This window comes from Pseudorca crassidens, chromosome 2 (genome assembly GCF_039906515.1).
Source record: "Pseudorca crassidens isolate mPseCra1 chromosome 2, mPseCra1.hap1, whole genome shotgun sequence".
Classification (NCBI taxonomy): Eukaryota; Metazoa; Chordata; class Mammalia; order Artiodactyla; family Delphinidae; genus Pseudorca; species Pseudorca crassidens.
In genome coordinates this window covers 91380898-91525076 of record NC_090297.1, presented here as the reverse complement: position 1 = coordinate 91525076, position 144179 = coordinate 91380898, and the positions used below count along the sequence as shown (strand labels likewise).

General features: G+C 34.0%; 1 pseudogene; it reads right to left on the bottom strand.

Moving 5' to 3' along the window:
* Positions 1 to 110675: 110675 nt before the first annotated feature.
* On the bottom strand, positions 110676 to 111439 carry LOC137211065 (mitochondrial fission factor pseudogene; annotated as a pseudogene).
* Between the last annotated feature and the right edge of the window lie 32740 nt (positions 111440 to 144179).

Genomic DNA, 144179 nt, shown 5'->3' with positions numbered 1-144179 from the left:
AAATACAGTGGGGAAGTAAAAGTTGTAGAATGTGTTATTTTGGCCCTCATTACTTTTTTATTCCAGAAAGTGAAATAATAAATAAATAGATAAATATTCACATGCATAATTAGAGGTGTTGGTAGTAGTGGTGAATACTAAGCATATTAATTTGGGGCGGGAGTTAATTTGTGAAAAGAAAATTCTTTAAGAATGAGAGAATTCAAGGATGAGTTAGCTGCGAGAAGGGGTCAGAAATTATAGCATATGATTATAAATCTCATTATAAAGCAGTCAGCTGAATATGAGACAATTCATCCTTAACATATTCCTATATCCAACATACTCTTTAAGCTAAACTGTTAGGAAGAAAGATTTCCTTGGGGCTGCCAGCATAAATTAGACTTTAAGATAAAGTAGACAAATAAATGTTTCCTTATTTCTCATCAGCTGAATATTGGAATTCCTCCACTTATTAGGGTCACCAAACAGATCTAAAAAGGAAAAAATAATTAAATAAAATTATGGCTCAGTGGAAGAGAGGATTAGTACACTGGTTTTTAGTCAGATTAAAATGTCTACAATTAATCATGGAAAATCCTCCTCCAACTCCTTTATTGGGTGACTTAGAAGGCTGCAAGATTGAGGGGTCCCAGAATAAAATAGTTTTACAGCTGTTCTAGACTGTGATGTAAGCTTCCCTGCTGCTTCTGCTCAGGTTATATGACTTAGAAGATCCAATGTTACTGGAGGAATCCATAAAACTAGAAGTTTTTGTAAAGTCCTCAGCAAGCCTTGATAGAAGTCACAAATCTGACTCCCAGAGTTTTGGAAACAGAACACATCTCCTGATCCAAAGCAATACTATTTAAATAGCAGTTCCTGGTATGCTTCTGGGACCCATTAAAAACTAAGCATCTGGCTAGAAGACACTGACTATGAAGTTAATTGTCTTTCTTAAGTTGGATATTTGCAGGATCAATATATCATGTTATAATGGATACAAAAATATCACTCTACAATGGTAAGAATATATTTGACATTTGTTCCAATCAATTCCAAATAGCACAAGTAAACTACACAAAGAGGTGGACCCAGACACCCATTTTACTTACCTCGGTTGTGCCAATGCCTGTCCTTCAACTCAATGCTTTTTGCTTGGTGGAAGTTTTCATGTGACCAGTAGGCAGGAAGGGAAAAACAAACAAACAAACAAAAAACAGTCCTGGTTTAGTGATATATGTTTGCTTGAAATGTAGGTATTTGCTAAAAATGAAATATCGTCACACTAGAGCCTCACTCAGTGGTGTTCCTAATGGACAGTGAGGAGTGGAAATCATTCAAATGAACAGAGATACATACAAGCAGTGTATGTGGTGCTTCCACTTTGTATGGAGGAGGAACTAGCCTGAGATAAGAAAATAGACAAATTCAAGGGCAATAATAAATGGTTTGGCTGATGGGTCAGGCATCTAACTAGCAGATAATACACAAAGAGTTCTGGACAAAAAACAAGTGAATTGACCTGTAGAAGTGAGTAAAAATTCTGTGGATCTTTTTGTCTCACTATCAAATCCCACCAGAGAGCATCCACTGGAGAAGAAGCACTCAACAACCAGGTAGATGAGATTTATTTCTCAGTGACCTTCAGTTAACTCTATTCTTAGATATGCTGATGTTTTGCAAGGGGCTGCAAATGGAGTAGCATGGTAACAAGGATAGAGGCCACGTAAGTGTTCAACAGAATGGCTTCTCTGACACCAAGACTGATTTAACTACTGCTGCTGTTGAGTGTTCATCTGGCCAGTAGCAATGAATGATGCCAATTCTTTCATATGATAACATCTTGTCAAAAAAACAGCCTGTGATTTAGAGGAAAGTTAATTACATCTGTCTCCTTCAATCCTGGATGATTCAGTGATTCATCTTTATTGGAAATGACACTTGCTCTAGATATAGTTCTCTGCCTATAATTTCTCTGCAAATTATAAATTCACTGGCTTAGAGAATTCCTGACTTACATTCATGGGATACCATATGATAAAATCACCAACCAAGGGAGACATCTCATGATGAAGGAGATGCAAAACTGTGCATGACCACAGGATCCAATTATTTTGTACATCCTCATTCAGAAGCACTCATTCTAATAAAATAGTGAAATAGCCTATTAAAGACCCAAGTAAAGCTCCAGTTTACGTATGACACACTCTGTGAGATTGGACTGCAGTCCTCATAATGCAGTTTATACATGAATAAACAACAAATATATGATGTGTTTCTAATAATATAATACACAGGTTTGGGGGAAATGGGCTGAAACGGGATTATTTCCTTGCATCATCACTCTCTCTCAGTGAACAAACTTATTATTTGTGCTTCTCATTTGCAAAATCATGGGTCTCATTGGATTAAAGATCCTGAGAGAGACTGTATTTTTCAGGGGAGCCTGTAAGGACACAGGAAGTTTCAGTGAACCTAAAGTTATTACCTAACTGATTAACTACTACCTGACACTTACGGACCAGCAGACCAAGAAAAGAATTACTCTGCTGAAAGAGTTAATTGAATGTGTGGAGCTAGTGTTGCCACAACACAATGGGGACCAGGATGAGTAGGTTAAAAATTCAGTGAATTCATCAAGATTTCTCTGTTAGTCTTTGCCTGATGATAACAATGAGCTGGCATGGACAAGGTAACTAAGAGCTTGGACTGTACAGCTTAGTGCAGTTGAGGTACTGAAAAAATTACACAAAATCCAAGAAAGGGATGATAAGTATCAATTAGGGCTCTGAGACAAATTGCAATAATAAGGATTGTAGTTTGCTCCAATAACCACAATAGTTAAGTTTGTCTTTGAGAGATTCCTGCAATTTAAAGCCCATATGGCAGAGATTTATTGATGGAAGCATAGATTGTGGCAGGCATTTTTGCTGTACCTATCACAACCTTTCAGCTTACCATGATTTTAGCTGTAATTGCAGGCTGGTCCTGTAATGTCAGTTTCTTCCAAACTAAAATGAATACTGTGGACTTTTCCAATTTTTTCCTCAGCACCTTCTCCAAAACCACAGGATACAAGCTCACCCAAGAAAAGCCCAAAATTGATGAGGGAAAATAACAGTGTTGTAGTTAACCCTCAATTAATGGGCAAAAGGAGCTGGTGGATGAATGTCCCAGCCTTCTGTCTTTTGGAAAGACAGTGTGGAAATGATTCTATATATTTAAGATCCTCAAAAAATTTAGCCCCAACTATTTAAAGCAATATTTCAATAATGTATCATTATTTTTTCTTTTCTTTATTAGCTGTGTCACTCTGCCTACTTCCTGCTCTATCTTTGAAATCATCGTGCAAATAAACTACCTACATTCCAGTCACTGTGTTAGGCACTACTATCAGGGGACTCCAGACTGAGAAAGGCAGAGGATGTCTTATTTGCCATTGTATTTCCAGTTTTCTAAAAATCAATTCCTGGTATATAGTAGTACCCAGTGGTTATTTATTTTCAAATACTCAAGATTATTGACCATAGGGGAAACAAATATTTAAGAGACCAAATAGTCTGACTAGAGTGGAAACAATAAAAACATTGTCTATATGTGTCCCTAAATTTTTTTCTGAACAGAGCAGAAATTAGAAGGATATAAAAACTGAGATATATATAATTAGATGATAGATAAATTACTGAATAAAAGCTCCCAAAAAACAAGAGAAAAAGGAAGGGAAAGTAGTAACAGTCCTAAAGAATTGGAAAAAATAGTGATTAAAATGTTACTCTTTAATCTCTCACCTCACCACCACTCTCTAATTTCTATTTGATTCATATGCCTGTATAATTATTCTATTCCTATGCACATCACTTTGCTGTTATTGATTTTGTTTTCCCTTGCAATAGCCCAATGTGACTTTCATAGCTCTAGTTTTATATTGATATCAATTTCTAGTTCAAGTTTACAATGAGACTGTCTGAACTACAAATCTTAATTTATGAAAAAGCAAGTTTTCTTGGTGTAACTGTGGCTACAGCAGTGTGGTCCCATATCCTGCTTCCCACTCAGCAGTGTAGAACAGCAGAATTCCACAAGAACATTGGCATTTCTCTCTCTCTCTCTCAAAAAAAAATTATATATATATATATATATATGAAGAAAATGATTGCTAAAGATACTTCATAGCAAAATAATATTTTTCCATTTTAATAGTGGATCTTTATCTGTATAAGTATTAAATAATATAGAATTTCCTTTTTATAAACAAGTGATTCTTTAAAGCAATTAGTTGAGAAAATTTGAATTTCACAGTTTAAGGAAGTTTTACTTGGACTCATGAGACTGCTATATATAATTTTATTGAATCTTTGTTATATTCCATGAATATTATAACTAATATGAATGTGATGCATCATCTTTGATATGGTATTTTAAAAGAATTGCAGAAAATTTGATGTTCACGTGTGTAGTAAAGTTTAATGCTTAAGAACATATTGATAATTATATTATATATATATATATTTAATTTATATGTGCAGAAAATACCCAGCAAAAATACCAATATTATGCTAGAATTTTAACAACAACAACAAAAACCTGGTGAATTCCTTGAGCTATTCTTGACCTAAAACAGATTCTTTTTAAGCAAAATTGTATATGCTTTATGGTGGTTGGCTGGAAAATTCAAAATTTCTTTGTTGAAAAATTGGTTCATCATTGTTTCACAGCTACAAATTTTCCTGTCTATACTATTGTCAGGTCAAGAGACTTTGTATTTTATTTTTCTCTTTTTTTGCTAAGCAAGGATGACCAATTAAGGATGTTAGAAAGAAAATGTTTTCCTTCTAGAATTTAATTAGTTTGACTTTAACTCAAGAAAAGAGATTCTGCTAGCTGTCAGCTACTACTTGGATAACTAGCTAATTAAAGCTCCAAGGAAACCTATTAAAATTGTTCAAAAGTCAAGTCCCCTTTAAAAAATCTCTAACTTTGCCATACGAGTGATGGTGATATTATTGCTCACATATCTTGTTTATTGCATTTGTGAGCCAGGATATACCATCTATTTAGCTCTCCCCTTTTTTTCCTTTTTTAAAAATTCTTTGAAATACATCAACATTTGATATATAGCATTTTTATTAGGCTGAAATATATCGTGATAAAACATATGTAAGAGCAATTTAAAGTCCCTTTCTCTGGGACAATTGCCAAGGTATTCCATTTTGTGTATGTGTGCTTTCAGAACACTAGTTATTACACTAATAAAAAATCCTGTTAAAATAGAACATGGAAATTATTTACCTATTTTTCTTATTCAAGGCACGATCAATTTAATAATTTGGATCTGGTGGGCTCAGAGGAGGCAATATCTAGAGTGAGATTTTTAAGCTTGAGACTTGTTAAGGAAATAAAATGATTTGCTGTCCATGACATTTGTACATTTTAGAGTATAGAGTTTGTCCTCTAATAGAAGTCTCTGGTTTCCCCCTTGAGAAATAATGTGACAGTCTCCATAGAAAAATAAAAACATAGCTCTAGGTAAATTCACATACACACGTATGTATCCTTTCCATTTTTTTCCTATTTCTACTAGTTCTGCTCTATGTTGTGGTATCTGCTTTCTACCTGGGGACATTGATTATGAGTCTTAGTCTTTGTACATGCATGTGCTCAAAGATTAATTTTTTTTTTTACAGTTTTAACTTCACTGCTTTAATACCATGAAATACTACAAAACATTGTACAAGTATACTCTTTACTACATGGAGATGGAATAATACATTTGTGTTTTTACCAGAATCTGTATCACCCAGTACTAGCCACTGTACCAATGGCTTTCCATAGTGATCTTCTACTACTCTTACAAAGTTTTATCATGAATAAAAGCTATAAATTGATTTCTATGAGAAGCTTTCCTTTCTCCAATATTTTCTGCAGGGTGATAGCTATGACTTTGAGATATTGCAGCTCTCTTTCCCTCTGAACTTACCACATGGGTTGCATTGTCTCTGGAATGCAAGTCAGCTCAAAATTCATAAACTAACACACTGAATAAGGAGGCTGTAAAACCCTTTCTGTCAGGAGGAATTCATTTCTATTTAGAATGACACCTGGAAACCAGTGCTTAGTGTTTTAGCAATAGAAATGCCAATATAATTTCTGGAAAAGACAATCAAACTGTCCCTAGGAATGCTGGCCAAAATTTTACTTGTTTATACCTCCATGTAAATCAATGCTTTATTCTTAGTATAGTAACAAGTACCAAGTACCAACTTCATAAACATTGGTTAATAAAGTGGTCTAGCCTCTATGGCATCGCCAAATGAATGCTTCATATTTCATTTTAGAACTGGTATGAAGGATAGCATAGGCTTCTAATTTAAGAGGGCTAAATCTGGGAATCAGTTGTTACAAACTATATATTGATAACAGTATTTATATATGTAAATTTTTTGAGAAGAGAGACAATCTTCTCTAGATTCTCAATAAAAGCTTTATTATTTAGAAATTTTTATTGTTTTAGAGCATTATTTCTTTGCATTAAAAGCCCTCTTCACAGTTGCCTAATTGGAAAGAGATAATATGCATTTTATTCACCAAATCAAAAAATGGGAGAGGCCAGCTAGTGGCCATAAGGAGGACTGGAACCAGAGACTTAAACTTTATTCTCTCTCTGTCATATCACCCTAACCTTTCACTCTGTGAGTTAGCTTGTACCAGAAGCTCTGAGCTTAACTCTTTATAGACTTACATCCAATAAAAGGAAAAAAAAACCCTTTCCTTCCTATAACATTGTTTTTAATCCCAGAGAAGGTTTCTGTTAGTCCAGTCTCGATCATTTACACCATGTGCAAGAATGTCTAGGGAGTTTGATACATGAAGAAAGATACTGGTCAGGTAAAATCATAAATGTTCTAAACACAGCCCAATACATATTAACTGACTATTTGAAATGATGAATATAAGAGAAGGAATTTGCCGTATTAAAGGATTCAAATTGCTAAGTGAAGTTCAAACAGTCTGAAAGAATAAGTGTAAGACGATAGTGAAACACAAAATATAGATATCTACATACAGTTGGCAACTCAGATCTGGAAATTGGATTGTAGTCATCAGCATAAGGATCGTTTCTAGTAACATGAATAGGAGTGGCATGCAAAAAAATCCACAGGCTGATGATGGGGGAACATACAGCATAATGAGGATTAACAAAGGAAAACACATGTGGTTAAAGAAATAAGAGAATCAAGAGAGTGTACTGTCAAAAAAAGTCAAGGGTGAAGTGAGTTTCTGGAAGGCAAAATCATAAAGAGTTGCCAAATACTACTTCAAGAGCATTCTCTATACTTAAAGACTAAGCAAAGTTCATTAGATTTGTTTACTAGTGAGCTTGTAAAAAGGTTATTTTGTTAGTGAGTGTGGGGGAAAAATTGAGTGGAGTGAATGAGTACTTTTAAAAAGTAATATGTGTGTATGGTGGCGGTAAAAATAAAAACCAAAATTTTTTCCCCTGAAATTATAGAGTTATCAAGAAAAACTGGTGAAGGGGAGGAAATTTAAAAATATATTAGGGCAGAGAAATGGTAAGTAGAAGAGAGAAGATTCCAGTGAAAAGTGAAGGACTAAATATTAAAGGACGGCAAATTCTGGAAGATAAAAGAAGGAATTCAATCAAGAGGATAGATTAAAAACATTAGTATTGAAAAGCATGGCTGTTGCTTTTCCTCAAAAATTAAAAAAATGCAATATTTAAATTAATAATCATCTAAAACTGATGAAAACTATGAAACCATAGTCCGGAAAAGAAGTATCTCAAGCAGAAGGTAATAAAGAAGTCTACAAATAGCTTTATGGACATCAAAGGCAGGGAGAGAAGACAGATCACCTAGAAAAGAATCACAGGTCAGGAGACATAATCTGGGAGGGAAAAAGCAAAACAAAAACATTCAATTGGAATTGTATACTCAACATACCTAAAGTTAAGGAACCAAAGTCAAAAAAATCACAGAGTAAAACAATAACAACAAAATTAAAACTAAGGAAGAACATTAGCAGAAAATTTAAGAAATTAAACTAGAAAGAAAATAATTCTAGAAAGCCAACCTAGAATGTAAGAGAGCATGGTGAACAAACATGAAAGGTAATGATTAAAGTAAATCCAAAAATTACTGCCTGTATAAATAGTAACAAATAGAAAATAGTAGAGTATGGGGGTGTGTGTAACAAAAAGTAACAGTATTAAAATAGTTTATAGCAATGTTATTTAAATCAGGCTAAAGTTTTATAAATATTATTTTTCAGGAAGGACTGAACAAGTTATTGTTTGATTTAATGAAAACTCCTTTAGGTTAGTACACTTATAAACAGTAATTCTACTTCTAGGAATTTTTAATGATAATTAAGTGGAACTATGAAATGCTAAAAAAAGAAAGAAAGAAAGAAGCCTGCATGTTAGTTTAATTAGACAAATATCAAAACTATACAACCCAACATAGAAAATGGTAATTGATGTTCTTATAAAACACAATATTATCAACTATTTTAAATTATTGTAACTCAAATAATAAAAAGGGAACAAAAGTTTATATGTATACATTCATTATAACTATTATAAAATACAACAATAATAAAACTGGTTTTCACTAAAGATAAAGACTAAGAAAATATATCACTAAGTGTACTGTACTTATCTTCATTAGTAAGACTAAGCATTATAGGTTAATTTTGTGTATGTATCTAATTTTCTCTTTAGTTCTATTAACTTTTATTTCCTGAATTTTGAAGTTTTTAAATTAAATTTGTGTACAGTTAGAATATTTTAGTTTACTTAATGAATGGACATACTTTTCATTATTAATTGTCTTTATCTTTGGGTATTCTTCCTCTTGAAGTTTCCTTTTTTTGAAATTCAGAGAGTAATATTAGTTTTTTTCATGCATAGTATCTGCATGTTATATTGTTTTTCATCATTTAACTTTCAACCTTTCAGTGTCTTCATACTTAAAGCAATTTATTTAGTCAGCATATTATAAGGTTATGCATTATTATGGAGCCTGACAATCTGTCTTTTAACTGGAGTACTTAATACAATTACACTTAATGTGAGTATTGAGATTGCTGGTTGTAGATTATTATTTTACCCTTTGCTTTCTCTTTTGCCTGTTTTTTTGTTTCCTTTTCCCTGTCTTAAATTGGGTTAATCAAGCATTTTTTAATATTCCATTTAATCTTATGTTTTAATCTTTTTAGCTATACCTCATTGTGTTAGTTTCCAGTAGTTATGTGAGATTTAAATGTGCTTTAAATATGCATCATTAACTTATAATAATCTACCTTAAAATCTATTATACTACTCTACAAAAATTCTAATGTCTTTATCAGAGTCTGTTTCCTATATCCTCCCATTTTGTGCTCCTATCCTCATGTATTTTACATCTCCATAATTTACAAATGATACAATATATTGGTGTTTTTCCTTAACCAGTCAATAAGCTTTTTACTATTTTACAATATAAAAATTAAAGATGTATTAATTTGGGTACATATATACATTTCTATAATTATACATGGCCTTCTGGATATTTGGGCTTTTTCTTCAAACTTAAGAACTTCCTTTAGCATCTCCTATAGTAAATACTCACAGAGATAAATTTCCTCAGCTTTTTATTATCTGAAAATATGTTTATTTTATTTCCTTTTTTTTGTGGTTCTCCTAAATATACCCTATTACAATATAATTTATATACTTTTCTGAAAGTTTTGACAAATATATACAGTTGTATAACAATGACCATAATGAAAATGTAGAATGGTTCTATCACTCCTCACATTTTCCTATTGCCCATTTATAGTCAAACCTTCCCTCAATCCCAGCCCCGGGCAATTCATGGATCTGTTCTTTCTCCGTATAGTTTTGCCTTTTCCAAAATTCATATAAATCGAATCATGCAGTATGTGAACTTTTCAGTCTGCCTTCTTTCCATTAATAGTATATTATTTGTTATTCAGCCAAGTTGTTGCTTGTCTCAAGAGTTTGTATTTTATTTTATTGGTGAGTAGTATTCCATTTTATGGATGACAGACAATTTGTTTATCAATCCATCAGAGAGCAATTATGAATAATATGCTATAAATGTTATCATACAGGTCCTGTGTGAATATAATTTTTCATTTCACTTAGAGAAGTGAATAGGATTGCTCAGTCATGATAAATATGTTTTACTATATGAGGCACTATCAAAGGATTTCCAAATTGGATGAAGTATTTCACATTCCCACCAATACCGTATCAGAGTTGCAATACTGTTCTACACACTTCCAGCATTCTCATCAACAGTTGGTATTGTCAGATTTTTTAAAATTTGATTTTAATTATTCTAATTGGTATGTAGTAATATTTCATTGTGGTTTTATTTTAAATTTTTCTGAAAATCAATAATATTGAGAATTTCTTCATGTGATTATTTGCTATCTGTATATCTTCTTTGTTGATTTATCTATCCAAATATTTTGTCCACTTTTTAACTGGGATGTCTATATTCCAGTTATTGAGTTAGAGAGTTATTTTTATATCCTAGATATAATCACTTAGCAGATACTTCATTTCTAAGTATTCTCTCCAAATATGAGGCTTGTAGTTTCATTCCCTGAAGAGTGTCTTTTAAATAGCAAATGCTTTTATATTAGGAGTCTAATTTATCTTTTTCTTGTTTTCCTTCTGTGGATTATATTTTTGAAGTTGTATCTGTAGAATCCTTGCCTAATCTAAAATCACAATAGTTTTTACTTCCAGGATTTATATAGACTCAAGTTTTATTTCTAGATCTAGAATCAATTTATAGTTTAATTTTTCTACCAAATGAATTGGTAAAAATTATTTATATATTGCACAAGATGTATACCTAAGAATTTGTAGCAGTGTTTTTGTAATCTCAAAATTTATGAAGCAATTAAAATAATCTAGACTTTAAGTAACAAGGTTGAATTGCACAAGCATATTTTGGAAAAAATCTGACAGGAAACACATACAATATATCACCAATTGTTATAAAGAATTAAAATATACCAAAGATCTCTATATATCAGTAAAAGTACTGATAAGTGAATCTGGACTATAAACCACTAATTAAAGGATACTATTTCATTCTGAAGATGAGAGAGGAGAATAAAATTGGGAATGTGTACAAAAAGACAAACTATATTTGAAATGTTTGTTGCTTAAGCTGTTTTATGGTTATGTGGAGATTCATTATACTGCTTTTAAAAATTTTAAGTGATATAAGTTTGTAAAATTCCAAGGCATTAAAAAAGAAACCAATCATATATATATATAAATTTTAAATGTATACATATAATATTTAATATATATTACATAATACTGAATATATAATATAATATATTAGCTATTATAAATTTGCTAATTTTAGCAATTATAGTTATCTTTCATTAGTTTTTCAAGTTTTTTGTATTTTATCCAAGTATAATATTCTAGAAACAAGTTTATAAGATAAAGCAAAAATAAACTTTCAAAAAAGGTTGCTAATAATTTCTAATGTTATGTCATCCAATGAATCTAAACCCAAATATCTATAAAACAGATGGAACTTAATTTGGATTCATGAAACATATGTTTCTGTTAATTGGTCTATTTTATCTATTATTAGTATTTCTAAATATCTTCAATAATGAAAGGAAATATATATTGCCTTAAATTCCCTTGATATTGTTCAATACTGTTTCATGTCAGGTATAAAATTAAATTTAAAATTATAAGCATGCATTATTATGAGAAAGAATGGCATTAATTAGAAATAAAACTATGTTCTAAATTATATTTTCAGTGAAACATAAATGACTTGGGACAGTAATTTGATAATAGCATCCTAAATGTACTTGAGTTACTGAAGATGCTTAGTTAATCCTACAAGTGCTTGTAAAAAATTAATTAACAGAAATTTCAATTTCCCAGCAAGAGTTAGCCAATGAGAGACTGTCACAACCCAGTGAAAAGCCATGGACTCTTTGTTTACTATAGCCCTCTCAAATTCCCTCTCCGCTCTGTAAGAGTTCTGTAAGAACTCTGTAAGAGTTCTCTTTACTTCTGCTGGACACTTGCCACCATGGTTAATGACCCCCCCAATGTTGCAATTCTTTTCTGATTCTGAGTAAACACATTTTTTGGCTGAATAAATAATTGCCAGTCTATTTGTTTTAGATAAACATGCTCAAACATTTAAATTATCAACAAAAGTCATATTTTTGGATGGCCGAACAAGAGATATAACTTCATACAAACTTAATATTGCTTCAACTAGATCTCCCAAGTTGAGATCAAGCTGGCCAGAGGGAGTTAAAAATAAGTAAGCTAATAGCAGCTCTACCTTGATTACATTGACTTTGTTTTATTGATTGATGATAGCAACTAGGATTTTTGAATTGTCACAGATTAATTATCATCTGAGTCTATCATTGTTGTAGTTTCTTGGAATTGTGAAGTTTTCCTACAGGTATGATTGAATACTTTTATGTGTAGCAATAAACATAAGTTTCAAAATAATGAAGTATCAAATTGAGAGTAATTTAAAATAATTTTTAGACGATATTTGAGATGTATACATGCATCTTTTTTATTTTTTTGACATACATCTTTTTGAACCATTTTTTAAATTGAAGTATAGTTAATTTATAATGTTGTGTTAGCTTCAGGTGTACAGCATAGTGATTCAGATTGTTTTCCATTGTAGGTTGTTACAAGATATTGAATATAGGTTCCTATGCTATTCAGTAGGTCCTTGTTGTTTATTTTATATATAGTAGTGTTTATATGTTAATCCCCAATCCTAATTTATCTCTCCCCCCACCCTACTGTCCCTTTTGGTAACCATAAGTTTGTTTTATATGTCTGTGAGTCTAGTTCTGTTTTATAAATAAGTTCATTTGTATCATTTTTTTCTTAGATTCCACCTATAAGTGATATCATATGATATTTTTCTTTCTCTGACTTACTTGACTTAATATGATATCTTTAGGTCTATCCATGTTGCCACAAATGGCATTATTTCATTCTTTTTTATGGCTGAGTAATATTCCATTATATATATATATATATATCATATCTTCTTTATCCATTCACCTGGACATTTAGGTTGCTTCTGTATCTTGGCTATTGTAAATAGAGCTGCAATGAACATTGTGGTGAAAGTATCTTTCTGAATTATGGTTTTCTTTGAATGTATGCCCAGGAATGGGATTGCAGGATCATATGGTAATTCTATTTTTAGTTCTTAAGGAACCTCCATACCATTTTCCAGAGTAGCTTCACCAATTTACATTCCCACCAACAGTGTACAAGGGTTCCTTTTTCTCCACACTGTCTCCAGTATTTATTATTTGTAGACTTTTTTTTTTTTGCAGTACATGGGTCCCTCACTGTTGTGGCCTCTCCTGTTGCGGAGCACAGGCTCCGGATGCGCAGGCTCAGTGGCCATGGCTCATGGGCCTAGCCGCTCTGCGGCATGTGAGATCTTCCCAGACTGGGGCTCTCAACCACTGCGCCACCAGGGAAGCCCCTATTTGTAGACTTTTTATGATGGCCATTCTAACTGGTGTGAGGTGATACCTCATTGTACTTTTGATTTGCATTTCTCTAACAATTAGTGATGTTGAGCATCTTTTCATGTACCTGTTGGCCATGCGTGTATCTTCTTTGGAGAAATGTCTATTTAGGTCTTCTGCCCATTTTTTATTAGGTTGTTTGTTTGTTTGTTTTGATATTAAGCTGTATGAGCTGTTTGTATATTTTGGAAATTAATCCCTTGACAGTTTCATTTGCAAATATTTTCTCCTTTTCCTTAGGCTGTCATTTTGGTTTTTTATTGTTTCCTTTGCTGTGCAAATGCTTTTAAGTTTAATTAGGTTCCATTTGTTTATTTTTATTTCCATTACTTTAGTAGATTGATCCAAAAAAATATTGCTGTGATTTATGTCAAAGACTGTTCTGCCTGTGTTTTCCTCTAGGAGTTTTATAATATCTGGTCAGTCTTATATTTAGGTCTTTAATCCATTTTGAATTTATTTTTGTGTCTTGTGTTAAAGAATGTCCTAATTTCATTCTTCTACATGCAGTTGTCCAGTTTTCACTTAATGAAGAGACTGTCTTTTCTCCATTCATATTATGGACTCCTTTGTTGTAGACTAATTGATCATACATGTGTGGGTTTATTTCTAGGCTTTCTATCCTGTTCCATTGACCCATATGTCTATCTTTGTGCCAGTGCCATACTGTTTTGATTACTGTAGCTTTGTAGTATAGTCTAAAGTCAGAGAGCCTGATTCCTCCAGCTCTGTTCTTCTTTCTCAAAATTGTTCTTGCTTTTAGGAGTCTTTTGTGTTTCCATACAAATTTTTAATTCAAGTTCTCTGAAAAATTCCATTGGTAATTTGACAGGGATTGCACTGAATCTGTAATGCCTTGGATACTGTGGTCATTTTGACAATATTAATTTTTCCAGTCCAAGAATGCAGTATATATCTCTATCTGTTTGTGTCATCTTCGATTTCTTTCATCAGTGTCATAATTTTCAGAGTGCAGGTCTTTTGCCTCCTTAGGTAGGTTTATTCCTAGGTATTTTATCCTTTCTGATGCAGTGGTAAATAGGATTGTTTCCTTAATATCTCTTTCTGGTATTTCATTATTAGCATATAGAAATGCAACAGATTTCTGTATATTAATTTTGTATCTAGAAATTTTACTAAAATCATTGATGTACTCTAGTAATTTTCTGGTAGCATCTTTAGGATTTCCTATGTATAGAATCATGTCATCTGTGAACAGTGACAGTTTTAATTCTTCCTTTCCAATTTGGATTCCTTTTATTTGTTTTTCTTCAATGATTGCTGTGGCTAGGAATTCCAAAACTATGTTGAATAAAAATGGTGAGAGTGGGCACACTTGTCTTTATCCTTATCTTAGAGGAAATGCTTTCAGCTTTCCACCATTAAGTATGATGTTAGTTGTGTGCTTGTCATATGTGACCTTTATCATGTTGAGGTATGTTCCCTCAATGACCACTTTCTGGAGAGTTTTTATCATAATTGGATGTTGAATTTCATCAAAAGCTTTTTCTACATCTATTGAGATGATCATATGGTTTTTGTTCTTCAATTTGTTAATGTTGTGTATCACATTGATTGATTTGTTGATATTGAAAAATCCTTGCATACCTGGAATAAATCCCACTTGATCATGGTGTATGACCCTCTTAATGTATTGGTGGATTTGGTTTGCTAGTATTTTGTTGAGGAGTTTTGTGTCTATGTTCATCAGTGATCTTGGTCTATAATTTTCTTTTTTTTGTGGTGTCTTTGGCCTTGGCCTCAGATCAATGATGGCCTCATAGAATGAGTTCAGAAATGTTCCTTCCTCTGCAATTTTTTGAAATAGTTTTAGAAGGTTATGTGCTAACTCTTCTCTAAATGTTTGATAGAATTCATCTCTGATGCTTTCTGGTACTGGACTTTTGTTTGTTGGAAATTTTTTAATTACTATTTCAATTAGAGTACTGGTAATATGTTCATATTTTCTATTTCTTGCTGGTTCAGTCTTGGGAGATTGTATTTTTCTAAGAATATGTCCATTTCTTTTACGTTGTCTATTTTATTGGCATATAGTTGTTTGTAGTAGTTTCTTACGATCTACCGTATTTCTGTGGTGTTGGTTCTAACTCCTCCTTTTTCATTTCTTTTTTTAAAAATTTATTTATGTTAGTTATTTTTTTTTTTGGCTGCATTGAGTCTTTGTTGCTGTGTGTGGGCTTTCTCTAGTGCGGCAAGCAGGGGCTATTCTTCATTGTGGTACGCAGGCTTCTCATTGCAGTGGCTTCTTTTGTTGTGGAGCATGGGCTATAGGTGCATGGGCTTCAGTAGTTGTGGTGTGTAGGCTCAGTAGTTGTGGCTCATAGGCTCTAGAGTGAAGGCTCAGTAGTTGTGGTGCACGGACTTAGTTGCTCCGCAGCACGTGGGATATTCCCGGACCAGGGATCCAACACGTGCCCCTGCATTGGCAGGTGGATTCTTAACCACTGCACCACCAAGGAATCCCTCATTTCTGATTTTATTGATTTGGGCCTTCTCCCTTTTTTTCTTGATGAGTCTGGCTAAAGGTTTATTAATTTTTTTTTTTATCTTTTCAAAGAACCAGATTATAGTTTCACTGATTTTTTTTGTTGTCTCTATTTCATTTATTTCTGCTCTGATCTTTAGATTTCATTCCTTCTACTAACTTTGGGTTTTGTTTGTTCTCTTTTCTCTAGTTGCTTTGGACATAAGGTGGTTTATTTGAGATTTTTTTTGTTTCCTGAGGTAAGCTTGTATCACAATAAACTTTCCTCTTAGAACTGCTTTTGCAGCAACCCATTGGTTTTAGGTCATCGTATTTTCATTCTTATTTGTCTCTAGGTATTTTTTGATTTCCTCTTTGATTTATTCAGTGATCCATTGGTTGTTTAGTAGCATATTGTTTAGCTACATGTTTGTGATTTTTTGCAGTTTTTTTCTTGTAGTTGACTTCTAGCCTCATAGCGTTGTCATCAGAAAAGATGCTTGATGTGATTTCAGTTTTGTTAAATTTTCCGAGGCTTGCTTTGTGGCTTAGCCTGTGATCTATCCTGGAGAATGTTGCAGGTGCAGTTGAAAAGTATGTATATTCTGCTGCTTTCAGATGGAATGCTCTGTAAATACCAATTAAGTCCATCTGGTCTAATGTCTAATGTGTCATTTAAGGTCTATGTTTCTTCATTGATTTTCTGTGTGGATGATCTATCTGACGTGATTTTTTTTTTTTTGGTACGCAGGCCTCTAACTGTTGTGGCCTCTCCCATTGTGGAGCAGAGGTTCTGGACGCGCAGGCTCAGTGGCCATGACTCACGGGCCCAGCCGCTCTGCGGCATATGGGATCTTCCCAGACTGGGGCATGAACCCGTGTCCCCTGCATTGGCAGGCAAACTGTCAACCACTGCACCACCAGGGAAGTCCTGACATACATTTTTAATAAGAGCTAGTTGGAAACTGAAAAAGAGCATTGGGTGTTTTTTTCTTCTTAAAATGTCAACTTGTCAAATTAAAAGATAATTCATATAGAAAAAACTTATTTTGAAAACTATGAATGTATAGATTGAAATGTTAATTCCTAGTGTGGTGATATGATTTTCATCAGAAAAAACTACATGAAATGGAATAATGAGGATAGATATTAATTATGAGCAAATTTAAAATTAGTCACAATTTTCTTCCTTAAGTCTCCCTCTCAATTTACTTATGACTCAGTTAATATGTCATATAAGGCCATCAACAGAAAAAAAATGTTATTAAGAAAAAGTCCCATTTTATGATCATTTTAAGGTATATCCACTTATTTCTACTTTGTAGTTTTTTTGCTTATTTTTTATTATGTTTTATTTTATAAAACAAAAGATATATAAATCTAAGAAATCAGTTTTAACTATTTCATGTATTTCACAATATTATGACCACTTACAGGAACATGGAAGTGAGAAAAATCTTAAGTTTTGAACAATACTATTGTAGCAAATTCAATTTTCTGTGAACAAGTGGCAGGATTGATAGAAAGTCGAGTGTTTGGGTCTTAATGTATCAAGGACAATAGGAAAGTTAAGTGGAGATGGCTATGTCTGCACTTATAAGTGTTTACATTGTATTATTCACAATACACATGCATTTAAAATACAATTAAGTATGCACAGAAATTCAAGGGAAAATTATGTATGGACTATACAGAAGTCATTAAAGGTGGTTGTTATATACAACAAATAACAGTTATTTACTATATACTTCGATATTTTGACATACTTGTACACCTGTGAGGTCATCACCAAAAACAAGATTATGAACATAGCCATTATCCCCAAAACTTTTTTTGCATACCTTTGTAATTACCCTCTCAAGCCTCTCCTATTCCCATGACTGATCTGCTTTCTGTGTTTTCTAGAATTTTACAAGAATATAATCCTACAACTTTGGAGATTTTAAGACTAGCCTCAAATATGCCAATTTGTATCAGGAAGTACACATCTCAATAGTTGACTAAACTCAGAGTTAAAATTTACATAGCAAAAGGACACAAAGCCAGAGCCACAGGAAAAATGAATGAATTAGGTGATGACCAAGGAAGCCATACACAGGTTTCCACATTCTTTTCCCTCTGGGATCTCAAAGGGTGTGCTTTTCTCTTTGGCTATGAATTAAAGGGATATGTGTGCAGTATCCTTCCCCAGAGAAGTGCACCTGAGAGTCAGGGTCCAAGGTTTTTATAAAACTGAAGCTCAGAACCACAACAATGAAACCAATTAAATATCAAAAATGTAGACAGTCCTGACAAGCTGGTACAGCATGCTCCTTTGCTCCATATGTGCACAACAAACTCATCAATCATTAACATAAAAGACTTGCTGAGGTCTAGATTCCCTGAGGTTCACCAAAGTCAATCTTGGGTCCAGGTTCTCTTGGAGACATGAAGGGTTAAGCAACAAGACCTGCTGTGTTAATCCTTTTCTCACAAATACATACTCTTTTTTGTTTGGCTTCTTTCCCTAAGCATATTTCATTCATCCATATTATTGTGTTTATCCACTGTTCTTTCCATTTTATTACTATAAAACATTCTATCATATAAATATACAAAAATGCATTCAGTTGTTGATGCACATTTGGATAGTTCCATGTTTTTTCTCTTAAAAATAATGCTCCTATGAATATTTGTGTACAAACTTTATCATTTATATATGCTTTAACTTTATTGAATAAATACATAAAAGTAAAATAGATAAGTCATATAATAGGTGAATCCTTAACTATATAAACAATTCCAAAACATTTTTTTCAAAGTAGTTATCCCATTTTGTATTTCCACTAACAGTAAATGAGATTTACAGTTGCTTCACATTCTTACCAATACTTGGTATGGTCAGACTCTTTAATTATAGTCATTCAAATAAATATTTCATTTTTAACTTGCATTTTTATATTAAAGAATAATGTTGGTTATAGTTTCATGTGCTTATTTGTCATCAACATTGTTAACTTCTTTGGTGAAGTAACTGTTTAAACTATTTGCTTATTTTTTATTGAGTTGCTTGTATATTTATTATTTAATTTTTTAAAGAAGAAAACTAAACATAGTTACAGTTTATTAAGCACTTTCTGTTAACCAAGTACTAGAACAGATATTTTACATTTGTTTGTTAATTTTCTGCCCATTACAACCCAGGAGGGCTGATATATATACATATACATGTATATGTATCAATAAATATTAATTTATATACATTTAGTTGAGATATAATTCAAATCTCATACAATTCAAATAACATACAATTTACCCATTTAAAGGGCATAATTCAGTAATTTTTATATTAATAGAAATGAGTAATAATCACCACTATCTAATTTCAAGATATTTTATTAACCAAAAAGAACCCCCATAACTATTAGTAATCAGTCTCTCTTCTCCTCTTACCCCAGCCACTGGTAACAACTAACCTACTTAATGTCTTAATGAATTTGCCTTTTCTGGAGATATCATTATAAATACAATCATACATAAATACAATATAAATACAATCATATGGTCCATTATATCTGGCTTCATTCATTTAATTTTTTCAATATCTACCCATGTTGTAGCATGTAAAAGTACTTTATTCATTTTATAACTGAATAATATTTTATTGTTTGGATATAACATATTTTTGCTTATCCATTCACTGAATGATAGACATTTGGATTGTTTCCAGTCTTTAGCTATTGTGAATAATGTTCTATGGTCATTTGTGTATAAATTATTCAAGGACACATGCTTTCATTTCTTATCAGTATACACCTAGAAGTGGATGTGCTGAACTCCGTGTCTAACTTTTAAAGTAACTGCCCAACTCTCTTTCAAATAAGCTGCCATATTATATCCCCACCATCGATGTATGAAGATTTTGGTTTTCCTCATGCTCCCCAACACTTGTTATTGTCCATCTTTGACTGTTTTAATTTTGCCTTCCCAATGGGTGTTAGTGGTAGGTATCTCATTGTGGTTTTTATTTATTTATTTAATTTATTTAATTTGTATTATTATTCTTTTAACATCATTATTGGAATATAATTGCTTTACAATGTTGAGTTAGTTTCTGCTATATAACAAAGTGAATCAGCTATACATATACATATACATATATACCCATATCTCCTCCCTCTTGAGTCTCCCTCCAACCCTCCTTATCCCACCCCTCTAGGTGGACACAAAGCATAGAGCTGATCTCCGTGTGCTATCTGGCTTCTTCCCACTAGCTATCTATTTTACATTTGGTAGTGTATATATGTCCATGCCACTCTCTCACTTCATCCCAGATTACCCCTCCCCCTCCCTGTGTCCTCAAGTCCATCTTCTACATCTGCAACTTTAATCCTGTCCTGCCCCTAAGTTCTTCAGAACAATTTTTTTTTTTTAGATTCCATATATGTGTGTTAGCATATGGTATTTGTTTTTCTCTTTCTGACTTCACTCTGTATGACAGTCTCTACATCCATCCACCTCACTACAAATAACTCCATTTCGTTTCCTTTTATGGCTAATATTCCACTGTATATATGTGACACATCTTCTTTATCCATTCCTCTGTCAATGGACATTTAGGTTGCTTCCATGTCCTGGCTATTGTAAATAGAGCTGCAATGAACATTGTGGTACATGACTCCTTTTGAATTATGTATTTTTCAGGGTATATGCCCAGTAGTGGGATTGCTGGGTCATAGGGTAGTTTTAATTTTAGTTTATTAAGGAACTTCCAAACTGTTCTCCATAGTAGCTGTATCAATTTACATTCCCAGCAAGAGTGCAAGAGGGTTCCCTTTTCTCTATGCCCTCTCCAGCATTTATTGTTTGTAGAATTTTTGATGATGGCCATTCTGACCACTGTGAGGTGATGCCTAATTGTAGTTTTCATTTGCATTTCTCTAATGTTTAGTGATATTGAGCATTCTTTCATGTGTTTGTTGGCAATCTGTATATCTTCTTTGGAGAAATGTCTACTTAGGTCTTCTGCCCATTTTTGGATTGGGTTGTTTGGTTTTTGGATATTGAGCTGTATGAGCTGCATGTATATTTAGGAGATTAATCCGTTGTCAGTTGCTTCATTTGAAAATATTTTCTCCCATTCTGAGGGTTGTCTTTTTGTCTTGTTTATGGTTTCATTTGCTGAACAAAAGCTTTTAAGTTTCATTAGGTCTCATTTGTTTATTTTTGTTTCTATTTCCATTTCTCTAGGAGGTGGGTCAAAAAAGATCTTCTTGTGATTTATGTCATGGACTGTTCTGACTATGTTTTCCTCTAAGTGTTTTATAGTGTCTGCCTTACATTTAGAGCTTTAATCCATTTTGAGTTTATTTTTGTGTATGATGTTAAGAAGTGTTCTAATTTCATTCTTTTACATGTAGCAGTCCAGGTTTTCTAGCACTATTTCTTGAAGAGGCTGTCTTTTCTCCATTATATATTCTTGCCTCCTTTATCAAAGATAAGGTGACTATATGTGCATGGGTTTACCTCTGGGCTTTCTATCCTGTTCCATTGATCTATATTTCTGCTTTGGTACCAGTATCATACTGTATTGATTACTGTAACTTTGTAGTGTAGTCTGAAGTCAGGGAGCCTGATTCCTTCAGCTCCGTTTTTTTGTTCTCAAGATTGCTTTGGCTATTTGGGGTCTTTTGTGTTTCCATACAAATTGTGAGATTTTTTGTTCTAGTTCTGTGAAAAATGCCAGTGGTAGTTTGAAAGGTATTGCATTGAATCTGTAGATTGCTTTGGGTAGTAAAGTCATTTACACTATGTTGATTCTTCCAATCTAAGAACATGGTATAACTCTCCATCTGTTTGTATCATCTTTAATTTGTTTCATCAGTGTCCTATAATTTTCTGCATATAGGTCTTTTGTCCCTTAGGTAAGTTTATTCCTAGGTGATTTATTTTTATTCTTTTCATTGCAAAGGTAAATGGAAGTGTTTCCTTAATTTCTCTTTCAGATTTTTCATCATTAGCGTATAAGAATGCAAGAGATTTCTATGCATTAATTTTGTATCCTGCTACTTTACCAAATTCATTGATTAGTTCTAGTAGTTTTCTGGTAGCATCTTTAGGATTCTCTATGTATAGTATCATGTCATCTGCAAACAGTGACAATTTTACTTCTTCTTTTCTGATTTGGGTTCCTTTTATTTCTTTTTCTTCTCTGATTGGTGTGGCTAAAACTTCCAAAACTATGTTGAATAATAGTGGTGAGAGTGGGCAACCGTGTCTTGTTACTGATCTTAGCGGAAATGATTTCAGTTTTTCATCACTGAGAATGATGTTTGCTGTGGGTTTGTCATATATGGCCTTTATTATGTTGAGGTAAGTTACCTCTATGCCTGTTTTCTGAGGGTGTTTATTATAAATGGATGTTGAATTTTGTCGAAAGGTTTTCTGCATTGATTTAAATGATCATATGGTTTTTCTCCATCAGTTTCTTAATATGGTTTAACACATTGATTTGCATATATTGAAGAATCCTTGAATTCCTGAGATTGATCAACCCCAGTTGATCATGGTGTATGATCCTTTTAATGTGCTCTTGGATTCTGTTTGCTAGTATATTGTTGAGGACTTTTGCATCTATGTTCATCTGTGATATTGGCCTGTAGTTTTCTTTTTTTTGGTGACATCTTTGTCCGGTTTTGGTATCAGGGTGATGGTGGCCTCATAGAATGAGTTTGAGACTGTTCCTCCCTCTGCTATATTTGGAAGAGTTTTAGAAGGATAGGTGATAGCTCTTCTCTAAATGTTTGATAGAATTCGCCTGTGAAGCCATCTGGTCCTGGGCTTTTGTTTGTTGGAAAATATTAGTCACAGTTTCAAGTTCAGTGCTTGTGATTGGTCTGTTTATATTTTATACTTCTTCCTGGTTCAGTCTCAGAAGATTGTGCTTTTCTAAGAATTTGTCCATTTCTTCCAGGATGTCCATTTTATTGGCATAGAGCTGCTTGTACTAGTGTCTCATGATCCTTTTTATTTCTGCAGTGTCAATTGTTACTTCTTTTTCATTTCTAATTCTATTGATTTGCGTCTTCCCCTTTTTTTTCTTGATGAGTCTGGCTAATGGTTTATCAATTTTGTTTATCTACTCAAAGAACCAGCTTTTAGTTTTGTTGATCTTTGCTATCATTTCCTTCATTTCTTTTTCATTTATTTCTGATCTGATCTTTATGATTTATTTCCTTCTGCTAACTTTGGGGATTTTTTTGTTCTTCTTTCTCTAATTGCTTTAGGTGTGATGTTAGGTTTATTCAATATGTTTCTTTTTTCTTGAGGTAGGATTGTATTGCTATAAACTTCCCTCTTAGAACTGCTTTTGCTGCATCCCATAGGTTTTGGGTCATCGTGTCTTCCTTGTCATTTTTTTCTAGGTATTCTTTGATTTCTTCAGTGATCTTTGGTTATAGCATTGTGGTCTGAAAAGATACTTGATACGATTTCAATTTTCTTTAATTTACCAAGGCTGGATTTGTGACCCAAGACATGATCTATCCTGCAGAATGTTCCATGAACACTTGAGAAGTCTATTCTGTTGCTTTTGGATGGAATGTCTTATAAATATCAATTAAGTCCAGCTTTTTAAATGTATCTTTAAAGCTAGTGTTTCCTTATTTATTTTCATTTTGGATGATCTGTCCATTGGTGAAAGTGGGGTGTTAAAGTCCCCTAGTATGATTGTGTCACTGTTGATTTCCCCTTTTATTGTTGTTAGCATTTGCCTTATGTATTGAGGTGCTCCTATGTTGGGTGCATAAACATTTACAATTGTTATATCTTCTTCTTGGATTGATCCCTTGATCATTGTGTGTTGTCCTTCTTTGTCTCTTATAATAGTCTTTATTTTCAGGTCTATTTTATCTGATATGAGATTGCTACTCCAGCTTTCCTTTGATTTCCATTTGCATGGAATATATTTTTCCATCCCCTCACTTTCAGTCTGTATGTGTCCCTAGGTCTCAAGTGGGTCTCTTATAGACAGCATATATATGGGTCTTGTTTTGTATCCATTCAGCCAGTCAAGGTCTTTTGGTTGGGGCATTTAATCCATTTACATTTAAGGTAATTATCGATATGTATGTTCCTATTACCATTTTCTTAATTGTTTTGGGTTTGTTATTGTAGGTCTTTTCCTTCCTAGGTCTGTTTCCTACCTAGAGGAGTTCCTTAACATTTATTTTAAAGCTGGTTTGGTGGTGTTGAATTCTCTTAAATTCTGCTTATCTGTAAAGGTTTTAATTTCTGCATTGAATCTGAATGAGATCCTTGCTGTGTAGAGAAATCTTGGTTTTAGGTTTTTCCCTTTCATCACTTTAAATGTGTCCTGCCATTTCCTTCTGGCTTGCAAAGTTTCTGCTGAAATTTCAGCCATTCACCTTATGGGGATTCCCTTGTATGTTATTTGTTGCTTTTCCCTTGCTGCTTTTAATATTTTTCTTTAAGTTTAATTTTTGATAGTTTGATTAATATGTGTCTTGGCGTGTTTCTCCTTGGATTTATCCTGTATGGGGCACTCTGTGCTTCCTGGACTTGATTCACTATTTCCTTTCCCATATTAGGGAAGTTTTCAACTATAATCTGTTCAAATATTTTCTTAGTCCCTTTTTCTTCTCTGTTTCTTCTAGGACCCCTATAATTCGAATGTTGGTGCATTTAATGTTGTCCCAGATGTCTTGGAGCCTGTCCTCAATTCTTTTCATTCTTTATTCTGCTCCATGGTAATTATTTCTGCTATTTTATCCTCCAGGTCACTTATCTGTTCTTCTGCCTCAGTTATTCTGCTATTGATTCCTTCTAGCGAAATTTTAATTTCATTTATTATGTTGTTCATCATTGTTTGTTTGCTTTTTAGTTCTTCTAGGTCCTTGTTAAATGTTTCTTTTATTTTCTCCCTTCTATTTCCAAGATTTTGGATGATCTTTTCTATCATACTCTGAATTCTTTTTCAGGTAGACTGCTTATTTCCTCCTCATTTTTTTGGTCTGGTGCGTTTTTACCTTGCTCCTTCATCTTCTTTGTATTTCTCTGTCTTCTCATTTACTTATCTGACTGTGTTTGGGGTCTCCTTTTTGCAGGGTGCAGTTCCATAATTCCTGCTGATTTTGGTTTCTGCCCTCAGTGGCTAAGGTTGGTTCAGTGAGTTGTTTAAGCTTCCTGGTGGTGAGGACTGGTGCCTGTGTTCTGGTGGTTGAGTTTGGATCTTGTCTTTCTGATGAGCAGGATGACATCCGGTGGTGTGTTTTGATATGTCTGTGAACTTATTATGATTTTAGCAGCCTCTGTGCTAATAGGTGTGATTGTGTTCCTGTCTTGCTAGTTGTTTGGCATAGGGTGTCTGACACTGTAGCTTGTGGTTCATTGAGTGGAGCTGAGTCTTAGCATTGAGATGGAGATCTCTGGGAGAGCTTTTGCTGTTTGATATTACATGGAGCCAGAAGGTCTCTGGTGGACCAATGTCCTGAACTTGGCTCTTCCACCTCCGAGGCTCAGGTCTGACACCCGGCCGGAGCACCAAGACCCTGTCAGCCACATGGTAGACTTAGAGGCAAACTTGTTGCAAAAAAGGTCATGTATTAATACTCTATGTATTTTCATTGTATTGCTTAAGAAATCTGAAATTTTATGAATGTCCATCAGGATTCAGTACAGGAAGTAGAAACCTCCATACTCTGGAACTCCACACTCCAGAGGCCCTCCTTTCCATGTACTGTCTCTCCCCTTCCATGCCTGTGGTTTTTACTTGAATTTTCCTTTTATTTAAATTTCACAAGCTTACTGGCCATTTGTATATTTTCTTTAGAGAAAACTCTATTCAAATAATTTGCTCATTTTGACCTCTTTTTTTTTTTTTTAATTTTTACCACATTTATTTTACATCATGATTTTTTAGTTCTTATTAAGTTGATATAATTTGGGGAAATAAATACTCCCTTCCCTTTTTTGTTGCATATGTATTTATAGGGGTAGGAAGAACAGAATATGAGAGAATAGACAAAGGATGTAGAAAGTGGAAAGATAAAGATGAAGAGAGGGATAGAGTGTTCATATGAACCCTTCTGTTAGCAATATCAACCCACAAAGTACAAACTTGTCAACATGAAGTGTTTTCTTTTCACGTGGACTTTGGAAAGAATGAATATGGGACCATATCTGACGTACATTAATTGTATAGCATCATCGTTCTTGTTTCCTATCAGACATGATATGTATATTCTTTTTTTCTCACTTTTTAAGCTCCATAGATGACATTATTCATGAAGCACTTTTAGTATATTATTCAGCAAATACTAATTTGATCATATCAAACCAATCTTGGTTAGTGGAAAGCACTGTCAGATGCCATATAAAGGTCCTCCTTTCAAGTAACACTTTGTTCTACACTTGGAGCTTCCTATCAGAGGAAGGTCTTGAAGGGCATTCTTCTTTTAGTTGGGTTTACAACTCATCTATATTTCTTTATATATTCTGCATACTACTTCCTTAACAGTATTTGATTTGTATTTCTCCCAGGATGTGGCTTCTCCCACCACTTTCTTAGTAGTGTCATATTTAGCAAAACAATTTTAATTTTGATAAGTTCCAACTATTTACTGTTCTCTTCTTGCTTGTGTGTTGTCGTCATATCTGAGAATTAGTGCTTAACCCAGATTGGGAAGATTTATATATGTGTCTTCTTTTAATATGTCTATAGTTTTAGTTGTTAAATTTATCTATAAATTGTTTTTGTATTTAGAGTAAGGTGAGAATTAAACTTTCATTCTTTTTTGCATCCAGATGTCCCAGCACAATTTGTTAAAAAGACTATCCTTTTCCTCATTCAATTTTCTTGGCACCTATGTCAATTTTTAAAATTTTTACCATAAACATAAGAGTTTATTTCTGGACTTTAACTTTTATTCCATGGATTTATATGTCAATACTTATCCAGTGCCACACTGTTAATGTAGCTTTGTAGTACAGTTTGAAATTGAGATGTGGATCATGTATTATTTGATATTTCTCAAGATTATTTTGGCTGTAATAGGTCACTTGACTTCTCATATGAATTTTAGGGTCTGCAAAAGTCAGATGGACTTTTATATGGATTGTGTGGAATCCATATATACAATTGGGTGGCAATGATATCTTAACAATATTAAATCTTCCAATCCATAACCATGGGATATCTTTTCATTTACATAAATTTTCTTTAATTTCTTTCAGTGATGTGTTGTAGGTTTCAGTGCACTTGTTTTGATAAATGTAAATCTTGCACTTGCTTTGTTAAATTTATCTTTTATCCTTTTTGATTGCTAGTGTTTTTTGAAACATTTTCAGATTGTTCATTATTAATGTACAAAAATAAAATTGACTTTTATGTAGTGATCTCGTGTTCTACAACCTAGCTGAACTACTCTATGAAATCTAATTCTCTGTGTGTATGTGTGTGTGCATGTGTGTATCTTTAGGATGTACTAAATAAAATATTATGTCATCTTCAAATCAAGACAGTTTTACTTCTTCCTTTTTAATTTGGATGTCTTTATTTCTTTTCCTTGCCTATTTGCCCTGGCTAAAACTTTCACTTCAGTTTTGAATAGAGTGCTGAGAGTGGACCTTCTTATCTTGTTCCTGATTTGCGGGAAAGTTTAATCTTTCATCATTAAGCATGATGTTAGTGGTAGGATTTTCATAGATGCCCTTTATCAGGTTGAGGAAGTTATTTCTATTTCTAATATTTTTCAGTGCTTTAATCATAAAAGTGTGTAGGATTTTTTTTTAAAGTCACCATTTATTGTGAAGATCATTTCGGTTTTGTACTTTATTCTATTAAGATAATATGTTACATTGATTCATTTTCATTATGTTGAACAAAACTTGATAATATTCTGAATTCAGTTTGCTAATATTTTGTTGTGATTTTGCTTGTATATTTATAAAGTGTATTGGTCAGTAGTTTGTTTTCTTCTGATAGCATTGTCTGGTTTTGGTGTCAGGAAATATTGGCCTCATAGAATGGATTGGAATGAGTTCCTTCCTCTTCTATAATTTAGGATTATTTTGTTAAGTTTTATTTTTAATTCTTTTTCAAATGTTTGGTAAAATTCTCCTATGAAGCTATTTTGGTATGGGCTTTTACTTCTGAGAAGGTTTTTTTTAATCACTAATGCAATCTAAATTCCTTGGATAGATCTATTTAGATTTTCTGTCTTTTCTTAAGCCACTTTCATTACTTTATTTCTAGAAAGTTATTTCATCTAGATTATCTAATTTGTTGGTGTACAATTGTTTATAGTGTTCCTTTTTAATCTTTATTATTTCTACATGTTTCGTAGTGATGTTTCCTCCTTCATTCCTCAATTTAATAACAGATATTTAAAACAAATGTTTAAAATAATAACTATTGGTTTCAAATTTTCACTTGAGGTTATGAAGAGCTGGAAAGAGTACTACTTCAATTATTTCAAGAGAAAAAGATGCAAATGTATGAGTTTCCTTGATCTCTTTGGAGAGCTGAGCTAGTATTGGAAAAGTTTTTCAATTCAAATGTTTCCTTTGCTCATTTACCTTTCTGGGTTCCACATTTTCCTTCAGTTTTCATCCAGTAATTCCTTACTCACTGACAGTTCTTCATTACATTTAAATTTTGAAATTTTATTCTGAATTTTATATGCTATCAGCAGAAACAGATCCAAATAACATAACACATCACAATCAAAATCAGAACTTCATACTGAAACTAGGATACCAGCCTCAATCAGTTTTGCTAACTGACTCTATTTGTCATATGGAGATTAAGTTTAACTCTAAAAACCCAAAGCACATACAGTAATATTAAGTTTAGAATGTTTGAGAATCTTAGGTGTTTAACTGGTAAATTCATGCATGTTCTTAATTCTCTCTTTCCCTTTATAGGTATGAACAATAAAAAATGATTCTTATACTTTGAACATTCATCAGTAATAACTGAGGGCCAAAATTGTTTTTATCTAAAGATACAAAAAGTAGAAATAACTTTTAAAAAGAAAGTAAATGGTAATTCAGTTAATAAAATAAATACAACCATTAATAGAATGAATGGCTAAATAAATAAATTTTAAAGGTGAAAACATCACCAAAAGATCTTCGATTCAGCATTTCTTTAACTTATTGTGATATATTTTTACAAGTTGGCAAACACTGGCAAAAATTTCTTTCTCACATCTAAAAACAATGTTTAGAAGTATAAATATATACGTGAAATACACTACTATTCGTGAATATTTTCTCAATTACACAATGAAATATTACGAAGGATCTAATATTATTTTCAAATACTCAAAAGCCAGAGAAAATAGTGGATGCTGATAGTCCCCTGCCTATATTCCCTTAAGCCAGCCTTTGCACTCAAGCTCAGCTTTTATTTGTGTTGGTCTATAATAGTCCATAGCTGTTCCTTTTTCTGAAGGATTACCATTAGCTAAATGGTAGCTTCCTTACCCAGGAGGTAAAATACACCACTTTTTCCAAGTGTACAATTTTTCCTCCAGATTTCACCATGGAATTCTGATGAGGAATTCTCACTCCAACTGAATGTGCACTTGAATCCCTGTCTCAGACCCTGACCTAAGATAATAACTCAACCTCATTCATTTCCAAGTATCTAGGAAATAAAAGCTATTTAATCAACTTTGAACAATCATCCTACTTGTTCCAAAGAGCCTTGGCCAGAGATATTAATGGTAGTATAATAATATAAGGCTAGAAGCAAAGAAGGGCAGAGGTATTCTCAAATTCTCCAGAACAAATTATAACACTCTTTCCTGTTAGAGAAATAAGTAAACTTGATTCAAGAACAAATTATGCTTTCTCTTCATTGATCAATTATTAATTTTATTGCTAACCCACTTCATTGTTATGACTCTGTGCCTCTGATAAAATACAAGTTTCTGAATATAGAATCTCAATTTTGAACACTTTTTGAAAGAAAGTATTTCTTATATTAAATTTTATTTTCAAACACAGGGTGCACATAACAAAGCAAACATATTTCTCTTCTTCAGTGTAACAAAAAATAATAAGTACCAGGCTAATGCCCTAAGTACTATTTCCATTCCTAGTTAAGCCACAAATCAATTTCATGCCTTTGGAATTTTTTTATCTGTAAAATAAGAGAAGGGTATTGGTTTGACTTAATTCCAACAAATATTTATTCAGTGTCTATTGTATGTTGTTGTGGTCTTTTGACTTCAAGATTAACTACAGTAAGGAAAATGGGCTACTGAATCAAGATCAATATAAATTCTGTAATAGAGATATTTTTTAAAATTCAAGAGGAATTGAATCAAATGGAAAAATTAACATTGATTGAAGGTCAATGGAAACTTCAGATGGAGCTGATATCTGAGGTGAATGTTGATGAATGTGTTGAATCTCAATGGAAAGAGGAAGGAAAATTAATACAAGATTAAATAACAGTGAAGTAAATGCATGCAGACACAAAGGATATGGGATATTCAGGTACATTTTCAAAAGGTAAATATAATAAAAATAAATATGAATTTGTGTGTATCATTACTTGTACATGTCAAATTATATGAAACATTATATTTTTGTTACATTTTAATAATTTATTCAAACTCAAATAAATAGCATGATTCCCACTGTCATTAAAAAATAATATAAATTACAAAATGGAGCATCATCTGTTTCTCATGTTCATGTCATTACTATTTCAAACACTTTATGGGCCGGTCTATTTCTAGAAAAAGTGACCTTAAAATTTGTTCTGAAAGAGATAACAAAATGAATAAACAATGAATCCGTTATTTCAAAGCTTCCTAGATTATTCTTGATTTCAGGTATGGGCAAGGAGTACAGAAGCTTTTTCAGAAATAGTACACTAGCCATGCAAATTAAAATGCATATTATATGATTGTATGTAATTGAAAATGACAATGATATACTTGAAACATATCTTTACATGAAAAGAAGAAAGCATCTTTATAAACATTCCATTATAAAAGCAAGCCTATAATCAAAATCATTTTGTTGGACTGCTCTGTAAATTTCTAATGCTTTTTAGTAAAGGCTTTATTTAGTTTAACAGAATGTTCCATCTTTCAACAAAATGTTTTTGAAAAAGTTTAAGCTAATAATAAGTCAAACATTATAATATAATATGGTTAATGAAAATGCCCCAAGCCAAAGAACAGTAAAAGAGAGATTTATCCAATACATTTAAAAGGTAATACAAAGAAAGATGCTATCTTATTAATTCAGAATTTGCTGCAATATATTATGAGCTCAAGTGTTAACCACTTTGGCCAGAATTATACATTTTGACAATGAGGACAAAATCATATCATTAATATGACTGTGACAAAATTTGGATTAGAAAAACAAAGATCCAGGATATTGCCTTAGTTTGCTTTGTAAAAATGTGACCCTACTCAGTTTGCATTTTCCTAAATGATCTAACCTAGTTTCACTGTAGTAATATTCATGTTTGGTTTTCCACTTATATGTTTTGTTTAAAAATTTTAATATATATTAACTTTAATTGTATTATGTATTGATATATGTTATATTAAAGTGATATATCATATTAATGTATGCATTAATATATAATATATAGCTATACTATATATAATATCTATTATATAACATTTATTACATCTATATAATTATATAAAAAGTACAACTAATGTAAACATCTTAATTACAAACAACTAGGTAAGCATAAAACTAAAATGATTGAAATCAAATATATATGAGTTTAGTAGAATAAAGAATAGTCAAATATCCACAAGCATTTTTCTTTCAATGAGTGTTGTATTTTTTAGGTGCCTTACAAAACACATATGGTCAGGAAAGATAGTTGTTATTTAAGAACACTTCTATGAAACACATATACTCATTTAAATTAAACAGATAAATCTTGGTTATACCAAGTCAATTTATCCTTGTAAATCTCTATATTATTATGTCAATAGAATGTGAAGTGAACTCTGAAATTCACCTTATTGCCACATCATGGCCAACTGTCATATACTGAACAAGGCCAAACTGAAAGAGACTATTATATAAACGATTATTTTCTGAGTTTGTGAACAGTTTAACCTCATAGACAAAAATAACTTTATTACAAGAAGACTTCATTTGGTTTTACAGAAACTACTCCTTTTACGGGTAGTACACGTCCTATGTACAAAATGCATTTATATTTAGGTATAGCAATTATTCCAGCAGAGTCAGCAGTAACTTCTGCCTATTCCATTTGCTCAAAGTGTGAATAAATAAAGCTTTCTTGTTTGTGGTCATAAATCCTTCAACTTATAGAATGTTTTTTTAATCTATTGTGAGATGTACTCTATTGAACTTGATTACAATAAAAGTGAGAATTTATAACTTCTATTGATTTTTCAAGTCATTTATATTTTAATATATTTCTTATCATGAATAAGTAAACATTCTAACCTTCTAACATAGTAAATTAATTTTAACAAGTTTAATAATGTCAGTCACCCCAGTGTTTATCAATATCCCTTTGAGTTAAAAATAATTAACTCAAAAATAATTTTTATATTATTATTACTTTACAATAACTGTATTTAACTTAGTAGAAATCCTGGGAGTTTCTGATTTCATGTTCTTTCACATGTATGTGAGTGGGGTCAGTCTCCAGATCAAAGCACAAGGCTATTCTCAAATGATTTTAGAAAGTTATGAAACATGAAACAACACTTTTAGGAATTAGATAATAGAAGGTATTGGTTTTTGCCTATAATAACATCTACCTACATACTACATTTGCTGCATTCTATTTTTATAAGAAATAATCTGTTATTTAAAAAGGAATATAATCATTTAAAAATGATAACCTGCTATTGCATAAGTTGATTTAAAAAGGAGTGTAATAAGAAGACATATACTGGAAGAAGGTAATTTAAGAGAGAATTCATGTTCCATGCTGTTTTCCAAGAAACCAAAGTAAACTAGAAACAGAAGGTAGAGAATACAGCAAGAAGGAGATATCTACGGGAAACAAAAGAAAAGGAAGGCTTTTAGTTGTGGAACAAAATTATAGAAAATTTAGGAAAGAAGAAAGACAATCAGTATAAACAGGAAAAGTACTGGAAAAGTTTACATGTTATTGAAAAAAGAGCAACAAAATATTAGAATAAAGAATAATTGAATTATTCAGTTGGATAATGTAAAATACAGAAAATAATTAGAAAAGTAATTTTAAAATATTGTGAATATAATAGATATAATTTTAGTTCTACATTACAGTACTATTTTGAGTAGTTTTTAAAATGTATTTTTTAGTAGTTCAATAATTAAAATAATATAACTATGTGCCATAGTATCATTTATTATGTTAGGATGTTAGTGGAATCTAGAATAGAGGATGCAATGAGAAGGAATATGTGAAAGTGTTTTAAATAAAAAGTGATATAATTGCAAGCTATAAGCAACATGACTCAACATTTATCGTATAAAAAGTTCTTTCCATGGAAATCAGTGAAATGAAAATAAGTATCTAGGAAATTATTAGAATAGATGATACTTGTTTCTTATTCCTATGACCTAATACAGTCATCCTTAGGTATCCATGAGGGATTAGTTCCCAGGACCACAACGGATACCAAAATCCGTGGATGATCAAGTCCCTTATATAAAATGGCTAGTCTAGTGGGCCCTCTGTATCTGCAGGGCCTGCATTCACAGATATGGAGCCCTCACTGTATGCTCATCAAAATGAGAAATTATTATTTCTTTGAGGCAGTCTTTTATTTCATTTTTGTTTGCTTCATTATTTCTCCATAGGACCATAATTTTTTTAATCATCTTCTAAAGACCTCTCTCTACAACAGGCAACACCCTGGTTGGTAAATCTATAAGAAATCACTAATCCTTTTAGTTATTTTTTAAAACAAGTTCCAGAGGAATTGGAAATCTATGTCAAAAGTCACGTCACATTAAATGTATTCCAATGAGTTAAAACTGCAGGGACTTATCAATTATACAATTCTTGCTGGTAAAACAGAACAGGCAGTGTTCATATAAATATCTACGAGAAAATTGTATAGGCCTCTATCTATTGACAGTATGCTTGAATGATACCAATTTCTTGTAAATTATCAACACAATAGAACAAATGAGGGTTAACAGATCTTGTTAGTATATTTATATATTTATGAATGCAAAAACATTACTATTACAATAATTGTGCCCCTACTGTCAACATCTTTTTCAGTACTGATGAATAAGAATAAGCATTATCACTGATGTAAATGATAAAGAATGTTGAAATCTGTTATCTGTAAAATGATGATTGCTTACAGTATTTTAGTTATTAAGGTGATATGAATCTTTTATTTTATTTTGAAAAGTATTAATATCTAAGGAAGAGAGTTTCCTTGCTTTTGCTTGGAATTGTGACATCCTGTACTCCTGTAGGCATAGGTAACATACAGAAAAGTTACTAAAAAGCAGCAAGGGAGAAGAGCAGAGAGTTAGAATAACATCGATTTGATTTAATGACACATACAAATAATGCATAAACAGTGAAATACTTAGTATCATATATGCATGAATAGATAAAAAAGTTAAAAACCTATCATTTATGAATTCAACATATAACTCCACAAGTTGCAATCCTGAGTTAAACATATAATACAAAAAAATCTCAAATCCTAACTGAAAGTCCTAAGTAATGAAATAAAGGCAAGTTTTTCATTGCCAGCTTATTTTTATTTTATTATTTTTTCCAGACTTTTAATTAAAATTTTTAATTAATTTTTGTTGGAGTATAGTTCATTTAAACAACCATTATCTCCTCTATTATTTATTAGTATTTTTTTAAATCATGTTGAATATAACTAAGGTAATGTAATTAGAACCATAGCATTGGCTGCATTTCTTCCTTGAAGAATTCTTCAATGGTAATGAGATAAAGTGCTCATTTTTAAGCAGTCCTCCCATTTGAGAACCATCAATTAGTGGTCTGATTGTATCAACTTGCCTTGAATTCTGAGCAAAGATTTCCATGCTTTTACTAAGTCCTAGGAGAAAACATAGAGGAAACGCACAATCCAAGTGTTTTACTATTTGAAATACAAATTTTTCAGCTCAGAGCAGGTGCTGAAAATAACACCCTGTATTATTTTCCCTTTGAAAATAACACCCAAAGATGCTTCCCCACCAGAAGCTTGAGTGTTGGCCTAAATAGCATAATCGTGATTATATTTATTAATATAGATATAATAACTTAGCTGAGATTACCTTAAAATAGAAAGAGGTTTGTTTGTTATTGATAACTGAGGGGAAAAGAGATCAAGTAAATCAGAGGAGTCTTAGGTTTCGAATTAAAAACAAATGCCAGAGGGCTTCCCTGGTGGCACAGTGGTTGAGAGTCCGCCTGCCGACGCAGGGGACACGGGTTCGTGCCACAGTCTGGGAAGATCCCACATGCCGCAGAGCGGCTGGGCCCGTGAGCCATGGCCACTGAGCCTGCGCGTACGGAGCCTGTGCTCCGCAACGGGGAGAGGCCACAACAGTGAGAGGCCTGCGTTCCGCAAAAAACAAAACAAAACAAAACAACAACAACAACAACAAAAAAAAAAACAAATGCCAGAGAAATCTATCCCCCACAACCCAGTTGCTATAATCATAGCCCTGAAGCAAGATCTAAGATTAAAAGTTTTCAAAAACTACAGGTCTCTAACCAACCCTATATAAACTTTACTTAGCTCACAAGAAACGGATACCAGCCAATAATAACAAAAAGGACCCCAAAAAGCAAAACAGAACCCCAGTAAGCCAACATCAGAGTTAGGGATGTTTTGAGTATCCTTGCTGGTACCTAATAAATGATTGCAGGTATTTGAAGCATGGACTGAAAATGTAATATCATCCCCTTAATTTGTTTCCCCACCTCAGTTTCTGACTTCAGCTTGAAAAATGCCCCTACATTCTGTCCAATTTAATTGTCTACTCTTGACCTCACCTGCGCCTTTTTGCTTGTTTGTTTGTTGCTTTTAATAAGAAGCCTCTTCTTATGCCTAATGGTAAAATTTAACCTTCCTGTGGTTACTGTATTTAGATCCCTATCCTCTTCAAGTTAACCTCAGCTTTACACTTGTAACTGAATTTGACTGTCTTTACCATCACTTGTGTACAGAGGACAGCTCCCAAATTCTACCCTTAGATTTTAGTCTTCTAAGTCATACACACAGCTCCTAAGGATAAATGGGACAGAACTTCTTGCCAGTATTTAACCAACTCCTGAATTTATAGACATTTCTCTTCTGGCTTTCCACAGCTTTTCTGCTTCTCTTTTTGTGGGTGCTAAAAGAATTTCCCCTGCCTTGTCATCCCAAATCCAAAAATCTTCTATTGAAGGAGGCAGAAGGGAAACTGCTGAAAGATTAGAACACTCCAGTCTTTCATTCAGAATTTAGAGAACTATTATTGGAAAAAATTCGGAAGTTTCCATTTCTTTTAAAATTAGCTCATGATTCTTGGTTTTCTGCTCATTTTACTTCAGGGCTAGGAACTGGTGGAAAAAATACCATAAATATTAGTGTTGTCCCATATGTCAAAAGTCAAACGGAACCCACAATGTTACAAACTAAATTAAATGCAAGATTTGGAATGTCATGACTGTAAGAATACACTCTCAGAGTAGATTTGTTAGAAAAAAATTGTTCAGGGCTTCCCTGGTAGTGCAGTGGTTTAGACTCCGCCTGCCGATGCAGGGGACACGGGTTCTTGCCCCGGTCCGGGAAGATCCCACATGCCGCGGAGCAGCTGGGCCCGTGAGCCATGGCCACTGAGCCTGTGCTCCGCAACGGGAAAGGCCACAACAGTGAGAGGCCTGCGCACCGCAAAAAAAAAAAGAAAAAAGAAAAAACTTGTTCATTCCCACATGTATCAGTGCAACTCACCTCTGTGTCGGGGTACTACCTTCTGTTAATGAAACAATAGTTTTTTCAATATTTATAAACTGATACATTTAATAATTATTTTCCTAATGTATCAATTATATATCCACCTGCATTTAAAATAACATATCTGTCTATCAGGTCTCCTTTGGCATCTCCGTTTTGAATAGCCTGTCATCATTTCCACTATCAAACTCATCAGAAATAATGTATGTCAGTATTTAGGTATGTGTTGTCATACTTCAGTATTAAATCATTACAAAACTACACTTCTGGATAGTATATATCAACTTTTAACTTCCATTAATACCCATACTACATTATGATAACATTACACAACCAACATTTATTAAAGATTTATTTAAGAAGTGTAATGTACATGCAACTTCCAAGTGTTTTTGTAAAGAGAATAACTGATATGATTCATTTTTATATACAGTTTTATTTCCAGAATACAAATGTAGATCATCACATTCCTCTCATACTACAGAACTGGAAAGAAAAACAAGGCCATGATTAAGAGGTATACTTTTTGTTAGATAATTAAAATTATATGATACATGGCATTTTTTCTCGATTGGTTTCAAAAAAAACAGAATTAAATTCTCTTACTTTTTTCTTAGCATGGATGTTCAAATAAATCTAATTTTTATTGAAGTAGAGTGATTTACAATGTTGAATATTAGTTTCTGGTGTACAGCAAAGTGATTCACAGATGTGAATATATATTTATGTATGTATATATATTTGTGAATAGATATATATATATTTTTTCAGATTCTTTTCCATTATAATTTATTACAAGATATTGAATATAGTTCCCTATGCTATGCTGTAGTAACTTGTTATTTATCTTTTTTTTTTGCGGTATGCGGGCCTCTCACTGTTGTGGCCTCTCCAGTTGCGGAGCACAGGCTCTGGACGCACAGGCTCAGCGGCCATGGCTCACGGGGCTAGCTGCTCCACGGCATGTGGGATCTTTCCAGACCGGGGCATGAACCTGTGCCCCCTGCATTGGCAGGGGGACTCTGAACCACTGCACCACTAGGGAAGCCCCTATTTATCTATTTTATATAGAATAGTGTGTATCTGCTAATCCTACACTCCTAATTTATCCCTCCTCCCCCTTCACCTTTGGTAACCATAAATTTTTCTATGTCTGTGAGTCTATTTCTGTTTTGTAAACAAATTCATTTGTATCATTTCTTTTTAGATTCCACATAAGATATATCATATAATATTCCTCTCTCTGTCTGACTTACTTGACTTAGTATGATAAACTCTAGGTCCATCCATGTTGCTGCAAATGGCATTATTTCATTTTTTTAAGACTGAGTAGTATTCCACTGTATATATGTACCACATCTTCTTTATCAATTCATCTGTCACAGACATTTAGATTGTTTCCATGTCTTCTGTATTGTGAATAGCGCTGCTATGAACACTGGAGTGTATGTATCTTTTTAGATTATAGTTTTCTCCAGACATATGCCCAGGAGTGGGATTGCTGGATCATATGACAATTTTATCTTTTAGTTTTTTAAGGAACCCCCATACTGTTTCCCATAGGGGCTTCACCAAATTATATTCCCATCAGTACTGTAGTAAGGTTCACTTTTCTCCACACCCTCTTCCACATTTGTTATTTGTAAACATTTTAATGATGGCTATTCTACTGGTGTGAGGTGATACCTCACTGTAGTTTTGCTTTGCATTTCTTTAATAATTAACAGTGTTAGCATCTTTTCATGTGCCTGTTTTCTATATGTATGTCTTCCTTGGAAAGATATCTATTTAGGTCTCTTGCCTATTTTTGATTGAGCTGTTTGGTTTCTTGATATTGAGCTGTATGAGCTATTTGTATATTTTTGAAAATGAGCCCTTGACAGTTGCACCGTTTGCAAATATTTTCTCACAGTCCGTAGGTTGTCTTTTTGTTTATGGCTTCCTTTCATGTGCAAAAGTATATAAGTGTGCTTAGGTCTTATTTTTTTATTTTTGCTTTTATGTCATTTACCTTGGGAGACTGACCTAAGAAAACATGACTATGATTTACATCACAGAATATTTTGCCTATGTTCTCTTCTAGGAGTTTTATTGTGTCATGTGATATGTAAGTCTTGAATCCATTTTGAGTTTACTTTTGTGTATGCTGTGAGGGAGTATATTAATTTACATGTGGTTGTCCAGCTTTCCCAACACCACTTGCTGAAGAGACTGTCTTTTCTCCATTGTATATTCTTACCTCCTTTGTCAAAGATTAATTGGCAGTAAGTGTGTGGGTTTATTCTGAGCTCTCTATTCTGTTCCATTGATCCATATGTCTTTTATTAGACAATACCACACCATTTTGATTACTGTAGCTTTGTAGTATTGTCAGAAGTCAGGGAGGGTTATGCCTCCAGCTTTGTTCTTTTTCCTCAGGATTGCTTTGACAATTCTGGGTCTTTTGTGGTTCTATATAAATTTTAGGATTATTTATTCTAGTACAGTGAAAAATGTCATGTGTAATTTGACAGGGATTGCATTAAATCTGTATATTGCTTTGGGTAGTATGGCATTTTAACAATATTAATTTTTCTAATCCAAGAGCATGGGCTATCTTTCCATTTCTTTGAATTATCTTCAATTTCCTTTATCAATATTTTATAGTTCTCAGCATATAAGTCTTTCACTGCCTTGGTCAGGTTTATGCTTAAGTATTTATTTTTTGAAGCAATTTTAAAAGGAATTGCTTTTTTTGTTTGTTTTTACTTTCCCTTTGATATTTCATTGTTAGTGTAAAGAAATGTAATGGATTTCTGTATATTAATCTTGTATCCTGCTACCTTGCTGAATTCATTTATCAGTTCTAGTAGCTTTTATATGGAATCTTTAGGGTTTTCTATATATAGTATCATGTCATTTGCATATAATGACAAGTTTACCTCCTTCCTTCCAATTTGGATACCTTTTATTTCTTTTTCTTGTCTGATTGTTGTGAAGAAGATTTCCAACACTATGTTGAATAGAAGTGGTGAGAGTAGGTAATTTTGATTGTTCCAGATTTTAGCAGGAAGGCTTTCAGCTTTTCACTGTTGAGTATTATGTACCCTTTGTCAGAAATAGCTTTTATTATGTGGAGCTATGTTCCCTCTGATAAGAGTTTTTATCATGAATGGATGTGGAAAAATATCAAATGTTTTCTCTGCATCTATTGAGATGATCATGTGTTTTTTGTCTTTTGTTGATGTGGTGTATCACATTGATTGATTTGCATAAGTAGACCATCTTTGTGATCCAGGGATGAATCCAACTTGATCATGGTGTATAATCTTTTATATGTGTTATTGGATTCAGTTTGCATATATTTTGTTGAGGACTTTTGTATCTCTATACATCACAGATATTGGCCTGCAATCCTTTTTTGGTAGTGTCTGTCTGGTTTTGGTTTCAGGGTGATGGTGGCTTCATAGAATGACTTTGGGAGTGTTCCGTCCTCTTCACTCTTTTGGAAGAATCTGAGAAGGATTGATATGAGTTTTCTTTGTATGGTAGGTAGAATTCCCAAGTGAAGTCATCTGGTCCTGGACTTTTGTTTGCAAGGAATATTTTAATTACAGATTTTATTTCACTACTACTTATCTGTCTGTTCAAATTAACTATTCATCCTTGATTCAGTTTTGATATGTTGTATTTTTCCAGAAACTTGTCCATTTTTTCTAGGTTGTCTGATTTATTGGCATATAATTGTTCATAGTATTCTGTTATGTTTTTTTGTATTTCTGCAGTATCAGTTTTTATTTCTCCTCTTTCATTTCTTATTTTGTTTATTTGAGTCCTCTCTTTTCTTCTTGGTGAGTCTAGCCAGAGGGTTGTCAGTTTTGTTTATTCTTTCAAAAACCAGCTCTTGATTTTATTGATTTTTCTGTTGTTTTTTTAATCTCTACTTATTTCCTCTATGATCTTTATTATTTTCTTCCTCCTGCTGAATTTAGGTTCTGTTTGTTCTTCTTTATTAGATTCTTTTAGGTGTTAGGTTATGTTGCTTATTTGAGATTTTTCTTGTTTTTTGAGGAAGGCCTGTGTCACTATGAACTTTCCTATTAGGACTGCTTTTAGTCCTAGTCTCCATGTAATCATTTTTTACTTGATTCTTTTTCTGTGGTTGATTTCTACTTTCATGCTGTTGTGGTCAGAAAAGACATTTAAAATAATTTCTATCCTCTTAAATTTTTTGAGGTTTATTTTGTGTCCTTGTGTATGGTCTATCCTAGGGAATGTTTCATGTGCACTCTGGGTTTTTTTGATGGAATATCCTGAAAGTATCAATTAAGTCTAACTGTTCTATTGTGTCATTTAGAATCTCTGTTGCCTTATTAATTTTCTGTCTTGAAGATCTGTCCATTGATGTCAGTGGAGTGTTAAAGTCTTCTACTATAATTATATTCTTGTCATTTTCTCCCTATATGTCTCTTAGTATTTTTTTTATGTATTTAGGTTTTCTGATTTTGGGTACATTTATGTTAATGAGTGTAATATCTTCTACTTGTATTGATCTTTTTATCATTATATAGTGTTCTTCTTTATCTTCCTTTAGGGACTTTCTTTTAAAGTCTATTTTGACTGATATGAGTATTGCCATCCCCACTTTCTTGTCATTTCCATTAAACATCTTTTTGCATCACCTCACTTTCGATCTGTATGTGTTTTTTACCCTAACATGGGTCTCTTTTAGGCAGCATATTGTAGGCTCTTGATTTATTATACAATCTGCCACTCTATGTCTTTTGATTAAAGCATTTAGTTTATTGACATTTAAGATAATTAATGATAGATGTATTTATTTCCATTTTAAACCTTGTTTTACAGTTGATTTTGTATTTCTTCTTTGTTCTTTTCTTTTTCCTTTTGTCGTTTCATGGTATTCTTTTGTGTTATGCTTGAGTCTCTCTTTTTTTTTTTTTTTTTTGCGGTACACGGGCCTCTCACTGTTGTGGCCTCTCCCATTGTGAAGCACAGGCTACGGACGCGCAGGCTCAGCAGCCATGGCTCACGGGCCCAGCCGCTCCGCGGCATGTGGGATCTTCCCAGACTGGGGCACAAACACGTGTCCCCTGCATCGGCAGGCGGACTCTCAATCACTGCGCCACCAGGGAAGCCCAAGTCTCTTATTTTTTGTCTTTGTGAACCTATTGTATGATTTTGATTTGTGGTACCCTGTTTTTCAAGAATGTTAAACCATTGCTATATCTACTTGTGTTAGACCAGCAGTCATATAAGCTCAAACACATTCTAAAAAAAAAAAAATTCTTCATTTTCTTACTCCTCTCCCCAACATTTTATGATTTTAATGTCCTAGTGTATCTTCATGTTTATCCTTTTGCTGATAATTTTAATTATCATTGTTTTCACAAACTTTTTTATTTTTACTTTTTAATCTGTGTACTAGCTTATTAAAGTGATTACTTTCCAATTGTTATATTCTCTTTCCTATAGGATCTAGCTTCTTTTCTATTTAGAGAAGACATTTCAATATTTCTTTTGAATAGGTTTAGTATTTCTGTATTCTTTTAGTTTTTGCTTCTCGGAGAAATTCTTTATCTCTCCTTCTATTCTATATGATAATCGTGCTTGGTAGAGTATCCTAGGTTGCAGGTTTTTCCCTTTCAAGACTTTGAATATGTCTTGCCTTTCCCTTCTGTCCTGCAACACTTTTGTAAAGAAATCAGCTGATAACCTTATGGGGAGTCTCTTGTGATTAACTCTTTGTTTTTCTCTTGCTGCCTTTAGAATCCTCTCTTTATCTTTAACTTTTGCCATTTTTATTATATGTCCTGGTGTAGGTCTATTTGGGTTCATATTGTTTGGGACCCTCTGTGCTTCCTGTTCCTGGATATCTGTTTCCTTCTTTAGGTTTGGGAAGTTTTCAGCCATAATTTCTCCAAATAAATTTTTGATCCCTTTTTCTCTTTCTTCTCCCTCTGGGTTCCATATCATGTGTAGATTGGAACACTTTATATTATCCCATAGTTCTTGTATATTGCTTTCACTTTTTCCTATTTGTCTTTTTGTCTGCTATCCTGATTGAGTGATTTCCATCATTCTATCTTCCAGATCACTTATTTGTTCTTCTGCATTATTTAGTTTCCTATTTATTGTCTTTAGCTCAGGTTGTATCTCGGCAAATAAGCTTTCTAAGGTTGATTGGCTCCTCTTTGTACTTTCTAGTTCTTTGTTACAATGATCTGCATTTCTATCAATAGCCTTCTTAATTCCTTCAGTATTTTTATTACCTTTTTTGAACTTGTGATCTAATAAACTGGAGATGTCTCTTTCATTGCTCTTTCAGGGGAATTTTCTTGGGAATTGTTCCTCTGCTTCTTCATTCTACTTACATTTCTTTGACTCTATGAATTTAGGAGAAACAGTTATCTACTTTGGTCTAGAAGGGTTGTTTTCAGGTAAGAATGTTCTTGTGTAGCCCATGTGAGTCTAATATCTTTGGTGCAAAGGCTATTTTTACTATGGATGCCTATCACATCTTTTCACAGTGTATGCTGACCATTATCCCTTTGATAGAGGATGTGATTGTTGTTGTGGTGACCAGAGTCTCCACTGGATATTGGGAGGGGGCTCCTCTTTGCTCTATGATTGTCACAGCACTGTCTGGGGCATATTCTCCTTCCCATTTTTCATTGCTGAAGCCCCCAGATCCATTTCTGAGCTGCAGTGTGATGTAGGCAGGACTGGAGCACTCCTGCTGGAAGAGGAGCCACTGAGTATTCCTCTGCAGGAGGTGTCCACTGGGAAGTGTGCTCTATTGTGTCACCTGTCACCCATTCTGTGGGCTCATGAAGAACATTGTTGGGACTGCCCTTGGCCCTACCTCAACCGTGGTAATGCAGGAAATCAGCCTGAATTTTCTTTAGGCACTGTGCTCACAAACCCACTAGCGCAGATCTGCAGAAGTTAGCCACCAGGACTGCTGTAGTTGTATACCTGGACCTGCCATGGGAGCTATGGAATCTGTCCAGACTCTAGCCCCACCTCTGTGTGCTTGAGCCCACAAAGCCCACAGCTGCTAATGCTGGAACTGCCCCAGTCATGGGAGCACCAGTAATCCACTTGGATATCCTGTAGGCATTGAACTTACAAAGCCAATTGTGGCAGTGCAAATCCTTGGAATTCACAAAGCCAGTGGGACAAGGCTCAGATTTCAGCCCCACTTTAGAAGTTGCATGGCCCCTGGAGATTAGCTAAGATTTCAGCACCATCTCTGCATGTGGGCAACCTGATGACCCTTACATGCTCCCAAATCTCATAGAGGTGGAGTTGTTGTCACTGTGAGCATACAGAAAATGAATCTGTTATGGCAGGCCCTGCCCCTCACTTCATCAGCATGTTAACAATTGGGCTTCTATGGCAGACACAAGCTCCAAACTGCATACACCCCCAGTTGTCACCTGGACCACACTGCAGCCCCCTTGGGCTGCTTCCATGTAGCCAACCTCAGTCCTACCCCAAGTCTGTCTCCTAAAGCCAAAGTTTTAGCACCTAGCACCCATTCGCAGCAGCAGATGCCTGCCTCAGGCTGAGGAGGGCAGCAAGATGTCCAGAAACTTCTGTGCTGGTCTCTCTCTCTTCTGCCTGCTGCAATACAGCTGCTGCAGTCTCCTCTATGTCTCTGAAGCTCCCTATCTGTCCTGGCTGATTTTCCAACCGATGAAGGGCATTACTAGGGTGAGGAACAATTCCTCTTTCACAGCTCCCTCCCAGGGGTGCAGATCCCATCCCAATTCCTTTTTTCTTTTTCTTTCATCCTACCCAGTTACATGGTGATCTTGTAGCTTTTGTTGTATGAGATCTTCTGCCAGTGTTCAGTAGGTATTCTGTGAGAATTGTTCCACATGTAGATCTTTTTTCTGATGTTTTTGTGGGAGGGAGGTGAGTTCCATGTCCTTCTATTCCAGTATCTTTGTCTCTCCCTCCAGAAGTTTTAAATTTTAATAATGTCCAACTTAATTTTTTTTCTCCAGCTTAATGTTTTTTTCACATATCATGTTTTCCGTGTTGATCTAAAAATTCATTGCCAAACACATAGCCACATAGACTTTCTCCTGTTTTCTTCTAGAATGTTTATAGTTTTGTAATTTACATTCAAGTCTATTACCCATTTTGAGTTAATTTTAGTGACAGTTGTAAGGCCTTATCCAGATTCATTTTATATATATAATAAATTATATGTAATTATATATAATCAATTATAGGTATGTTTTGCATATAATTCATTATATATAATTTTACATAAATTGTATATAATTATATATTTTATATAATATGAATTATATATAACAATATATATATAATGAATTATATTATATATTTTTTGACATTTAGATGTCTAATTTCCAGCACCATTTATTGAAAAGACTATCCTTTTTCCATTGAATCACTTTTGCTTTTTGGTCTTAAAAGTGGTTGATTATATATGTATGGGTCTACATTTGGGCTTTTTTCCACTGATGTATTTTTCTATTCTTGGGCCAGTACCACACTGTCTCAATTATTGTGTTTTATTTTAAGTCTTGACATCAGAGAGTACCTGTGTTCTGATTTTGTTCATCAGTACTTTGTTAGCTATTTTAGGTCATTCATCTTTCTATACAAACTTTAGAATCAGATTGTCAATATGCACAAAATAGGTTGCTGTGATTTTAAGTGGACTGTATTGATCTATAGATCAAATTGGAAAGAATTTGACATCTTAGTAATAATGAGTTTTCCATTGAATAAACAAGAAATAGCTCTTTGTTTATTAGATCTTTGATTTCTTTAATCAGTTTTATAGTTTTCTGCAGTATAGGTTTTATACATATTGTTTTAGATTTATACCTAATCATTTCCTTTTACTGGTCCTATTGGAAATGATCTTGTGTGTTTAATTTCAAATACCAAATTTTCATTGCTGATATACAGCAAAGCAATTGACTTTAAAAAAAAAAAATCTTTGCATGTTACTCCACTCTCTTTTTGCTTGCATAGTTTCTTATGAGAAATCCAATGTATTTATTATTCTCATTTCTTTATAGGTAAGATCTTTCTTTTCTTTGTCCCCTCTGTTTTCTCTTTATCTTTAGTTTCTTACAGTTTGAATGTGATATAACTAGGTTTACATTTTTTTTGTATTTATTGATATTTGCTATTTTTTCTGCTTGACATTTTCTGAGTTTCTAGGTATATAGTTTCCTGTCCTTTATTAATACTGGAAACTTCTCAGTAATTATTGGTTCAAATATTCCTTCAGCTCCATTGTTTCTTATCCTTCTGGTTTCACTTAAAAGAGTATTTCACTTTTACATTGTCCCACACTTCCTGAATATTCTGTTGTGTTCTTTTTATTCTTTTTATTCCTCTTGGCCTTTTCTGTGACTTATCTACAAGCTCATTGATTCTGATTCTATCCTCAGGTACATCTAGTCTACATATAAGTCAATCAAAGAAATTTGTCATTCATGTTACAGTTTTGTTTTTTTATGCCTCTATTTCCTCTAGATTCTTCCTTAGTTTCTGTTTCTCTGTTTACATTGCTCATTTATTTTTACATGTTATCCACATTTTCTGTTAAAACTCTTAACATATTAATCCTACAGATTTTAAATTCTCGGCCTGATAATTCAATTTGTCATGCCAGATAGTCCAGTGTCATACCTGAGTCTGTTTTTTGATGCTTGTGTTTTCTCTTCAGATTGTGTGTTTCCTTGTTTTTCAACATGGTTTGTATTTTTTTGTTGTCATTAAAAGCTGGAGATGACACATCTGGTGATAGGAACTGAGGTAAATAGGCCTTTAGTATCTAATTTAGTAGTAATTGTCTAGGAGTTGAGCTCTGTTTAATGTTTGCTATAGTTGTACGTGGCAGAGGCCTCCCCTTCCTCTAGTGTCCTTCTTTATGTGTTCCCTGTTAATTTTGGTTTTCTCTAAGAACCCTTCATAGCATCTATGTCTTGCAGCTGTAATCCACAGTTCTTATACTGGAGCCCATTTGGTGTGGTGGTACAGTGTTGGAAAAAGTAAGCATTCTATAATTTTATGATTAAACCTTAGTATTTTAGTCAGTCTCTGTACTTGAGCTGTGACCTTCACAAGCGTTTCTCAACCTTTTCCTCCCCTTAGGTGAGAAAGAAAGGCTAGGGTGTTTGGCATTGGGCAATAGTCTTTCCTCCAGGTCTGATATGTCTCCAGTAAAGTCTTTTCCTTTGGAGAGTAGGTTTTTATTACAGAGACCATCTGGGGCATATTTCAAAATGATTAAATTTCCCTCCTCTTGCCTGAAATATGAAGGTTTTTTTCTCATATCTTTTCCATGAGGACCTGTTGGGGTTCCTGGAGGTAAAACTAACAAATGTGTGGTGGCCTCAGACTGGGCCCCAGGCTATGTCATATTTGAGTCTGGTTCTGATGATTGCTTTGTTCCTTCAGTTTGAATTTTTCTCTTTTTTTTTTTTTTTTTTTTTTTTGCCTTTTAGCACATCTTGTAGCTTTTTTTTTTTTTCTTTAAGCAGAAATGTTATACTGAGTAATAGTAACTGATATGAAAATATCTTTAGTGTGAGGATTTATGTTATTCTCACTAGGAGTTGAGCTGTGTTGAAGATTTGTTGGAAGTAAAGGTAACAGGGGCTTCATTTGCCTCTACTGTCCTGGTTTTTGTCTCCTCTGTTGACTTTGTTCTTCCCAAAGTGTGACTCCTCATAGAAAGTCTGACTCTTGCATCTCTTTCAGCTGCAATCTCTTGTTATTATACTGGACCCTGTTGATGTGGTGTTAAGACATTGGCTTGGGGAAGCAGTCTATAATCTTATGATTAAATCGGTCTTTCAGTGGACCTGTGTTTCTGGGCTGTGAGTTTCACATGTGTCTCTCTAAGGCTATAGTTTCCTACCCCTCTGACCCTTAGAGAAAGGAATGCTGAAAAGGGCCAGAGAGTGAGGAAATTCCTTTCCCCAACTGGAGTAAAGCTCTGATAAAGTCTTTTCCTCTGAAGAGAGTGGCTTTTTTTTTTTTTAACTTTTCATTTTATATTGGACTATAGTTGATTTACAATGTTGTGTTTCAGGTGTACAGCAAAGTGATTCAGTTATATATTAATATATATTGTTTTTCAAATTATTTTCCCATTTAGGTTATTACAAAGTATTGAGCAGAGTTCCTCATTCTACAAAGTAGGTCCTTGTTGGTTATCTATTTTAAATATAGTAGTGTGTAGGTCAATCCCAAACTCCCAATTTATCCCTCCCCCACACCTTTCCCCTTTGGTAACCATAAGTGTGTTTTCTACATCTGTGAGTCTGTTTCTGTTTTGTAAATAAGTTCATTTGTATCATTTTTTTTAGATTCCACATATAAGAGATATCATATGATTTCTTTGTCTGACTTCACTTAGTATGATAATTTCCAGGTCCAACCATGTTGCTACAAATGGCATTATTTCATTTTTTAATGGCATTGCATATGTATACCACATCTTCTTTATCCATTCATCTCTTGATGGACATTTATGTTTTTTCCATATCTTAGCTATTGTAAATAGTGCTTCAATGAACATTGGGGTGCACATATGTTTTGAACCATGGTTTTCTCCAGATATATGCCCAGGAGTGGGATTGATAGATCATATGGTAGCTCTATTTTTAGTTTTTTAAGGAATATCAGTACTGTTCTCCATAGTGTCGGTACCAATTTACATTCCCACCAAGAGTGTAGGAGGGTTCCTTTTTCTCCACACACTCTCCAGCATTTATTGTTTGTAGACTTTTTGATGATAGCCATTCTGACTGGTGTGAAGTGATATCTCACTGTAGTTTTTTTTTTTTTTTTTTTTTTCCGATACACGGGCTTCTCACTGTTCTGGCCTCTCCTGTTGTGGAGCACAGGCTCTGGATGTACAGGCTCAGCGGCCATGGCTCACGGGCCTAGCCACTCCATGGCATGTGGGATCTTCCTGGACTGGGCCACAAACCCATGTCCCCTGCATCGGCAGGCAGTCTCTCAACCACTGCGCCACCAGGGAAGCCCTCTCACTGTAGATTTGATATGCATTTCTCTAATAATTAGTGATGTTGAGCATCTTTTCATGTGCCTGTTGGCCATCTGTATGTCTTCTTTGGAGAAATGTCTATTTAGATCTCCTACCCATTTTTTTTGATTGGGTTGTTTTTTTTTTGATATTGAGCTGCATGATCTGTATGTAAAATTTGGAGATTAATCTTTTGCCAGTCACATTGTTTGCAAATATTTTCTCCCATTCTGTGTGTTGTCTTTTCATGTTGTTTATAGTTTCCTTTGCTGTGCAAAAGCTGTTGAGTTTAATTAGGTCTCATTTGTTTATTTCTGTTTTTATTACCATTACTTTGGGAGAAAGATCAAAAAAGTTATTGCTGTAATTTATATCAAAGTATGTTCTGACTATGTTTTCCTCTAAGAGTTTTATAGTATCCAGTCTTACCTTTAGGTCTTTAATCTATTTTGAGTTTATTTTTGTGTATGGTGTTAGAGAATGTTCTAATTTCATTCTTTCACATGTAGCTGTCCAGTTTTCCCAGCACCACTTATTGAAGAAACTCTTTTCTCTATTGTATATTCTTGCTTCCTGTGTCATAGATTAAATGACCATGGTGTGTGGGTTTATTTCTGGGCTTTCTATCCTGTTCCATTGATCTATATATTCATTTTCATGCCAGTACCATACTCTTTAGCTTTGTAGTATAGTCTGAAGTCAGGAAGCCTGATTGCTTCAGCTCCGTATTTCTTTCTCAAGATTGCTTTAGCTATTCAGGGTCTTTTGTGTCTCCATAAAATTTTTAAGATTTTTTTTGTTCTAGTTCTGTGAAAAATGCCATTGCTAATTTGATAGGGATTGCAGTCAATCTGTAGATTGCCTTGGGTAGTATAGTCATTTTAATAATATTGATTCTTCCAATCCAAGAACATGGTATATCTCACCATCTGTTTGTATCATCTTCGATTTCTTTCATTGGTGTCATAGTTTTCAGAGTACAGGTCTTTTGCCTCCTTAGGTAGGTTTATCCCTAGGTATTTTATTCTTTTTGATGTGATAGTAAATGGGATTCTTTCTTGAATATCTATTTCTAATCTTTCATTTTTAGTGTATAGAAATGCAACAGATTTCTGTGTATTAATTTTATATCCTGCAACTTTACCATTCATTGATGAACTCATAATTTTCTGGTAGCATCTTTAGAATTTTCTATGTATAGTATCATGTCATCTGAAAATAGTGACAGTTTAACTTCTTCTTTTCAAATTTGGATTCCTTTTATGTCTTTTTCTTCTCTGATTGCCATGACTAGGATTTCCAAAACTATGTTTATAAAAGTGAAAAAAGTGGACATCCTTTTCTTGTTCCTGATCTTAGAGGAAATGCTTTCAGCTTTTCAATGTTGAGTAGGATGGTATCTGTAGCTTTGTCATATATGGCCTTAGTTATGTTGAGGTATGTTCCTTCTAGACCCACTTTCTGGAGAGTTTTCACCATAAATTGGTGGTGGATTTTGTCAAAATCTTTTTCTGCACCTCTTGAGATGATCATTTGATTTTTATTCCTCAATTTGTTAATGTGGTGTCTCATACTGATTGATTTGCAGATAATGAAAAATCCTTGCATTACTGGGATAAACCTCACTTGTTCATGGTGTGTGATCTTTTTAGTGTATTGTTGGATTTGGTTTGCTAGTATTTTGTTGAGGATTTTTGTTTCTATGTTCATCAGTGATACTGGCCTGTAATTTTTGTGTGTGTGATTTCTGGCTTGGGTATCAGGGTGATGGTGGCCTCATAGAATGAGTTTGGGAGTGTTTCTTTCTCTGCCATTTTTTGGAATAGTTTCAGAAGAAAAGATCTCTAAATATTTGATAAAATTCTCCTGTGAAGCCATCAGGTCCTGGACTTTTGTTTGTTGGAAGATTTTTAATTACAGTTTCATTTTCCATACTTATGATTCGTCTGTTTATATTTTCTAATTCTTCCTGGTTCAATCTTGGAAAATTGTATCTTTCACCTAAGAATTTGTCCATTTTATCTAGGTTGTCCATTTTATTGGTGTATAGTTGCTTGTAGTAGTCTCTTATGATCCTTGTATTTATGTGGTGTCTGTTGTAACTTCTCCTTTTTCAGTTCTATGTGTATTGGTTCGAACCCTCTTCCTTTTATTCTTGATGAGTCTGGCTAAAGGTTTATCAATTTTGTTTATCTTTTCAAATAACCAGATTTTAGTTTCATTGATCTTTGTTATTGTTTTCTATGTCTGTGTTTCATTTATTTCTGCTCTGATCTTTATGATTTCTTCTACTATCCTTCTACTAACTTTGGGTTTTGTTTGTTCTTCTTTCTCTAGTTGCTTTAGGTGTAAATTTAGGTTGTTTATTTGGGATTTTTCTTTCTTCCTGAGGTAAGATTCTATTGCTATAAACTTCCCTTTTAGGACTGCTTTTGCTGCATCCCATACGTTTTGGATTGTTGTGTTTTGTTTTCATTTGTTTCTAGGTATTTTTTGATATCCTCTTTGATTTCTTAAGTGATCCATTGGTTATTTAGTAACATATTGTTTAGTCTCCACGTGTTTGTGTTTTATTCAGTTTTTTTAAAATTTATTTTCCTGTAGTTGATTTCTAATCTCATAGCATTGTGGTTGGTAAAGATGCTTGATATGATTTCAATTTTCTTAAATTTACTGAGGCTCCCTTTGTGGCATAGCATGTGATCAATCCTGGAGAACGTTCCATGTGCACTTGAAAAGAAGGTGTATTTGCTACATTTGGATTGAATGCTCTATAAATATCAATTAAGTCCATCTTGTCTAATATGTCATTTAAGACCTGTATTTCCTTACTGATTTTCTATCTGGATGATCTTTCCATTGATGAAAATGGAGTATTAAGTCCACCACTATTATTGTGTTACTGTCAATTTCTCCTTTTATGGTTGTTAGCATTTGCCTTTTATATTGAGGTGCTCCTATATTAGGTACATATATTTACAATTGTTATATCTTCTTGGATTGATCACTTGATCATTAAGGTCTATTTTGTCTAATATGAATATTGCTACTCCAGCTTTCTTTTGATTTCTATTTTCATGGAATACCTTTTTCCATCTCCTCACTTACAGTCTGTATGTGTCCCTAGCTCTGAAGTGGGTCTCATGTAGACAGCATATATACGGGGTCTTGGGTCTTGTTTTTTGCATCCATTCAACCAATCTATGTCTTTTGATTGGAGCATATAATTCATTTATGTTCAAGGTAATTATCAATGTGTATGCTCTTATTGCCATTTTTTTGTTGTTTTGAATTTGTTTTTTTTAGGTCTTTTTTCTTCCCTTCCTCTTTTGTTCTCTTGTGATTTGATGGCTAACTTTGCTGTTGTGTTTGGATTCCTTATCCTTTTTGTGCTTGTATGTCTTGTAGATTTTCAGTTTGTGGTTACCATGAGGTCTTGATATAGCAGTTTATATATTAACAAGATTGTTTCAAGTTGACAGTCTTTTAATTTTAAATGCATTTCCAATATCCTGCATTTGTACTCTCTTCTTCTCACAATTCCTGGTTTAGATAACATATTTGTGTGTGGATGATTTCCTGCCTTTACTGTATGTTTGCCTTCACATTTTCCATTCATAATTTTCTTGATTCTAGATGTTTCTCAGTGTGTTCCTTCTTGGTTTTATCCTGCCTGGGACTCTCTGCACTTCCTGGACTTGGATGAATGTTTCATTTCCCATGTTAGGGAAGTTTTCAGCTATAATCTCTTCAAATATTCTCTCAGGTCCTTTCTGTTGCTCTTCTCCTGGGACCCCTATAATGCGAATGTTCATGTGTTTAATATTGTCCCAGAGGTGAGAAAGCCTTTTAATAGAGAATATTCTGGGTATATGATGTAACGTTTATTTTTATGGTTTCTTTGCCAGTGTCACAAGGTCATTCTGGATCTTTACTCTGAGAACCTGATAGGGTTCCAATGTCCAGCATTCATCAAAATGATCATGTTAGTGTTTCTACCAGTTTGTAGTTACAGTAGTTTTTGCTCTATGTAATCAAATCTTGGCTGTGACTCTCTGAATTTGCCTGTTCCTTCCAGATTTGGGGTGGCAATTTGCCTTTGCAACCTCAGTTTTTTGATGGTTTTAAAAAAAGTAATTGACTTTTTCTTTGTTCAATGCTTTAATTCTGTAAGGACAGGAGTGAGATCTTTAAAATGTCAGAGTTGAAAAAGGAAGTCTTTTTTGACACATTATTTCATTGTTTTTGTGCTCCATTCTGAATTTTGTTGACATATACTGCAATTCAAACATTCCTCTAATTTGTCTAATCTGTCATATAAATCCATCTTGTTTTGTAATGTTAGCTTTGGTTTTCCAGTTGTAATATTTACATTGATTCCTTGTTTTTATCTTTTTTTTTTCTGAAATCCTACATCTTGTCACTTAAAAACCTTAACCATATCAATCACATTTATTTGAAAGTTTATATATGACAGCTCCAATATCTGGATATCCCATCACAATATCTTTGCTCCCATCACAATCATTTGATTTTTCTATTTTTTTCTTATCAATTCTTGTTATTTTTACATATCTTTGTTAAATACCAGATATTTAGTTTTTAAACACCATGATGATTTTAGTCTCATAATTATGTTACTTTCCTTCATAAGGAGTTTACTCTTTTCACTTTTTGGAGGTAAATTAGTCACAGAAAACTAGCCACTGAGGGATTGAGAAGATTGGCAGGTTTGCTGATCACTGCATTATTGCCCGTTTTTCTTTACCACCAAGGCCTATTTCTTCCAATGCCTTAAGAGTCATCTTTGCCCTCTATATTACATATGGAACTCCAATTCTTTGGCCCAACCCATAAGACTGTAAAAAGCTCTGATAGTTTTTGCCTTTCAGCACCTATTTTAGAATTGAAACAAGTAGCTCAAGGGAAAAGGCAGAACTTGTCTAGGCTTCTATTTATTCTTCAGTCTTGGTACCTCACATCTTTGCTGTCTTCTGAGCTTCAATTAGATGATTTTGATATGTTTGTTTAAATATAGATTTTATAGTAATTTTCTCTGGGAGAGGTGTTCTCAGATAAGATATTCTTCCATTGCCAGGAGCAGAAATTGTGTAGTATTTATGCAAACTGTGTCTAACAGTTTTATTCAGTAAAATATATACATAAATAAAATAATATGAAAATGGTTCCTGTGTAAAATTATAAAATATAGTCAAAATAAGGAATTTTGAAAACAAATCTATATAATATAAATATCAATTGAGAAAAAATTTGTTTCAATTGTCATCAGGTCTTGAGGTCTACAAATGCCTAAAGTGTCAAAGTGTCTGCAAATTTCATGTACAGAACCCATGTTGTTAATGTGGAAGTTATGTAAAAACTGGGACATCACTATTTTGCAGCAGCACAAAAATATTTTTAGAGGCCTTAGATGTGACCTTTAAAATTCATCTCACTTTATTTGATACATTTCATTTTTCTAGGAATTAGCATTTGATTTTCATAACAACTATTATTCCTTCTTATAAATTTCCCTTAGAAATAATAGTTCCGGATGTTCTAGGAATATCTAACCAAAGTGTTCCACAAAATGAGAAAATTAGACTTCCTTAATGTAAATGTTTGCATGTGACATGTTTTTATATTAATGAGAACATGTAAAATTTAGCCATTAGGCTTGTGACAATATATCCTGAAGAATATGATCTCACCTTTAATTTTCAGCCAGTGTAAATGATAATAAAATAATGTGAATGATCATATAGTAATTGTCATAAAAATCAGAGTGGGCTTCTAACATCTCAGAGCTCCTTTCCCCACTGTTCTAATGGTGATGTGCATGTCTTTTTGATAACAAAGTAGATGTTTTTCTTGATTGATTCTCTAAGCATTAAATCACAAAATGAGTGTTGGTGACTTGTTAGCACTGGCATATGGAATTAAGTGTATGATTTTTATTATATATGACAAATGTCCATGGCATTGACTTCTGTCATTTCCTTCATCTTTCTTTCTCCTTTAACAATGCTGCAGCCCTTTACCTACCATTCTCAATCACAGAAATTTGCTTTTGATTCCTTAAGCAAAGATAGCATTGGTTATATTCTTTCTCTTTCACAATCCACTGACCAAAGTCTTTATCTCAGAGGACTGAAAATACAATAATATATCAATTTATTTTTATGATGCAAAAACATACTTTTTCTAATCTATAGCAATTTCCACTTATTGCAAATTACCAATTTTCCACTCATATTTATACACATAACTTCTATCCTTTCCTACTTATTTTAATTAATAGGTTAAACAAAAATTCTATTTTGTATAAAATGCAAGAAGTGTTTCCTACTCCAGTTACCATCTATCTTGCTACCCTGTTCAACACAGTTCATTGTGAAAATAGAAACATGAATCATTGTGCCACTTCAAAAAATTGTAGCCTACATAATTCTAAAAAAGAATTTTATATAATTTACAAAAAAATTTATGGATAAAACAGAACAAAAAGCCACATAGAAAATTAAAATACATGAACTAAATATCAGAATGGATATGGAGAAGAATAAAACAGTAGACTTACAGGGGTGGAGATCAAGATGGCAGAATACAAGGACATGGAGCATACCGCCTCCCACAAATACATCAAAAATAGATCTACATGTGGAACGGTTCTTACAAAATAACTACTGAAGCCTGGCAGAAGATCTCATACAACCAAAGCTGCAAGAAAGATCACCATGTAACTGAGTAGGACAAAAGACAAAAAAAGGATTCATGATGGGACCAGCACCCCTAGGAGGGAGCTGTGAAAGAGGAAAGGTTCCCTCATCCTGGGAAGCCCCTTCACCAGATGGGAGGTCAGATGTGACAGGGATCTTCAGAGGCTCAGAGAAGAGTGCAGCAACAAGCCTGCAGGCAGAACAGTGACTAACATGTATGGCCCTGGCCACCTTGCTGCACTTCCCAGCCTGAGATGTGCATCTGTGGGTGCACACAGGGACTGGGTGGTGAAACTCAGGCTTCAGTGGATAGACCCAGTGAGAGGACTGGGGTTGTCTGTGTGGAGATGGCCTGAAGGGGCTAGACTGTGGTCCTAGCCCCAACTAGTGATATGCACCTTCAGAGGTCAGATCTGCCACCAAAGCCCCATTGTTAATGCATGACAAAGCAGCCTAATTCTCAGTGTGCTCACACTGGACTTTCCCCTGCCTCTGTGAGCTCTGGGAGAGTGCAAGAGCTAGCAGGTTGCCAACACACAGATGAAGAGCTATAATCTGAGCTGACTCCCAGTGGCATTGTGACTTCAGATTTATACCATTAGAAGGTTTGTGAGCACAGCACCTGAATGAGATCCAAGCAGGTTACTGGTGTTCCTGTGGCTGCGGCGGGTACAGATTTAGCAGAGGTGGGCTTTGTGAGTGTGCACATGTGAAGGCAAGGCAGGGATCTGAGCTCATTCCCATATCTCCTACAGTGGGCCCAAGCACACAGCTAAAGCAGGTTTGGGTGCCAGACTTCAACGAATCTGCTGTGGTGGATTTCTGAGCACAGCACCTGAAGAACATCTGGTCCTATTGCCAATGTTCCCACAGCTGAGATGGGGGCTGAAGGAAGTGCCAACAATAGTGTACTTTGTGAGGATGCACAACAGGTTACAGGTGACACCACAGAGCACACTACCAGGTGGACAGCTCCTGTGGAGAAATATTCAGTGGCTCCTCTTCAAGCAGGAGTGCTCCAGTCTTGCCTACCTCAGACCTTATCTTAGAACTGGATCTGGGGCTTTCCACTCCAACAGCTAGGGAGCAGACCCTGCCCTGGCAGGGCTGTGACAACTACAGAGCAAGGAGGAGACCTCACAGTAGGTAACTGTTTCTCCTAAACTCAGAGTCATAAGTAGAATGAAGAAACAGAGGAACCACTCTCAATTAAAAGAATAAAACAGACATCTACAGTCTATCAGACCTTGAGTTTAAGATGAAGGTAATAAAAATACTGAAGGAATTAATAAAGGCTATTGATAGAAATACAGATCACTGTACCAAAGAACAGAAGCTACAAAGAGAAGCCAATCAAAATTAGAAAACTCATTTGCTGAGATACAACCTGAGCTAAAAGCGATAAATAGGAAACTAAATAATGCAGAAGAACAAGTAAGTGATCTGGAAGACAGAATAATGGAAATCACTCAATCAGGATAGCAGACAAAAAGACAAATAGGAAAAAAATGAAGGCAATATACAAGAACTATGGGATAATATAAATTATGCCAATCTATACATGATATGGAACCCAGAGGGAGAAGAAAGAGAAAAAGGGATCGAAAATGTTTTTGAAGAAATTATGGCTGAAAACTTCCCAAACCTAAAGAAGGAAACAGATATCCAGGAACAGGAAGCACAGAGGGTCCCAAACAATATGAACCCAAATAGACCTACACCAGGACATATAATAAAAATGGCAAAAGTTAAAGATAAAGAGAGGATTCTAAAGGCAGCAAGAGAAAAACAAAGAGTTAATCACAAGAGACTCCCCATAAGGCTATCAGCTGATTTATTTACAGAAATGTTGCAGGCCAGAAAGAAATGGCAAGGTATATTCAAAGTCCTGAAAGAGAAAAACCTGCAACCTAGGATACTCTACCAAGCAAGATTATCATATAGAATAGAAGAGGAGATAAAGAATTTCTCAGAGAAGTAAAAACTAATAGAATACAGCAATACTAAACCTATTCCAAAAGAAATATTGAAATGTCTTCTTTAAATAGAAAAGAAGGTAGATCCTATATGAAAGAGAATATAACAATTGGAAAGTAACCACCTTAAATAAACCAGTACACAGATTAAAAAAATATATTTTTGAAAGCAATGATAACTACAATTATCAGCAAAAGGATAAACATGAAGATGTACATTAAAATCAGGACATTGAAAATAGGACATTAAAATAGGACATTAAAATCATAAAATTTGGGGGAAAAGAGTAAGAAAAAGTAGATTTTTTTAAAGAATGTGTTTGATTTTATATGACTACCATTCTGAAGCAAGTAGATGTAGTAATTGTTTAACATACTTGAAAAACATGGTAACCACAAATCAAAAATATATAATAGATTCACAAAACCAAAAAGAAGAGAACTCAAGCATAATGCAAAAGAAAACCATCAAACCACAAAAGGAAAAGAAAAAGAAAGGAACAAAGAAGAAATAGAGATATGGGAACATATGTATATGTATAACTGATTCACTTTGTTATAAAGCAGAAACTACCACACCATTGTAAAGCAATTATACTCCAATAAAGATGTAAGAAAAAAAAATCAACTGGAAAACAAGGTTTAAAATGGCAATAAATACATGTCTATTAATAATCATCTTCAGTGTCAGTGGATCAAAAGACATAGAGTGGAAGGAGCAGCTAAGATGACAGAAAAGAAAGACCCTGAATTTACCTCCTTTCAGGAACACACAAAAATCACAAGTATCTGCATAATAACCATCAATTAAAAAGACTGGGACCTATCAGAAAATATCTTCTACAACTAAGGACGTAAAAAGGAACCACAACAAGATGGGTAGGAGGGGTGGACTCACAATATAATTAAATCCTATGTCCCCCAGGTGTGCAACCCACAAACTGGAGAATAATGATGTTGCAGAGGTTCTCCCACAACAGTGAGAGTTCTGAACCCCACGTCAGCCTCCCCAGCCCGAGGGTCTGGCACTGAGGAATGGAGCCCGCAGAGTATTTGGCTTTGAAGGCCAACAGAGTTAATTGCAGGAACCCCACAGTACTGGGGGAAATAGAGACTTCACACATAAAGGACACACAAAAAATATCAAATGCACTGGGTCCTAGGGCAAAAGCAGTAATTTGATAGTAGCCTGCGCTAGACCTACCTGTTGGTTTTTGAGAATCTCTGGGAGAGGAAGGGGGCAGCTGTGGGTCACACTGGGGATATAGATACTTATGTCAGTCATACAGGGGAACATTCAGACACATAAACAATCCTAGTAGCTGACATCTTGTATCATTAGCACCAAGACTTGGCCCCGCTAATAGCTTGTACATTCCAGTGCTGGGATGCCTCAGACCAAACTAACTGGGCAGGGACACAGTCCCACCCATGAGCAGATAGCTGCCTAAATACTAAAGAGACCAGAACCACTTCTGAACATACCCCTAGGCATAGCCCAACCAACAAAAGGGCCAAGACCCAGCTCCACCCACCCATGGACAGACACAGGCCCCTCTTGCCAGGACGCCAGCACAGGCCTCTGGACCAGGGGACATACACCAGAAGGAAAAAAACTAAGATCACACAATACAGGTCAGACCTTACCCCAGGACCAGCTGGGCCCTGACCCTGCCCACTAGCAGGCCAATGCAACCTTCTGAACACCCCAAACTCCATACACAACTGTATTAGGAACTCTCCCCACAACCAACAACCTGAAATGAGCTCTGGGATCCCTGGGCCTAGAGCCAGACTCCAGGAACCAGCTCTGCCTTCCAGTAGACCAGCACTAACCCCAGGATTTGGCTTCACCTGCCAGTGGATGGGCAACAGTCCCAGAGTCTTTGGGACCCTGACCCTGCTCACCAGTCGGCCAGCACTAGCTCCAGGGTCCCCTAGGATTCCACAATCAGCCACCTTGTGACCAGGCTGTGCTTAAGAGCAGCCAGCAGAATAAGCAGAAGACAGGGCATGGCAGTCAACCAGATTAGCAGCCAACCAAGCCTACCAGACTGCCCACATAACCCACCATAACAGAAGGACCCATGCAGCCCTCTTTAGGGGAACCCTAGAGCATATAGCTTGGGAAATGAAAGAGGAGTACACTGCTGGGATGCATAGAACACCTCTTACAGAGGGTCACTTCTCCAAGGTCGAGACATGTAGTTAACCTACCACATACATAAAAATACAAATAGCAACTTAGGCAAAATAAGACAGTAGAGAAATATGTTTCAGATTAAGGAACAAGATAAAAACTTGAAGAACTAAGATAAAAACAAGAAGAAGAACTAAGTGAAGTGGAGATAAGAAATCTACTGGAGAAAGAGTTTAGAGTAATGACGGTAAAGATGATCAAAGAACTCAGGAGGAGAATGGAGGCAAGGAGTGAGAAGTTAGAAGTTTTTAACAGAGCTAGAAAATATCAAGAACAAATAAACATAAATGAAGAATACAATATCTGAAATGAAAAATACACTAAAAAGCAATCAATAGTAGACTAAAGGATTCAGAAGAATGAATCAGTGAGCTGGAAGACAGCATATGGAAATCACTGCCACTGGACAGAAAAAAAGAGAAAAGACTGAAAAGAAGTGAGGACAGTTTAAGAGACCTCTGGGACAACATAAAGCATGTTAATATTTGCATTATAGGGTCCCAAAAGGAGAAGAGAGAGAGAAAGGGCCTGAGGAATACTTGAAGAAATAATAACTGAAAACCTCTCTAACCTGGGAAAGGAAATAATCACCCAAGTCCCTAAAGTGCAGAGTTCCATACAGGATTAACCTGAAGAGGAACACACTGAGATACATTGTAATCAAAATGACAAAAATTAAAGATAAAGAGAGAATATTAAAAGCAGCAAGGGAAAAGCAACAAAGAACATACAAGGGAATTCCGATAAGGCAATCAGCTGATTTTTCAGCAGAAACTCTGCAATGCAGAAGGGAGTGGCAAAACATATTAAAAGTGATGAAAGAGAAAGACCTACAACTAAGAATACTCTATTCAGTAAGTCTCTCATTCAGATTTGACAGAGAAATCAACAACTTTAAGACAAGCAAAAGCTGAAAGAATTCAGGACAACCTAACCACCTTTACAACAAATGGTAAAGGAATTTTTCCAGGTGAAAAAGTAAGGGCTGCACCTAGGGGGGAAAAAAAGAAACATTAAAGAACGAGAAAACTCACTGGTGAAGGAAAACATACAGTAAAGTTAGGAAATCACCCACACAAAGCTAGTAGGGAGGTTAAAAGACAAAAGTAGTAAAATCATCTGTATCCACAATAAGCAGTTAAGGGATACAAAAACAGTTAGATGTAAAATATGAGATCAAAAACAGTAAAAATGAGGGGAGGAGAGTACAAAAGCAGGGTATTTAAAATAGATTTGACCTTAAGAGACCAGGAACTTAGAACACTCATACATACATATAGACTGCGATACAAAAGCCTCCTAGTAACTGCAAACCAGAATCTATAATAGATATACACACAAAAAAGAAAAAGGGTCCAAACATAACACTAAAGATAGTCCTCAAATCACAAGAGAAGAGAAAAAAAGAAGAAAGGGAAAAAAGACCTACAGAAATAAATCCAAAATAATGAACAAAATGGCAATAAAAACATACATATTGGTAATTACCTTAAATGTAAAGGGACTAAATGCACCAACCAAAAGACACAGACTGGCTGAATAGACACAAAAATAAAACATGGATATACCTTGCCTACAAGAGATTCATTTCAGATCTAGACACACATACAGATTGAAAGTGAAAAAGATATTCCTCACAAATGCAAGTCAGTAGAAAGCCAGAGAAGCAATACTTTTATCAGGTAAAATAGACTTTAAAATAAAGACTGTTACAGGAGACAAAAAAAAGACACTACATAATGATCAAGGGATAAATCCAAGAAGAAGATGTAACAATTGTAAACATACATACACCCAACATATGATTACCTCAATATGTGAGACAAACATTAACAGACATAAAAGAAGAAACAAGTAGTAACACAATAATAGTAGGGGAATATAACACCACACTTACATCAATGGACAGGTAATTCAGACAGAAAATCAATAAGGAAATACAGCCCTTAAATAACACATTAGACCAAATGGACTTAATCAAAATATGTGGAAAATTCCATCTGAAAGCAACAGAATACACATTCTTTTCAAGTGCACATGGAACATTCTCCAGGATAGATCAAATGCTAAGCCACAAAACAAGCATTGGTATATTTAAGAAAAATGAAATCATATCATGCATCATTTCTGCCCACACTGCTATGAGGCTAGAAATTAACTAAAAAACAACAACAACAAAAACACTGCAAAAAACACAAACATGTGGAGGCTAAACAATATGCTAGTAAACAACAAAAGAATCACTGAAGAAATCAAAGAAGAAATTTAAAAAATTACTTAGAGACAAGTGAAAAGGAAAACACGATGATACAAAACATATGGGATGAAGTGAAAGCAGTTCTAAGAGGGAAGTTTATAGTGATATAAGCTTACCTCAGGAAAAAAGAAAAATCTCAAATAAACCACCTTATGCCTAAAGCAACTAGGGAAAGAAGAAAAAACAAAACCCAAAGGTAGTAGAAGGAAAGAAATCATGATTTCAGAGCATAAATAAATAAAATAGAGACTAAAAAATAAAATAGAAAGGGGCAATGAAACTAAAAGCTGATTCTTTGAAAAGCTAAATATAACTGATAAACCTTTAGCTCTACTCACCAAGAAAAATAGGGAGAGGGCCCAAATCAATAAAATCGATGTGAAAAAGGAGAAATTACAACCAACACCATAGAAATATAAAGGATCATAAAAGCCCATTATGAGAAATTATACACCAGTAAAATGGACAACCTAGAAGAAATGGAAAAATTTTTTTTAAAGGTGCAGTCTCCCAAGATTGAACCAGGAAGAACTAGGAAATATGAACAGACCCATTAGCAGTACTGAAACTCAATCAGTAATTTAAAAAATCCCCACAAACTAAAGTCCAGGACCAGATGGTTTCACTGGTGAATTCTACCAAACATTTAGAGAAGTTAACACCTATCTTTCTGAAACTATTCTAAGAAATTCCAGAGGGAGGAAAACTTCCAAACTCATTCTATGAGGTCACCATCACCCTGATACCAAAATGAGACAAAGATATCACCCCAAAAATTACAGGCCAATGTCACTGTTGAACATAGATGCAAAAATTCTCAACAAAGTACTAGCAGGCCCACTCCAACAATACATTAAAATGACCATACACCATGATCAAGTGAGATTTATCCCAGGGACACAAGGAATTTTCAGTATCCACAAATCAACGTGATACACATTAACAAATTAAAGAATAAAAATGTATGATCATCTCAATAAATGCAGAAAAAGCTTTGGTTAAAGTCAACATCCATTTATGATAAAAAAAACTCTGCAGAAAGTGTGCATAGAGGGAATACACCTCAACATAATATATTACAAACCCACAGCTAACATTATACTAAATGGTGAAAAATTGAAAGCAGTGGAAAATCAAGAACAAGACAAGGATACTCACTCTCACCATTTTTATTCAACATAGTTTTGAAGCCATAGCCAAGTAATCAGAGAAGAAAAAGAAAATAAATCCAAATTGGAAAGGAATAATTAAAACTGTCATTGTTCACAGATGACATGATGCTATAAATAGAAAATCCTAAAGACAGTAGGAAAAAAAACCACTAGAGCTCATCAATAAATTTGGTAATGTTGCTGGATACAAAATTAATATACAGAAATTTGTTGCATTTTTGTACACTAACAATGAAATATCAGAAAGAGAAATTAAGAAAACAATCTCATTTACCATTGCATCACAAAGAAAAAAATAACTAAGAATAAACCTAAGGAGGCAAAAGACCTGTACTCTGGAAACTATAAGACAATGTTGAAATAAATTGAAGATGATACAAAGAAATGAAAAGATATACTGTATTTTTGGATTGGAAGAATCAATATTGTTAAAATGACCATACTACCGAAGGCAAACTACAGATTCAGTGCAATCTCTATCAAATTACCAATGGCATTTTTCACAGAACTGGAACAAAAAAAAGTTAAAAATTTTTTGAAACACAAAAAGACCCCTAATAGCCAAAACAATCTTGAGAAAGAACGGAGCTGGAGGGATCATGCTTCCTGACTTCAGACTACACTACAAAGCTACAGTCATCAAAACAGTTTGGTATTGGCACAAAAACAGACACATAGGTTAATGGATCCAGATAGAAAGCCCAGAAATAAACTTATGTACTTATGGTCAATTAATCTATGACAAAGAAGGCAAGAATGTACAATGGAGAAAAGACAGACTCTTCAACAAGTGGTGCTGGGAAAACTGGACAGCTACATGTAAAAGAATGAAATCAGAATATTCTCTAACACCATATACAAAAATAAACTCAAAATGGTTTCAAGATCTAAGGGTAAGACTGGATACTATAAATGCCCTAGAGGAGAACATAGGCAGAACACTATTTGACATAAATCTTACCAATATTTTTTTGGATCCATCTCCTAAGATAATAGAAACAAAAGCAAAAATAAACAACTGGGATCTAAGCAAACTTATACGCTTTTGCACAGCAAAGGAAACCATAAACAAAAAGACAACCTATGGACTGGAAGAAAATATTTGCAAAGAATTCAAATGTCAAGGCCTCATTTTCCAAAATATACAAATAACTCATACATCTCAATATAAAGAAACCAAACAACTCAATCAAAAATTTGACAGAAGACCTACATAGACATTTCTCCAAGGAAGACATACAAATAAACAATAGGCACATGAAAAGATGCTCAACATCACCAATTATTAGAGAACTGCAAATCAAAACTAAAATGAGGTACCACCTCACATTTGGTCATCATCAAAATGTCTACAAATAATAAATTCTCAAGAGGGTGTGGAGAAAAGGAATCACCCCCTACACTATTTGTGGGAATGTAAATTTGTACAGCCACTTTGGATAACAGCATGGAGGTTCCTTTAAAAACTAAAAATCGAGTTACCATATGACCCATCAATCCCATTCCTGTACATATATCCAGAAAAAAAAACCTCTAGTTCACAAAGATACATGTACTCCAATGTTCATAGCAGCACTATTTACAATAGGCAAGATATGCAAGGAACCTAAGTGTCCATCAGATAAGATTTCATGCTTTGTTTTAATGACTGACTCAGTCATTAAAAGAAAGAATGAAATAATGCCATTTGCAGTGGTTAGACCTAGAGATTATCATACCAAGTGAAGTAAGTCAGACAAGGACAAATATTGTATGATATATTTTATGATATGATATATTCCACATACTTTATATGTGGAACCTAAAATAATGCTACAAACGAACTTATTTACAAAGCAGAAACAGACTCATAGACAGTAAACTAACATGATTACCAGAGGGCAAAGGCAGGGGAGGAATAAATTGGGAAATTCTGATGAACAGATATACACTACTATATATAAAATAGATAAACAACAATGACCTACTGTATAGAACAGAGAACTAATAACCTATAATGCAAAAGAATCTGAATCACTATACACCTGAATCATCGTAAATCAAAAATATTTCAATTAAAAAAGAAAATAAATAGAATAATCTTCTTAGAATCTTGAGAAAAAAACCCAAAAGATATAGAGTGGCAGATTAGATAATAAAATAAGAGCCCATAATATGCTTCTTACAAGATATTCACTTTAGGGTGAAGGACAGACATAGCTCGAAAGCAAGGTGATGAAAAATGATATTTCATGCAAATGGAAATGATGAGAAAGGGGGGTAGCAATACCCATCAGTCAAAATAGACTTTAAAACAAAAGCCCTAGGGGTTTCCCTGGTGGCGCAGTGGTTGAGAGTCCACCTGCCGATGCAGGGGACACAGGTTCGTGCCCTGGTCCGGGAGGATCCCACGTGCCGCGGAGCGGCTGGGCCTGTGAGCCATGGCCACTGGGCCTGCATGTCTGGAGCCTGTTCTCTGCAGTGGGAGGGGCCACAATGGTGAGAGGCCTGTGTACCACAAAAAAAAAAAAAAAAGAGCCCTAAAGAAAGATAAAGAAGGACACTATGTAATGATAAAAGGATCAATACAGAAAGAAGATATTAAACTCATTAACATATATGCACAGAATGTAGGAGCACCTAAATACATAAAACAAATACCAAAAAATACTTTTTTGTTTACCAAAAAAGAAAATTATAGGCCAATTTATTTGATGAATATATATGCAAAAATCCTCAATAAAATATTAGCAAATTGAATCCAACAACACATAAAAAGTATCATACACCATGATCAAGTTGGATTCATCCCAGGATCACAAGGATGGTTCAACATATGCAAATCAGTGACTATGATACACTATATTAATAAAAGAAAAGACAAAAACCATATGATCATCTCAATAGATGGAGAAAAAGGTTTTGATAAAATTCAACATCCATTCATCATAAAACGTCTTATCAAACTGGGTAGAGAGAACATATCTCAACATAATAAAAGTTATTTATGACAAACCCACAGCCAACATAATACTCAATAGTCACAAGCTGAAACCCTTCCCTCTAAAATATGGAACAAGACAAAGATGCCCATTCTCACCACGCTATTCAACATATGATTGATTCCTAGCCACAGAAATAAGACAAGAAAAATAAGTAAAAGTTATCCACATTGGAAGGAAAAAGGTAAAATGATAATTATATGCAGATGACATGATACTATATAGAGAAAACCTGAAAGACTCCACACAAAACTCCTAGAACTGATAAATAAATTCAGCAAGTTAGCAGGACACAAGATTAACATACAGAAATCCATTGCATATCTTTACACTAACAATGAAATATCAAAGGGAAAGTTTAAAAAAATCACCTTTTAAAACTGCATCAAAAAAATAAAATAGTACAGTGGAGAAAGGACAGCCTCTTCAATAAGTGGTGCTGGGAAAACTGGACAGGTACATGTAAAAGTATGAGATTAGATCACTCCCTAACACAATACACAAAAATAAGCTCAAAATGGATTAAAGACCTAAATGCAAGGCCAGAAACTATCAAACTCTTAGAGGAAAACATAGGCAGAACACTCTATGACATAAATCACAGCAAGATCCTTTTTGACCCACCTCCTAGAGAAATGGAAATAAAACCAAAAATAAACAAATGGGACCTAATGAAACTTCAAAGCTTTTGCACAGCAAAGGAAACCATAAACAAGACCAAAAGACAACTCTCAGAATGGTTGAAAATATTTGCAAATGAAGCAACTGACAAAGGATTAATTTCCAAAATTTACAAGCAGCTCATGTAGCTCAATAACAAAAAAACAAACAACCCAATCCAAAAATGGGCAGAAGACCTAAATAGACATTTCTCCAAAGAAGATATACGACTGCCAACAAACACATGAAAGAATGCTCAACATCATTAATCATTAGAGAAATGCAAATCAAAACTACAATGAGATATCATCTCACACCAGTCAGAATGGCCATCATCAAAAAATCTAGAAACAATAAATGTTGGAGAGGGTGTGGAGAAAGGGGAACACTCTTGCACTGCTGGTGGGAATGTGAATTAGTTCAGCCACTATGGAGAACAGTATGGAGGTTCCTTAAAAAACTACAAATAAAACTACCATATGACCCAGCAATCCCACTACTGGGCATATACCCTGAGAAAACCAAAATTCAAAAAGAGTCATGTACCAAAATGTTCATTGCAGCTCTATTTACAATAGCCCGGAGATGGAAACAACTTAAGTGCCCATCATTGGATGAATGGATAAAGAAGATGTGGCACATATATACAATGGAATATTACTCAGCCATAAAAAGAAACGAAATTGAGCTATTTGTAATGAGGTGGATAGACCTAGAGTCTGTCATACAGAGTGAAGTAAGTCAGAAAGAGAAAGACAAATACCGTATGCTAACTCATATATATGGAATTTAAGAAAAAAAAATGTCATGAAGAACCTAGGGGTAAGACAGGAATAAAGACACAGACCTACTAGAGAACGGACTTGAGGATATGGGGAGGGGGAAGGGTGAGCTGTGACAAAGCGAGAGAGAGGGTGAGCTGTGACAAAGCGAGAGAGAGGCATGGACATATATACACTAACAAACGTAAGGTAGATAGCTAGTGGGAAGCAGCCGCATAGCACAGGGATATCAGCTCAGTTCTTTGTGACTGCCTGGAGGGGTGGGATAGAGAGGGTGGGAGGGAGGGAGACGCAAGAAGGAAGAGATATGGGAACATATGTATATGTATAACTGATTCATTTTGTTATAAAGCAGAAACTAACACACCATTGTAAAGCAATTATACCCCAATAAAGATGTTAAAAAATAATAATAAATAAAATAAAATAATTAAGCATAAACTTGACAAGGCAGTGAAAGAATTATATGCTAAGAACTATAAAATATTGATAAAAGAAATTGAAGATGATTCAAAGAAATGGAAAGATATCCCATGCTCTTGGATTGGAAAAAATAATTTTGTTAAAATGTCATACTACCAAAAGCAATCTACAGATTTAATGAAATCCCTATCAAATTACCCATGACATTTTTCACTGAACTGCAACAAATAATCCTAAAATTTATATGGAACCACAAAAGACACAGAATTGTCAAAGCAATCCTGAGGAAAAATAACAAAGCTGGAGGCATAACCCTCCCTGACTTCAGACAATACTACAAAGCTATAGTAATCAAAATTGTGTGGTATTGGCACAAAAACAGACACAGGGATCAATGGAATAGAATAGAGAGCCCAGAAACAAACCCACACACCTATAGGCAATTAATCTTTGACAAAGGAGGTAAGAAGAATATACAATGAAGTAAATACAATCTCTTTAGCAAGTGGCCTTGGGAAAGCAGGACAGCTGCATGTAAGTTAATAAAGTTAGAACACTTCCTCACACCATATACAAAAATAAACTTAAAATAGCTTAAGGCTTAAATATAAGTCATGACACCATAAAACTCCAAGAAGCAACATAGGCAAAATATTCTCTGACATAAATCATACCAATGTTTTCTTAGATCAGTCTCCCAAGGAAAAAGAAATAAAAACAAAAGTAAACAAATGAGACCTAATCAAACTTATAAGATTTTGCACAGCAAAGGAAACCGTAAACAAAAAGGCAACCTGTGGAGTGGGAGAAAATATTTGCAAACAATATGACTACCAAGGGATCAATTTTAAAAATATGCAAATAGCCTACACAACTTAATAACAACAACAACAACAAGAAGCAAACAAACAACCCAATCAAAAAATCGGCAGAATATCTAAATAGACATTTCTCCAAAGAAGACATACAGATGGCCAACAGGCACATGAAAATATGCTAACATTGCTAATTATTAGAGAAATGCAAACCAAAACTACAATGAGTCAGAATGGCCATCATTAAAGACTACAAATAATAAATGCTAAAGAGGGTGTTGAGAAAAGGGAACACTTCTTCATTATTGGTGCAACTGTAAATTTGTACAGCCACTATGGAAAACAGCATGGAGGTTCCTTAAAAAAACTTAAAAAAGAGTTACCATATGATTCAGCCATCCCACTCTTGGGCATATATCTAGAAAAAAAGAAAACTCTAATTTGAAAAGATCCATGCACCCCAATGTTGATAACAGTGCTCTTTACAATAACCAAGACATGGAAGCAACATAAATATCCATCAGCAGATGAGTGTGTAAAGAAAATGTGATATACATATATATATATGCATACACATATATATACAAGTATATATATGTATACACACACACACACAAACACACACAACGGACTACTGCTCAGCCATGGAAAAGAATGAAATAATGCCATTTGCATGAACATGGATAGACCTAAAGATTATCATACTAAGTGAATTAAGTCCATCAGAGAAAGACAAATATCATATGATATCATTTATATGTGGAATCTAAAATTTGATACAAATGAATTTGCTTACAGAACAGAAAGAGACTTATAGACATAGAAAACAAACTTATGGTTACCAAAGGGGAAAAGGGGCAGGAGGGATAAATAAGGACTTTGGGATTAACAGATATATATATATATATATATATATATATATATATATATATATATATATATATATATAAAATAGATAAACAAGAAGGTTCTGGTGTGTAGCACAGGAACTATATTCAGTATCTTATAATAAACCATAATAGAAAAGAATATGAAAAAGAATATATATATATATATATATTTGTATAACACAATGACTTTGCTGTACACCAGAAATTAACACAACATTGTAGATCAACTATACATCAATAAAAAGAAATAAAATAGAAAAAAAAATTAAAACTTCTGCACTTTGTGAAGGACACAGTTAAAAAAATAAATAGATCAAAAAATAAATAGACAAAATAAGAGAAAATATTTATAAAAGGCATATCTGATGAAGTACTTGGATCCAAAATATACAAAGAACTTTCAAAACTCTAGAGTAAGGAAATAACATAATTTTTAAAATGGAGAAAAGTTCAGAATGGACACTCCAGCAAAGAAGACACAAAGACAGCAAATAAGCACAAGAAAAGAAGCTCAAGATCATTTGTCATTAAAGAATTGAAAATGAAAACAAGACATGGTATATACGTATTGGAATGTCTCATATACAAAATAACTGGCTATACCCAATGTCAGTGAGAATGTAGAGCTACAGGAACTTTCATTCTTTACTGGTGGGATTTCAAAATTTTACAACCACCTTGGCAAACAGTTTTACAGTTTCTTGCAAGGCAAAATGCAGTTTACCCTATGATCCAACAATTGGGTTTCTGTGTTTTCTCAACTATTTTGAAAACGTATGTCCACAGAAAAATGCAAATGTTTATTGCAGCCCCATTCACATCACTAAAATTTAGAATTAACTAAGATGTCCTTCAATAGGTGAATGGATAAAAAAAACTGTGCTACAACCATACAATGGAATGTTATTCAGCATTAAATATAATGAGATACTAAGAATGAAACAACATGAATTATGTCAAATGCATATTGCTAAGTGAAAGGAACCAGTGTGAAAAGTTATACACACTGTATGACTCCAATTTTATAAAATTCTGGAAAACAAAACCATAGGGATCATAAAAGAAAATCAGGGTTACCAAAGGTTTGGGTTGGGGAGCAGGGTTGACTACATGAAGCAAAAGGGGTTTTTTTCTTTTTTAGTAACTGTATAATACTGTTATTAGGGATATGTGACACTACACATTTGTCAAAATCTATTGAACTTTATAGCACAAAAATGAACCTTAATTAATACAAATTTTAAAAATATCATTTAGGAGATCTGATGACTCTACCATGGAATATAGAATGTGAGAAAACAATTTAACTGTACTACAAATGTAGTAGAAGTTACATTAAAGAAGAATGATGAATGAAGGAAAAGTAACTTTGGAAATGAATAGAGAGTTTGTAAGCTTAAAGGCAAAAGACACTGTACCAGAATACTATACTCTAGTTAATAAAATTGTTTATCTTGGGAGTTGGATTAAAAATTCGAATACTGCTCTATATGTATACTGGAATTGAACAACTAAGTAAATGGATGTGAGGTGGAAGAAGTCAAGTTTCTTACAGATGGAGTTGGAAATTACAAATAAGCAAATGAAAACAGGACAGAACAATCCACATAATGATTGATTAGAGTCAGAGATATCAGTATGAATTCATGTTTAGCTTAATATAAATAAATTAGTAACACACAGAAATAGTTACAGATGTGTATATATGTACAGGCTAGTACATACACACACACACGTGCACACCTGCATGTATGTTTATGTCTGTGTTAATTTGTCAGCTGAGAGGGTCTAGAAGAAATGAGGCCTCAGTAATATACCAGTACCCAAAACTTAGTTTCCAATGCCATTCTCCAATAAAAGGAATTTGAGTTCATTGGAGAAATGGCTGATTCTGGGATGAGGGCAGGACATACACAATATGAACCTGGAACATCTTTTAGTGCCAGAAAGTAAGGACAAGCTAAAAACCTGACAAAAAACAAACAAACAACAAGAAAGAAACAATGATGGAAGTATGTTAAAGGGATACAGCAGCCACTGTAAGAAATCTCAATGGCCAAAGCTGAAACAATATTTACAAGTCCATACTGATATAAATAAATACATAAGTAAATAAATAAATAGTGAGTAGAGACAAATCTCCTGTACAGAAGAATTCCATGAGGTTATAATTCCATGAGGTTATTTAATTATGTTACATTATTTTTTCCTCTTAGTTAAAAGAATACAATTTATTAAATTTGTCTTAACATTAAATGGGTTAGCACTAGTTTAAATGTGTTATAATTCTTCTAGTGAACAATAAGGTAGGAAATTCAGGCTGAAAATTTAACTTGAGCATCTTGCATATGACAAAGCCAATTGGCCTCTAGAGGTTCCCTCAGTCCAACTGATCTTCCTATATGCACTTGCAGACTTAGTTTGTGTTGTTTCTAATCACTTGGCATTTTTCATTTTAGAATAAGTAAATGAAAATTGATAATTCATTTTTAGAAGATGCAAAGTTTTTACAAAAAAAGTCTCAGAGATAGAGCAGAAAATAAAATTAAAATGATGCAATTGTATTACAAATTTTCTTTGACGATTATATTATCCATGGGACTTCATTTTCTTTCAGGAGATGATATGTGATCAAGGCAATAAATGTATTCATGTTATTTTAGGAAACTTTCCATATTCAATGGACTGTCCAGAATACAGATAACTAATACTGCTAAATTATGTGTCCAATTTACTCTATCAAATATACTGAAGATTAAATAAAATAAAATCAGGAATATCCTAATATTGACATTGTTAATTATATTAAGCATTTTCACATATGGATGCTTTATTATAACATTATTGCCAACAGCATATAATCATTGAAACCTGAAAGTAGTCCTATTTTAAGGGTGTCTATCTCATGAGTTTTACTGCATGAACCTAAAGAAATAAAACGTTCTCTGAAACTCCTTTTGTTAAACTATATACTTTCATTTATTTCTAAATATCATTTCGTATCTGCATTCATACACAGCAAAACAATCCCATGAATGTTTTGATTTTTATTCCAAACCTGCAGCTGAAGAGAATTTCTAAAAATGATACATATAAAACATTTCCTCAATTCTGACGTTAACTAAAAAGACAGTAAAAGTTGACTCTACAAATGAGGACTGGTATTGATTTTTATAAATAGAGTTCTACTGTGCTTTTCATGTGTTCAGTCATTAACCATAGTACTTAGATTATACAGCTTTTACGATTCTCCCAGCACATATAGTCTGATTTAATTTTTGCATTCTCATTGATTTCAAGGGGTGTCAGAGAGGACAGAGGGATGAACTGAGTTGACAGAGTTCAACATATGGCATCCAATTAGAGACACCAGAGAATGTCAGTACTTTATTTCTCTTATTAAAAAAAAAAAAGGAACTCTAATGCTATTTATTCTTGAGAGAAGACTACACCTAAGATTCCACTCAAACACTTTTATAGAATATCTCTTTTAGCATATTTGATCACAGTAGAATACACGAGTTTAATAAACGCTTTTTTTAAAAAAATTAAATAATAAGAAAAACAGTGGCAAGAACACTGGACTTAGCACCAGAAAATACTATTTACCATTTATATAGTAAACTTGGATAACTTCCTTAAACTTTCCACGCCCCAATTTTTCATTGGTAAAATGAAAATGACAGTCTATCTCACCAAGCTTGTATTAGTTTTCTAGGGCTGCCATAGCAAAGTACCATAAACTAGATGGCTTGAAACAACAGACATTTATTGTCTCACATTTCCGCAGGCTAGAAGTATGAAATCAAGTTGTCGTCAGTGTCATTCTTCCTCTGAAACAAGTTGGGGAGAATTCTTCCTTGCCTCTCTCCTAGTTTCTAGTGGTTTTCCAGCAATCCTTGGTGTTCCTTGGCTTGTGGCTGTGTCACTCCAATCTCTGCTTCTGCTGTGACATCCATTTCCCCTGTGTATCTCTCTCTGTGTCTCCTCTGTGTTTCCAATAAAGACACTAGTCACATTGAATTAAGGGCCCACTGTCCTACTCCAGTATGACTTCATCTTAACTAGCTATATTTGCAGCAAACTTACTTCCAAATAAGGCCACATTTTTAAGATACTGGGGCTTAGAACTTCAACATTGCCTTTGGGGGCACAATTCAAGCCATAACAGTGTTGGCAAAGACTTAAGGAAAATATGATTAAAATTTCCTTGCACAGTATCCAGTAATAATAGTTTCTCAAAAAATGTTAGAAAAAGAGTTGAGAAGAGCAAGTTTAAAACAAATAAAATTCTCTAAACCCTGGGTCAAGTAAGTGCCTAATTCGTCCCAGTAATGACAAAGTCAGATCATAGAAAATAGTTGGCCAACTAAGGGGTTAATCCCAGAGATTCAATGCTCTATTGTATAGGTAGGGAACTCCTAGGTCAGCATTTATTGAACATGCATTGGAGCAATTTGCATCTGACTCACTCTGGGAAATTTTTAAAAAATGAGATCTTAGACCTCCAGCCACTCTGGTCCGATAGATTTAGGTAAAAGAAGTATTTGAAAGAGTTAATGCTTTAAAATATTTTCATTGTTCCTGATACCCAGCTAGGTTTGAGAACAACTAAAGTAATCTGGTTGCCAAACAACCATATGTTAGTGACTCTTATGTATTTTAGGTGAAGCATTTTCAGTATTAGTTAATTTGTTACTTTAACAAATTACTTCTCCGAATTCTTCCTAGGTTTCCTGTCAAGATTTGCATACTGTTTAGCTCCTCAGATTTCATGCCTTCTTTCTATGGAAGGATATAATATCAAGCTAAAACAAGGTAGATAATTAATTTTGTAGCTAGAGTCAGGGAGAAATAGTGACAGATAACTAGACTTTAATCAGAAAAAAAATTTTTCAGAATCTGGATAAAAGAAAAATGTGAGGCAAAACTCTTTGAGAAGCACATAAATTTTCAGATTGCTTTCTTTATTCTCTGCCTATAGGAGATTGAAACTTCCCTACAGAAACCTTAATGTGGACTATTTGGAGAAGTTAAAAATGTGCATCTATGGATTAGGTGCCAGTGGGTACAGTTAAGAGCTTAAACACCTTATAGGCAGGGACAAATCAAGAACTGTGGGATCAGAAATTCATGCAATTTGAGGGGCCTTTAGAAATAATATAAAATTGTGAGTAGAAAATAGATTCAACACAATATTTTATTAGGATAAGTAAAAATCACACAACTTAAACATTCTAAAATGCTGGTAAATACTAAGGGATCACAAAATTTAGAAAATAATGTATTCATATATTGTCTGACAAACTTCTATACTTCTTCCCCTATATATTTGCATCTATAATATACAATTATAGATTTAAAAAGCATTGCCCATAATGTTATGTAAATAATCCAAAGTTTAAAGAGTTAAAAAGTGGCAGATCTTGGCTTTAAACTCAGGCAATCTTGTTCTATAATTCATGCTCTTAATTTTTATGCAATTCTACCCAAATAAGAGAAAATCTCTTCTTTATACATAGATGCTTGTGAATGCTTATAGTATTTCAGAAAGGACAGACAGAAAGTTGGAAAAGTGACCACTGGGAAAGAGAACAGAAGGGCTAAGGAAAGGGATATGAGGCAGAGTTTTCATTCTTTATACTTTATTTCCTTTTGAATTTCATGCTATGCTTAGGTTTTTATAAATCAATAAAATAGAAAAAAAAAAGGAAAAGTATATGGAAGAAAGGAAGAAACAGCAAGGAAGGAAGGAAGTAGTAGAGTCCATTTCTGTATTATGGTTAAAATGTTTTTTTCCAATCATGGCTATTATTTCACTTCTCCAGGGAGAATATTTTATGGGCTTTAAGATAGTTTAAAAGCATATTTATTGACATAGAAGAATGTACACATTCTATTGATGATTTTTTTTAAATTATAAAACTTTGTATAGTTTGATACTATTTAGAGAGAAAAATTATGTATGAGATAACATATAGAATAAATATAAAAATTTTTAAATAATAGAGACAGCTATAATTATATCTGTGATTGTATTTTTTAAGCTACTTACCTAAAATTTAAAAACATATAATATTATTATAATAATATATGTTTAAACAATAATATATTTGGTTTCAAAATATGGCAGTGAATCATAATATATTTAGGCTGTTCTTAGTGTTTACATAATTAGTTACTTTAAGAAAATAAATTACTTTTTATTCATGCTAGTAAGTGTAATGAGGTTATATTCTGAATCATGGGAAGCCAAGAAATAAGCCTTCAATCATTGAAAGTATATATATTTTTTTAATTTTGGAGAATACAGCCTTCTTGGATAATTCTTTTATATGGACACAAATCATCTCTGCAGATATATAAACAGCATTGTACATACACATGCCATACTGTTCAGTATTCCAAAATAAATAAACACCTGTTATCTGGCAGTGTATAGTGCCAAGTTATCTATAACCCTGATCATACTAGCAATGTATTTTGATTAGATTGTATTGATTTGATAACCTTTGAGAGCAAAAGTGTCAAAGAACAAAGGCAGAGGTACAATAACAATGACAAGTTTCAGCCTTTCATTGCTTTTGTAGAGTGTTCATGGAATTCTGGATAACGAAGAAAAGAGCTGCAATCTGTCAAATAAGAAAATGCCCATCAACATTCTTTGATGAAATACCAACAATGCTGCTAAACCTGATCAAGTTTCCTTCCTTCCAAGGAGGAAAATAAGACCAACAAAATAGAATAAAAGCCAGAAATCTGAAATATATGTGTATGTAAATATATACACATGTTTTATATTATATTATATGCTATTACATAAATATATACAAATATACACATAATTTGTCAGGACAAAGTCAAATCAACAAATATAAAATATTCTTGTTTAAAAATGAATCAAAAACTGAATCAAAAAATGAATCAAATAATGTGCATAAAGATAATTAAGGAAGTTTTAAATAAAATTTTGAAGGCATGTATAAACAAAAATGACTGACATTTGCTGCATGATGGCCATCTAAAGCTCTGAAAATAATTTTCAGCTACTAAGCTTGACTTTCTCTTCCACATTCAATAAGAAAGTTGTTCTCCAAAGCCTCCCTGGCATTTTACTTTTATTATGCAGTTTTATCCACAACACAATAACTGGTACTTCACTCAATTCCATAGGCTTATATATATATATATATATATATATATATATTTTGAGTTGTCTGCTCACTGTACAGTCCCATAAGAAACACCTTACTTTCATGAAAGAATCAAAGGAAGAGCTATTGGACTTGAGTATTTTTAAAAGTATTTAAATTCAGGATACAAAACAAAAAATAACAGATATTAGTAGACTATTTTACAATAAAACTTTTTGAATAAAACATACTCCCTTATTATATACAAATTTCCTTTAGAGATTTTATTTTGCTATAGGTTAAAAAAATATGAGCAAAAATCAGAAAGCAAATTATGAGGTAGGGATTTATTTTCTCCAATAATATAGTGTTTGTTCATAGCTTCCATATGAAAATTCTCTATTGTCTCATATATATATATATATATATATATATACATGTGCACACAGATATAGAAATATCTGTGTGCATATTTTAAGGCTTTAAACAATCTAGTAAATAGCAAATTAACTATTTTAGAAGGCATGATATCAGGACATGATCCAGTTCATTCAAAGCAAGAAGAAATGACATTTATTTGTAGGAGAATGTAGTTAGTAACTACTAAGTCCCTAGCATTGTTATGATACTTTAAACATGATTTCATCATGTCCCACATAATACACATCCATCTCAGCTTAATACAATAAAATGCATTGATGCTTCAGTCAGATTTTATACTAGTGGATGTATCAGTTTTGGCAGATTTACTGGCAACACACAAAACTACTGTTGTATTGTTCCTTTCTTCTATGTATTTGCTACATTCTGCTGCACCAGTGGGAGATTGAAACTGTGCCATTGTTGTTTTGTAAGTGCGGAACAAAAGCCTGATGAGGGATAGAAAAAGTGTGACTTGGTCATGATGGATTTTGAGGGGTTTTGTTGATATGTGATAAAATTGAAAAGGCTAAAATTTTTATAGGATGTAGCTTCGTTTCGTATGGATTCTCTTTATAATAATCAAATAGCTAGGTTTCTGTAACAGATTTTACATGATTTCTGGGGCCAGTAAGAGTGGAGGCATGCCAGGTTGTAGGCATTTCTATTATTGCTTTGATATAGATATATCTTGTTGTAATTATTAGTTTACATATTGCCTTCCACTGAACTGTGAACTCCAAAAGGACAGGAATCTTCCATTGACTAACATGAACATAGTCACTGACCAATAGCAAACATTCCAAAAAAAGTGAATGTTCAATTATATTCAATCAGTTACTAGTGAAAATAATAGCCTTCAAAAGATTAAGAATATTCATATGATTTTTAGAGGTAGCTCAATTTTTTAAAAAAAAGGAAAATCAACAGTGATTCTTAATGGTATATTTAGCACTTAAATAAATTCAACAAAATGAACTGCTTTTGTCTTATCAAAATTATTTTTCACAATTATCTAGGCATGAATCTGAAAAGTTAATGGATTAATTTTAGCTTTCAGAATAGACTCTTATTTCACTTCTCAGTTGTAGAGGTGGAATTCATATCCTGGTAGACCAAATTGGAAGGCCTGTTTCTCTGCAGTTGCTCAAGTGTCTTTTAGTTATATTATGACTTTAACCAATGTTATAGAACTGGAGAAAATTGTTTAAAAATATTAATCATGGGATTTTTTGTTGATGAAATTTGTGCTTATGTTTTTACTAATTGTCTTTTTTCAGTAATGCCATTTCTAATGAAATTTCTTCATGGTGATATGGAAAAAATGATTAGAATAATTTGCAATGTGCTAAATTAGATGAATAATATATCTGAAGAATAATGAATGCTTTTAAATCCATTTACCGTCCTAAGTTTTTTCTTAATATTCAGGTTTTTATGTTAAAATAATTGACTTTTTATCTCATTGTTTATAGATAGGTTGTGCAGAGTTCAGAATACAAGTTGTATTTCAGGCTCACCACTCTTTTTGCTTTAGTCCAAACTCAACCTCAATAGATTTGGGGATAGTAGATTTTTTCAGTTCCTAAAATTCAAAGTTTAAGTTAGAAAAAAACACATTTAGTGAAAATACGAATTCCTATAACCTTGAGGACTTATATAAACGACAAGTCTCCATTGCAGGCACTACCTAAGGCCTACATGATCCAGTTGGTTTTGTCAATTGCATTGTGTTGGCTCTACTGTGGCTCTCTGGCTATTGCTCCATGACTTGGGTTAAATTATTCATGGGAAGCTACATGCTAGGAATTAGGTATTGAAAGATGAGTAAAATCTAATTTTGTAGGGAAAAAGACAAGTAAATAGGTCATGATGATATGGAGTATCCTGAAGAATTTATATGCTCCCCAAATATATCATAGACCCATCAATGCTTTTCCCTGTTTACTAATACCATTATTTATCCGTGCAAACTATGAATTACCTGAAATATTAAATTGGATTTTAGCAGTTTCTCTGTCCCCATCAATTCTTTTCTGCACATTTTAGCTTGAGTTCTGTTTTAAACAGGCAAATCTGAAAATTTCATGCAACTATAAAACTCTCCAAATTGTTTCTGTTTTTGGATAAAATTCTAAATTATTTACATGTATTATAGGGTTCTATATTATTTGGCCCTGTCTGCCTCTTAACCTCATCCTCTGATGCACATGCATTTCTTTTCTGTGCCCAAGCCACTTAGGCATTTTCTATATTCCACGACTATGCAAAGTTTCTCTGCACCTCACAACCACAGCATATGCTGTTTCTCTGTCTCATAGGATGGTTGTGAGCTGCTGAAGTTTCTGTAATGTATATAAACCACCCAACATACTAAATGCCATCAGAAGATACTCATTAAATATGATTTTTGTTCTTTTCCATAATATCAGTATGGTACAGTCAAGGTTTTCTGGGTAATAATTTGGAAACTAAATCAATAATCAGCACGGGACAGGAAAATTTGATAGAAGACAGTGGTAGAAAATGAGGAACAAGGGTAAGATATCTAAATACACTTCCTCCTTTGGGAAATTTAATGTACTTTGGGTTCACTCATGTTCTGTTTTCTTTTTTTTTTTTAATCCATTATTCCTTTTAAAATTTTTAATCAACCTCATTTTTCAGAGTTCCTACTAAATTCACTAAATGCATTATTCTAAGCACACTACATGAGGACAGCAGTTTTTAATAATTATTTTTATAATTTTGAACTAAATATGTAAACATGTCTAATATATAAAAGTATCTAAAATATAAATTCTAGTCGTATTCTTTTCTTAGCATATCCTTTTAAAATGTATTTAGATATAAGAATCTTGATTTTTTTTCCTTTTTTTAGCTTACTGGTTTACTATAAATGATACAAATGAACATCCGATGAAGAGGTACATAGGGTGAGATCTGGAAGAGTGCCAACCTAGGAGCTTCTGTCCTCATAGAGTTGGGTGTGCCACCCTCCCAGAACATGGATGTGTTTGCCAATTCTGAAGTTCATCAGATCTTCCTTTTTTTTAAAAAATTTTATTTATTTTTTTAAACAGCAAGTTCTTATTAGTCATCCATTTTATACATATCAGTGTATACATGTCAATCCCAATCTCCCAATTCATCACATCACCACACCCATCCCCCACTGCTTTCCTGCCTTGGTGTCCATACATTTGTGCTCTACATCTGTGTCTGTATTTCTGCCCTGCAAACTGGTTCATCTGTACCATTTTTCTAGGTTCCACATATATGCAATCCTATACGATATTTGTTTCTCTCTTTCTGACTTACTTTACTCTGTATGACAGTCTCTAGATTCATCCACGTCTCAACAAATGACCCAATTTTGTTCCTTTTTATGGCTGAGTAATATTGCATTGTATATATGTACCAAAACTTCTTTATCCATTCGTCTGTTGATGGGCATTTAGGTTGCTTCCATGACCTGGCTATTGTAAATAGTGTTGCAATGAACATTGGGATGTATGTGTCTTTTTGAATTATGGTTTTCTCTGGGTATATGCCCAGTAGTGGGATTACTGGGTCATATGGTAATTCTGTTTTTAGTTTTCTATGGAACCTACATACTGTTTTCCATAGTGGCTGTATCAATTTACATTTCCACCAACAGTGCAAGAGGGTTCCCTTTTCTCCACACTCTCTCCAGCATTTGTTGTTTGTAGATTTTCTAATGATGTCATTCTGGTGTGAGGTGTGAGGTGATACCTCATTGTAGTTTTGATTTGCATTTCTCTAATAATTAGTGACGTTGAGCAGCTTTTCATGTACTTCTTGGCCATCTGTATGTCTTCTTTGGAGAAATGTCTATTTAGGTCTTCTGCCCATGTTTTGATTGGGTTGTTTGTTTATTTAATATTGAGCTGCATGAGCTGTTTATATATTTTGGAGATTAATCCTTTGTCCGTTGATTCATTTGCAAATATTTTTTACCATTCTGAGAGTTCTTTTTTCGTCTTGTTTGTAGTTTCCTTTGCTGTGCAAAAGCTTTGAAGTTTCATTAGGTCCCATTTGTTTATTTTTGTTTTTATTTCCATTACTATAGGAGGTGGATCAAAAAAGATCTTGCTGTGATTTATGTCAAAGAGTGTTCTTCCTATGTTTTCCTCTAAGAGTTTTAGAGTGTCTGGTTTTACATTTAGGCCTCTAAACCATTTTGAGTTTATTTTTGTGTATGGTGTTAAAGAGTGTGCTAATTTTATTCTTTTACATGTAGCTGTCCAGATTTCCCAGCACCACTTATTGAAGAGACTGTCTTTTCTCCATTGTATATCCTTGCCTCCTTTGTTATAGATTAGTTGACCATAGATGTGTGGGTTTATCTCTGGGCTTTTCTATCTTGTTCCATTGATCTATGTTTCTGTTTTTGTGCCAGTACCATATTGTCTTGATTACTGTAGCTATGTAGTATAGTCTGAAGTCAGGGAGTCTGATTCCTCCAGCTCTGTTTTTTTCCCTCAAGACTGCTTTTGTTATTTGGGGTCTTTTTTGTCTCCACACAAATTTTAAGAGTTTTTGTTCTAGTTCTGTAAAGAATGCCATTGGTAATTTAATAGGGATTGCATTGAATCTGTAGATTTCTTTGGGCAGTATAGTCATTTTCACAATATTGATTCTTCCAATCCAAGAACATAGTATATCTCTCCATCTGTTGGTATCATCTTTAATTTCTTTCAACAGTATATTATAGTTTTCTGCATACAGGACTTTTGTCTTCCTAGGTAGGTTTATTCCTAGGTATTTTATTCTTTTTGTTGCAATGGTAAATGGGAGTGTTTCCTTAATTTCTCTTTCAGATTGTTCATCATTAGTGTATAGGAATGCAGATTTCTGTGCATTAATTTTGTATCCGGCAACTTCACCAAATTCATTGATTAGTTCTAGTAGTTTTCTGGTGGCATCTTTAGGATTTTCGATGTATAGTATCATGTGATCTGCAAAAGTGACAGTTTTAATTCTTTTTATACAATTTATATTACTTTTCTTTCTTTTCCTTCTCTGATTGCTATGGCTAAAACTTCCAAAACTATGTTGAATAATAGTGGCAAGAGTGGACATCCTTGTCTTGTTCCTGATCTTAGAGAAAATGCTTTCAGTTTTTCACCATTGAGAATGATGTTTTCTGTGTGTTTGTCGTATAAGGCCTTTATTATTTTGAGGTAGGTTATGTCTATGCCCACTTTCTGGAGAGTTTTTATCATAAATTGGTGTTGAATTTTGTCAAAAGCTTTCTCTGCATCTATTGAGATGATCATATGGTTTTTCTTCTTCAATTTGTTAATATGGTGCATCACATTGATTGATTTGTGTATATTGAAGAACCCTTGCATCTCTGGAATAAACCCCACTTGATCACGGTGTATAATCCTTTTAATATGTGGTTGGATTCTGTTTGCTAGTATTTTGTTGAGGATTTTTGCGTCTCTATTTGTCAGTGATATTTGTCTGTAATTTTCTTTTTTTGTAGTATCTTTGCCTGGTTTTGGTATCAGGGTGATGGTGGCCTCATAGAATGAGTTTGAGAGTTTTCCTTCCTCTGCAATTTTTTTGAAGAGTTTGAGAAGGATGAGTGTTAGCTCTTCTCTAAATGTTTATAGAATTCACCTGTGAAGCCATCTGGTCCTGGGCTTTTGCTTGTTGGAAGATTTTTAATCACATTTTCAATTTCAGTCATTGTGATTGGCGTGTTCATATTTTCTATTTCTTCCTGGTTCAGTCTTGGAAGTTTATACCTTTCTAAGAATTTTTCCATTTCTTCCAGGTTGTCCATTTTATTGGAATATAGTTGTTTATAGTAACCTCTTATAATCCTTTGTATTTCTGCAGTGTCAGTTATGATTTCTCCTTTTTCATTTCTAATTTTATTGATTTGACTCCTCTCCCTCTTTTTCTTGATGAGTCTGGATAATAGTTTATTAATTTTGTTTATCTTCTCAAAGAACCAGATTTTAGTTTTATTAATCTTTGCTATTGTTTTCTTTGTTTCTATTTCATTTATTTCTGCTCTGATCTTTATGATTTCTTTCCTTCTGCTAACTTTGTATTTTGTTTGTTCTTCTTTCTCTAGTTCCTTTAGGTGCAATGTTAGATTGTTTATTTGAGATTTTTCTTGTTTCTTGAGGTAGGCTTGTATAGCTATAAACTTCCCTCTTAGAACTGCTTTTGCTGCATCCCATAGGTTTTGGATCATCGTGTATTCATTGTCATTTGTCTCTAGGTATTTTTTGCTTTCCTCTTTGATTTCTTTAGTGATCACTTGGTTACTTAGTAACGTATTGTTTAGCCTCCATGTGTTTGTGCTTTTTACGTTATTTTCCCTGTAATAGATTTCTAATCTCATAGTGTTGTGGTCAGAAAAGATGCTTGTTATGATTTCAATTTTCTTAAATTTACTGAGGATTGATTTGTGACCCAAGATGTGATCTCTCCTGGAGAATGTTCCGTGCACACTTGAGGAGATAGTGTAATCTGTGGTTTTTGGATGAAATGTCCTATAAATATCAATTAAATCTATCTTGTCTATTGTGTCATTTAAGGCTTGTCTTTCCTTATTAATTTCCTATTTGGATGATCTGTCCATTGGTGTAAGTGAAGTGTTAAAGTCCCTCACTATTATTATGTTACTGTTGATTTCCTCTTTTAGAGCTGTTAGCAGTTGACTTATGTATTGAGGTGCTCCTATGTTGGGTGCATACATATTTATAATTGTTATATCTTCTTCTTCGATTGATCCCTTGATCATTATGTAGTGTCCTTCCTTGTATCTTGTAATATTCTTTATTTTAAAGTCTATTTTATCTGATATGAGTATTGCTACTCCAGCTTTCTTTTGATTTCCAGTTGCATGGAATATCTTTTTCCATCTCCTCACTTTCAGTCTGAATGTGTCCCTAGGTCTAAAGTGGGTATCTTGTAGACAGCATGTATATGGGTCTTGTTTTTTTATCCATTTAGCAAGCCTGTGTCTTTTGGTTGGAGCATTTAAACCATTCACGTTTAAGGTAGTTATTGATATGTATGTTCCTACTACCATTTTCTTATTTGTTTTGGGTTTGTTTTTGTAGGTCCTTTTCTTCTCTTGTGTTTCCCACGTAGAGAAGTTCCTTTGTCATTTGTTGTAGAGCTGATTTAGTGGTGCTGAATTCTCTTAGCTTTTGCTTGTCTGTAAAAGCTTTTGATTTCTCCATTGAATCTGAACGAGATCCTTGCTGGGTAGAGTAATTTTGGTTGTAGTTTCTTCCCTTTCATCACTTTAAGTATATCACGCCACTCCCTTCTGGCTTGTAGAGTTTCTGCTGAGAAATCAGCTGTTAACCTTATGGTAGTTCCCTTGTATGTTATTTGTTATTTTTCCCTTGCTGCTTTCAAAAATTTTTGTTTGTCTTTAATTTCTGTCAATTTGATTACTATGTGTCTCGGTGTGTTTCTCCTTGGATTTATCCTGTATGTGACTCTCTGCACTTCCTGGACTTGGATGGCTATTTCCTTTCCCATGTTAGGGAAGTTTTTGACTATAATCTCTTCAAATATTTTCTCAGGTCCTTTCTCTTTCTCTTCTCCTTTTGGGACCCTTATAATGCAAATGTTGTTACGTTTTATGTTGTCCCAGAGGTCTCTTAGGCTGTCTTCACTTCTTTTCATTCTTTTTTCTTTATCTGTTCCACAGCAGCAAATTCCACCATTCTGTCTTCCAGGTCACTTATCCATTATTCTGCCGCAGTTATTCTGCTATTGATTCCTTCTAGTGTATTTTTTCATTTCAGTTATTGTGTTTTTCATCTCTGTTTGTTTATTCTTTAATTATTCTAGATCTTTGTTAAACATTTCTTGCATCTTCTCGATCTTTGCCTCCATTCTTTTTCTAAGGTCCTGGAGCATCTTCACTATCATTATTCTGAGTTCTTTTTATGGAAGGTTTCCTATCTCCACTTCATTTCATTGTTTTTCTGGGGTTTTATCTTGTTCCTTCATCTGGTACATAGCTCTCTCTGCCTTTTCATCTTCTCTAACTTTCTGTGAATGTGGTTTTTGTTCCACAGGCTGCAGGATTGTAGTTCTTTTTGTTTCTGCTCTCTGCCCTCTGGTGGATGAGGCTATCTATCTTCTTGCTTTTCAAATTTAATTTCTACTAGAAAAATGTTTTATGTTCTTGTTCACTCAGAGTATTTAGAGCCTGAAGCCATTAACACCATATCAGAGCTTCTTTCAGGTCTAACTGATGGCTAAGGGATATTTCAGATCTATCTGATGGTTAAGCGATATTACAGGGTTGTCTTGCTCTAAGGATGTAATGTACAAGACATAATCCTCTCTGAAGAGCTGCATGGTATTGGGATTCAGCTGAAATAGGAAATGATGATGCTTATTAAGCTAAGTGTTTGAATAAGAACTATGTCATGTACAGATGTTTTTTAACAAGAATCAAGTAGAAATTAAATGAAAAATGATGATGCCATAAAATAATCTGAAAAAAATCAGGCATTTGGTATAGCAGGAAAGTTTAAAAATTTTTAATATGCCCTCTAGAAAAATGATTCCTACTATCTTTCTAGCTTTAATGAAAATGCCTTGAGCAAAAGTTTAAAACCAAGAGAGGCAAAGGCAGAATCTTTTGTTTGATTTGCTCTGTGTTCCTTTCTATCTTAGGAGGATCATCTTGTTGTAATACTAATACTGAAACACTCAGGAAGCTTAAGTACAATTAACTTCTTTCCCTAAGGTTATTGGGAACTGCAACACAATGAACCAAGTATAATTCTTTATCCAAGATTCTCTCCTCAGCAGTTAGAGCTGTGCCTTTGCAGGCTCCTAGAATATCATGAAAGATGTCTGCATTTTATAGGGCACTGTAGAGAGTACATTAAAAAAACATGCTTACTTTTTTTTTTTTTTGTGGTACGCGGGCCTCTCACTGTTGTGGCCTCTCCCGTTGCAGAGCAACAGGCTCCGGATGCGCAGGCTCAGTGGCCATGGCTCACGGGCGCAGCTGCTTCGCAGCATGTGGGATCTTCCCAGACCGGGGCACAAACCCTTGTCCCCTGCATCAGCAGGCAGACTCTCAACCACTTCACCACCAGGGAAGCCCTGCTTACATTTTTATACAAAGGGATGAGAGACATTTTATGAGTGGAGAGTCACAATATGTTCCAATACCAACAAGAAAAGAAGTTGGCAGACTGGGCACTTCAACTGCAGTCAATTTTTGACAACTCCAGTATCAGAATAACTTTCATGGCTATAACACAGAAGGTAAGGCTTTGGAGCACTGCATATTCTAGCACAGCATTAAATAACAGCCTCTCAAGTATCTGACAATTTTGCATAAAATGTGTATATAAAGTGGTATTTTATCTCGTTATTGTGTTTTACTAATTTTCATGGATTTATTTATATCTCTATTGCAAAAATTTAAATATTCTTATTCATGGTTTTCTAGTCATTTTTCTTGTGTTCACTTAAAAAAAATCTTTATTGGAGTATAATTGCTTTACAATGGTGTGTTAGTTTCTGCTTTATAACAAAGTGAATCAGCTATGCATATACATATATCCCCATATCTCCTCCCTCTTGCGTCTCCCTCTCACCCTCCCTATACCACACCTCTAGGTGGATACAAAGCACCGAGCTGATCTCCCTGTGTTATGTGGCTGCTTCCCACTAGATCACTATCTTACATTTGGTAGTGTATACATGTTAATGCCACTCTCTCACTTTGTCCCAGCTTACCCTTCCCCCTCCCCGTGTCCACAAGCCCATTTTCTATGTCTGCATCTTTATTCCTGTCGTGCCCCTAGGCTCTTCAGAGCCTTTTTTTTTTTTTTGAGATTCCATATATAATGTGTTAGCATATGGTATTTGTTTTACTCTTTCTGACTTACTTCACTCTGTATGACAATCTCTATGTCCATCCACCTCACTACGAATAACTCAGTTTCATTTCTTTTTACGGCTGAGTAGTATTCCATTGTATATATGTGACACATTTTCTTTATCCATTCATCTGTGGATGGACAATTAGGTTGCTTCCATGCCCTGGCTGTTGTAAATAGGGCTGCAGTGAACATTGTGGTACATGACTCTTTTTCAATTATGGGTATATGCCCAGTAGTGGGATTGCTGGGTCATATGCTAGTTCTATTTCCAGATTTTGAGGAACCTCCATACTGTTCTCCTTAGTGGCTGTATCAATTTACATTCTCACCAACAGTGCAAGAGGGTTCCCTTCTCTCCACACAGTCTCGAGGATTTATTGTTTGTAGATTTTTTGATGATAGCCATTCTGACGGTTGTGAGGTGATAACTCATTGTAGTTTTGATTTGTATTTCTCCAATATCTAGTGATGTTGAGTATCCTTTCATGTGTTTGTTGGCAATCTGTATATCTTCTTTGGAGAGATGTCTATTTAGGTCTTCTGCCCATTTCTGGATTGGGTTGTTTGTTTTTTTCATATTGAGCTGCATGAGGTGCTTGTAGATTTTGGAGATTAATCCTTTGTCAATTGCTTTGTTTGCAAATATTTTCTCCCATTCTGAGGGTTGTGTATTCATCTCATTTATGGTTTCCTTTTTTGTACAAAAGCTTTTAAGTTTCATTAGGTCTCATTTGTTTATTTTTGTTTTTAATTTCCATTACTCTAGGAGGTGGGTCAAAAAGGATCTTGCTGTGATTTATGTCATGGAGTGTTCTGCCTATGTTTTTCTCTAAGATATTTATAGTGTCTTGCCTTACATTTAGGTCTTTAATCCATATTGAGTTTATTTTTGTGTATGGTGTTAGGGAGGGTTCTAACTTCATTCTTTTACTTGTAGCTGTCCAGGTTTCCCAGCACAACTTATTGAAGAGGTTATCTTCTCTCCATTGTATATTCTTGCCTTATATATCAAAGACAAGTTGACCATACATGTGTGGGATTACCTCTGGGCTTTCTATCCTATTCCATTGATCTATACTCCTGTTTTTGTGCCACTACCGTATTGTCTTGATTACTGTAGCTTTTTAGTATAGTCTGAAGTCAGGGAGCTTGATTCCTCTAGCTCCATTTTTCTACCTCAGGATTGTTTTGACTATTTGGGTCTTTTGTGTTTCCATACAAATTGTGAAATTTTTTGTTCTAGTTCTGTGAAAACTGCCATTGGTAGTTAGATAGGGATTGCATTGTGCCTGTACATTGCTTTGTGTAGTATAGTTATTTTCACAATGTTGATTCTTCTCATAAAATAACATGGAATATTTCTCCATCTGTTTGTATAATCTTTCATTTCTTTCATCAGTGTCTTATAGTTTTCTGCATACACGTCTTTTTTCTCCTTAGGTAGGTTTATTCCTAGGCATTTTATTCTTTTTGTTGCAGTGGTAAATAGCAATGTGTCCTTAATTTCTCCTTCCGATTTCTCATCATTAGTGTGAGAAATACAAGGAAGGCAAAAGATTTCTGTGCATTAATTTTGTATCCTGCTACTTTACCAAATTCATTGATTAGCTCTAGTAGCTTTCTGGTAGCATCATTAGGATTCTCTATGTATAGTATGATGTCATCTGCAAACAGTGACAATTTTATTCTTCTTTTCCGGTTTGGATTCTTTTTATTTTTTTTTCTTCTCTGATTGCTGTGGCTAAAACTTCCAAAACTGTGTTGAATAATAGTGTTGAGAGTGCACAACCTTGTCTTGTTCCTGATTTAGTGGAAATGGTTTCAGTTTTTTATCATTGAGAATGATGTAGGCTGTGGGTTTATCATATATGATCTTTATTATGTTGAGGTAAGTTCCCTGTATGCCTACTTTCTAGAGGGTTTTTATGAAAAATGGGTGTTGAAATTTGTCAAAAGTTTTTCTGCATCTATTGAGATGATCATATGGTTTTTAGCCTTCAATTTTTTAATATGGTGTATCAAATTGATTGATTTGCATATATTGAAGAATCCTAGCATTCCTGGGATAAAGCCCACTTGATCATGGTGTATGAACCTTTTAATGTGCTGTTGGATTCTGTTTGCTAGTATTTTGTTGAGGATTTTTGCATTGAGGTTCATCAGTGATATTGGCCTGTAGTTTTCTTTTTTTTGTGGCTGCTTTGTTTGGTTTTGATATCAGGGTAATGGTGGCCTCATAGAATGAGTTTGGGAGTGTTCTTCCCTCTGCTATATTTTGGAAGAGTTTGAGAAGGATAGGTGTTAGCTCTTCTCTAAATGTTTAATAGAATTCGCCTATGAAGCCATGTGCCTCTGGGCTTTTGTTTGTTGGAAGAATTTTAATCACAATTTCAATTTCAGAGCTTATGATTGGTCTGTTCATATTTTCTATTTCTTCCTGCTTCAGTTTTGTAAGGTTGTGCTTTTCTAAGAATTTTTCCATTTCTTCCAGGTTGTCCATTTTATTGGCATAGAGTTGCTTGTAGTTATCTCTCATGATCCTTTGTAGTTCTACAATGTCAGCTGTTATTTCTCCTTTTTCATTTCTAATTCTATTGATTTGAGTCTTCTCCCTTTTTTCTCGATGAGTCTGGCTAATGGTATGTCAATTTTGTTTATCTTTCCAAAGAACCAACTTTTAGTTTTATTGATCTTTGTTATCACTTCTTTTATTTCTTTCTCATTTATTTCTGATCTTTAAAATTTCTTTCTTTCTGCTAACATTAGGGTTTTTCTTCTTCTTCTTGTAATTGCTTTAGGTGTATAGATAGGTTGTTTGAGGTGTTTCTTGTTTCTTGAGGTAGGATAGTATTTCTGTCAACTTCCCTCTTAGAACTGCTGTTGCTGCATCCCATAAGTTTTCATTGTCATTTGTTTCTAGGTATATTTTAGTTTCCTCTGATTTCTTCAGTGATCTCTTGGTTATTTAGTAGTGTATTGTTTAGCCTCAATGTCTTTGTATTTTTTACAGATTTTTTCCTGTAATTGATATCTAGTCACATTGTGCTGTGGTCAGAAAAGATACTTGATACGATTTCTTTCTTAAGTTTACCAAGGCTTGATTTGTGACCCAAGATATAATCTATCCTGGAGAATGTTCCAAGAGCACTTGAGAAAACGTGTATTCTGGTGTTTTTGGATGGAATGTCCTGTAAATATCAATTAAGTCCATCTTGTTTAATGTATCATTCAAAGCTTGTGTTTCCTTATTTATTTTCATTTTGGATGATCTGTCCATTGGTGAAAGTGAGGTGTTAAATTCCCCTACTATGATTGTGTTACTGTTGATATCCCATTTTATGGCTGTTAGCATTTGACTTATGTAGTGAGGTGCTCCTAAGTTGGGTGCATAAATATTTACAATTGTTATATCTTCTTCTTGGAATCATCTCTTTATCATTATGTAGTGTCCTTCTTTGTCTCTTGTAATAGTCTTTATTTTAAAGTCTATTTTTTCTGATATGAGAATTGCCACTCCAGGTTTCTTTTGATTTCCATTTGCATGGAAATTTTTTTTCCATCCCCTCACTTTCAGTCTGTATGTGTCCCTAGGTCTGAAGTGGGACTCTTGTAGACAACATATGTGTGGGTCTTGTGTTTGTATCCATTCAGCCAGTCTATGTCTTTTAGTTGGAGCATTTAATCCATTTACATTTAAGGTAGTTATCGATATGTATGTTCCTATTAACATTTTCTTAATTGTTTTGGGTTTGTTATTTTAGGTCTTTTCCTTCTCTTGTGTTTCCTGCCTAGGGAAGTTCCTTTAGCATTTGTTGTAGAGCTTGTTCAGTGGTGCTGAAATCTCTTACCTTTTGCTTATTTATAAAGGTTTTAATTTCTCCTTTGAATCTGAATGAGATGCTTGCTGGGTAGAGTAATCTTGGTTGTAGGTTTTTCCCTTTCATCACTTTAAATATTTTCTGCCACTACCTTCTGGCTTGCAGAGTTTATGCTGACAGATCAGCTGTTTACCTTATGGGGATTCCCTTGTATGCTATTTTTTGCTTTTCCCTTGCTGCTTTTAACATTTTTTCTTTGTATTTAATTTTTGAAAGTTTGATTAATATGTGTATTGGCATGTTTCTCCTTGGATTTATACTGTATGGGACTCTCTGTCCTTTCTGGACTTGATTGACAATTTCCTTTCCCATATTAGGGAAGTTTTCAACAATAATCTCTTCAAAAATATTTGCTGTCCCATTTTTTTCTCTTCTTCTGAGACCCCTATAATTCGAATGTTGGTGCATTTAATGTTGTCCCAGGGCCTCTGAGATTGTCCTCAATTCTTTCCATTCTTTTTTTTTTTTTTTTTTTTATTCTCTGCAGTAGTTATTTCCACTATTTTATCTTCCAGGTCACTTATCCATTCTTCTGCCTCCACTATTCTGCTATTGATTCCTTCGAGAGAATTTAAAATTTCATTTATTATGTTGTTCATCCTTCTTTGCTCTTTAGTTCTTCTAGGTTCTTGTTAAACATTTCTTGTATTTTCTCAATTCTCTTTCCAAGATTTTGGATCATCTTGACTATCATTACTCTATTTTCTTTTTCATGTAGATTGCCTATTTCATTTGTTTGGTCTGGTGGGTTTTTACCTTGCTCCCTCATCTGCTGTGTATTTCTCTGTCTTCTGATTTTGCTTAACTTACTCTGTTTGGGGTATCCATTTTTCAGGCTGCAAGTTCATAGTTCCCTTTGTTTTTGGTGTCTGCTCCCAGTGGGTATAGTTGGTTCAGTGGGTTGTGTAGGCTTCCTGGAGGATGGGGCTGATGCCTGTGTTCTGGTGGATGAGACTGGATCTTGTCTTTCTGGTGGGCAGGACCACATCCAGTGGTATGTTTTGGGGTGTCTGTGAACTTATTATGATTTTAGGCAGCCTCTCTGCTAATGAGCTGGGTTGTGTTCCTGTCTTGATAGTTGTTTGGCATAGGGTGTCCAGCACTGTAGCTTGCTGGTCGTTGAGTGGAGCTGGTCTTAGTAATGAGATGGAGATCTCTGGGAAAGCTTTTGCTATTTGATATTACTTGGGGGAGGAGGTCTCTGGATGACCAGTGTCCTGAACTTGGCTCTCCCACCTCAGAGGCTCAGGATGGACACCCAGCCAGAGCACCACGACCCTGTCAGCCACATGGCTCAGATGAAAAGGGAGAAAAAGAAAGAAAAAAAATAAATAAAATAAAGTTATTAAAATAGAAAAAAATTATTAAAAATTAAAAAAATAAAAAGAATGAAAGAGGGAAAGAATGAACAGAACAGCCAAACCAAAAAAGAAATCCTCCAGTGATAACAAGCACTAAAAACTATACTAAAAAACCAAAAAAACCAGACAGAACCCTAGGAAAATGGTAAAAGCAAAGCTATACAGACAAAATCACACAAAGAAGCATACACATACACACTCACCAAAAGAGAAAAAGGAAAAAAAAAGAAAAGTATATATATATATATATATATATATATATATAAAAGGAAGAGAGCAACCTAATCAATAAACAAATATACCAATGATAATAAGCTCTAAATACTAAACTATGATAAACAAAAACCAGAAAAAAATTAGATGCAGAAAGCAAACCTCAAGTCTACAGTTGCTCCCCAAATCCACTGCCTCTATTTTGGGATGGTTTGTTGTCTATTCAGGTATTCCTCAGATGCAGGGTACATCAAGTTGAGTGTGGAGATTTAATCTGCTGGTCCAAAGGCTGCTGGGAGAAATTTCTCTTTCTCTTCTTTGTTCACACATCTCCTGGGGTTCAGCTTTGGATTTAGCCCTGCCTCTGCGTGTAAGTCACCCTCAGGCATCTGTTCCCATCCAGACAGGATGGGGTTGAATGAGCAGCTGATTAGGGGCCTCTGGCTCACTCAGGCCTGGGGAAGAGAGGGGTACTGAATGCAGGACGAGCTTGCAGGTGGCAGAAGCTGGTGTGACGTTGCAACAGCCTGAGGAGCACTGTGTATTCTCCTGGGGAAGTGGTCCCAGGATCATGCGACCCTGGCAGTGGCAGGCTGCACAGCCTCCTGGGAGGGGAGGTGTGGATAGTGACCTGTGCTTGCACACAGGCTTCTTGGTGGCTGCAGCAGCAGCCTTAGCATTTCATGTCCGTCTCTGCTGTCCAGCTGATAGCCGTGGCTTGTGCCCATCTCTGGAGCTCGTTTAGGCAGTGCTCTGAATCCCCTCTCCTCACGCACCCCAAAACAATGGTCTCTTGCCTCTTAGCTAGGTCCAGACTTTTTCCTGGACTCCCTCCCAGCTAGCTGTGGCTCACTAACCCCCTTCAGGCTGTGTTCACGCTGCCAACCCCAGTCCTCTCCCTGGGATCTGAACTCTGAAGCTGGAGCCTCTGCTTCCAGCCCCCACCTGACCTGACGGGTGAGCAGACAAGCCTATTAAGCTGGTGAGTGCTGGTCGGCACCAATCCTCTGTATGGGAATCTCTCCATTTCGCCCTCTGCACCCCTGTTTCTTTATTCTCCTTCATGGCTCTGAAGCTTCCTCCCTTCCAACCCCTGTCTCCACCAGTCAGGGGCTTCCTAGTGTGTGGAAACTTTTCCTCCTTCACAGCTCCCTCCGTAGGTGCAGTTCCCATCCCTATTCTTTTGTCTCTGGTTTTCCTTTTTCTTTTTGTCCTACCCAGGTACGTGGGGAGTTTCTTGCCTTTTGGGAAGTCTGAGGTCTTTTGTCAGTGTTCCATAGGTGTTCTGTATGATTTTTTCCAGATGTAGATGTAGTTTTGATGTATTTGTGGGGAGGAAGGTGATCTCCACATCTTACTTCTATGCCATCTTGAAGTCACCCCTCTCTAGTCATTATTATGGGGCAGTTACATTATTTTTCCAGCAAAAGATCATTTTAAAGTCAATAATTGATGGTAGTACTAATTTAAAATGAACATAGATTTTAATTTCTTATCACAGTAATTTTCATTTATTTGCAGTATGCAATGACTAAAATATGTAGTTTTCTGAAAATATTATGCTAAGAGTTTAGGCTTGGTTATGCCTTTTTCAGAGTAAAAAAAATGAATAACTTAATGAGATTAATGAGAATGTATATTAAATTAATGAGATTGTATATCTGTGTGCCAGTTTTTCTCCCAGGAGTAAGTTTAATCGTAATTTCTCCTTTTTTGATTCTTAAGCTATTATTACATTGCTATTTTTAAGGACAGAATTAAGATCATTTTATAGAACTTTATCTTAATAATTTTATAATATATCACATTTATATTCACAAATTATAGTGTATTTCTTTGTACCAGTAAAATTTTATGAACCTGGTGACTATTTTACATGTATCTGAAGCATATAAAATTGTTCCTTCTGTGTGTTCAAATATATGTTAAATGGCATTTGCTAAATAAATTTGTTACAGAAAACTCATCTTGGAATACCATAACCCAACTGGATATAATCTAAATATTAATAAGTATTGTGGTGTTTCCAGAAAAATATTTTAACAATTCAGAAAATGATCAAATTTAAATATAGTTGAGCTCAATCAAGTGGTGAATTAAGCAGTAGAAATATCACAGAAATTCCTCTAAAAATCCATTTCAGAGGAATCATGACATGCTTTTCATCTTCCACCTTACAAATTAAGATGTTATCTAACAGGATTTGGCAGAAGAGTCAAGTCCAGGTAAAATTTATACAAAGCCGCATTTTGATAATTTCAAATCAAGACTGAGCTGTGTGAAAAAGGTTATCATCAGACCTCAAATGAGAAATAGATTCAGTACAGAATTACAAAGTTGTGAAATATTGTGTCCTGAGATCCCTTTCTGAAGTTTTAAACATGGTTTAGAAACTGAGTGTATCTCTCAAAGTAGCTCAGATTCTTCAGACGAGAGTCAGATACAGTATTCCACTCTTACACATAGAATGTTAAAACAACCAAGTTTCTAACCTTCTGTAATTAAAAAAAAACATGGCTTCTCAGCACTATGTCTTTTCATTAATTAACAAAAGCAGGTTTTACAGGTTTATACAGAACATGAAGTTGAAAGAAGTTACCCAAGAATTAGGTAAAACTAAACTTGAAATCAAGAAACAAGGATTTTGCTACCAGCCTCATTTATAATGACTTCAAAAAGGACCAAGTGTTATCAGTACTTAAAGACTTAATATAGTTTAAAACATATAAGAACATTTAATTGATTTAAAAATAAACAAAGGTACTAGTTAAATGTAACCAAATTTCTAAATAATATAATTTGCTTGTAAGATAGACTGGAAAACTTAAGGAAAGTTATTTTAAATTATTTTATATGTAACCTTAATAAGTTGAATAATAATTCCAAAGCACAAGTAGCCAATTATGCTTTAAAAAATATAGAGGCCAACATAAAGCTCAACCATATGAGCTTTCTGTTCAAAGCTCATATGAACAGAAATTTGGGGAAAGAAACTTCCATAGATTTTATCCAGAAATTCCTATTTTCTGTGGAAATTCCAAATTTATCTTAGAGTAGAAATCTCTTCAGTCCTCTTTACTTAACATCTTTTGCCTGATTTCTTAAAGCTTGTTGTTCCAGTGTGTGATACTGACACCTTATATGTTTTATGTATTACAATCAGATATGGAAGAACACTAGATTTTGAATAGGAGATGCTAGCTTAGTTTTCTGTAGCTGTATCATGAACATGAAAGAAAAATAACAAGAAAATGTAGCATTGAGATATGCTCAAGATATTTATTTTGGAAAGTTAAATTATTACTCACACACTGCTGCTGAAATATATTATTCAAAGGCTAGATAAAACATGTATTCTTGAAGCAGATTCAGCAGGCTGATAGTAGTATAAAATAGCCTACCTGGGATTGAATTAGTTTAATAAGATAGGTTGCAGTTTTTGGTCAATTTTTATAGGAATACTGTGTGTGTGTGTGTGTGTGTGTGTAATATGGACACTGATGGTCTCTATTATTTTAGGAAATATATTTTTGTTTATATTTTCAAAAATTCATTTGTTCCAGTGTTTTGGGGTTTTTTCAGCAATTGCAAATGTGTATGTTGCATCTTCTTTGCTACTCTTCTCTATCAATTATTTTCTTTCTATATCTTTCTATAGTCTTTTGACATTTGTGATATATTTTGGGCACAGCTTACATTGAAGGCTTCATGTACTTCACTGTACGCATTTTGCATCTAAATTAATTTTGTTGTTCCTGGTTCATCTCATCTGTTATTTGGCTACAGTCTTCTGTTAACTGGTCATATTTTCTCTGTGTAGTTATAGAACCCTTTCCTGCTTTCTTTCTCATTATAATTGTTATTTGTGTAACTAGTCTTCCATCATAGTTATAATTTCTTCATTAGGATAATAAAAAAGTGTTCTATATTTGGGTCACAAATTTCTTGCGTCACATATTTTTTTCTGTGTGGGAGAATTTCTCTTCATCTTCAGGGATATTTTGCTGCTTTTGTTTTGTTTAATTAATTTCCTTCATCCTTCTCCTTTGCAATTTTTTTCTTGTTAACAACATCTGATTGGAAATAGTCTTTATGCTGTCTTGGGTCATTTACCTCTAAGATGGATCTTCCTAAATCAGCAATAATAAAGAATTCTGAGAAGTGTGTGAAGGATCAGTGTAAGTTGTTCAGTTTCTTTATGATCTAATGGACTCCCTCCTATGTAGCTAAAATAAGAGATAGTTTCTTTACTAATGGTGCTTCTGTGAAGCCAGACCATTTCTGATTCTCAGCTTCTAATCCAACTTAGGATAGCTCCTAAAAAGGTCTTTGAATTTCCATAGGTTCTTCATCATTGACCTATGGACATCAAGGGATACTACCTTTGCTGTCAAAGGAAGAATTCTATCTTTTATAGTGGTAGTTTCTTAAATATGCATGTCTGTGCTTCCTAGGCATGTTACATGCTCACTCTCATTCAGTTTGTCTCTGTTTGCCTCTGTCTATTTTTATCTCTTTCTTTTGCTCACTCCCATACCCATACCTCTCCTTGTTTGTTGTCAATCCTGTTCATACCAGCTTTCAGTCAGGGCTGGGTCACTTCCTTCCAGGTGTGAATATTTGATATAATTTCTAAGATCTGCCCTATGTTTGTTCTGTCTAGTCTCACCCAATCTACTTTACCTCTTCAGTTTTCTCTGGCTAAGCAGCTGTACTTAGGTATTCTTGACCACATACATATAATGTACATGTATTTGTTAGCTTTAAAGAAAAAGGCTTTGGGAAGTCCTCCCACACATTTGGTGTTCAGAAGTGAATTCATTTGTGTGAATAATAAAGGACATATACAGAAGGAGGAAAACTGAGGTTTTTTAGAAACAGGTTTGCATTTTTTTTTGTTTGTTTTATATCTCTTCATTGTGCTCTCTGGCTTTGAGGAAAAAAAAAAGTATCTCAATTTGGAACTAGGATGTTCCTATGTACTTATCAGAAATGGGAACATTATTCTTTATACCATAAAAGTTAATACTATAATATTTTATCTATATTATTTTACCTTTTTCATATTTTAATATATTTAAAATCTGGATTATTCTTACTCTTGGTGAAATCTTAAAATATAATTGTAAGCATTTATATTTTACTTCTTGTTGGCATATAAAATAATGATGTGTTTTGCACTAGATTCTATATAATAAAGTAGGAAGAAAATTGTAAGTTGACAATAAATATTGAAAGAATGAACAAAAGAATGAATAAATAGTTTAATTACATTAAACCTCACAAAAATTTGTTTAAAGTTTGGTAGCTATAAGTTCCCATATTTGCGATCTGAGTAAAGAAAATTTATATAGTTTAAGTAATCCTGATAAGTATAACAGTTAGAGGATATCTCTGGAAATATGAAAATTAAATCATCTGACCAAATTCAATACTACAGGAAGAGACTGAAACTATGCCTATTTCTTTTCAAACATGAGTACTGAAGGCTTTAAATAGATACAACAAAATGCTTGGTGTTCTATCAATGAAGATGACACTCCACTCCCCTGAAATTTGCAGGATAAAAATAAATGACACTTTGCTAACTCAGGTAAAAATAAGAAAATAAGAGTATCAGAATCACTGATCTAGAGAGCGTTCTCCAAAACAAGTCAAATTAAAATAGAACACACACACTCCCTTAAATAAAAAATAGAAATAAAATAGAATAATGCAATTCAAACAAGTCCACATTCATGTAGATTGAGGAAAGGAAAAGCAGAAAAGTAGAAATACATGAAACTTAAATCCTAGTGATAGCCAAGACCATCTCCCACCGAGGGAGATACCCTAATTAGTCTACACCTAATCTACTTATATTTTAAACAAATTTCTTAAGGGTAGAATGGAGAGGTGGAAATGATGCCATAAGTTAGCATGACTATGTTTTGGCCACTATCAATATTCCACCTCTTGGGCACCACAATGCCTATTCTCTCTGTGGTCTGGTCAAATTGCCCAACATTTTTTTCCCAGAAAGCACCATGCTCTCCAATATCACACTGTCATCCACTGAGCTTATGCATTCTGGAATGTTTATCCTTTCTCTCTCTACCCTCTGCTTACCCCCTCAGTTAACTACTACACATCCTTTTGTATTTCATTTCATCAAGAGTCACTTATGGTATCAGAGCTGCTCTTCCTGACACTATCCCAGGTCCTCCAGAGTGATACTCTCTAAATCAGGTTGCTTTGTTATATACACTTAAATAGGGGTGGATAGTGATGTCAATGAAACTTAAACATCAGAATTTCTTAGTTTCTCGCATTCCTTCTGTCACTTTGTATTCAAACTGACATCCTCAAGAAACATAGTATCTTAACTTAGAGGTATATAAATAAATACCTGAGTATTTATTGGTACTTTATATTTTTTTCCTAAAAAGCCCACCATGTTGTAATAGTTTCAGTTCTTATGACACTCAGTCGATTCCTGCATTTAAAGAATCATTGTTTGCCTTAATAGTACATCTTTATTGTTATTATTTAATATCTGTCTTCCAGAGAGAGTAAGAATTCTACCTCTTTGTAGTCACCTTTTTATCCTAAGGGCCTGAAACAGTATCTGGCCTAACAAGGATGTTGAGTAAATATTTTCTGGATGAAGGAGCATCACTTTAGATAGTGATCTTTCTTCTCTTCCATACACAATTTTCTATTTAGTCAAAAGCATCACAGACACAGATACATTATGTTCTTCCAAATATATTTTCTGTAGAGTTGGTGGTAAAGCAGCTTATGACTGTTCAGTATAACATTGCCTTAGAGATAACATTTGTTGTAGTGGCAGGATCACTGTGAGATACCTGTATTTATAAAGCTTTTACAGCAAGTAAGCTGTATTTCTTCAGAGATCCTTTCCTTAATAGGATTTCAGGCAGCTTTTGGAAGCAGCTAAAATAAATTGCTTTTAAACATGTGTGTCATTTCACATTAAATGGGGTTACGAATCAATACTCACCATGTGCTATAATATATACCCTCACCCTATAATAGAATTAATCCTGGATTAAAAAGAGAAATCCTTTTCTGATCTTCCTACCAACCCACTTTCCCTTCTCTTCTTGAAAATATGAGCTTTTCAAATGAACATGACTAGAAGAATCCATTATAAGCATCCACTGTTTTGCCTGCTCTAAAGTAATTTGGTTCTGCATTAATAACTCTCACTTCACAATCTCTTGTAAACTCAGTTCAAATGCCTATGTCTTAAAAGAGATTGCTTATTTTATGAAGGAATGTTTGATCATCCAAATTCTCTGTGCTTCATCATATGGTATAAAGAGTTAGTACTGGATAAAGTTGTAGAGAAGGTCTGTCAAGTTTGTCCTCAACATTCCTTCTCTGCCCCTCCAACTTACTATCAGTAGTGAGAATATTTGGTTTTAGAACCATTTATTCAGCAATATACACCTATCAAGTGCCAGTAAACTCAGAATCCAATGGAGAGGGCAGCCATATTAATATATAATTAAAATTCAATGTAATCAGTTGTATATGAGAATTTAAATTTCTACATTAAATTGTGGAAGCAGAAAGGCTATTCAGGAATAGCCTAACTCAAGCTACTAAGGAAATACTTGACAGACAAAATGATATTTCAAGTGTTTTGAAAGATGAGGATCCTACCTGTTAGAAAAATGGGTGAGAAAATAGTTTGACTGGACAAGCAGGGCCATTTGAGTTATGAAAAGGAGTTCAAAGACACTAAGAAAAATTACAAAACTGAAAATGGAGGAGTTACCAGATCAAAAAGGTCCTTTTAAGGTCTGCTGAGGAGTTAATATCTGTAGACAACAGGGAGACTGAAAAATCAAGCTGGAAAGAAAATGAAGAAATATTTTATTTACTCATTAATTTATATATTTTTATGAAGGAGTATATGACAGCTATGTAGAGAATATACTCAAATGATGAGACCCAAGTTGCAATATTCCATGTAAGGAATGAGGAGGCCTGAATTACCAGTGAGCTATAAGAATGCAGAGTAGGAGGAGGAGCAGAGTGCAAAGATGTGCTGGTAAATGTGTAACTAGCTCAAAACAACACGTGATTTGTAGCATTTGCCTACTTCTGTGGTATATAAATGCCCCACCATGGCCAATTACAAACTACCTTATTAACTTCAAACTGCGTTATCACTGAATGCAGAATTGGGAATAGGTGTACATGATCAGCTCTGATGAGCTAATATCAGCTGGCTACAGAACAACGCTAGAGGTGTAGGTGTAGATGTCTGAGGTACAATCAATAAAAGGTGGAGGTTGATGGAATGCAGTAGATGATGGAAGAATACTTGTATATAAATCCAAGATTTCCAGCTTGGGAAAGTAAATGTGTCACTATTTTATAGCTTGTATTTTATTCTCAGATGCCTTTGCTGTCTTCTAAAAACTAACAGCAAGAACAAGAACAACAATGATAATGCTTGCTAAAAGAAATCTTTCCAGTGAACATTTGCATTCAAACTGACATCCTCAAGAAACATAGTATCTTAACTTAGAGGTATATAAATAGTAATGCGATGAATTTCAGTAAAGTACATCTAATTGAAAGTTAAGCTGAACTGCCTTAGCATCCATTTTGTGTGGCCAAGTGATTCGCAGGGGCCTTGAACAGGCACTAGCCCCTCCCTCAAGTAGACAATGGACACAGAGTCACAAGTCACAAATGTAAGTTCCTGATGTGATTCTCCGAAGATGCCCTTTTGATAAGCACTCTCCCCCACCTCCCAGGACCTTCCTCTTGTGCATCCCTTAGATAAGACTTCTTAGGAAGGTCACCAAAACCCCACACGTTTTGGTTTGAATTGACAAATCTACCCTTAACCCGGGAGCCCCAAGGAACTCTACACACAGATCCTAATACAGGTATGTGTCCCAGGTCCTGTCCCACTCTCTGTCTGGCCCTGCTTAGACTCATCCCTCCAAGTGTACAGTGTACCTCCTCCAGGACTTGAGTAATAAACCTCAATTTCATTTTCCATTTGCTCTCTTTTGTTGAACCATGGCTCACCTTCCAACATCCTGTCACTCCTAGGTTCTATTTAATAAATGTTAATTTAACAAAGTCACAACATCAGTTGAGGAATGTTTGGTGCTGAGGATAAGAGAATTTAGGCAGACCTCAATGATTCAACTCAGATCAGTAATCCCCAAACCAACCACAGCTAGTTATTAAGGATATTAGTAAAGTTTAAATGCTTTATGTATTCAGGTTTCAAAGATTTTATATACTAATTTACTTTGTGAAACTAAAGCATGAATGGACTACACAGTATTTTCCAAAATTAATTAGCAAAAGATTCTGTTTTTGAGTATCTTGAAGGGCCAGTGTTCTGGGTAAAATTGTTGTAGGCTATTCTTTCTATTAATTGAATTAGCATTCTCTGTATTACTAATTTCAAAATTAAGTACCTTACTTATTTTTAAATTGTATGAATAAGTATGATTTTATTGATTTGGTTCAGCAAAGTATAAACGTTTAGATACTGTGTCCATATGTTTTCTTTCAGGTCTCCATGAAAACCAATTGTTGGTCTTGTAATTTGAACTCTGGAAACTATAATACATATATTATATTGTTAGATATCTTAATGAACATATTGCCACTACAAAAGGTATCCCCTCCAAGGGAGCTTGACAGATGTCAGTTGTTGAAGACATTTTCTCTCCAGACCATGTTATAAATGAAATAATAGTTTGATTTTGAAGGTATACACTTTCAAAAACAGGTGACCAGGTGAGATATATGAAAATTGACTCTATAATTGGATCTAAAGTTGCTACCCTTGACAATTGGATAGTACCTTGTCTGAAGGAATAATAAATTCATAGAAGGGTGTGTGCAGCATGGGGTATAAAATAGTAGTACCCTTTATTTCTGGATGGAAAACAATAAGAGCAAAGAAACAATAATAGTTATGAGGCACAAGCAAAGTGATTTATTAGTATTTTCTCATTTAATTCTACAACATTCCTATGGGTTATAAGTATTATTGCCTCTATTTTTCATATGAAGAAATTCAACTTGGGGATTTAAATACTTGGTATATGAACTAATTTATGTCAGGATCAGAAATGTTAATGCTCTTCATCACTGTATTCTACTCATATTCTTGTCAAAAGCAAAAAAAGTTGTTACTCTGCATTTTTCTCCATATGGAAATACATATGTCCAGTGAAGGATACACATTCTAAGAGGGAAAGTTGGTAAATTTTCTTAATGAATGAGCATTCAAATCTTTCTCAGCCCAAACAATTTCTTTTTGCCTATCCAGTCCCAGTCCTTCCTCTTGGTACATTCCTTTTTACTTCAACCATGCTGTGAATTCTGATAGATAGATAATCTATCTATCTTGCTTTGATTATCACTTCTTTTTGATGACTATGATAACTTTCCTATTACCTTTTCTTGTTTTTCTGCTCTTGGCCCTTATTTAACCTACTCTTTGGGACTGCTAAATGTGTTATTTATTCTATTTTTTTCATTTTTCGAAATTCTTTGGGAGAAAGATATTTTGCAAGTATTCAAAACAATAAAACACAGTAAGTGTGGGCAAATGTGTGAACCTAAAGGAAATGGCTCTGCTTTAGGTAAAGCAAAGTGAGGTCAACCATGGACCTATTCCTGAAGAACCTGTTAGCAATGTTGAAAAAAGGCAAATGTCTCCTAGCTATATTTATCAGAAATGGCATTATAAGATTGCTTTTTGACCACTAGTGTCCACTGATTGTTTAAAAATGAAACATAGAAAGACCTTTCACCTAGAAATAATTCTTCAAAGCTGACTCAAATTTGAGGAATTATTTGCCTGGTCTATAATGCAGCTCAGTGTACATATTCTAACATTTATAAATCCAGGTCTCCACTCCCATTACCCAGGTAATTAAAGGTAAATCCTGGATGGAACCTAAAACAACATACAGTAAATCCCCTACATACAAATGAGTTCCCTTCCGAGAGTGCATTCATAAGTCCAATTTGTTTGTTAAGTCCAACAAAGTTAGCCTAGGTACCCAACTAACACAATCGGCTATATAGTACTGTACTGTAATATGTGTATAATAGTTTTCACACAAGTAATACATAAAAAACAAACATAAAAAATAAAGAAAACATTTTTAATCTTACAGTAGCTTGAAAAGTATAGTAGTATAGTATAACAGCTGGCATACAGGGGCTGGCATTGAGTGAACAGACAAGAAGAGTTACTGACTGGAGGAGGGAGAGGAAGTGGGAGATAGTAGAGCTGAGGAATCGTCATTAGTAGGAGACAGAGAGCAAGCTGCAATTTCACTCATGCCTGACATTGATGGAAAATACGTTGGCATCTTTGAAAGTTAGCAACTTGAAGGTTCGTATGTAGGGGACTTACTGTATTTGCTTGATACTAAACTTTCATGAGATTAAATTCAATAAAAATTTATTAATTTGCTAAAAAACTGAATTTTTAGACTTAAATGTTATATTTTAACTAGATTTTTATGCACAATTTAAAAGAGCACAGATAGTGTTAAAATGTTACTTAAATATTTCCTGCTACACTTCCTGTTCCTAAAGACATGGATTTCTGTAATTCCTATTTGTACCTCCAGCACATAGTAGATGCTCTATAAATGCTTTCTTGCCAAAATAAGTATTGTGTAGTTAAGATGAACATTTGTGAGGTTTATATAAATGAATGGTCAAAAATGTGAAGGATACAGATACTGAAATGAGAGAGAATGCAACAGTTAATACCATGTGTTCTAGGGGACATTTTAAGTGGCATCAATAGACAACAATAATTTGACATTTTTTATCTATATTTATTGATTTCTGCCAGTGGCAAGTCTAATGGCAGTACAAAGTCATAAATAGAATTTAGAGTAGGACTTGGAAAACTATGACACTGTTTAGGTGACTCTCCATTTTAAATAGGCAATTTGTCAGCAACGTGACCTTTAAAATGGCTCGTTTATGTTGTTTTCTTGTTTGCCTTTTTAAGCAATTCACCTAAAAGTGGCATAATTTTTTTCAAGAAGAATTTACCTTTTCTTGACCAGAACATTATTCAGGACAACTAATCTTAAGGCTACAAGGAAAACAAGATAATGAAACTAAAAATATGGGAACCATGGGCTAGATGTTATGCTGAGAGTTCTGAATTTGACAACATAGTTACTAAATTGTTTTAGTTATATTCAAAATTTCTATTTGGTCATAGAACAGATACAATAAACCACACCCTGGATAGGGACTGCATACACAGTTAATGATAAGATTAATCAGAAAATTATTCTTAGAATAAAAATCTATCCATTCTATGAAAATAATGTAATGGTAATGTACCACTTTTGAAATGGAGCAGGACACTATGGGGCCTTCCGAGGACAGACCCCACCCCCTCCCATGTCCTCAGCCTGCATTTGCTTATAGAAAAACTTTAGTCAAAGAAAAAAACATAATCAGGAGTAAATGCAGACACAAAGGAAAATAGTCCAACAGGACCAAATGTTAATAGTTTAGTCATTAAACAAAGACAAGAACCTTTAGTTCTTCTTCAAGAGCTATAGATAATATTCCGAGCCATAGCCTTTGAACTGTTTTGTAGATACTGAAACCCCCACCAGATCAAAGATGTTAACTACATGATGACCAGACTGTAGCCATGACATAAGCTGCTACAATTCTGAGAACTGGCCTCAAAGAAATGAGAACAAATTAACCCTGAAACTGAAGATTAATTGTACTTAAAAACAATCAAGATGATGCTGATCAGACCACTGTATAACCAATTTCAAGATGACTGTCAGAGCTGACTGTGCTGTTTCTGCATGTAGTCCCCTCCCTCCACCTATACACCTCCGAAACTGCCCTTTAAAAGCTCTTGCCCAGTGATTATCAGTAGAGAGTTGCCCTTCGGACATGAGTCCACCCTCTCCCATGGCTGCCAGCCTCCAGAATAAAGCAAACTTTCCTTTCCACCAACCTTGCCTCTTGAGTATTGGCTTTTGAGTGGCAAGCAGTCGGACCTGAGTTTTGATAACACTTTAGCTACATCTTTTCAATATGAACAAAATTATCTGGTGTTTTCATGCCTAAAATCACACCCATAATTTTTATTTTGTCGGTGTTTGGGTCATATTGCCATTAACTAAGCACACAAGCTATTCTGCCTCATTCTGTGGGGTACTCATCATAAGATGGCCATGCAGGAGCCTGTGGAAAATGTTCAAGTGTCCAATCCACACTCCCAGTGCACCTCCTCACAAACCATCAAAGACTGTCATTATTCAATACTATGAAACATATTATCATGAGAGTGTCTTTAAAAATAGATATCCACAATGGCAATTGGATTTTTAAATTAGTCCATGCTTAATAACTATCTATAGGATAATTCATGCTGCTGCACCAATGAAGTATTCATAACTCTCTATGTAAACACTGCAGGAATTAAAAATCAAGAATATCTTTCACACATTTTAGGCAGGTGTCAGTAGTCCTTGATGTTGCCATTTGGCCTAAAGACATTACTGCAGGGGACAATAGAGATACACAAATCTATTTACTTTCTCTGTGTGAAAAGAAAAACCTTCTAGGCAGAGGTTTCAGTTAAGCACATTCATTACCTTTTAAGTGATTCTAAATTGCAGTGTGACCTTCCGTATCAATAACCATATCTAGTTAACTGAAACCAGCACACTTTGGGCATATGTGCTGTGAAAAACTTTCCCCTGCATTGGCATATATATATGTGTGTCTGTTTGGGCATGCATGTGCAGCTACACCTGCTATTATAAACCAGGTAGACACAGTAAAAGAGAAAAGCAAATACATTGCTAGAAAAACAGCTAAATAATAAAAACAGACAAATTCCACCCAAATATTTTTCATGTTATACATGGTTAAATAAGGACCATGTTAAAAAATGAAAATTTCTGTTGAATAAAATTATTTGTAATGCCAGAGGTTCCATATATCAGAAAAAGCATGGAAAGTCACTGTGAAATTAAGCATTGTGTTTAAAATTTTAAGCTATGTAGAAAAATTCCACTAAGAGAAAATATGTTTGACTATCTTAGGCTAGGCCACAGTGAGCATAATGTCATAAAAAATTAACTACCACATCAACCACTGTGAGCACTGAAGTATACAAATTATCATTCCCCTAGAAGACTTACTGAAAGCTCTTTCACAGTTACCTGTAGAATGTACACATTTCATCCTACCTTCAAAAAACATAGCCAGAAAGCTCATGTTCCTAAGCCCACAAAGAAAAATGCCATCTTTCAGAACCTTAAGTAGACCTTTCAATTCACCTTACCACTTTACATTCTTCCCTATATCCATTTTTATAGTTCTGTAAAACAAAATAAAAATACAGACAGCAAAGGAATTAACTCATTTTCTCCTTTCAGTTGTTTAGTCAACACTTTATCCCAATTAAACTCATTTTCAGAAAAAATGTTGGAAGCAGTGGGAAATGTAAATGCTTCCAAAATGAGATAAGTAGCATATCCAGTCAGTCCAAGGCCTGACAGGAATACAGTGGCACTGTGATGAACTGGCCATCGTGGGTAGCAAGTACAATATGGTCATTGGCATCACATGAAGAAGTTTAAGTCCAGCCTCCCTGCTCTTTAAATCTTGATTTAGGAGGGAGTATAGAAAATAAGAAGTAGTAAGCCCAGGGCATTTAGTTAGAAATGAAGAGAACATCAAAAGGAACTGTAATCATCAGCCAGTGCAGTGGGAAGATAATGAAGAGTGAGATCCTGGAGGTCAAGTAAAGGTGGACTTCAAGAAGTTGGAACCTATGCTGCAGATAGGTCAAATAACACAGAAACTGAGAATTTATCCTTGAATGTTGCCATATCTAAGTTATCGCTGATCTTGGCAAAAACCTTTTGGGGAGGTGCTGGAGGCAAGTGGGAATTTAGGAGAGAACGAGAAAAGGAATGTATACAATGAGTATAGAGAACTCTTTCAAGGTGTTTTTATGTAAAAAGCAGATACTTTGTACAGTAGTTGCAGGAGGGTCTGGGTCAAGGGACACGTTTTCTTAAAGATAAATATGTTATTTAAGTAATGGTGAGAATAAACAAGTTATGAGGAAAAAACTGATGATGTAGAGAGATTAAGAGGGCAAAATTCTAGGAATATTCTTGAGTAGACAAGAAGTGTGATGATCAAGCACACAGATAGAGAGGTTCTCAATATTTTGGAGCAAGGAAAATTCATCAGTTGAAAATGAGGGCAGATAGATAGATGGGTAGAGATGCAAATTGAGCTTGCTTGTAGTAGAGTGTGGAAGTGCTCTGATTTCTACTACTTTTCCCAGTGAAATAGAAAACAAGATCATAAACTAAATGTGAGGAGGAAGGAAGGCATACTGGAAGGCAAAGTATGAAATTGTTTTCTTGGAGAGTGAGAGGGTGAAATGGCATGGGAAAGTGTAAGAGCATTGCCGGGGAAACTTAAGGTTACACCTGTACTTAATTGTCAATAATTTCAAAAGTAGTCAAGCACTACGGCTGTATGTTTCTGCAGCCAGACCTTCCGCAGCTTCTAGGGTGTAGAGTGAAAGGTAATAAAGCTGGATTCAATTGGGGATGAGATTTTTCCTGTTGAGTATGGTAGATGTTATAAGGAGATAGAGACTGTACGTGAGGTAATGATTGTGACACCGACAGGACCATGAAATCTAAGTCAGGTAAGGAGGGAAAGAAAGGCACAAGGGGTTGAGAGAGAGTGAAACATATAAAGAACAATAACCAGGAGGTTCTAGTGTGGTCAAGAACTGTGAGAGGATTCTGACAACAGCCTCCTATCTTTCCAGCTCAAAGACTAGGAAAGTTGAGAATAAGATTGTGAGGTGAGAAGTGAGTTAGACTATCAATGACTAGATTATGATCATGGAGTAATTGACTAAAATAGTGTCCAGGAAAAGGTCATTGTAGAAGATGAGGTCAAGAAAATAAAAGGCAATAGAGGGAATATTTAGGTGACCCTAGAATACACCGAGAGTTATGACAGGAATAAATGTCTGCAAGTGACAATGAGCCCAATGTAGGCAGAGTGCTTAAAACAGTGGACTCTGGAAGCAGGCTGGGCTCTTGAAGGTCAAATTCAGTTTCTAAGACATGAGGCAAGGAAACACGTCATAAAGGAAAACAAACTGGATTGGGATTCAAGCTGGGATTTCAGTCCCAGTTCTACAACCATAGCAATATTTCTGAGTCTGCAAAGTGTGTTGTATTATATAAAGGCACTGGATTAAATGATTCCTAAACCCCATTCAATGTTGAATATTCTATAACTGTAGCAACCATTTTTGTGAAATAGAGAAGGAAGAGTTGGGGAACAAGGGTGAGGGAGAATAAATCCATTTGGGAAAGAGAGTTAAAATCTCCTCTACATATAAGATAGAAAGGAAGCACTGGAACTTGGAGCTCACAATGAATAATAATTGTAATAATAATAATAAATTCCAATTAAAAAATTCTTGGATCCTAGAAAAAATTAAAAAGATAAATACAGTTTCCAAAACTGGTAGAACTGAATACATTACAGAACCTCCCTCTTTCCATATATAAAATTTCAGTAATAATAACAGTAATAATATCTACTTTAAAGTGTTTTGTGAGAATTAAATGAGTGAATAATGTGTCTGTTAGTGGCTCCATAAAAATATTATATGTCTTTCTCTCCTCTGCCTTACATGATCATCTCCCTCTTCTACCATTAGCTGACACGTTTTTATTTTTCCTTTTAAAACAAAATAAACTCAATCTAAAAAGACTACATTCTGTAAGATTCCAACTATAAATATGACCTTCTAGAAAAGGCAAAACTGTGGAGACAGTAAAAATATCAGTGGTTGCCAAGGGTTAGTGGGGAGAGAGGGATGAATAGGCAGAGCACAGAAGCTTGTTAGGGCAGTGGAAGTACTCTGTATGATACTATAATGGTGGAGGCATGTCATTATACATTTGTCCAAACCGGTAGAATGTACAGCACCAAGAGTGAATCCTAATGTAAGCTGTGGACTTGGGTGATAATGATATATCAATGTAAGTTCATCGATTGTAACAAATGTACCACTCTTGTTGGGGATGTTGGTAATGCAGGAGGCTGTGCATATGTGCAGGCAGAGGAGGATATAGGAAATCTCATTACCTTCCCCTCAATTTTGCTTTGAAACTAAAACTGCTCTAAAAATAAAGTTTATTAAAAAACAAAAACATAAAAACAACTGAACAACAGTCTTGACTGCCTCTTCCCCTTTGGCTGATACACAACTTGCCTAACATTTTTATTTCTAGCCCACTTTTATTTCTTTTCTTTCTTTTTACTGAGATAATTTTTTGTTTCTTTTTGCAGCAAAATTCCTTGCACAGTTGTCTACACTTATTGCTTCCAAATAATCCCCTCAATTTCTTTTTTAAACCAACTCCAAATAGAGGGATTTTTTTTTCTCCTTGAAAATGTTTTTTTCTAAAAGCCATCAATAATATTTATGTTTCTAAATCTAATGGCCAAGTTTCTATTATTGTTGACCTAGCAGCAGCATATAATACAGTTGTTCATTCTCTTCTTAAAATATTTTATTCTATGGTTTCCTGGACACCACATTCTCATTGTCTTCCCCTTTTCATTTTGGTTGCATATCTTCAGGCTCTTTGCTGATTCCTTCATCTCTCCCTAACGTTTTGTTTGTTTGTTTGTTTGTTCACAAATTCTTTATATTTCCAGCTGTTGAGACAATACTTTTGAGAGTTGAGGTTACCTCTAGCGGCAAAACCAGAGCCAGCTCTTAAGCAGCCAGAATGCTATGGTAATGGAATATGTGACCATTTCTCTTTTAGAACCTTCTTTGTTCTCTGCTTCCAGAAGTTGTAGACATCTATTTAGTTTGATTATCTGTCGTCCTAATGAAGCTGTATCTACAACAGTCATGTCATCTGAAGTTCCTTCAACCATTGTACCTATATTTGAAATACTATACATGGAGTCAGTTCTGACCAGCTGTCCATTTTGGCAAACAGCATTTTAACTCATAGAGCACTCTCATTTTAGCCTGACAATTGCATGGATTTCTTCATTTTGAGGGGTTGGAGGAGGTCTTTCTAAATCCATAAAATCTAGTGGTCTTTCACTTAGCATAAGCACAGGAGGTGGTGTTTTTAGTGCCAGTGGTTTAAAGGGGGTTGACTGCATAAGTTCAAGATCTGCTGGTCTTGAAAGTGGAATGTCTTCATTATTTCCTGATACAACAATTCTCCCTGGGACCTGCATAATCACACAAGCATTTGAAGCTCCTTCTCAGAATCCTTGTTCAAGGTCAGCATTTGGTGGTGCTACCTTTAATTTTTCCAGGACCTTCAATTCGCTGACCAATACCTTTGGTGTATTCCATTTCATACTGAATTCAACTAATTTCTACCACCTCAGCAGCAGTGGGAGAAGGAAATGCTGCCCCACTCATTAAATGTGTACCAACTACTGCTTGCTTTTTGGCATTATCTGCTTCTGTGCTTCATATTAAATCCTTTAACTTGCTTATGTATGTGCTGGATTTTCAGCCACTTTTGTGCCCCTGGGCCTGCTGGAGGGTCTCTGGTGAGGGCCACTGACTGCTGGCTCCCAGAGGCAATTGGCCAAGCACAGGGAAGTCCTCCTTAATTTTTGAATATTAAAATACCCTGGGGTTCAGTCCATGTTTCTCTTCTCTATCTATATTCACATCCTTGGTAATCTCTTCTAGTCACATGTTTTAAATTTTCTCAGCAGGCTAATGACTCCTATATTCATATCGCTTGTCCAGTTCCTATTCTTGAGCTTCAGTTGTTATAACTAATTCTCTGCTCAAAACTTGCAGCACTTGTATTTTCCCATATCTCATTTAATGACAAGTCCATTCTTTAAGTGGCTCAAGCCAGAAATCTTGAGATCATCTTTAATTTCATTTTTTTCTCACACTTTGCATTCAAACCATATGAGTCCTTGGATTCATCTAATATACCCTTGATTCCTCCCATCTATGAAGAAATAGCCTATATCAGAAAACAAGCATCATTGTGGGAACAACTAAAAATTGAACAAATACAACACACACACATACATACACATACACACACACACACACACACACAGCTTTTGTAAGCAGCAGAGAACAACTGAGTCAGCTAGACTCCAGGAGAAACAAAGATCTCAAAGAAAAAGGAAAAATTACATTGCATTTTCCCCTTAAGAATTTGCCAATTTTAATGGAAGAAACTAAGGGAACAAACAGAAAATAGCAGTTCAGAGTTGCTGGCAATTGCATGGCCAGGGAGGAGAAAAAAAACCTGTTCGGGGCTCACCAATTAGGGGATATTTTGGAAATATCAGGTTGTTATTTGAAAGTTCTGGAGGAACTCTAGGAGTAAAGGAAAATTGGAAATAGACAAGTTCTTCAGGATGACTGAAATTCAGTCTCAGATTATATCAAACCTTGTTGGATCAAGGTTATTTGCTTTTCTCTAACTACCTGACAGGAATTCTTTAAAAATTACATCTTCTTTTTGAGGAAGGTAGTATCATCCTGAAGCTCTGAATTTCAAATACAATCTCCAGAATTTAGTTAAAATGTAACAAGTATGCAAAAAAATCCACAAAAAAGCAAAAGAAACAAACTAAAAAACAGAAGCAAATGGTCAAATCCAAGAGAAAAAAATTGGAGTTACCATACACAGACTTTAAAGTTACTGTGATTAGTATGTTGGCTAAAATATATGACAAGATGGAGAATATCACCAGAAAATAATGCATATTTTGGAATTGAAAATTACAATATTTACAATAAATGACTTCACAGATAGATTTAACCACACATTGAACAAGTATAAAACTAGTGAACTGACCTTTAGGTGAGTAAAAATGTCCAATGTAAAACACACAGAGAAAAAAAGAATTATAAGAAACACCCAATGTATGAGACATGGGTAAAATTTGTAATATAGCTGTAATGTGATCTTTGAATGGGATGAGTGAGAGAAGGGGCAGAAGCAATACAAGAAAAGCAACTGGGAATTTTCACAACTGGCAGAAAAAAATTAAACTACAAATTAAGGAAGCTCTACAAAGGCAAGAAGGAGATATAAAAGGACCTCTGCACCTAGTTACATCATTAAAAAAACAAACAAACAGAAAACTGCTGAAAACCAGCAACAAACAAAAAGTCTAAAAGTAGCCAGAGAAAAATAAAGGCATAACTCTGTTAAATAGGAAGAGTAAAACTGAAGGCTAACTTTTCAATCAGAACAACAGAAACCAAAAGAAAACAGAATGAATTTTTTTAAAGACCTGAAAGAACATACGGGCCGACCTAGATTCTAAGTTTCTTGAAAATATCCTTCAAAATGATAGCTATGTAAAGATGTTTACAGGTAAACAAATTGAAAGATGTTTTGCCTACAAACTTAAAAGAAATATCAAAGGGAATTCCTAGAACAAAAGCTAAATTATCCCCAGAAAATATGGCAATGCAGGAAGGGAGACTACAATAGAGGAGATGTATGGGTAAATAAGAAGTAACATTGATGAAAACAATCTCAATGTTTTGAGAGGTTTAAAATATATACAAAATTAAAATACAGGAATACAGTAAGATAACACATGGGAAGGAATGTATGGAATTAAAGAGTTCTAAGTTCTTAATCTAAGTCTGGGCAGTGGTAAAAGTATAGGCCTAGAGAAGACCTACGGTAAATAAATATATTTGATTTTTTAAATTCATTGTTTCTCAAAATGTGATCACATTTCTTCCATCATTTATCATAATTGGAAATACTGTTGAGGGGAACATACTTTAGGAAATATTGATGCTACACTTACCAGGACTGTTGTAAATCTATAGCCACCAATGGCATTCATGGGAGGAAAAAAATAAATCTCTGAAAAATTCTGAAAGGTGATATTAGGGAAAATCTCTCAGACCAATTCTGCAGGCCTGATTTTGTGTAGGGAGGTTGAATCTCTATTCTGTATTCCTTCAGCATAGGTATATTTTTGTGTGATATAAATATTGACCTAATCATATATTGATATCTATGCTTTTTAAAATTATTTTGCCCATAGGTGCAAAACTAATATTAGGTTTGTATTAGATTGCTGGATCACGTATATCTAGTTTGTTTCTTTTGAATTCCACAAAGAAATTTAAATAAAGCTTTCAAAATATAAGATATTTTGAAAAATTTTAGGTCCATTCTTACATACATTACAGGCCAACTTTTTATCTAGATATTTTCTCCTCTTCACCTAATTCAATATTTTATTATATGGTTCTTTTAGACTATAATTATACTAATTACAGAGATTCTTCTTGAAAATCAGATTGTGCTACTTCCACACTGTCTCAAATTAATAGCAGTAATGTAGGGATAAAAATTTACTCAGCAAAGTATATTAGCAATTCAGAATAAGTTTCATAAATAAGGACATAGCATAATTCTATTATTTTAATTACCATGTGCTTAAAGAGGAAAAGGGAAAGTTCTTAAATTTTTATTAACCCTTGAGAAATTAGACAATTTAATTCAATAAGCTCCTTAATACTATTTATACAAAAGCAAAACTAAACAAGTGGGACTACAGCAAATTATCTTCTGCACAGCAAAGGAAACTATCAACAAAATAAAAAGGCAACCTACTAAGTGGGAGAAACTATTTTCAAATCATATATCTGATAAGGAGTTAATATCCAAAATCTATAAAGAACTTGTTCAACTCAGTAGCAAAAAAAAATCTGATTAAAAATGGTCAGAGGACCTGAATAGACATTTTTCCATAGAAGACATACAGATGGCAAACAAGTACATGAAAAGAATGTTTAACATCATTAATCATCAGAGAAACGTGAATCAAAACCACAATGAGATGTTGGGCTTCCCTGGTGGCGCAGTGGTTGAGAGTCCGCCTGCCGATGCAGGGGACACGGGTTCGTGCCCCGGTCTGGGAGGATCCCACATGCCGCAGAGCGGCTGTGCCCGTGGGCCATGGCCGCTGAGCCTGTGCATCCGGAGCCTGTTACTCCACAGCGGGAGAGGCCACAACAGTGAGAGGCCCACATACCGCAAAAAAACGAAACAAAACAAAACAAAAAACCCCACAATGAGATGTCAACTCACACTTGTTAGAATGGCTATTATCAAAAAGACAAGAAATAACAGGTATTGGCCAGGATGTGAAGAAAGGGAACCCCTTGTGCACTGTTGGTGGAAATATAACTTGGAGCAGCCACTAGGGAAAACAGTGTGAAGAGTCCTCAAAAAAAATTAAAAATAGAGCTACCATATGATCCAACAATTCTACTTCTGGATATTTATTCAAAGAAAATGAAAACCCTAGCTCAAAAAGATATTTTTACTCTCATATTCATTGCAGCATTATTTACAATAACCAAGATATGGAAACAACCTGTGTCCATCCATGGATGGATGGATGAATAAAGAAGATGTGGTATATGCATACAATGGAGTATTATTCAGTCATAAAAAAATAAAATCTTGTCATTTGGGACAACATGAATGAACCTCAAGGGCATCATACTAAGTGAAACAAGTCAGAGAAAGATAAATGACAAATACCATACAATCTCTTTTATATGTGGAATATGATAAACAAAACAAACAAACAAAAAACAAGCACATAAATACAGAGAATAGATTGTTGGTTGCCAGAGGTGGAGGGTGAGAGGGTAGGAGAAATAAATGAAGAGTCAAAAGGTAAAATATAAAAAAGTAAAACATAAACAATGACTTGGTCTTTATGGCTAGGTTTGCAAGAGCTAATCCAGTTTTAAGTGAAGTAATGAGTGATCTAGAATAAAGGCCAATCTCATTTTTTTTTCAACATTTGCTTTGACAGATAGTAGAGAAAATAAGGATCACTCTCTTTGAAATTCTGAGGCCAGAAAGAAGACCAACGTTAACCATCAATAATAGTATCATCTTTGTAGTCAATTCAGAAAATATTTGCAAAACAAACATGCAAGCTTCAGAAAATCATCAAGATAGAAGTAATACACAGAAAACCATCTTATACCAATAGAGTAAGGCCAAAGATGTCTAAGTGGGTGAAAAAGCTACTGTATGCTACTATGCCCTAGTCATATACTGTGAAACACTCTGGGATAGAGTCAACTACATTTAAGCCTAAACCCACTACAAAGTCTTCATTTGTTTTTATGTTTTGAATTTGACCTTGGAAAGTAAAAAATTATTTGGTGATAAACTATCAGGTATAAAGATAATAAAGGACTCAAACCTATCTATCTATCTATCCATCCATCCATCTAATTTATTTAAAATGGAAAATGTTTTAATTCTTATATTTTGAATATAATTCATATATGTTGAAAATTCTTATATATTGGGAATAAAACATACTTCCTTAAGGAGACTAAAATCACCTACCTAATAAAAACATTGAAAATACAACACTCTTAAAATTAATTATGACCTTTCCAGCACTTAGTTTTATTCAGTTAAGGATAACTATTAATGTTACCCTGAAATTTTGTAGTTTTGTTGCATCAATAAGCAATGTTAATCTCTAAACAGAAAAACATACCTATTCAGCAAAATCTATTTTTCCTTGAATGGTTCTTTGATTTGTTTTCCCATGGATACATGGGGAAAAGCTCAAAGGTCATTAATGCTGACATTAATATACATTAGTCATTGGAGTAGACCATTTCCCTACTGGGCACCACCACATTTTCAATGGACACCCAATTAATGAGCATCTAATTGACTCATCTGCAAATCTTACAAAGCAATAGTTTTTCTAAGTCAATTGAACCTGCCATTGAAAAAACTCTGCAGAACTGAGGGCATAATTAACTCTACTGAGGCATACTTGATCTTAGAAGCCCTGGGGATAATCAATAATTAGTTTCATTCTGAAATGGTTCTGTTGCTATACCCATGACACAATGTTTCTGAATTACTGATGTTCTGACGATTGTTGCTTATTTGGATCAGAACAGAAAAGCTGTAGCTAACTCAAGCTTTACAGCATAATAAACTTTCCAAAGTACCTTGAGATTAAAAACAATCAAAGTAAATGAAGCATCAAGTACTATTTATCTTCCAAAATATTAGTGCTTACAAAAACAAAGGAGGCCAAACAAACAACTCTGTATCCATCACATTCAATGTTATATAGCAGCAACATTTTATTTTATAAAACAAGAGAGAAAATTAAGAGATCTGATTGGCTGATAAACATTCTAACTGTGGCTTCCTGGAAAATTCATGGTTAGAAATTTATGAGCATCACCACTTAATTAAGAGTAAGAATTCTGAGCACAGAGACTATAATCAGTACAATTCATGGGGTTCAATATTTATGGGACTCATCAGTTAGCAAAAAGGGCAAAAGGAATTGAACACTTTGATAGTCTAATAAGAATTCCAAAAGCTTTTCTAAATGAAGTAAATTCATAAAACTCAAAATGTATGCTTAGCATATGCTATGCAAATAGGCTTTTAAATACAATTTTTTGGCATCATGACACCATTTTACTTTAAAGTTAGAAGAAAAAATGTTAAATTATTGAAGCAATCTCTCTGTTCTAATTCAAGAGATGATATTGAAGCAGATTTATCTTTCTGCTTCCCAATTAAAAGGGAGTGTGTCTTGCCCTTTGTGTATTAGGTGAGATCAGATACTATTCCAGAGACATATTAAGCATTTATCCTAGATTTAAGTACATGTAAAGGAAATGCACACTAATGGTTTCCTAAGTAATAATCACTTTTCCCTTAGTCATGATCACAAGCTGACATTAAAAAGAGTATGCACAGAGGTGTGGCCAAGATGGTAGAGTATGAAGACCCTGGGCTCACCTCCTCCCATGAGCACACCAAAATTGCAACCATTTACAGAGAAGCTATCAATGAGAATGACCTGAAGGATAGCAGGAAAGATCTTCCACAACTAAAAATACAAAGAAGGAACCAAAACAAGATGCTAGGAAAGACAGTGATGCAGAATAGTCAAGACTTATACCCCTGGGGAGGTGACCTACAATTGGGAGGATAATCACTATTTTAGAGGTTCTCCCTGAGAAGCAAGGTGTCCAAGCCCCATATTAGGCTCCTCAGCCTGGGGGGTACTACACCAGGAAGCCAAGCCCCCAGGACATCTGGCTTTGAAGTCCAGTGGGGCTTAGATACAGGAGAGCTGGGGGACTGTAGGAAACAGAGACTCTCCTCTTAAAAGGTGTGTGCAAAATCTCACACACTCCAAGTTCCAGTGCAGAGGTGGTAATTTGAAAGGAGCCTGGGTTAGACTCACTTGCTAGAACATCCCAGAGAGGCACGAGGCAACTGCAATTCCCCCTGTGTATATAGACATGATGGCAGCCATTTTTGGGGAGCTCATCTTACCAGGAGAACAATGGTACTGGCAAGTGCCATTTGGGAGGTCTCATCTAGTTTATTAGCAGTAGGGGCTTACCCACCCATGAGTAGGCCAGCACCAGCCTCAACCACCAGCCCCAGGTCCCACAGCCAGTCATACCAGGACCCTGGCCCACTCAAAAGTGGGCCAGCAGCCACAACACAAGGAAAGGCCTGGAAGCCAACTGGCCTGGGGACCAGTCCCACCTACCAGTGTGCCCTCAGTTGTTGGCCCTGCCACAACATAAGGTCCCACATAGCCCACATAGGGGGCACCACTATAGAATGTAGCTCTGGTGACCAGAGGAGAGTGTGCTTCTGTGCTCCATAGACTGTCTCCTACATAAGACTGTTTCTCCAAGATCAGGAAATGTAACCAACCTACTTAATACATAGAAATAAACACAAACAATTAGGCTAAATGAGGAGACAGAGAAATATGTTCCAAATGAAGGAAGAAGATAAAACCTTAGAAAAAGAATTAAGTGAACTGCAGATAAGCAATCAACTCAATAAAAAGTTCAAGATAATGATCATAAAGAGGCTCAATGAACACAAGAGAAGAATGAATGAACACAGTGAGAATTTTAACAGAGTTAGAAAATATAAAGAACCAAACAGAGATGAATACTATAACTGAAATAAAAAATACACTAGAAAAAAAATCAACAGATTAGATGATAGAGAGGAACAGATGAACAAACTGCAAGACATTAGTGGAAATCACCCAAGATGAACAGACAAAAGAAAAAAGAATTTTAAAATGTGAGGATAGTTTACAAGACCTCTGTGACAACATCAAGTGTACTAATATTCACAATATAGGAATCTCAGAGGAGAAAAGAGAGAAAGGGGCAAAGAACTTATTTGAATAAGTAATAGCTGAAAACTTCACTAATCTAGGAAAGGAAACAGACATTCAGGTCCAGAAAGCACAGAAAGTCCCCAAAAAAATGAACCCAAAGAGGCCCATACCAAAACATATAATAATCAAAATGGCAAAAAAATAAAGAGATAATCTAAAAGCAAAGAAAAGCAACTAGTTATGTACAAGGGAACTCCCATAACCCTATAAGCTGACTTTTCAGCAGAAACTTTGCAAGCTAGAAGGAAGTGGCACAATATATTCAAAGTGATAAAATGAAAAAAAAAACCTACAACCCAGAATGGTCTACCTAGCAAGGCTATCACTCATATTTGAAGGACAGATAAAGAGTTTTACAGAATATCAAAAGCTAAAAGAGTTCAGCACCACAGCACCACATAGCTGGCTTAATAAGAAATGTTAAAGGGACTTCTCTAAGTGGAAAAGAAAAGATCACAACTAGAAATGTAAAAATTATGAAAGAAAAAATATCATTGGTAAAGGCAAACGTACAGTAAATGTAGATTAAAATCAAGCACTTATAAAGCTAGTAGGAGGATTAAAAGACAAAAGTAATAAAATCATCTATATCCACAATAAATATTTAGGGATACACAAAAGGATGGAAAATATGATGTCAGAAACATTAAACATGGAGGGGGGAGGGCAGTAAAAATGCAGGTTTGTGAGAATGTGTTTGAACTTAGCTCATCAACTTAAAATAATCACACATATAACAGAAAAAGAAAGATATCCAGTCATAACACTAAAGATAGTCATCAAATCACAAGGAAAGTGAACAAAAGAATAAAAGAACAAAGAACTCAAAAACAACCAGAAAAGAATTAACAAATGGTAATAGGTACATACTTATCAATAACTACTTTAAATTTCAATAGACAAAATGCTCCAATCAAAAGACAGGGTGGCTGAATGAATTAAAAAATTGAGACACATATATATATTGCCTACAAGAGACTCACTTCAGATCTAAAGTCACACACAGACTGAAAGTGAGGGGATGAAAGAAGTTATTTTCTGAAAATAGAAACAAAAAGAAAGCTGTGGTAGCAATACTTACATCAGACAAAAATAGACTTTAAAACAAAGACTGTAACGAGAGACAAAGAAGGACATTACATAATGATAAAGGGGTCAATCTAAGAAGAAGATATAACAGTTGTAAATATTTATGCACCCAACATAGGAGCACTTAAATATATAAAGCAAATATTAACAAACATAAAGGGAGAAATTGACAGTATCACAATAGTAGGGGACTTTAACACCCCACTTACATCAATGGACAGATCATCCAGACAGAAAATCAATAAGGAGATACTGGCCTTAAATGGCACATTAGACTATATATATATATATATATATATATATATATATATATATGATGTTCCATCCAAAAACAGCAGAATACACATTGTTTTCAAGTGTACATGGAACATTCTCCAACATAGAACCCATGCTAGGCCACAAAACAAGTCTCCATACATTTAAGAAGATTGAAATCATATCATGCATCTTTTCTGACCACAAAGGTATGAGAATGGAAATAACTACAAGAAAAACTGCAAAAAACACAAACACATGGAGGCTAAATATGCTACTAACTATAAATGGGTCACTGAAGAAATCAAACAGGAAATTAAAAAATACTGGGAGACAAATGAAAAATTGAAACACAATCCATCATCTAAAATCTATGGGATGCAGCAATAGCAGTTCTAAGAGTGTAGTTTATAGCAATACAACCCTACTTCAGGAAAAAGAAAAAATCTCAAACAATCTAACCTTACACTTAAAATAACTGGAAAAGGAAGAATAAACACAACCCATGTTATTGGGAGGAAAGAAATAATAAAGATCCGAGCAGAAATAAATGAAATAGAGACCAAAAAAATCACTAGAAAAGATGTATGAATCTAAGAGCTGGTTCTTTGAAAAGATAAGCAAAATTGACAAACCTTTAGCCAGATTCATCAAGAAGAAAGACAGAGGGCCCAAATCAATAAAACCATAAATGAAAGAGAAGTTACAACTGATCCCACAGAAACACAAAGGATTATAAGACATTACTATGAACAATTACATACCAATGAAATGGACAACCTAAAGAAATGGGTATGCTCCTAGAAGCATAAAATCTCCCAAGACTGAATCAAGGAGAAATGTAAAATATGATCAAATCGATTACCAGAATTGAAAATGAACCACTAATCAAAAATTCCCAACACACAAAAGTCTAGGACCAGATAATTTCACAGGTGCATTCTACCAAATATTAAAAGAAGAATTAAGACCCATCCTTCTCAAACTATTCCAAAAATATTGAACGGAAAAGAACATTTCTAAATTTATTCTATGAGGCCAGAATCACCCTGATACCATAATCCAACAAAAGCACCATAATAAGAGAAAATTACATGCCAATATCACCAATGAACATAGATGCAAAAATTCTCAACAAAATGCCAGCAAAGCAAATTCTGCAGTACACTCAAAGGATCATACAGCATGATCAAGTGGACTTTGTCCCAGGGATACAAGGTTGGTTCAATATCCAGAAATCAATCAATCAATGTGACACACCATGTTAGCAAATTAAATAACAATTATATGATCATCTCAATAGATGCAGAAAAAAGCTTTTGACAAAATTCAACATATCATAAAAACTCTGAACAAAGTAGGTATAGAGGGAACATACCTCAACATAATAAAAGCCATATATATCAAACTCACAGCCAATATCATTCTCAGCAATAAAAAGCTGAAAACATTTTCCTCTAATATCAGGAACAAGACAAGATGCTCACTCTTAACCATTTTTACTCAAAATAGTACTGGGAGTTCTAGCAATAACAATCAAACAAAAAAGAAATAAAAGGAATCCAAATTGGAAAGGAAAGAGTAAAACTGTCACTGCAGATGATACACTATATATAGAAAATCATAAAGATACCACCAAAAAAATTATAAGAACTCAATGAATTCATTAAAGTGTCAATACAAAATTAATATAGAGAAATCTGTTGTGTTTCCATGCACTAACAATGAATTACCAGAAAGAGAAATTAAGAAAATAACCCTATTTACAATTTCATAAAAAAGAATAAAATACCTAGGAATAAATCTAACCAAGGAGGTAAGAGACCTATACTCAAAAAAAATAAGACATTGATGAAACAAATTGGAGACAGCACAAGCCAATGAAAAGATATACTGTGCTCATGGATTGGAAGAATTAATATTGTTAAAATGACCATATTACAGAAGGTAATCCTTGGATTCAATTCAATCCCTATCAAAATACCAATGGTATTTTTTCATACAACTAGAACAAATAATTCTGAAATTCGTATGAAAGCACAGAAGACTCAAAGTAGCCCAACAATCTTGAGAAAGAACAAAAACTGGAAGCTCACACATCCTGATTTTAAACTATACTACAAAGACACAGATCAATGGAACAGAATAGAGACCTCAGGAGTAAACCCACACCTACATGATTAATCAATGTATCATAAAAGAGGCAAGAATATAAAATGGGGAAAAAAGCCTCTTCAATAGTGTTGAGAAAACTAGACAACTACATTCAAAAGAAGCAAAATTGTCTACTTTCTCATACCATATACAAAGAAAAAAAAAGAAAAAACTTAAATGTAAGACCTAAAACTCTTAGAAGAAAGTGTAGGCAACCTGCCTTTTGACATGAGTCTTAGAAATAATAATTTGTATTTGTCTCCTCAGGCAAGGGAAACAAAAACAAATGGGACTACATCAAACTAAAAAGCTTTTGCACAGTGAAGGAAACCACTAACAAAATGAAAAGGCAGCATACTGAATGGGAGAAGATATTTTCAAATGACATATCCAATCAGGAATTAATATCCAAAATACACAAAGAACTCACACAACTCAATAACAAAACAAACTGATTAATAAATGGGAAGAGGACCTGAATAGACATGTTTCCAGAGAAGACATACAGATGGCCAACAGGCACATGAAAAGATTCTCAACATCCTGATCACCTGGGAAATGCAAATCAAAATCATAATGACATAGCACCTCACACCTGTAAGAATGGCTATCATCAAAAAGACAAGAAACAATAAATGTTGGTGACGATGTGGAGAAAAAGTAACTCTAGTGCATTATTGATAGGATTGTAAATTGGTGTAGCCACTATGAAAAACAGAATGGGGATTTCTCAAAAAAATAAAATAAAAGTAGAATTGCCATATGATCCAGCAATTCCACTTCTGGTTATTTACTCAAAGAAAACAAAAACACTAAATCAAAAAGATATATGCGCTCCATTTTCATTGCAGCACTATTTATAGTAGCCAAGATATGGAAGCATTGTAAGTGTTCATCAACAGATGAATGGATAAAGAAGATGTGGTGTATGTGTGTGTGTGTATATATATATATATATATATATGTATGTACACAGTGAAATATTACTCAGCCATAAAAAAAATGAAATCTTGTCTCTTGCCACAACATGTGTTGATCTAGAGAGCATTATGCTAAGTGAAATAAATCAGACAGAAAAAGATAAATGCTACATGATCTCACTTATATGTGGAATCTAAAAAACAAAGCAAAACAAAATGAGAACAGACTTATAGATACAGAGAATAAACTAGTGGTTTTCAGAAGGGAGGGGCATGGTGGGGTGACTGAAATATGTGAAAGGAATTATTTAATAAATAAGTCATTATTTATATAATAAATATTTATTATAAATCATGAGGATGTATTATATAGCATAAGGTATATGGTTAATGATACAGTGATAACTTTGTAAGGGGACAGAGGGTTACTAGACTTATTGTGGTGATCATATCATAATGTATGCAAACATCAAATCCTTATGTAATACACCTGAAACTAATATTGTACATCAACTATATTTCAACTGAAAAAAAAGAGTAAGCACACCACATTATAATTTCACTAATATACGTTAATTCTAGTTGGAACTAAAAAGTCAGGGCTGAATAATGTTAGAGCAGTAGATTTCAAATTATGCAGCATACTGATTTTTTACTGAATTATGAAAATACATAATTTATGATACTACTGTATGACTGTCAGACAGGATATTTAAGGAAATAGGGAGTATGGGAAAAAGTTGTATAACCTTTCTATGTTTAACTAGACAAATGTATAGCTTGAGGACAAAACTGTGTCATAAAACAGAACTTTTCTTCTGGGTGAATTAAAGAATTGAGTTTCTGGGAGTTCCCTGGTGGTCTAGTGGTTAGGACTCTTCGCTTCCACTGCAGGGGACACAGGTTCAATCCCCTGTCAGGGAAATAAGATCCCACAATCTCATGGTGCAGCCAATAAAAAAATAATTAATTTAAAAATTATTTTAAAATAATTGAGTTTCCAAGTAGTGGAGACCCTAGTTGATGTGTTCTGACATTCACCTGGCTGTCTAATATTTATATGGTCACAAAATAATCCAGTCTAACTTGGCCTTGTTGGCATGCTTGTCTCTTCAGAAACCTTGGAACAATGAAATATAAAATTACGAGCTAGAATTTTCTCTCAAACAATGAATGCAGTAAAGGACACCTTTAACAATTTACATGAGAAAATAATTTCAGTGTGTGTCTGAAAGTCAAGAGGAGAGAGAACCCGATGTGAAATATATAAGGAGTCATCTATTACACAGTTCAAGGATTATGGCTCTGGAGTCAGACTCCATGAGTTTATAATACAGACTTCACTATTTACTAGTTTGTGTGACCCAGAACAATTTTAATGAACCGCTCTTAGATCTCTGTTTGCCCATTTGTAAAATGGAATAAGGATTAGTAATTACAAATATGATTATTATGAGGGTTCCATAAGAAAATTCATGTAAATGTATGAAAGAAAAATGACAATTACTATTCTGAGTGTTCTTAAGATGATCATGTTTCTAAATTAAATGTTAGTAATAATAATAATAACTCATATTTATTGATTACTTACTAGGTTCTAGAAATCTTGCCTATACTAAGTTTTTTAATTCTCACAACTCTCCATGGGACAAGTATTATTTTACAAACGAAAAAGGGAAGCACAGAGAAATAAAGTAATTAGCCCAAGTTCACATAAATAGCATTGTTGGGTTGAAGGGGTCTAGGCTAGAATATCATATGACTGAGCAATACAACGTGGCATTATAGGAAGCCAAAATGGCTGCTCTGTTCTGTTCTTGGAAGCTGAAATCTTTAAGCTGCAGAGGCTGGAAGGAGCAGCTACTGCATGGGTAATGAAACTGATGTAATTTCAGGAGAAAGCACCCTTCATACCTAACAGAGGAAGACAGCACTACTACATTACCATATCTAGAAAATTGTTTTGTTTTTGACATCTTATAAAACTAAGTTTTTGCATACACAGGGCAAAATAGACAGAATATATATAGGAAAAGTATCTATCAATGAAGACTTAAGTCAGTCAATATATTTTCATAAGTTTTCTCATGTTTCAGGTGGTAAAAAACAACTGCCCAACATTTGTGAGGAGTTTCATTAGATTAAATGAGATAATAGTATAAAAAAGTTCTGAGAATAAAAATTAATATATTGATAAAATATGATACCATTTTTATTAATCAGTTGGGAAATAATTTGTATAAGTTTATAATCTCAAACTTAAATTGGGAGTATTACTGTAAGATAAACTTCCAGGGAGAATGCATTCAAAACCTGTAATTTTTAAAAGAATATTTCAAATCTACCCTCTAAGCAACTGCTTCACTTTAAATTTCATTAAACTTCCTCCTATCCAGGTGTCTTTTGTCCTTTCCAGCACAGATGTTTAGGGCTGGACATAATCTTAGAGCCAACATGGAGGTTACCAACAGTCTTCTCAATAGAAGTGTTTTTGCATTAGAGACTCATATCCTTGTACCATTTTCAGTAACTTGTGAATAAACACTATCTCAAAGAACTTGATGAGGGATAAACTTTTAAGAGTTCACTGTTCCTTTAAATAACAAATTTGAACTCTTGCAGAAAAAGTACTGTTGGCTACAAGTTTCTTTTAACTTTAAATTTCTGAAGCTATTTATATTCTATGGAAAATGGAAGAAACACATTTTTAAATCAAAATGAAGCAAAGGTAATATGAAGACAAAACTATGTTGTGCTTGGAATACAATATTTCTTGAAGATTAGACTGTGCATTTCAGCACAGTCTGTATTTTTCCTTTAAACAATTTACTTCTGCCACCACTCTACTTTGTGCTGGAGATTTTGAAAGCCAATTAAAGCCATATTGAATGTTTTGGACCAAAACTAAACAATGATAAATTTTCAGAATGTTTTTGTGTTCAAGGTTTAAAAGTTTCCAAGGAGAAAATGCATCACCTCATCACTTCTATGTGGCCTTCATTTCTAATGTGGCAGCATCCAGCACACTAAATAAAACTCTGAGGATTCAAACTCAGAAATTTAAATATAAGGACAGGGGCTTCCCTGGTGGCGCGGTGGTTGGGAGTCCGCCTGCCGGTGCGGGGGGCGCGGGTTCGTGCCCCAGTCCGCGAGGATCCCGCGTGCCGCGGGGCGGCTGGGCCCGTGAGCCGTGGCCGCTGGGCCTGCACGTCCGGAGCCTGTGCTCCGCGGTGGGGGAGGCCGCAGCGGTGAGAGGCCCGCGTACCGCAAAAAAAAAAAAAAAAAAAAAAAAAAAAAAAAAAATATATATATATATATATATATATATATATACGTAAGGACATAACATTTATGATTTTTATGAAATATTTTCTAAGTCAAAATAAACTTGGACTTTTTCTAAATTTAAGACAGTGGTGATTTTATTTGCCTTTTAAACTCATTTAAGAAGTTGATATTGTATCAAATTTTTTAGGAAAACAGATTAAGTTTTATACATCTCAGTTGTACCACAATAGTTCTCTAAATTTCCTCTCAATTAAGTAAAGTGATCAGACAAATCATTAGTGTCTAGGGGTATAATATAGTAAAACTAAAAATACCACAGCCAGAAATTGCTACTGGTCCCCTAAATTAAATCACACTGACAGTCTTATGATTCCAGGGAGTAAATAAAATATCTCACCTGTTGTCATGACCACACTTTTCCATTTTATGATAGTTATTCAACCATTTATCCTATGAATCTCCAAACTTTATTACTATTACCTGGCAGTCATTTGCCACTTAGCACTGGAGCGGCCAAAGCCTTGTTTCAGTTCATTTCCTGCAACAATTTAGCTGAAGCTGAGGGTAGACAAGCGTGAGAAGCAGAGTTACATGCCTCATCTGAGCTAGCCTCTAGTCATAATCAGCAGCTATCTTGGACTCTTAGCTTCTTACCAGTGCATTTAGGGAAACATTTCTTTCAGTTGACTTTTTCCTTAATACGGACTGTTTCTGCAGTGAAACTATGAAACAGTGTTGCGGACTCCTCTCATCCCAAACCATTGCCTCTACAACTAGCTTAAATACCTTGGCTGTTTCTTATTTCAGAATTAGTGCTTTCTCACCCTATATACTACTTGACAATTACTCCTTTTTTTTTAATCTCCTCTTGCTTCAGCCATAAGGTTGGGCAATGTCTCATATTTTACTATCAAATTTTCTAATGGAGACATAGCTTGCAGAGTAAAAAGCTTGCAGAGCAAAAAGCTTGCAGAATAGAAAGCTCTGGCTCTCTTATGTCGTACTTTAAGAAATAGAATATATAACCATAAGCATGCAGTGAATCACCCTGTACTTTATTTAGTCTTCTTTCCTCTCTCTGGCACCTGTTCTTCAATTCTTCACTTCCCAGTTCCAAACAATCATTAATAGAAAGAAAAGAAGACTTTCAATTTCCTTCTCTCTTTTCCAAACCTTTCAGCCTATAGGGCCCTGTTTTAGTCATCTTTGTATCACAAACACATAGAACACATCATGTTCATTGCAGGCAGATGTGGTTAGAAATTTTATATTTAAATTTGAAGTTGCATTTGATGCTCATTATAACATGCATGAAAGTGCTAGGTAAGAAGGACACACAGTACAACAGATTTCATTCCTGCTCCATGTGCAGTTAGCTTGGTGTATTATAGATTCTTAATACCAAAATCTGTAAGGAACTATTCAAACTGCAAGTTACCATTTTAGTGCCCAAAGTCTAAGATTGGCACCAAATTTGAAAAAAATAAAGTAAAAAATCATGAGGCCAGAAATGTCCTTAAAAATGATGTACATGTATTTTAAAAAATGTTTTAAATGTTCAAAGACTGATACAAAAAGTATCATATCTTCTCAGTTCTGCTGGCCAAAAGAACATTTTGATAACTAGTATAATGTTGTTAAAACAATTTTATGTTTTTCAATCATTATCTGACTAAAGTACCCATGTTATAGAAGACAGTTTCTAGCCAATGCAAATTTTAAAATGAAAATTTAAAAGGTCTAATAAAATTTTATTTAATTATCATCTTATAAGGCAAATAGATTCAATTTTATTGTGCATAAATGAGTCACCCTCTGCTCATTTAAGTCTTCATCATCTTTCAATTTAGAAGTAATATAACATCAGTAGTTCTTCCCTAACATTGTATTTCAATAAACCTCAGGTGTTTACTGCAATCAGATTAATTTGTACCAACAAGGTATAGCCATTTTTAAAAGAGAACTAGAATAGGTGGATTATTTGGAATATTGCCTTAATATGGTAGGAGGAAAAACATGTTTTGAACATTTCAATATCGATTTGTAAGTCAGAATTCCCCATCATCATTTATTTCTGTTTTCATGTCTTCTTGAAAGTCCGAAATAAAAATGCTAATGTATTTTTAAAGGTTAATAGTTGCCTAAGTGGTCCATAAAATAGAAACTTAAACATAGCAACTTGCAAAATTTAATGAGAGGGCAAACACAAGTTCACCTTGTCTTTTTATCTTCCTCAGCTGTGTTGTCTAGAGACCTGTAAAATGTCTGAAGATGATTATATCAACTGCAGGATTAGGTGACATAGGCCCTGAGCAGATTAAATGGTTCAGTGTCTGTGCACTTGGGGGTTTACGTGGCAGAGTGTGTGGGCTTCACTCAGAGGGAAAACACATATTCCTGCTGTCTATTGTACCATAAGAATAACTATCAGGTTCTGATTTCCATCCATCATTTTTATATCTGAAGAAAGCCTGCCTCCAGCCTAATGAATGCTACAGAAACTGAAGTCAATGGAGCCACTTGTCTTTACAGCCATCAGTCAAAGTACTAAATACCTCAAGAACTGAGACCCCATAATGAAACTAAGTGGTACATTTTGCTTTATTTTCCACTATTGTGCATGTTTGAGCATACCAAAATAATTATATTAATAGTAATAATAACTCATTTAGCTAAATGTTTTAATACAGGGCAATGTCAAAATTATGCCTGAAACACTTCATTTTTATTTTATGTTTTAATAGCATTCTGGATTAGTGGTTCTCAACTGGGGGTGTGAATGCCCACCTTACCCCCAACTCAAGTATAATTGCCACTTTAAAACAAAAGTATACGATGCTTAGTTATATCTGAATTTCAGATAAATATTTTTTATAACTGATCTATGCAATATTTGGGATATGTTTAAATTTTTAAAAAAAAAACATTTTTTTTTGGTTGTCTAAAACTAAAATTTAAGTGTGTATCCTGCCTTTTATCTGGTAACCCTATGGGTCACAGAGGACATTTGACAATGTCCAGATACATTTTTGTCACAACTGGGGAGGGAAGTGCTGCTGCCGTCTTGTGGGTAGAGGCCAGGGATACTTCTAAGCATCCTACAGTGCACAAAATAGTCTCTCTTAAAGAGTAATCCAGCCCCCAAGTGTCAAGTTTGCTGAGTTTAAAACACCCTGCTGTAGATTATAACAGGAAATTTATTACCTAACCATTTAGCCTAGTTCTTGCTATATTTTGGGCTTTAGGTTGCTCCACTTTTAGAGGAGGTTCTAGGTACTTCTGGAAAGCAAGTGATAATAAAGATGGCAATAAATAAGTGAGTAATAGTACAGTAAAGAAAGAAATCATTGATGGGGATGTTCGGTGAGAGTTGGTGAACTTGTAGAGAAATAAAATTGTATGTACTGAGAGCCTTTGGCAGCACTGCAGTGTGAAATGGCTGCAGAAGGATTTCCTGACCAACTGAAAAATAACAAATGAATATTATGGGATTATCGGGAGATTACTTTTATTATTAGTTAAACTTCCTTCTATAACACTGAATTAAAATTTGGTTGATGAGAGAGAGAGAAAGGAAGAGTGAGCGATTGGGGCTATGGTTAGTTTATATTCAGAGCCAAAGTGAATAAGCAAATGTCAATGGAAGTAAATGCTCAAATAGAGAATTAGGGTGACATGGCAATATGTAACACAAAAAATTTCAAAGAATCTAATTTAACTGTAAAGATGAAAAAGAATTTAACTGTTTCCTTGTTTAGATCTTTAATTTGCAAATTAAAACATGAAGCTCATCAAGGTCAAGTGACTCATTTAAGTGTATCCAAAATAAGGATCTGGGTGTTTCTTGGAATCCAAGTCTCCAGACATACCATTTTAAGTAAACTAAAGTAACACAGGAGCACTATTCAGTATCAGTAACATTGTTAGGAAAAAGAAACTCTCACTCATCTTTTACAAAATTTAAATGTCAAGCCCTTTCTGGAGTCTCTACTGATGTCTCCTACCATACTCTTAGTGACTCATTCCTCTATAACCCATTTTCATGTACACACAGCTGTATAGATCATGTCTTCAGGAAATACATCCATTCAATGTAGAATGCCCATAATATTGTCTAGTACAGAATGAGCCCCCACTCATTTTATACATCTCTATTTTATGATTATGTCTATTGATTGACTTCATTCACTCTATTCAAATTTTAAAATAATGACATATTTCTCTCTGCAAGACAGTTCTTCTTTAGGGACAATACAATTAATTGTTCTAAACAGAGCCAGCCAACTTTTTCAGCACAAAGTGGCACTCAGTAAATATACACATAAGCAAAATAAGCATCCCCAAGAGTTTTCATCTTAACAATAAAGACCTATGATAATGGGATTATGAATTATGATAGTTAAATACCTATCTTTAAGTCTGGGGGGAAAGTGTCTTTATGTAATTTTTGTGATTTTAATGAAAATACACATATTCATTTTTAAAATATTTACCTCAATTGTATGTAAATTTCTTTGTATTTTAAGAATATTTACAACTGAAGCCCTTGCTTCCATGGTTGAGTGGGAATATAGTGATTAGTGTAACATGAAATCAATGAAAAGCTGAGAGCAATTTGCTGATTTTAATAATGGAATTTAAGATCTTTCTACTGACTTTCTTAATATATCAGAAATTAATTTTCAATTGTCTGAGAAGGTAATGAATACCGTGGTTTGACTTTTACCCATAATATAAGGAAAAAAGGAGAATCTGGAATTATCCATTGCAGAGATATCTACACCTTAGGGGAAAAATTATCATTTAATTACCAAAAGTCTTGTTAGCACAATAAAGAAATTGAAAAGAATTCAAAATGAAATCCCAGACCACAAATATTGGGGCCCTGACAGTGAAATCCAGAGAGGGAGCTTGACAGGCAGAGCGAGACAGAGAGAAAGGGAGAAATCTGAGTCACTGAATTGTTTCAGGGAAGAAGAAAATCCCAGGTAATCACTGACAGGTTTAGATTTCAGAAGCAGCCTTGTCTATCAAAAAAGGCTTCAACATCTAAATCCTGTTATATTTTCTCTACTTAAGCTGTAGGTATTACAATTTTTCCAATGTGTAGAAACATTACCTAACCACAGTGGCTTTATTATCATTTAGAGTGACTTGCTAATATGTGAGAATTGCACATTCAGTTAGCACTCAGGGACTAGATCTTAGAAGCACTAGCTAATAACTGTGTACTGTAATCATAAATCACCAAAGCAAATTAAAAAAATGGCAAAAAAATCAAATATGATGAAATATAAGCTTAAGGTAATAGAAGTAACTTCTACTTTTTAGTTACTATGTAACTAAAAAGTAGAAGTTAATGAAATATAAAAATGTTTAAATGGGTTTGACTTATAAAATAAAAAGCCAGTTCTTTGAAAAGAAAAATAAAAATACCAAATATTGCAAATCTAATTGAGAAAAATGGAAGGAAAATCCAAACAAAAACAACCAAAAAAGGAAACACATATCAGACGAGATTTGGAACAACAAAAAAAAGAGAAGTGTAGAAGTTAATTTTTTAATTTTAAGGGGTTACTATGTAAAATTTCGTGACTAACAACTTTAAAAACTAAATGAACAAGTTCACTGAAAAGACATACTTAATGAAATTGCCACCAAATGGCCTAGGGAGATGAGAATTTACAGAGCTTTTGCACTTATGTGCATATTTTTCTATATTTATACTTCAAGGAAATGTTTTAAATTGAGCTAAAGACTCTGAAAAGGAAGAGCAAGAGGGTAAAGAAGGAGGAAGTGGAAAAAGAACAAAGAGAATAAGGAGAAAAAGGAGGAAGTAATGAAGCAGGCAGAGAAGAAGAAAGAAGGGAGGGGGAGGGAGAGAAGTGATGGAGGAAGAAGTAGAAGGAGGAAATGAAATAACTATAAATCACTTCCCACTAGGAAGTACTTCCTTGTAAGTTAGAAACAAGGAACAAGAATACTAGCAGTCATTGTTTTTAGTAAAAACTGCTCTGGAAGTTCTAGGCAATGCATTAAGATAAGTGAAAACTGAAAACATTAATAAATGTATTTGAACATAAAAAAGCTCAATCATTTTCAGAAGATATACTTGTCTACATTGAAAATACAAAAATAAGTGATGTTGGCAATGGTAAAGTCAATCTATTATATATATATAAACTAATTTCTTTCTAATATACTGACATCTAACTCTCAAAATAATGTAACTGTAAGGAAAACAAGGGATACCAATTACAATAGCAACAAAATGATAAGGGATTTAGGTTTAAATTTAATAAAATATGCAAAAACATTATGGATATAATAAAACATTTTTCAAATTCATTAAAAAAGTCATATTCAAGCATGGAAACCAAAATATTATAAAGATGACAATGCTCTCCCAATTTGTTATGAATTTAATTTATTCATTCTCTGTAACTCTAATTAAAATATCAAAGTCTTTTCATGGAACTTAAAAAGCTTGTGCTTTAATTGATGTAGAACAGCAAGAGCCCAGAATGACAATTTTGAAAATGTATATATGGGAGATTTGCTTTATCATATATCGAGGTTTCAAATGTATATGTATATACATATATAATGTGTATTTATATGGATATTAAGAAAGTATATAGTAGTTTTCTACATACAGAGACAAAGTTGTTGAGAGAATAGGGAGCTTAGATGCTTAGAAACAGGCCTATATGTATAGAAACTTGATTTATATCCGACTGGCATCATAAGTTATTGAGAAAAATATGGACAAATCCAATATGATGCTAGGGCAATTGGTTAGTCATATCAAAAATAATCAATATAAGATTTCTACTAGATGACATATATAAAAATCAATTTCAGTTTAAGGAATTTAAGGTAAGAAACAACTTTATTTTTACCAAGGTGACCAGATATTAAACAAAAAATGCATACATTAAAATTTACTATATATTTGGCAAAATATTTGAGTAGACATTTAACAAAATAATATTTATAAATGGCTAATAAGACATCAATAAATGTTCAACATCAGTCACTAGTAAGATGCAAAACAAAACTATAATAAGCCACCTCACACATATTGCAATGTTCAAAATTAAAAATCCTGACTGTGACCTTGTTTGCAAAACTATGGAGAAACTGGAGAAGTCAGTCCCAAAAATATGTATATTAACTTTATCCAAATTCCTGACTGACAATGTGGGATAGAATCCAAAGAGCCTAAGACAACAGGCAGAAAACAAAGAAAAATCCACTTTTAATAAACAAGAGTGCATGGGAACATGTTGCTTCTAAAATGAGTGCATCCTCCAACTGCATTCAGCTTGGTTAGCAAAAAGCTACAGACTTACAGATTTGAAGTATCAGAAAACAGATTTCAAAGCTGACACAACATCTGAAAATTAGAGGAATCCCTAGGGGTAAGAACTATGGAGAGGGTAAATACCATCTTTATCCAATTTTTTTTTCTATATACCGAATTATAAAGGTATAAGAGAGACTCCTGGAAGTCAAGTTAAAAAAAATTAAGTGTGAAACTACAAAAAATAGAGCAAATTAATATTGTGGGTGAGAAAACTTCAGTTTGAATCTAGGCAATTTAACTGTCTTCTAGAAAGAAATTCTGCAGAGGAGCGCAACAGACTTTATATTTCCTGCAATTTATTATCTACAATGTCCAGTTTCAACCTAAGCTTATTTTGTTAAAGTATAAACCAGATTCAGGAAAAAAGGCAATCACACCCACACTTTGTGAGAAGGCTTGATACTAGATTGAGCAGATAAAGTGCTCAAAAGAGCTATCAAAGAATTAAGTAGATATATGTTTAAAGAATGAGATGAAAGTATGATAAAATGAGTAAAGTATACAAACAGAAATTAAAACTGATGTTCTAAAGCTAAGAAGTAAAATAACTGAAATGGAAATTTACTGTATGGGTCAAATTTAGAATGGAGATGGCAGAAAAAGGAAACAGACATTTTTACAAAAGATTAATAGAAATTACTAAATCTGAAGAACAGAGAGGAAAAGGATTAAAGAGAACTTAGCAGAATCTCATAGACTTATAAAGTAATATGAAGCAGTTCAACATGTATGTAATGAGAATTCCAGGCAGAGAAGAGAGAAGCAGAAAAAAAAAAGAAAGAAAGAATGGCCAAATGATAGCGAGAAATATGGGGGTGTGGGGTAAATGGAAACATAAAGCTATAAGTTTTCTATATACTATCAGAAGTAATTTAATATTAGCTAAGTATATTGAGAAAAGTTAAAGATTTATATTGTTCTTCCTAGAAAAAATGCTAAAAATAATGTAAAGAGATATAGCTAGACAGTCTGAATCATAAAGAAATATAAAATAAACAGACCAATAACTAGTAAGGAGATTGAATCAGTAATCAAAAACCTGCCAAAAGGAAAAGTATAGAGCCAGATCGCTTCACAGGTGAATTCTACAAAATATTTGAAGAATTAATGCCACTACTTTTCAAGCTCTTCCCAAAAAATTTGAAAAGGAACACTCTCAAACTCATTTTAGGAGCCCAGAATTGCTCTGATACCAAAACCAAACAAAGACACTATAAGAAAAGAAAATTACAGGCAAATATCCCTGATGAATATAGATGAAAAAATCTTCAGTAAAGTTCTAACAAACTGAATTCAACAGCACATTAAAAGAATCATACACCATGAATAAGTGGGATTTATCCTTGGAAGGCAAGGATGGTTCAACATACACCAGTCAGTAAATGTGATACACCACTTTAACAGAATCATATGATTTGTTAATCATATGATTAGATGCAGAAAAAAATTGACAAAATTGAACACTCTCTCATAATAAAAGTGTTCAACAAGTTAGATATATAGGGATGTACCACAGCATAATGAAGTCCATAAATGACACATCCACAGCTGAGATTATATCCAACAGTGAAAAACTGAAAGCTTTTTTTCTAAGATCAGGAACAAGACAAGCTTGTCCACCTTCTCGACTTATATCAGCATAGTACTCAAAGTCTTAGCCAGAACAATTAGGCATAAAATGAAATAAAAGACAATCAAATCAGAAAAGCCATACTTGAAGATAAACATACAGAATTATAATGAAAACATGAATATAGCTGAGAATTTTCTTTTCATGCTTCATTTTCCTACTTTGATCTCTCAGTATTAATACATCAGCTTGATTTGGTTATTCATTTTCTTGGTTTCACATCATGATTAGCTACTTTCTCAGGAAATTTAATCCATACCTTTGGCTTCAAATACCACAAATGATTCTTAAATTTGCATACATATAGAATTTTCTCTATAATACAAACTCACATTCAACTAAAATGTGAGGCAAATCAAACATCTAAAATGTCAATGCTCAGTCTTCATCTTGCTTGAGTTACTGACAGCATGCGAGTTTACTCGCGCCTCTGAATAACTTTCTTTGACTTTCATAATACCACACACTTCTCTTTGTTCTTCTACTTGAATAACAACTTCTAGGTTCCTTTGCTGGTTCTTCCTCATTTTCCAGACTTCAAAACATTGTAATTACTTTGGGCTTAGTCCTTGGACCTCTTTTTTATTTATTCCTTGAGTAAACTCATCGAGTCTCATTGATTTAAATTCTATCTGTGCTAGTCAGGATCTTCCAGGGAAAAAGAACCAAAAGGAGATTATCTCTATCTTTATTTATCTATATCATCTATATTATCTCCTACTTATTCTGTTGCCCATATATATATGAGATATATATGATATATATATATATGAGAGAGAAATTGAGAGAGAGAGAGAGAGATTGATTTGTTATAAGGAATTAGCTCATGTGATTATGGAGACTGAGAAGTTCTAAGATCTGCTATCTACAATCTGGAGACCCCGGAAAACCAATGGTCTATGTTCCAGTCTGAGTCCTAAGGTCAGAGAACCAAGAGCACTAATAATCTATATCCTATTTCTAGGACAGGAGAAAACAAAGGTCTCAGGTAGTGCAATCAGGCAAAAAGAAAGCAAAATCTCTCTTCCTACATTTTTTTGTTCTATTCAGGCCCTCATGGATTAGATAATGCTCACCCACATTGGAGAGGGCAATCTGCTTTACTCGGTCTACCAATACAAATGCTAATCTCTTCCTGAAACATCCTTACAGATGCACCCATGAATAATATGTAGCCAAATATCTGGGTACCCTGTGATCCAGTCGGATTCACACATAAAATTAACCATCACACTATGTATATATTGATGTCTCCACAATTTATAGCCCAAGTCTGGGACATCCAGTAAACTGTTGAATGGTATATCTAGTTTCTTCCTCTATATACCATCACTTAGATGTCCTGAGGGTATCTAAAACCTAGCATGTTCAAAACTGTCTCTCCAAAATTGAACTCTCACACTAAAGTATTTCTTCATTAGTTTTCCCCAATTTCATTGATAGAAGTTTCATTCTTCTATCTCTTCAAGTAATATCTTACAGTTATCTAGTATTTCTTTCTTTCACATTCCAAATTATTTTGCCTTTGATTTAAAATATTTTCATACTCTGGCAATTTCTTTTTCTTTTTTTCTTGGCCATGTAATGCAGCTTGTGGGATCTTAGTTCCTTGACCACGACTGAACCTGGGGCCACAGCAGTGAAAGTGCTGAGTCCTAATCACTGGACCACCAGGGAACTCCCACAGACTCTGGCAATTTGTTTCTACCTCTACTTCTATTACTATGGCCTAAACTACAATAATTTCTTGATGATATTTGTGAACATCTAAAAATGAATCTCTTTGTTTCCACCATTTTCCCCTTCTGGTCTCAACATGACAGTCCTAAAGCAACTTCTTCTTCTTCCTCTTCTTTTTTTTTAAACATAATTTGGATCATATCACTCTTCTGCTCAAAATCCTCTGATGGCATCCCATCTCACTCAAAAACTTAAAGTCCTATGTTGGCCCACAAAGCTCTAAATAATTCTTTAACTTCACCCTCTCAAACATTCTCTTTTCCTGATACTTTATGCCTTGTTCTGTTGGCTGCAACCATTCTGGCCTCTTTGAGCATACAAAAATTTGCTGGGCATATTCTCACAACAGGGACTTGGAATGGTTGTCCCTGCAGCCTAGCGATTTCCCTTTCATTTCCAACTTGGATAGCCTCTAACTTATTCCTTTTCTTGCCCTGGGCTTTTCCTCTAATATTTTCTTCTTAGTGAGGTCTCCTGACAATGTCACATGAAACTACAACCTATGGTACACTCCTCTTCTACCTAGCCCACTTTTAGCCATTATATTATCACAATCAAAAATACATACATATATATATATATATATATATATATATATATAATTTCTGTATTTCTATATTGCCTATTTTTCTCACTAGGAAGTATCCTCTTAAAGGGTTAGGCTTCTGTCACATAGTAAATTCTCAATAAATTTCTGCTGATTAACTGAATTAACTGGAATCACCATCTTAGTCCCCATATAGTCCATCTCCTCTTTCGTCATTTCTTACATTGGTAAATGGAGATTTCACATGGTAATCATCAAAGTCAGAAACTTGGTCCCACTACTTGGTCTCACACATTCTATTGATCACAAAGCTTTTTCAATTTTATCTTCTGAATACCTCATTCTTTCTAAGATCATAGATATTAGCTTACAAACTAAAAACTCATTATCTGTAATATTAGCAATCTTTCTGCTTCTAGTCTCACATACCTAAGATACATCCACAAATCATCTGCTAGAGCTGTCTTTCTATTGGTATTGTCACTTTTTGATTAAACTTAGTATCCCATTTGTCTTTCTAAACTCTTCAGAATGATATTCTAGATATTTTATTTTATGATCTCTATCTCACTGTCTCAAACTGCTGATATTGTTCCAGACACACTCAATGATTTGTATACAGTTTCCAAAGCATAAATTACACCCTTGACTCTAGTACATGCTGCTCCTGTGTATCAAATGACAATCCTCCCTCTTCACTTGACAAAATTATGTGTTTTCCATTAATCAGCCACTTACCCTCTTGGAGGGGAAAACAAACAAACAAACAAACCTCAATAAACATTCCTTGAATGTTACTTTAATTTCCCAGGACATTTCTTGTGAACTTGCCATGTATTCAATAGCACTTGGTGCATAAGTTTATATTAACACATAGTATACTATCTGGCACATATCTGTTTTCCTCTCTGCTCTCTGCTACCTCCAAAATGTGAAGTTCTTGAAAGAAGAGCCCATGTTTTTCACTGATGTGTCCTTAATGTCTAGCTCAGTGCCTGATGGTAAACGCTCAAAAAATATTTTCAGATAGAGTAAATGCAACTTGCAGAACATGATATTGTCACTGGGAGAAAAAAAAAAGTTCTCCCCATCTGAGCTAATGGCCATGATGACCATGCTTACAATTATGTAGACCATGAAGAGAATTATCTGGCCTCAATGCATTCAAAGATAGTATAAACTTGCTTTGATACCAGAACTGGCTTTAAGATGCAGGTAATAAAAGGGCCTGGTCTTGCAGAGGGTGTTTCATGATTTATAGAATATATCTTTCAGCCTAAATTTTCTAGAGGCTGTTTAATCTCTTTGTAGAAGTGAGATCAAGATAATTAAATAAACAAAAAAAGAGAACAGAGCTCTCATACTTACGTATGTCCCCTCTATCAATGCCTTACCTAGTTTTAATCCACTGTAAATATATGTTGTCTAAGTTATCTGTTTCTTTTTAAGAACTTACACAATAAATACATTACTGAAGCTCTGAGTTATGTTTTCTCAACTGATTCTTTCTCTTGAACTCACAACAAAAGAGAAAATATTGCTTCTTAGATTAAAAGAAAAATACCAAAGTAATTCTTTTTTTTCCCCTACTCTTTTTTTTTTTTAAGTTTACTGTTACATAGATTGAATCATTCCTGTAGATATAAACATGAATTTGATTTAAAAGCCTTCTTAAGCTTCTAGGCCATAAGCAGTAAGAAAAAAGTAGAAATTATTCACATAAACAATTGAAAAACAGCAATATTGTTGAAAATTTAAGATAAATTTAATAATTTAAATAATAATAGAAGACTTGTGTAGGGTAGTAATGTGTCAGTCTCTCTTCTAGGAATGTATAAATAGCAACATTATACGATATTTTCTATTATTATCCCCATTACATACATAGAAAACATGAGAAGAGAGATTTTAATTTTAACTTTGCAAATATCAAATAAATTTATAAATTCAAATTAACTCAGTGAAAATTGTAGAGATGAAACATGCCTAATAAAATACTAATTGAAAAAATATTGAATAGAAACTATGAAAATATGAGTATATGTATATGTATATATGTATATATAAACTCATTGTATATATACACATATATGTATATATACATAATATAAAATATGTATTATACACACACACAGACATATATACATATGCAGGGAGAGAGAGAGAGAGTGCTCTGAGAGAGCCATTCAGAGCAGGTATAAGACAAATGGTAACAGGCATTTCCCATTACCATCTTTTAGTGAATTTGATGCAAAGACTTCTTCCATTTGGATCCATTGTCTTTCATTTACCTGTTGAAAAAGACTTTGAATGGCTATCCACTTTGAAATCCCCTAGGCTGCAGGCCTACGTGCATCTCTTAAGTCATCTGTGAACTTTCATCTTAAAGCTTTTTTAATAACAATTTTTTTTCTAATAGCAAAAAAATACAGGGAGAATAGCAAAAGATAAAGAAGCAAGAAAACAGATGTAACCTAATCTTATGTTTGCTTACATTTACAACATGGCACTTCTTGGTTTCAAACTGTCTCTCATATTTTAATGGCAAGGTCTTTGATATGTGAACTTTATTTGTAGACTATCACATTAATTATTGATGCTTTATAAATAATAAATGAAAGTAATAATAATGAAATTAAAATGTATGAAACTACTTCTTAGCTGATGAAAAATAACTTTAAAAATTATTTGACCAAACAGGAATATTAGCAGGAAAAAAAAAAAACTGCATAGAAAACTTCAAGGAGTCTAATAATATTGTAAGATATTTTTTCATTGAGGCAAAATTTGCATAGGGTGAAATGACTATCTTAACCTTACAGTTCGATTAGTCTTATTATATATATCTGTCTAACCAAAACCTTATTGAAACAGAAGTTTCACGTCACCTCATAAAATTCATATTTCCCCATCCAGCCAATCCTCAGCCCCAATAAGCATTCACTTTCCAAATTCTATTGCTAAATATTTATCTTGCCTTTTTTTGAACTTCGCTAAAATGAAACCAAATAGTATGAACTCTTCTGTGATTGTCTTATTTTGCTACATATTTTTTCAATTTATTAATACTGTTAGAACAGTGGTATATTATTATTAACATGGAATAGTATTCCATTGAGTAAATATACCACAATTGTTTATCCATCCCCTTATGATGGAATCTGGGTTATTTTGAAATGTGTGACTACTGGGAGTAAAGCTATAGACCTACTTATGCCAGATGTTTTGTGGAAATATGCTTTCATTTGTCTTGGGTAAATATTGGGTTGGGTTTTTGTATGGAAAAAGCCCGAACGAACTTTTTGGCCAATGTAATATTTAGAATGGAATTACTAGCTTATGGGATAAGCATACGCAAAAGTTTAAGAAAGTGGCAAAGAATATGTTTATTATTGATTTCTAGGAATGCTTTATATGTTTTAGTTACAAGTCTTTTGTCAATTTATATTGTAGTTTTCTCTCTTTTTATTGCATTAATAGTGACTTGTATACACAGAATTTTCCAGTAAATTACATATTTTTAATCATTCCTTCTAATTGCTCTACTAACTTTCAAGTAAACATTTTAATAATTTTAGATGGTTATTCAAAGGATTAAAATAGCCATCCTTATCTTTCACAGTCTTACAGCAGTTAATATTTTATCACTTCAATTAAAATATGAGATTTAACATACAGTTCCACTTAGCAACCTACCATTTTATTCCATTACTGTCATATATTTCATATCTACTAATGCTGTAAACCCCAAAATACGTTATAACTTGTTCTAAGCTGTCAGTTTTCCTATTAAAAAGTGAAAGTATATATTTACCGACACATTTCATTAGTGTCATTGTTCCTGTGTTTGAATATGCTCTTTATCTCTGGCTTCTTTCAAGGTTTTTCTCTTTATCTTTAGTTTTAAGCACCTAGACTAAATGCGCTTATGTGTGGTTTTCTTTGTATTTATCCTTCTTGGGGTTTGCCAATCTTCTTGGCTCTGTAAGCCATGCTTTTCACCAAATTGGAGATATTTTCAGGGTTTTTTTCCTCCACATATTTTTCTCACTTATTCTCTCTCCCTTCTGTTTCTGGGGCTCAAACTGCATAGATGTTATATCACTTGGTATTGCCCCAGACATTATCTGATCTCTTCAGGCTCACTATTTGTCTTCTGTCACCTCCAATCTGCTATAAAGCCCATCAGGTAAAATTTTCATCTAAGACTGCACTCTTCAGTTTTCAAATTTCTATTTTTTTCCCCATGCATTCCAGTTCTCTTCTGAGATTCCCTATTGGTTCATCTTTTTCTTTAAGCCTTGAACATAATTTAGCTGATTTAAGTTCTTGTCTGCTAATCCAATATCTAAGCCATCTTTAGGTATGTTTCTTTTGATTTCATTTCTCTTAAATATGAGAAAGAATTTCTTTCCATTTCAAATAATTTTTGTGTGACAGACACAATAAAATGTTTTAGAGATTCTCAATTATATCTTCTTTTGAAGAATATTTTATGCTAATAGTCAGTTAATTAATGTTCACTTTTAATTTGATTGTGTCAGTTATTAGAAAGTCCAAGATGTTTATCAAGCTCTTCTGAGGAGCTCAAATTCCAAATTCTGCTTCCTTTGATGGCAAAAATGGAAATTTCTGTTTTGTTTTGTTTTTACCTCACAAATGTTTATTTCTACTAGGTTCTTTAGAGTTTCTCCCACTCATATGTAGGTATGTAGTTTAGAGGTCACTTAAGGATTTGAGATGCATTATCTGCATATATCAGGTGCTACACTTCTGTGGTTTCCTCCTGCATTATTTCCCACCCTTCAATTTCTAGTCACCCAGACAATCTCAAAGTTTATCTTCTGACACTTCAAGCCAAAAGGATTATGCATTACTGCCTGAGTTTTAGCTACCTAATTGCTTACAGACAAGACAATGCTCTCAGGAAGAAAGATACATAAATGTGAATATCACCCAGTGTGGTTATCTTTTTTTATGGATTGTATTCTTTACAGTTTCTACCTGTTTCTCTCTACTCTCTATTGCCTTCAAACAAAATATTTTCCCTATAATTTATAGTTTTTCTTCATGGAAAAAACTATATGAAACAAGCTATCTCCATTACCAGAAGTGGATCTCCATAGGATTTACTTTTGATTATTTCAACAACTCAGTATCAATTCCACTTGTATTTAACTCTGTTCTCAATTATGTTAGTTTATTTTTTATGGTTTTTTTTTTCATTATTCAGATGTTCAGCATAGTTGAACTTATCTTTGAAATGACATGATATACTGAATTAATTTCACTTGCTGATTCCTACTTTAATACATTTTCACTGATCTACAGAATTATTTCTAGTAACTAAAGATATAATATTAATCTGTGTGGAATTAAAATATCTGATTATACCTTTTATACTGTTATGAATTTTAATAAATTAGGGGTTATACCAGTTTCACATTAGGAATGTCTGATTGAAAATAATTCTATGGCATTAAAAGAACTATTAACTAAAAGTACAATTTATCTGATTTTAGAAATCAGACTCACAGTCATTGTGTTTAATTAAAACTCCTGATATATTTAATTCTAAGGAATATGAACAATAGACACTTTCCATGTTCTAGAAACAAAATATTCAAAATCACAAGCAGTTGGATTTTTCACAGAGAAAAATCTTATTAATAATCCTTAACTGAATACATGATTTTAGTTGATGATATAAGATATTTAACTTTCTTTTCATTTGACGGAATCATGGGTAGGGGAAAATTAGTTCACTGAGTTTGATTCTAGTGCATGGCATCCGAAATGAAACAACTTCATGAGGCTGGTACAATAGTATACTCATGTGCCAGATGAGGGCATTGGGGTCATAGAAGTTAAATATTATGTCTAACTACACCCAGCTATGAAATAGTTGTCAAGATTTGAACCCAGTCTGTCTCATTCCAAAACTTGTTTTTCTCCTATGTCATGAGACCTCTTAT